General features: G+C 32.0%; 3 protein-coding genes and 2 long non-coding RNA genes across 11 annotated transcripts; 2 read left to right on the top strand and 3 right to left on the bottom strand.

Annotated features, from left to right (window-relative positions):
- Positions 1–2,738: 2,738 nt before the first annotated feature.
- Positions 2,739–13,508, bottom strand: LOC143063877 (uncharacterized). Of its 5 annotated transcripts, XR_012975124.1 has the most exons (5): positions 12,862–13,508; positions 11,394–11,475; positions 8,202–8,384; positions 3,376–3,483; positions 2,739–2,945 (listed from the first exon to the last, which is right to left on the bottom strand). It is a non-coding gene; the product is annotated as an uncharacterized LOC143063877 (long non-coding RNA). The 5 variants fall into 5 exon arrangements; XR_012975125.1 differs by lacking the exon at positions 11,394–11,475 and having other exon boundaries at positions 12,862–13,504; XR_012975126.1 differs by lacking the exon at positions 8,202–8,384 and having other exon boundaries at positions 12,862–13,501.
- Positions 13,509–28,996: 15,488 nt separating this feature from the next.
- On the bottom strand, positions 28,997–41,667 carry LOC143062304 (galactosylgalactosylxylosylprotein 3-beta-glucuronosyltransferase 2-like). 2 transcript variants are annotated; one of them, XM_076234032.1, is made up of 5 exons: positions 41,426–41,667; positions 32,005–32,549; positions 31,184–31,270; positions 30,659–30,862; positions 28,997–30,139 (listed from the first exon to the last, which is right to left on the bottom strand). In XM_076234032.1, the coding sequence occupies exons 1-5, from the start codon at positions 41,511–41,513 to the stop codon at positions 29,984–29,986; spliced, it is 1,080 nt and encodes a 359-aa protein (XP_076090147.1). In that variant the 5' UTR covers positions 41,514–41,667; the 3' UTR covers positions 28,997–29,983. The 2 variants fall into 2 exon arrangements, with proteins under 2 accessions (XP_076090147.1, XP_076090146.1); XM_076234031.1 differs by lacking the exon at positions 41,426–41,667 and adding an exon at positions 39,803–40,088.
- A 10,626-nt stretch (positions 41,668–52,293) lies between these two features.
- Positions 52,294–54,579, top strand: LOC143063876 (uncharacterized). Its single transcript, XR_012975123.1, has 2 exons — positions 52,294–52,740; positions 54,068–54,579. It is a non-coding gene; the product is annotated as an uncharacterized LOC143063876 (long non-coding RNA).
- A 16,943-nt stretch (positions 54,580–71,522) lies between these two features.
- On the bottom strand, positions 71,523–97,949 carry LOC143063882 (WD repeat-containing protein 5). The gene is made up of 14 exons (XM_076236309.1): positions 97,805–97,949; positions 93,395–93,541; positions 91,242–91,338; positions 90,416–90,489; positions 87,329–87,418; positions 86,348–86,437; positions 85,570–85,653; positions 84,905–84,960; positions 80,014–80,060; positions 79,353–79,428; positions 79,005–79,038; positions 78,230–78,304; positions 72,686–72,773; positions 71,523–72,061 (listed from the first exon to the last, which is right to left on the bottom strand). The coding sequence occupies exons 2-14, from the start codon at positions 93,539–93,541 to the stop codon at positions 71,961–71,963; spliced, it is 1,059 nt and encodes a 352-aa protein (XP_076092424.1). The 5' UTR covers positions 97,805–97,949; the 3' UTR covers positions 71,523–71,960.
- A 434-nt stretch (positions 97,950–98,383) lies between these two features.
- On the top strand, positions 98,384–134,831 carry LOC143063880 (bromodomain-containing protein 3-like). Of its 2 annotated transcripts, none has more exons than XM_076236307.1 (22): positions 98,384–98,538; positions 105,657–105,786; positions 106,679–106,781; positions 107,865–108,059; positions 110,311–110,457; positions 110,957–111,334; positions 114,856–115,050; positions 115,651–115,746; positions 116,013–116,114; positions 117,685–118,396; positions 119,705–119,875; positions 121,855–121,974; positions 122,413–122,541; positions 127,065–127,156; positions 128,282–128,537; positions 129,198–129,296; positions 130,139–130,372; positions 132,413–132,567; positions 133,196–133,333; positions 133,639–133,730; positions 133,919–134,054; positions 134,513–134,831. In XM_076236307.1, exons 2-22 carry the CDS (start codon positions 105,767–105,769, stop codon positions 134,576–134,578), a joined length of 3,636 nt encoding a protein of 1,211 aa, XP_076092422.1. In that variant the 5' UTR covers positions 98,384–98,538; positions 105,657–105,766; the 3' UTR covers positions 134,579–134,831. The 2 variants fall into 2 exon arrangements, with proteins under 2 accessions (XP_076092422.1, XP_076092423.1); XM_076236308.1 differs by lacking the exon at positions 98,384–98,538 and adding an exon at positions 98,786–98,896.
- Positions 134,832–144,179: the final 9,348 nt, after the last annotated feature.

The raw sequence follows: 144,179 nt of genomic DNA, 5'->3' as shown, positions 1-144,179 counted from the left end.
GCTGAAATCAACGCGTGAACTGATACATTTTAATCAGATTCAAATAATCTAAAAAGATCTTTATAAATTCAAATTGAGGTTTAGTTTGAAACTTGAGTGCGTCACATTATTTTCTTTTGTCATAGTGAAGGCAATTTCCTACTTTAAACTTTAAATGATAGTCGAATTGAAGCTTCCCGTCACGCTACAAAACACACACACCTCCAAGGCAAATCAGAAATTTTAGAAAAGAACTAAAATTGTAAAAGGTTTGAAGCAAAATACGTCTGATCGAGCGTAAACTACAAAAGAAGGCCGATCTTATATGCAACGATACTGATAAAAGATGCATTAAAATTGTAATGGTAGAAATTTCGGCAATACAAATAACCTTCATTGTTGAGGCTTGTATAGGGTATATTGGGATACGGGATATTTGCCATTTCAATTTTAGGGATATGGGATATTTGTCCTAAAAGTAAATGGGATATGGGATATTGATGCATTTATAAGGATATTGAATTTTTAACATGAAAAATAATAAGTGGAACTTAAAAGTTAAGTACAGAAATATTTACATCTCACTTGATAAAATTGCCCCAAAAAAGTTTAATATTAAAGGTCATTTTAGTGCTTTGTAGATTTTAATTGAGTTTATGGTCGTTTTATTTAAAGGTCATCCAAACCCAAGCGAAAAGTATTGATCTATTTTCGATATTTATATGCTCATATGTACTGATAATTTTAAAAGTATTTGTTTTGCTTTCCATACTTCGTTCCTTATTGTTAATTTTCCTTTTTTGGATGGTGATGTTCCTTTGGCACTATCTTACGGTGTTTGTATATCACAACACCTCCGCTTTGCCCGTGGCTGTTGTAACGTTTTGGATTTTAATGAATGAAGTCTATGTATTACTGGTAATTTATTAAGTCAGGGAATTTCGTTACCACAAATCACTTAAAATCTTTACTAAATTCTAGATTTGGTTTTGAAGTTTGGTTCTACCTGTAGAAAACTGATTTTAAACGGGATAGCACATCCTCATTTTTAGGGAGATGTTTACCGTGCCATTGGATGCTGGATGTGTAATGATTGATAATTTAGTCTCAGATGCATTACTTTTTATTAGTTGTAATTGGCTTTGAACTGGCTGTCAGTAACTGCGAGTACTATCAGATCTGTACTTAGTGTCTTTTTGTTGATGGGATGTACAAGTACTCGGTCACGTCCACTCTCTGTTTTTGTTAAATGTATTTCTATTTGTATCCATCTGATGAGTTAAGCCTTTTTCAACTGATTTGTATAGTTCGTTCTTATGTTGTACTGTTACACCACTGTCCCAGGTTAAGGGGAGGGTTGGGATCCCGCTAACATGTCCATTCGTTTTTGATGCGTTTTGTTATTTGATTTTGCCATGTGATTATGGACTTTCCGAATTGATTTTCCTCTGAGTTCAGTATTTTTGTGATTTTACTTTTTAACCTCGCCACATTCTGTATGTATGTGCTTGTCCAAAGTCAGGAGTCTTTAATTCAGTGGTTGTCGTTTGTTGCTGTGTTACATATTTGTTTTTTGCTCATTTTTTTATACATAAATTAGAGCGTTAGTTTTCTCGTTTGAATTGTTCTACATTTGTCATTTCAGGACCTTTTATAACTAACTATGCGGGATGAGCTTTGCTCATTGTTGAAGGTCGTACGGTGACCTAAAGTTGTTAATTTTGTGTCACATGGTCTCTTGTGAAGAGTTGTCTCATGTGCAATCATACACAGGTAAAATAGCTACGGACGTTTTACGTCCGTAAAAAATCCGTAAAACGTCCGTATTATACGGCACGTCTACGGACGAATAGTACCACGGACGTAAAACGTCCGTTGCTTCCCATCTGTAAAACATCCGTAAAACGTCTGTAATACGGATATTTAGTACCACGTCCGTATTACGGACGTTTAGTACCACGGACGTAATACGGATGTTTTGTACCACGGACGTATAACGTCTATTATAATTATGCATTATAATATATATGTATTATAGTATATAACACACTTATTGTAGTATATATAACACACTTATTATAGTGTATAGTATAGTTTGATTTTTATGTAACAGTTGCATTGTATTGCTGAAACTTTTGATGGAACTGTCAATGATAAAATGCTATACTTTTTTTTAAGGTGATGATACTTTTTATTTGCATTTCCTTATATCATGTATATAGTCTCCTAGTGTTCTATCTAAAAAGAATATTCTGATGCAATACACAGACAAGGATTTTGTCAAAGAACTTTCTGTCATACAGTGACTTATTGTTTAACAAGTTGAATATTGATGATATCTTTTTAAACATTTTACATGATATTTCAAGAGTAAATCAACAATAATCAGAAGTATTTCAGTGGTGGTCTTTGGTTCATATTTTGCTTTCATGTATTAACTTGATAAAATAAGGCTCTTAGTTTTCTCTATTTGTCATGTCCAAACCCTTTCACAACACACTATATAGTTCATTTTTTTCATTGTTGGAGGACATATGGATACCTATAATAGCTCACTATCACATCATGTGAACTCTGGTGGATATTTTTCTCATTGGCAATTCAACCAAATGTCCTTACTTTTATAAGTCCTTTTAATTATATATCAAGAGTAATTGATCTCAAGAGTATAAATTGAGAATACTGTAATGTTTCCTTTTTACAGTTTTGAATGTATCCTTTTTCTTCAAACTTTCTTAGAACAAACATAATCTTCAATCTTCTTCAAAGTTCAAAATTTTATTTCCAAGGATTTATATTCACATTATAATTTCTCTACTTTCCAAGTCTATGAATGTCAAAATAAATGTCTTCTTTGTAAATTTAAACGTTCTATTTTTTGTAAAATTCCCAAGTTTGTGAGGTAGTCTTCTGTGTCCTGTATTCATGGTATTGGTTATTCTTCACCATGTTCACTGTGATGGTAACTGAAATAAAATATTCATAAAGAATATAAATCTAACTTCCATGAATTACATAAGCTAATTGTTATATGTTTGCAAATTCATTCTGTTAATGCAAAATCATTAACTGGTCGTTTTTTTTTTGCTTATTTGAATGTCCAGTGGCAAATATTTTATGTTTTCTAAATAACAACGTTAACTTATCAAAACATAATATTGGCCAGTCTGACTAGGTAAGTTTGTAATGTAAATGCTATGATAGTCTGAATTTCTGACATCTCAAGTGTGTGTGTATGGAGCAGAAGGAGGCGAGCAGAGTAAGGCTTAATGCATGCATTGAATCAGAAAGTGAGAAAAATAAGCAACACTGTACATGTACAATTAAACTTGAAACAGTTTTAGGTAGATAACATAAAATTATTTAAATTAACTGCAATTCTACAGATGAACTTACTTTGATATCAGGTCTGTTTTGCAGGGCATTCACACCTACATGACATACATGTTCACCAGTAATATCAATCCTTGCCAATAATGTCCTTTCCTTTCATTTGGTAACAAGCTAAAATTGTATATATATATATAAATTAATCAAGAAGTCCAGACAAAAACTATATGTAGTATGAACCGATGCTCACTAATTTATACCTTTCCTATATACTTTTACTTTTAAGTAAATTGAAACAAAATGTAAGCTAACAACAGAAAGAAGATCAAGTTTAAGCTTATAAAAAAATCCTATATACATGTATGTGCAGATTTTAATAAAAGAACAACCTTTCAATGTACCTTGGCAATTGATAAACTTCAATTGAATCATAATTTCCTGTCAATATGCACATCTACATAGTATGTCCTTATTACCTACTAAGTTTCATGAAATTCTGTTGTGTGGATTCAGAGGAGTTGCAATGACAAACTGTTGAAGTAGTAATAAAGCAAATAAGTTCAAAGGGGCATAACTCCTAGAAAAAAAATGAATTGTAATTTCCTGTTGATATGCACATCTACATAGTATGTCCTTATTATCTACAAAGTTTCATGAAATTTTGTTGTGTGGATTCTGGAGAGTTGCAATAATAACTGTTGAAGTAGTACATTAAAGCAAATAAGTTCAAAGGGGCATAACTCCTAAAAAAAAAAAATTGAATCTTAATTTCCTGTCGATATGCACATCTACATTGTATGTCCTTATTATCTAAAAAGATTTCATGTTGTGTGGTTTGAGAACAGTTGTGATGACAAGAAACAGGACTTGACGTCAGACAGACAGGTCAAAAACATTATACCCCCAAAACTTTGTTGAGTGGGACATAAAAATGCTGAATATCATGAAACTTAGTTAAATTGTTCATATTTTTTGTTGTAAGCTCCCATTTGATTTTTATAAATTTAAGTTTGTCAGTTTCTGAGTTATAAGATTTTCTTCATACATGTCATAAGAAAAGGGGTGACTTTCAAGTTTTTGGAAATACATGTATCCTTAAAATTTCGTTAAACTTTGATGACCGATTTATAGCTATTAATATAAGAAAACCTCCTTTTAGTTTTCTTTTTATAAATTTCTGATATACATGTGACATTGAGAAATTATTGTTTGTTTGCAGTCTGACAACAGATTAACCAATTATTGCGTAACAGCCCAGTGTATTGCACAACAGCAAGAAATCTTTAATTGAATATACATGTAGATTCAATTCTTGAATTCATATAAACTGCTACTTTTGCATAGGTAATGTTTCTGTATTTAAAATCTATAGTACTGGACATTTACTTTTGATATTTAGTATCATAACTTTCTTTACTTAAAAATTATTGTAACATTTAGGTACGGTACATGTATAATTGTTCCAAAACCTAATTACAAACATTAATGTGTAAAGTATGTAAAAGTTTCACAGTCAATGAACCATGATGAGGGGGTGGGGCTATATAATCTCCATGGAAACAATACTTGCAAATGCCAATAAATTTGCATACCAAATATTATTGACTAAACATAAGCAGTTTATCTTAAACTGATCTAATCACAAACTAATACATGTAAACTAAGATAAGTTTCAAAGTCATTAGACTGTGACTGAGGGGGCGAGGCCAAATATTCTCCATGGAAATGAGATGTGCCAATGCTTATACAACTGAATACCAATTAACATTGCCCAACCACTAATGGTTCCCCTTGAACTGACCTAATCACAAACTAATACATGATAACTTAGAAAAAATTTCAAAGTCAATAGACCATGACTAAGGGGGCGGAGCCAAATTATCTCCATGGAAATGAGATATACCAATGCTTATACAACTGCATACCAAATATCATTGACTTACCACTTGTGGTTCCCCATAAACTGACCTAATCACAAACTAATACATGTATGAGCAAAAGTTTCGAAGTCAATAGACCATGACTGAGAAGGCAGGGCCAAATAATCTCCATGGAAATGAGATGTGCCAATGCTTATACAACTGCATACCAAATATGATTATCCTATCACATGTGGTTCACCATAAACTAGACCTAATCACAAACTAATACATTGTTGATGCCGTCGCCTCCGAAGCTACAGTACTACATATTTTTTGTTTCAGAAATAGTACATAGATGCAAAAGTAGCTGTGTAACCAATTTCAAGTTCTTTGACTACATTTATTCAGAAACATATAATATGTCAAATATTTATTTACAATCCAAATTAGGACCTGTATCAAGGAGTAAGAAACTTGTCAACATTTAAGTGAAGCACTAATTATAAGAAGTTTTGCATACATGTAGCAATATAATATTTCCTACAGAAAGTAACCAAAAGTTAGTGTGCAATAAATTCTATTATTGCATAGCAATATAATATTTCCCACAGAAAATAACTAAAAGTTAGCGTGCAATAAATTCTATTATCATATACTTAGACTTAATAACATATGATTTTTACCATATGATAATAGCATTAAATTAAAGTATTTTCAATATTTTTCGAATTGGTGCTTAGCGGGCTGATATGAAAAGTTTATCACATGCTTCGATTGTTATCACATGCCTTTCCGTAACGTTATCACATGGCATTCCGGTGATACTCAGCAAATTCCGGAAAATACACCTTAATGCTACGTTTTCAGTGAAAAACATTACAAAGTAGTGTACAAAACAATTATATGAATACTGGAAAGTATATTGTGTAAAATAATTAAATTAAATAAAAAAAAAATATTAAATAAATGCATTTTTTAAGTTTTTCTGAAACATAATTTAGAAAGTTACTTTAAAAAAAGTTGACTTTTCCAAACAATTTTCATCATGTATATTGTTGAATTATTTTTTTGTCGATTCGTCCATATTAAAATGTTGGTTTTTTTTTTCTCTCTGTTGAGGCATATATATGATAGAAAGATTTCTTATTGAATGTATCAAATTTTGGGTCCAAAGTCCGTGAACTTTTTACTCTTTCAAGATCTTTTCGGGAACCACGTAGAAGGATCAATATATGAATCTGTTATTTTTCTCTACTGTTGAAGCATATGATAAAAAGATCATAACATGTCATTTTTCATATCGCATGTATTATCAGCCAACGGTCAATATCAGCCCTCGAGCCATGCGGCTCTTGGGCTGATATTGAACCTAGGGCTGATAATACATGCGATATGAAAAATGCCATGTAATAATCTGATAATATTGCACTAGTGCAAAAATCTTCAAAAAATCATGACGTTATCAATGACAAACTCTTAGTTTAAACCAATTTTTACTTTCAAATATTATATTGCTATACAATAAAAGGGTTATTGCATGAATATTGGGGTATATTGTCCCTCGTAGAACATATATTGCACTCGCAAGCTTATGCAATATAAAATTCAACTCGGGACAATATACCCCAATATTCATGCAATAACCCTATAATATTGCACCAGTGCAATACATCTTCAAAATTATTGCATGAATATTGGGAAATATTGTCCCTTGTAGAACAAAAATTGCACTCGAAGCTCGTGCAATATAAATTTTACTCATGACAATATTCATGCAATATCCCTATATTATAACTACAATTGCACAATATTAATCACTTTACCATAAGTTATTATAAAAAAGATGTGGTATGATTGCCAATGAGACAACTATCCACAAAAGACCAAAATGACACAGACATTAACAACTATAGGTCACTGTATGGCCTTCAACAATGAGCAAAGCCCATACCTATTGCTTGGTGTCAAGGTAATTAAGAATCTCAAATTTGATAAAAATAATTAAGCACGTATTCTTCATTTTGTGGTTTAAAGTTTCTTTAGACAAGTAAGATGCTGAAAGAATATAATATACAGATATAAACAATACCAAATATTCACATTATTTTTTCAAAATGGTCTCAAAGCTTCAAATTTGCAATTTCTTTAATGAAAAATGCACCAAAAAAAATAATACCTGTAACACTTCGGTTTTGTACATTTCATGAGCAGGAGATTATCATGATTATATAATTTAGTCAAATACAAACTTATAACTCCATAAAAGTATCGTGCTTAAGCCTTTACATAAATTTCAAGAAAATCAACCAAAAACTGACCAAAAAAGGACTCATTTTTGCGGAGTTATCTCCCCTTCCAATGTTAATTTCCAAAGGAAATATAAAATGCCACTTTTGAGTTTTCCTCAAGTTAGATTTTATGGGACTTTTTTCTGTGTATATAAAGGGCATAACGCTATAGATTAGAACTAAAACATTTTCTGTTTTAATTAGTTTGAGGTTAACCGTTTCCTCCATAATGACGCTTTTTGACCCCACCCCTTTACTCCATAATGACGCCTTTTGACGCCTGTGTAGTACCTCAGTTGAAATGCATTGACTACAAAATGTCTGCATATTAAAAAAGACTTTAAAAAAATTGTATCCAATATGAAAAGGATATTCAGGAGAATATCTGACTTGAATTTCATTGATGAAATGTTCGTTTTTACAATGCATTAATACTTTAAACCTGATGATATTTTTTAATGAAAAAATCCTATGCGAATCAAGTTTGTAAAAAAAAAATTCCATGGAGGAAAGGGTTAAATCTTAGTTAAATTGTTTATGGTTTTGTAAAAAAAATAATTTGTCACTTCTAACTGTTAACATGGATAATTTTCAAACTTGCCCACAACAAGAATCAAAACTTGGAACTCTATGACCTCAAATTTTAAAATAAATCTTGGAAACTACATGTCCATGATTTACCGAGTTTGACAAGAGAGCAAAATTATCAAATAAACTAGGCATCATTTTAATATAAACATACCTCTCATCACAAAATTATTCATGGACTACTGCTCCTCTGTGCTCATATGCACATAAATCAATATAATGACAATCTATGAATCCACTATATAATCTAGACAGCAATGACCCAAATGAATTCTGTTCTGTTGCTTATCTTCTCCTACTTCTCAAAGTACTTGTACTTGTACATTCTTTGAAAATGCTAAAAGAAATAATGTTTAATGAAATGAAGTTATAATATCTGCCAAAATTGCATTTAATATTTGATCTTGCAAAATTGGCTTAGTTTTGATTTTTTAAACTAGACCAACAAACTTTCCCTGAAAAAAAAGGATAGCTCTTCTTAACCTGGTAAACATTTTAACTCCAGGTCAAATTTGCTCTGAATGCTTTAGTTTCTGCTTTCAGAGATACATGTTTAAGCCAAAAACTGCATTTTACCCCTATGTTCTATTTTTAGTCATGTTGGCATGTTAGTTAGCAAGAGGGGTCATCCGACACATATTTCTAACTAAATAAGTGTAATTTAGTGGTTCAATTTGTCTTATCTTGCGGTTTATCATATTTTTTTTTGTTCTGTTTTTTATATTTTACATTGTATAAATCAGTCTCTTAGTTTTCTTGTTTGAATTGATTTACAAATTGGTGATTCTCATATAGGGTCCTTAAAAACTGAATATGCAGTATTGGCTTTGCTCATAGTCATTGTTGAAGGATGTAAGGGACGACATCAAAAGATCGATGTAGGATAAAAAACTTAAATCAAATAGTTTGGGGGTGGGGGGTTAAAGTTCTGCAAGTTTTGTATATCTAAAATCGATTTTTACATATATCCCTATTGGTAAATCAATTTTTCCCAAATTAAGTTAAGAGGGGGGTGGGGGGGGTCAGTGAAAAAAACTATGTGAATTAAGTTTTTTATCCTACAGTGAACTTTTGATGTCGTCCCTAAAGTGACCTATTGTTGTACATGTTAACAGTTAACTTCGATGTCACTTGATTTCTGGTGGAGAGTTTTCTTTTCTTGTTAAGGGTGCAATCAACAGTTTTTTTCTATGACGTCATATTTTGAGGGACCATGTATAAGTGAACCTTAGTGGTGGACTGATTAATAAAGATACTTGTATAAAACTAGATATCACTGGAATCAGAATGTTCTCTAGTTTATAATGGAATAAAAAAAAGTGTACTTTTAATAGTATAAAAAAGTTTTATCCAGAGAAACTGGGAAAAACATTGCCTAATTTAAGCTTAAACAAGAGTGCACACGCTGAAATGTCTCGCCTTCTATTCTAATCATTGATATTATGTTGATAGTCCTAAGTATAAAGCTAAGCTTTAATACAACTGTCACATAAACTTAACATTAACCAACATAACTAAATAAAGACCTATGAACCTTAAAAATGAGGTCAAGGTCAGATGAATCATGCCAGGCAGACATGTACAGCTAACAATGCTTCTATACAACATATATAGTTGACCTATTACTTATAGTTTAAGAAAAATAGACCAAAACACAAAAACTTAACACTGTGCAATGAACTGTGAAAATGAGGTCACGGTCAAATAAAACCTGCGCGACTGACATAAAGATCATAAAATATTTCCATACACCAAATATAGATGACCTATGGCATATAGTATTAGATAAAAAGACCAAAATTCAAAAACTTAACTTTGACCATGAAAATGAGGTCAAGGTCACATGACATCTGCCTGCTAGATAGGTACACCTTACAATCATTCCATACAACAAATAAAGTAGACCTATTGCATATAGTATGAGAAAAACAGACCAAAACACAAAAATTTAACTATAACCACTGAACCATGAAAATGAGGTCAAGGTCAGATGACACCTGCCAGTTGGACATGTACACCTTACAGTCCTTCCATACACCGAATATACTAGCCCTATTGCTTGTAGTATCTGAGATATGGACTTGACCACCAAAACTTAACCTTGTTCACTGATCCATGAAATGAGGTCGAGGTCAAGTGAAAACTGTCTGACAGACATGAGGACCTTTCAAGGTACGCACATATCAAATATAGTTATCCTATTACTTATAATAAGAGAGAATTCAACATTACGAAAAATCTGAACTTTTTTTTCAAGTGGTCACTGAACCATGAAAATGAGGTCAAGGACATTGGACATGTGACTGACGGAAACTTCGTAACATGAGGCATCTATATACAAAGTATGAAGCATCCAGGTCTTCCACCTTCTAAAATATAAAGCTTTTAAGAAGTGAGCTAACACCCCCACCGCCGGATCACTATCCCTATGTCGAGCTTTCTGCAACAAAAGTTGCAGGCTCGACAAAAACCTGAAATCAGGTCATGTGCACACCCCTGAAGACATGATACCTGCACATTTTTCATAATCAAAGTTGTATGAATTTCATAGATTTTTACCTGGTCTTTCATGCTTCAGGGTACGTTCGCCTGCTCCATAAAGAGCTACAGTGTCTGCAAATAAGTTTTCAATTTTCACTGCCAAAAAAACCAGACTGTTTACAGTGTTGTCTCCCCTCAAAACATGTATATTTAATCTAATTTTTTTAATTATTTTAATCATTCAACCTGCTTTAATTGAAGTTAATTAATATATCTTTACAACCAAATACAAAAAACATGATTCTTTTTCACCAATTATGTTGATAAAAAGGGACTTCCCTCCATGTCTATTTTTAGTTGGGGAATAACCCCTAGTTTTTATACGAAACTGTTTATAGCAACCTAAACAATATTTTATTTTGAAAATAAGGGAGCTACCATTTGATTTTTATGGGGGGGCTAGGATGAAATTTGAAAAAAATAGGCAGGACAGGAGTTTTGAGTGTAAAAAAAAGGCAGGATGAGACACTTTGCAAAAAAAATGCAGGATGACAATTTAGGTAAAAAAAAGTCGGAATAAACTAATAAAAAAAAGGCAGGACCGAATAGAGTGAAAAATAAAAATGCAGGACAGAAATTACAACTGAAAAAAAAATGCAGGACAAATTTTTTCATCCTAGCCCCCCCCTAAAAATCAAATGGTAGCTCCCTAATTATGTAATTTAAACATTATTATCATAATTACAATATGACAGATTTATAAGTGGAAAAAAGTGAATTTACACTTTTAAAAATTCCTCTATTTTCTCATTCACTATCACCATGATCACCACATTTTTTGTATTTTTATATTAACATTACGTACATGTAAAGCAGACCTTTCACCTTCTCAAGGAGTCCACTTCCCATTTACAAGAGGAGGCCCAAACAGCTTGATTTTGAGTAAGCTAAAAAAAAGTTCAAATAGATTATGATACACTAAATAAATACATAAATTACATGTACATAATAATTTAATAATAAATATGAATCCACAATCATGGTTTCAGAAATGACACATCAATTTAAATCAATAGATATCATACATCTGCATTGGCTAGAGGTACATGTATAGGGGGAGGGTTAAGATCTCATAAACATGTTTAACCCCGCTTGAATTTTGCGCCTGTCCCAAGTCAGGAGCCTCTGGCCTTTGTTAGTCTTGTACTATTTTTAATTTTAGTTTCTTGTGTACAATTTGGAGTTTAGCATGTTTAGTATGGCGTTCATTATCACTGAACTAGTATATATATTTGTTTATATAATTAGGGGCCAGCTGATGGACGCCTCCGAAATTTCTTGCTGCATTGAAGACATGTTGGTGACCTTCTGCTGTTGTCTGCTTTATGGTCGGGTTGTTGTCTCTTTGACACATTCCCCATTTCCATTATCAATTTTATGTATATTAAATTTTTATATCAGTGTTTTCTAATTTCTGGGTAGTCTAGTAGTCCAAATTATTATGACGTCTTGAAAGGCTATTATAATATTATTTTTTGGACGCTTTACTCTAATGTACAGTAAGGCGTCAAATAAAAAAAATGTAATAGCCTTTCAAGAAGTCATAATTATTTGAACTAGGTAGTCTAGATAAGTACAAATTTATGTAAATAAGGGCAAATTTGCAGACTTTTATTTTTTATATAAATTAAATATTAATTATATTCATTTGGATTTTACCCAAGTCATGCAAGTTGGGCAAGGCCATTCTTTGCAGGAGTATATTTTACAGATTTTAACCATTTTTATATAAAGTAGGGCAATTTTTTTTTAAAGCAGGATGAGTTGGTAAGGAAGCCACCACTTGACTTTTATGGGGTGGGGGCTACGATAAAAATGTTATCCTGCATTTTTTTTTTAAAGTTGACAGAACTCCAGTTCCGCATATTTTTCAAATAACATCCAAGCACCCCCCACACAGGCACTTGTCTCAGAAAAAAAAATCCTATATATATGTATTAAATATGTATTATCACGGATATATTAAGGTATATAGGGAATTTTTTTTCTGAGACAAGTGCCTGTGACATGGTGACCCCCCCCCACCTCCAATAAAACTAAAATGGTAGCTCCCTTAACAAGAGTGGGACATTTTTAGAAAGGGAGACGTGTTGTTAAAAAAGTAGGCCGTTTTGGCAGTGGGTCGAGTTGACTTGCGTCCGTTCTTGCCAATCTTCTGATCTTTGTCAGACTGATTTTCGGGTTTGCATGCGATGAAATTTATAAATTCAAATGTTTTTTCGTGAAAAGTATACCACTAGCATCTTCTTAAATATTTGCATGATAATATTTACCTTTCGGTGCGCTTTCCAAGTACAAAATAGCGGGTATGTAAATAATCCATCAAAAAGACACACAACTTTCTTGTTTAAAACCAGGTTTCTTCAAGTTAATCGACAAGCAAACCATTTCAATTTATCTGTTTATAATAACTTGTTGATCCAACAGTTTTGAAAAACCAGAGGTCCTCGTATTATCTATCAGACTAGTATACATCTTTCCATTCTTTTTAACTGTAAAACATGAATTCAGCAGCCGACGAGCGTCCATGGATGAGTTGCGTCATAGTGTAAAAAACGGCAACGGTGATTTTTCCGGGTTTTCGTATTCCATTTGTCAAGCTTTCGAGAATACACTTTACGATCATTTACGTATATGATTGAGAGTTAGTCCGGAACCCGGTCTGGAATCAAGAATGGGGATTTAAGTATTGAAAATAAATACAAAAAAGTTCAGAAGTGGTACACTGAGTATTTTAAAATAGGCCTCTGTTATAAACAAGGATTTGTCTACAAATCAGTCACGGCCGCTTTATATAAAACTATGAAGAAATGAATCGGAGACATAGGCCTACATGACATTATCATACATCAGTGGCGGATCCAGGGGGGTTGGACCCCCCTTTTTGGGACGATCAATGTATTTGCAGGGGGACATAGTTAGAACCCCCTACCCCCCCCCCCCCCCTTTGTAGCCGTCCCGCTGGCTAGACCACACGACCACCTGGCCCTCACAATGAATAAAGTTTTCGGTGGCCGTGTGTTACCTTTCCTCGTCAGTTTTAATCTAGCGTCGTACTACATTACATGATATATAAGCCATGGAGATGTTATTGTTCAGTACAAATTAATGCAAGATACAGTCACAGAAATTATTATATGTATAAGAACGTCTAAGTCAGTGACAACTCTACAACAGATTTATCCATCGGATCACCAGCAATGATGGTGATACATGGCTGTGTATATATATATAGTACAATCTTTATGAATTTGGTATGATATATATGTCTGTATGTTTGTCATGATGTTTGTGTATAACCAATGTGTATTGTCTTGGTATCAATCCTATGATTTTGGATTTCAAACCAATAAAAATTACTGACTTACTTACTATACACATCCTAGCTTAAATCAGAGAAGAATTAAAGTCTTGGACACTTATTATGGGCGGGGGAGGAAGGGGGGGGGGGGGTCACTTATGTATTCATTTAAGTGCAATCAAAATTTTACCAAACGGACAGACCTTCAGTTAAAAATTCGTGTCAAGCTCTTTTGTAATCATGATTATTAGGAAACATCTTATAAGTTTTCCAACTGTCTCCTTGATTTACTCGATACAATTAAGATTCTAATAATAGCCAGTGCTACATTATCAGCCTGATAGATCCTTGAAATGGCTAAATTTTGGACTTGACAATATATTTTGTTTTATAATTCTCCTCCTATATTCAACGTTAAGCTCACAAGATCTTGTGGACGACATCAAAAGTTCAATGTGGAATAAACAAAACTTAATTAACATAGTTTTTTCACTGCCCCCCCCCCACCTTCTTTACTTAATTTTGGAAAAAAATGATTGAATATACATGTAAAATTGATGTGAGATAAGCAAAACTTGCAGCAATGTTTACCCATCCACCACACCCCTAAACTATTTGATTTAATTTTTTTTTATCCTACATTGATCTTTTAATGTCGTCAGTGTGTCACTTATGTTATCATGTTTGTCAATATGTCGAATCAAGTCAAAATTGTACTTACTAAATTTGCAATTGAGATGTAGGTTGCCAAATTTTGAGAAGCCACGGGAAGTTCCGAACTGTTCGCTAGTACATGGCATGACTAGTGGGGCCTGTTTTTTTAACAGTCAGTGCCCCCCCCCCCCATCCCTTTATACAAATTTCTGGATCAGTCAGTTTATGTTTAATGGTAAGTTTAAAGGGACTTTAAATCACGGGGGGGTTACTTCCTATTATTGGGTATACGGGGATGTGCCAAAAATATGGGTCATAATTTTGCGAGATTTTATATAAAAATGACCCTCCTTTTTAATGACATCCTATATTAAAATGCATTTACGTTTGATAACTGTATATTGATTTGGTGTATGATCTACATATAATCCAACAATCCTGGCGTATATATAACGATAAAATATATGTGCACCAAACGATGTCAATTCATATATATAAAAACTTAAGGGTAGCTGGTATATTTATGAATTATGAGTGATGATGAGTTAGTGCTTATACAAGCATGGGTCATATTTTAAATATTGTATATAAGAATAGGTCATTCTTTCTTAAATATTTATATAATTATAGGTACTGAATTTCAGTGAATGTTATATTAAAATGGGTACGTTTTTTGAGGCAAAAATGGCACACCCCTACCAAAAAAATATCGAAGTTACCCCCCCGTGCTTTAAATATTGATATTTTTATCTTTTATTCTCTGTCTTATCTCGTTTGATTGTATTTTTTGTTACAAATTAATGTAATTGGTATCCTCTTTCCAATTTCATCGTTAACAATAGACCTACAGCAAAAGGCCCTGTACTTTAATTTTCTGTCTTGCCTAAAAATACTTTAAATAGTACCCCTTTCTTCCCATAGTCCCACAATAAAATAGAAGCTTAGCAGGTAATTTGCTCTTATTCCACACCAAAGGAGGATAAATGTATGATAACATTTTAATGTTACCGGCATTATTCTACATACATTGATTCTGAGACTACTTTAACATATACATTCTAAGGGCTTTAATATATTAAAGGGCGGGTACAAAATGTATAAGGGACGAAGGAACACCATGTGACTATTGCATTGGTTGTTGTGATTAAAACATGATAAGAGTGTTTCCTTCCCCCTGCATCTTATGATCCTCATTGAACAGTAGAAACTACTTCAGACATTAAACAATCTGAAACTTTTCAGGTACTTTCTATATGCTCATGTGCAATTTCTTGTTAGCATAGTTTTGTACTTGGACAGATAATCAGAATGATCAACAATCAAGTATATTAGACATATTAGACAACAGTCAGGTCTATTGCCATTGGTGAAACCTGGTATGAGGTAATTTTAATTCAGCCTTGTACAATATATACATAGACTACAGTCATTTTTGCTCAAGCATTGCAAATAAGGTTAAATGTTAGATGTTTTATATTGTTTTAACTGCTTTTATGGCAATTATTTAACCATCCATCATTAGCATGATTAGTTGGTTGTTTGAAAGACACCCAGCAGGGGCAGATCCAGCCATTTTAAAAACAGGGGGGGGGTCCAACTATATGTCCCAATTCAAATGCATTGATTGGCCAAAAAAAAGGGGGGGGGGGGGTTCCAACCCCCGGACCCCTTGGATCTGCCACTGCCAAGCACTCTTTGTATTTATAATTCAACTTACAATGACTTAATTGTAATTACAACCTTTAGAAAAAAATATACAAAGATTTTTTTCAATTTCTTTTTTTTGTAATTAGGTCAAATAAAATAATATTTGTTCATGCTATTCAGCTATTACATCTTTGAAAAAATAGGATAGGTAGGGATTTTTTTTTATTTTACATTTTACATATTTTTCATTGACTCTTTGGGCTGATGGGAGAGAAATTCTGACATTAACGAGGGCCCTCATGGGGTTTTTGATTATGTGATTATTTGGCCGTTTTTTTAATGATTATTTGATTATTAAGCCAAATATTTCATGATTATTTGATTACCTAGGACTGTATTTTTAGTTTATGATTATTTGATTACTAAAGATAAGCAAATATTTAATGATTATGTGATTATATTGGCAAAAAAATTGTGATTATGTGATTACTAGGACCCCCCCCATGAGGGGCCTCATTAACAGTGCTTATTGATAATTGGTACGCTATTTCTAGGCTTAAAATATAGGGTAGTTGCGAATGGATGTTCATAATGAACAAAAGTTAATTATTTTAATAATAAAAAATTATATTAGTACATGTATGTCATGTATGTACTCATATTATGCAAATATTTAAAGTTATAGCCTTGAAGCAGAGATTCACTATACATATGTATGTCTGGCATGCAGAATGTTGAAAGCAAGTTAAGAATTTTACTTTATACATGTATAAGCAGTCGTGCGTATATCATGCATGGTACTTTTACATCTTTGAATATGATACAGCCGTAATACGGATGTTGTAGAAACGTCCGTGATACGTATGTTTACGATACGTCCGTGAAACGGACAATCCGTTTTACGTCAGTTTTTACACGTACGTTTTACGGATGTATTTTTACAGACGTTTTACGGACGTAACCGTTTCATCCGTAATACATCCGTATTACGGATGTTTTACGGACGTTTATTACCACGGCCGTGAAACGTCCGTAGCTATTTTACCTGTGTATAACATATTTTTTTTTTATATTATATGCTCATATGCATTGATAATTTTCTTGAAATAATCATAGATTTTTGTTAGATGTATCCATCTGATGAGTAAAGCCTTATTGTTGTCAATGTTTTTATTTGTTTTGATGCTTTATATGATTACAGGATATTTTCTAGTGTTTTACCTCTTATTTTTTACGTGGCGAAGATCTTCAGAGGTCTCCACGTTTCACAGAATGCTCTGTTTTGCCAGACAAGCTGGGCCGAGGCACGTCAGAGCACGTCCCATATCAAAAAGTAGATATTTCGCCGTATAAACTATGTTAATAACGAATAATTACTAAATAATCAATGTAAATTAATATATTTCTTTCTATTACTGGTGTTGTGAGGAAGGAAATTTAAAAAAAAGTAACAAAAATATTGGGATCTATGTAATTCATAAAGTTAAAGATCACAGAGTCAAATGCTGTGTTATTTCTTTGCAAAACAAGGGCTGAGCAAATTTTGCCTGCTGTAAAAATATTACAACAGTGAAGTGTAATAAAGGTACATTAGCAGAAAGCTTTCTTGTGTTAAATTTTGAGTTATTGAACTTGCATGCTAAATATCCACTTCTTGATATGGACGTGCTCTGACGTCCCACAGTCTCAGCTTGTCTGGCAAAACAGCCGTTGGATGTCAGAGCAATCTCGGACAAGAGACAGGGTTGATTCCTTCTGTTCTTTCCAACATAGGTTAACGTGTAGGATGAAGTTTCTTATCAATGAAAGAAAAATGCTATCAAAATAAAATTTTACAGTCATATGCATCACGGTTTGAACAATTAAAAAAAAGTCTGAAATTAGACCCCTTACACTAAATTTATCGTTTAAGATCACATAAAAAGAGTGTGTTATACAAGGCTCTAAGATGGAACACTTCATCTTTTGGACACATACATGTATATTCTTATTTAACACTGGAAGTATGCACTGTAAATTTCCTTAAACACAGTTTGTTTTCCCAGTCAAAATTGTTGACGTTGTGATGATGAGGAAAAAAATGGGTATGGGAATGAATTTATAATGATTTTTTGGGATATTTCAAAATAGTTTTAGGGATATGGGATATTTGTAAACAATATTTTTTGGGATATTAGGGGTAAACATTATAAGGATACGGGATATTGGGATAAAAACTTAATGGGATATGGGATATTGATACCCCCCCTAAACAAGCCTCATTGTTAAAAGAACCGGAAAATAACATAATGAATTTTTGTGAACTTTGAGATAATTTAGTAACGGGACAATATTAATTTCAATTTGACCTTATTTAAGTGATCAAGCCTTATATATACATGTCGAAAAGCATTCAGCATTTGAATGACAGCTTGGTGTGAATAGCGATAAATTTGAATAATAATGTGTTTTTATGTATTAATTAAAAGGGAATGAAACACGTTTATATTAAGTTCTCAAATACAATTTAAGTCTCATGAGCGATAATTTAAATGAATTGTATGAAATAACAAAGAAAAGGCACTTTTTTATTAGAAAAATGTGCGCACTGTCAACGCTTTCACAACTATGTGAAATTACTAAATAACTGAGAAGCATTTTTTTCTCGGATCATAAAATCACGCCGATTTCTTTTTATTTAGCAGTGCACATATGTTGTGGAATCGTGTGTCATCACGATTGTTACAATCATTTTGATATGAATGTTAATTTCAGAATGACGCGAGCTTGCTGTCAGCCAATAAAAATTACGTATTGTAATGAAACATGCATGCAATGTAGTCCAATGTAATTATATCTAATACAATTCGCATTCGAAACGTTTTACGTCCTAACGTCAATTCTAATTCGAATTGCAATGCGCAAACTGTTCAAACGACGTTGACTTTCGATTCGAATTAACAAAAGCGTTTTTCTAATGCGAATTGGATAATTCGAATTAGCTAATTCGAATTAAATGTACGTGTAAACGAGGCATAAATAGCATATTGTAGAAAAAAGTTATAAAATGCCAAAGAAACAAAATGTTTAAGAATGATGTAATATATTTACCAACATGTATAAAAATATCATACATAAATATATTTGCTATGAATTCTGCTATCAAACATGCTTGTATCATACACTTATACATTGACATCTCTCCAATGATAGAAGATAAAAGCTTTTCCATGTATATCCAATGAGGTCCTTTGAATGTTTATAACACTTGTTTCCATTTGATGAGTTAAGCCTTTTTCCACTGATTTGTATAGGTCGTTTTTTTGTTGTACTGTAGCACTGTCCCAGGTTAGAGGGAGGGTTGGGATCCGCTAACATGTTTAACCCCGCCACATTCTGTATGTATGTGCCTGTCCCAAGTTAGGAGCCTGTAATTCAGTGATTGTCGTTTGTTTATGTGTTACATATTTGTTTTTCGTTCATTTTTTTTAACATAAATTAGGCCGTTAGTTCTGATTTTTTTTACATTGTAATTTCGGGGCCCTTTATAGCTGACTACGTGGTATGGGCTTTGCTCATTGTTGAAGGCCGTACGGTGACCTATAGTTGTTAATTTCTGTGTCATTTGGTCTCTTGTCTCAACGGCAATTATACCACATCTTCTTTTTTTTTTTTTTATATATAACAATTAGAAAATTAAAAAAAGATTCAAGTTCTTCATCCACTGTCTTGTCATATATGAAACATTTTATTCATGTAATTTTTTAAACATTGAATACATGGTTATATATATGGTGTGTAGTTTAAAATTATAAATCTGGATATACATGTACCAAAATAATATTCAATATACACGTATCACTGAAAGTTAAGTTTTAACTCCGGGTTTGATCTTTAACATAAAAAATGGCATCAGGTGACATCAATGCCATCAATCTAATTAAAATATAGAACTCGTATTTCGTTATACTACATGTTCATGTTAGTAACTTACTGTATATAACGAAATCCGAGTTCTATATTTTAATTTATAGATTGACATTACAGATTTAAAGTACAGCAAAAGAAAATTGTTTATATTGCAATGAACGTGAAATCGTGAAATTCGGTCTTTTGATGATGTTGATCTATAGTTACGACGACCGAAGAGAACATTAGATTTTTTTCAAAACTCAATTAAAACATTTTAATTTTAAATGAATATTCAAACTCAACAAAAGACAGTTAAAGTGAGACGAAACATACCAAATGAATATTCAAACTCAACAAAAGACAGTAAAAGTGATACGAAACATACCAAATGAATATTCAAACTCAACAAAAGACAGTTAAAGTGAGACGAAACATACCAAATGAATATTCAAACTCAACAAAAGACAGTAAAAGTGATACGAAACATACCAAATGAATATTCAAATTCAACAAAAGACAGTAAAAGTGATACGAAACATACCATATGAATATTCAAATTCAACAAAGACAGTAAAAGTGATACGAAACATACCAAATGAATATTCAAACTCAACAAAAGACAGTAAAGGTGATACGAAACATACCATATGAATATTCAAATTCAACAAAGACAGTAAAAGTGATACGAAACATACCAAATGAATATCCAAACTCAACAAAAGACAGTAAAAGTGATACGAAACATACCAAATGAATATTCAAATTCAACAAAAGACAGTAAAAGTGATACGAAACATACCAAATGAATATTCAAATTCAACAAAAGACAGTAAAAGTGATACGAAACATACCATATGAATATTCAAACTCAACAAAAGACAGTAAAAGTAAGACGAAACATACCAAATGAATATTCAAATTCAACTACAGACAGTAAAAGTGATACGAAACATACCAAATGAATATTCAAATTCAACAAAGGACAGTAAAAGTGATACGAAACAAACCAAATGAATATTCAAACTCAACAAAAGACAGTAAAAGTGATACGAAACATACCAAATGAATATTCAAATTCAACAAAAGACAGTAAAAGTGAGACGAAACATACCAAATGAATATTCAAATTCAACAAAAGACAGTAAAAGTGATACGAAACATACCATATGAATATTCAAATTCAACAAAGACAGTAAAAGTGATACGAAACATACCAAATGAATATTCAAACTCAACAAAAGACAGTAAAAGTGATACGAAACATACCAAATGAATATTCAAATTCAACAAAAGACAGTAAAAGTGAGAAGAAACATACCAAATGAATATTCAAATTCAACAAAAGACAGTAAAAGTGATACGAAACATACCATATGAATATTCAAATTCAACAAAGACAGTAAAAGTGATACGAAACATACCAAATGAATATTCAAACTCAACAAAAGACAGTAAAGGTGATACGAAACATACCATATGAATATTCAAATTCAACAAAGACAGTAAAAGTGATACGAAACATACCAAATGAATATCCAAACTCAACAAAAGACAGTAAAAGTGATACGAAACATACCAAATGAATATTCAAATTCAACAAAAGACAGTAAAAGTGATACGAAACATACCAAATGAATATTCAAATTCAACAAAAGACAGTAAAAGTGATACGAAACATACCATATGAATATTCAAACTCAACAAAAGACAGTAAAAGTAAGACGAAACATACCAAATGAATATTCAAATTCAACTACAGACAGTAAAAGTGATACGAAACATACCAAATGAATATTCAAATTCAACAAAGGACAGTAAAAGTGATACGAAACAAACCAAATGAATATTCAAACTCAACAAAAGACAGTAAAAGTGATACGAAACATACCAAATGAATATTCAAATTCAACAAAAGACAGTAAAAGTGAGACGAAACATACCAAATGAATATCCAAACTCAACAAAAGACAGTAAAAGTGATACGAAATATACCAAATGAATATTCAAAGTCAACAAAGACAGTAAAAGTGAGACGAAACATACCAAATGAATATTCAAACTCAACAAAAAACAGTAAAAGTTATACGAAACATACCAAATGAATATTCAAATTCAACAAAAGACATTCAAAGTGAGACGAAACATACCAAATGAATATTCAAATTCAACAAAAGACAGTAAAAGTGAGACGAAACATACCAAATGAATATTTAAATTCAACAAAAGACAGTCAAAGTGATACGAAACATACCAAATGAATATTCAAACTCAACAAAAGACAGTAAAAGTGATACGAAACATACCAAATGAATATTCAAATTCAACAAAAGACAGTAAAAGTGAGACGAAACATACCAAATGAATATTCAAATTCAACAAAAGACAGTAAAAGTGATACGAAACATACCAAATGAATATTCAAATTCAACAAAAGACAGTAAAAGTGATACGAAACATACCAAATGAATATCCAAACTCAACAAAAGACAGAAAAAGTGATACGAAACATACCAAATGAATATTCAAATTCAACAAAAGACAGTAAAAGTGATACGAAACATACCAAATGAATATTCAAATTCAACAAAAGACAGTAAAAGTGATACGAAACATACCAAATGAATATCCAAACTCAACAAAAGACAGTAAAAGTGATACGAAACATACCAAATGAATATTCAAATTCAACAAAAGACAGTAAAAGTGATACGAAACATACCAAATGAATATCCAAACTCAACAAAAGACAGTAAAAGTGATACGAAATATACCAAATGAATATTCAAATTCAACAAAGACAGTAAAAGTGAGACGAAACATACCAAATGAATATTCAAACTCAACAAAAGACAGTAAAAGTGATACGAAACATACCAAATGAATATTCAAATTCAACAACAGACAGTAAAAGTGATACGAAACATACCAAATGAATATTCAAATTCAACAAAGGACAGTAAAAGTGATACGAAACATACCAAATGAATATTCAAACTCAACAAAAGACAGTAAAAGTGATACGAAACATACCAAATGAATATTCAAATTCAACAAAAGACAGTAAAAGTGAGACGAAACATACCAAATGAATATCCAAACTCAACAAAAGACAGTAAAAGTGATACGAAATATACCAAATGAATATTCAAATTCAACAAAGACAGTAAAAGTGAGACGAAACATACCAAATGAATATTCAAACTCAACAAAAAACAGTAAAAGTGATACGAAACATACCAAATGAATATTCAAATTCAACAAAAGACATTCAAAGTGATACGAAACATACCAAATGAATATTCAAATTCAACAAAAGACAGTAAAAGTGATAAGAAACATACCAAATGAATATTCAAATTCAACAAAAGACAGTAAAAGTGAGACGAAACATACCAAATGAATATTCAAATTCAACAAAAGACAGTAAAAGTGATACAAAACATACCAAATGAATATTCAAATTCAACAAAGACAGTAAAAGTGATACGAAACATACCAAATGAATATTCAAATTCAACAAAGACAGTACAAGTGAGACGAAACATACCAAACGAATATTCAAATTCAACAAAAGACAGTAAAAGTGAGACAAAACATACCAAATGAATATTCAAACTCAACAAAAGACAGTAAAAGTGAGATGAAACATACCAAATGAATATTCAAACTCAACAAAGACAGTAAAAGTGATAAGAAACATACCATATGAATATTCAAACTCATCAAAAGACAGTAAAAGTGAGACGAAACATACCAAATGAATATTCAAATTCAACAAAAGACAGTAAAAGTGAGACGAAACATACCAAATGAATATTCAAATTCAACAAAAGACAGTAAAGGTGAGACGAAACATACCAAATGAATATTCAAACTCAACAAAAGACAGTAAAAGTGAAACGAAACATACCAAATGAATATTCAAATTCAACAAAAGACAGTAAAAGTGAGACGAAACATACCATATGAATATTCAAACTCAACAAAAGACAGTAAAAGTGAGACGAAACATACCAAATGAATATTCAAATTCAACAAAAGACAGTAAAAGTGAGACGAAACATACCATATGAATATTCAAATTCAACAAAAGACAGTAAAAGTGAGACGAAACATACCATATGAATATTCAAACTCAACAAAAGACAGTAGAAGTGAGACGAAACATACCAAATGAATATTCAAATTCAACAAAAGACAGTAGAAGTGAGACGAAACATACCAAATGAATATTCAAACTCAACATAAGACAGTAAAAGTGAGACGAAACATAGCATATGAATATTCAAATTCAACAAAAGACAGTAAAAGTGAAACGAAACATACCAAATGAATATTCAAACTCAACAAAAGACAGTAAAAGTGAGACGAAACATACCAAATGAATATTCAAACTCAACAAAAGACAGTAAAAGTGAGACGAAACATACCAAATGAATATTCAAACTTAACAAAAGACAGTAAAAGTGAGACGAAACATACCAAATGAATATTCAAACTCAACAAAAGACAGTAAAAGTGAGACGAAACATACCAAATGAATATCCAAACTCAACAAAAGACAGTAAAAGTGATACGAAATATACCAAATGAATATTCAAATTCAACAAAAGACAGTAAAAGTGAGACGAAACATACCAAATGAATATTCAAACTCAACAAAAGACAGTAAAAGTGATACGAAACATACCAAATGAATATTCAAATTCAACAACAGACAGTAAAAGTGATACGAAACATACCAAATGAATATTCAAATTCAACAAAGGACAGTAAAAGTGATACGAAACATACCAAATGAATATTCAAACTCAACAAAAGACAGTAAAAGTGATACGAAACATACCAAATGAATATTCAAATTCAACAAAAGACAGTAAAAGTGAGACGAAACATACCAAATGAATATCCAAACTCAACAAAAGACAGTAAAAGTGATACGAAATATACCAAATGAATATTCAAATTCAACAAAGACAGTAAAAGTGAGACGAAACATACCAAATGAATATTCAAACTCAACAAAAAACAGTAAAAGTGATACGAAACATACCAAATGAATATTCAAATTCAACAAAAGACATTCAAAGTGAAACGAAACATACCAAATGAATATTCAAATTCAACAAAAGACAGTAAAAGTGATAAGAAACATACCAAATGAATATTCAAATTCAACAAAAGACAGTAAAAGTGAGACGAAACATACCAAATGAATATTCAAATTCAACAAAAGACAGTAAAAGTGATACAAAACATACCAAATGAATATTCAAATTCAACAAAGACAGTAAAAGTGATACGAAACATACCAAATGAATATTCAAATTCAACAAAGACAGTTCAAGTGAGACGAAACATACCAAACGAATATTCAAATTCAACAAAAGACAGTAAAAGTGAGACAAAACATACCAAATGAATATTCAAACTCAACAAAAGACAGTAAAAGTGAGATGAAACATACCAAATGAATATTCAAACTCAACAAAGACAGTAAAAGTGATAAGAAACATACCATATGAATATTCAAACTCATCAAAAGACAGTAAAAGTGAGACGAAACATACCAAATGAATATTCAAATTCAACAAAAGACAGTACAAGTGAGACGAAACATACCAAATGAATATTCAAATTCAACAAAAGACAGTAAAGGTGAGACGAAACATACCAAATGAATATTCAAACTCAACAAAAGACAGTAAAAGTGAGCCGAAACATACCAAATGAATATTCAAATTCAACAAAAGACAGTAAAAGTGAGACGAAACATACCATATGAATATTCAAACTCAACAAAAGACAGTAAAAGTGAGACGAAACATACCAAATGAATATTCAAATTCAACAAAAGACAGTAAAAGTGAGACGAAACATACCATATGAATATTCAAATTCAACAAAAGACAGTAAAAGTGAGACGAAACATACCATATGAATATTCAAACTCAACAAAAGACAGTAAAAGTGAGACGAAACATACCAAATGAATATTCAAATTCAACAAAAGACAGTAGAAGTGAGACGAAACATACCAAATGAATATTCAAACTCAACATAAGACAGTAAAAGTGAGACGAAACATAGCATATGAATATTCAAATTCAACAAAAGACAGTAAAAGTGAAACGAAACATACCAAATGAATATTCAAACTCAACAAAAGACAGTAAAAGTGAGACGAAACATACCAAATGAATATTCAAACTCAACAAAAGACAGTAAAAGTGAGACGAAACATACCAAATGAATATTCAAACTTAACAAAAGACAGTAAAAGTGAGACGAAACATACCAAATGAATATTCAAACTCAACAAAAGACAGTAAAAGTGAGACGAAACATACCAAATGAATATTCAAACTTAACAAAAGACAGTAAAAGTGAGACGAAATATACAAAATGAATATTCAAATTCAACAAAAGACAGTAAAAGTGAGACGAAACATACCAAATGAATATTCAAACTCAACATAAGACAGTAAAAGTGAGACGAAACATACCATATGAATATTCAAATTCAACAAAAGACAGTAAAAGTGAGACGAAACATACCAAATGAATATTCAAACTCAACATAAGACAGTAAAAGTGAGACGAAACATACCAAATGAATATTCAAACTCAACATAAGACAGTAAAAGTGAGACGAAACATACCAAATGAATATTCAAACTCAACAAAAGACAGTAAAAGTGAGACGAAACATACCAAATGAATATTCAAATTCAACAAAAGACAGTAAAAGTGAGACGAAACATACCATATGAATATTCAAACTCAACAAAAGACAGTAAAAGTGAGACGAAACATACCATATGAATATTCAAACTCATCAAAAGACAGTAAAAGTGAGACGAAACATACCAAATGAATATTCAAATTCAACAAAAGACAGAAAAAGTGAGACGAAACATACCAAATGAATTATCAAATTCAACAAAAGACAGTAAAGGTGAGACGAAACATACCATATGAATATTCAAACTCATCAAAAGACAGTAAAAGTGAGACGAAACATACCAAATGAATATTCAAATTCAACAAAAGACAGTAAAAGTGAGACGAAACATACCAAATGAATATTCAAACTCAACAAAAGACAGTAAAAGTGAGACGAAACATACCAAATGAATATTCAAACTTAACAAAAGACAGTAAAAGTGAGACGAAACATACCAAATGAATATTCAAACTCAACATAAGACAGTAAAAGTGAGACGAAACATACCAAATGAATATTCAAACTCAACAAAAGACAGTAAAAGTGAGACGAAACATACCAAATGAATATTCAAATTCAACAAAAGACAGTAAAAGTGAGACGAAACATACCATATGAATATTCAAACTCAACAAAAGACAGTAAAAGTGAGACGAAACATACCATATGAATATTCAAACTCATCAAAAGACAGTAAAAGTGAGACGAAACATACCAAATGAATATTCAAATTCAACAAAAGACAGTAAAAGTGAGACGAAACATACCAAATGAATTATCAAATTCAACAAAAGACAGTAAAAGTGAGACGAAACATACCAAATGAATATTCAAATTCAACAAAAGACAGTAAAAGTGAGACGAAACATACCAAATGAATATTCAAATTCAACAAAAGACAGTAAAAGTGAGACGAAACATACCAAATGAATATTCAAATTCAACAAAAGACAGTAAAAGTGAGACGAAACATACCAAATGAATATTCAAATTCAACAAAAGACAGTAAAAGTGAGATGAAACATACCAAATGAATATTCAAATTCAACAAAAGACAGTAAAAGTGAGACGAAACATACCAAATGAATATTCAAACTTAACAAAAGACAGTAAAAGTGAGACGAAACATACCAAATGAATATTTAAACTTATAAGTCGAAATCAAACTGACAATTAATGCCATGACAAAACACGGAAAACGACGAGATGACAAACAACAGAGACTTTCAAACTTTTTTAAATATACAAAATGAAGGCCTCATTTAACTTTTATAAAGAAAGGACAAATTATAAAAGATAACAAATGAAGAACTGGAGAGGGGATCTAGTGATCACATATACCCCCTCCTGTATCAACTGAGAGATCATGTGTTGTCTATGTAGCAGCATACTGTGAAGTTGGGTTTTTTTTGTAAGATGTAATATTTTTGTCATATTTCAAATCATTTGAAATGAAGAAAGTTACCTGCATGTTTTTTTTCATTCATTCGAATTCTGCTCACCTGAATGAGATGTTTAGAAATGCATGATTAAAATTTAATACATTTTCATTTTTCAAGATTTATGAGCAATTTCCTTAACTTAAAATTGAATATATGGGGGATGAGGACCTTTTTCGGGACGTCGGGATCGGGTGCTTTTAAGCTCGAGATTTCGGGATTGATCCTTTAATTGACGCAAATTATACTTTATTGTAGTTTTAACATGGGTAGGCATTATATTCGTGATTATTTTTTCAAGTATAGCTTGCATCAATTATTTCGATTCTGATTAGTACGATTAAGGTAATTTCAATGTCCGAATTGTATAAGTGTATAGGGTGTGTGCAGGCTCTTCCATGCACCCCTTTTTTGTTTGTTAACAAGCAAACGACTGGCAATCTGATTTTTCAGAGGGGGGAGTTTTTAACAGCCAGCATAAACCAATTGTCGTATCTAGGTCAAATATGTCAGCTTCGAATTGCAACACATTACAGTCATGATAAGTAAATTAGTAACAATATGTGCATCATTTAAGAGTTTCGAAGTGTTCTAAGTTCATGAAATATATTAAATGCATGTCAATTTGATAAAATTCATTATTCTGCAGTAGTCAATATACGCGCAAGTGCAAACAAATTTTATTGGATTTAGAGCATGGGTTATTCTAGTCTCATTGTTGGCTGTAAGAACGATAACTCTGGTGCATTATCGAGACAAGGGTTTATTCACAAAGCAAAAGAAGCACGTCATATTAGAATGATCCATCTAGACCGAATCCGACTGCTTATTAGTTCACAAAAACAGTCGTGGACAACATGCATTGGTTTTACTGCCAAATGAAAAAAGTTCAGGAATGACATTTTTCTTGAGCCAAATCTACCTTGGAATGGCATTGTGTATTTCAAAGTATTATAATTATTCAACCCTGATGCACTTAATAATGAATTAAATACAGTAGATTTAATGTATGCAAAGTGTTTGTTAATACATTCTTCATCTTCCGTTAAAGGGAGAGGAGGCACAAAATTAAAGCCAACCGTTTATACCTTTGTTAGAACTACTCATATTGTTAAATGCATACACTATTTACACGTCCCACTCCTAACGTTGTTTTGCCGTCCGCCTCATTTTTTCAAGGCTTGTATCCGCATCTGATCTTGCTAATACCTTAATAGTTTAAGAATACTAACAATTGAAGTTATAAGTATTATAATAAGGAGATGATGTATGAGGTAAACATTAGCTAAGTCTTTCGAACTTTATATTAATGTAATTCGAAGAGAAAAAAGAAACCCATTTTCATGTTTTAATATTGCAACAAATGGATATTCCATTATAATAACACATAATCAAATTAAAGATAACAATTTACAAGAATAGTCAATATGTAATCGTAAATATATATAAAGAACAGGGGAAAATATTAAAAAAAAAGTAACTATACACTTCTTTTTCGTCAAAATTATCATAAGTGAAGTAGCAATCTGTAAGAAATAAATCGAAAACAAGACCAGTTACATAGTATATTTTTCAGACTTATTTCAAATTTCATTGTACCGGAATTTTAATATATAATCATTTACAACAATGCGCGAATAATCATATGCTCTCTCTCTCTCTCGCTTGATCGCGCGCCATCTCCTTCCATCTTTATTTTTTTAACGTGCATCAAATAACTTGACCGTCTATTATTATCAACTACGTGATTTTTTCTCAGATTTTCTTATGGAAGGCACTCTTTCGTTTTCCTTTTCCAGTTCATATTTTTGGTTTTTCGATGCCTGCATTGTAATGTTGTAACTTGAGTGTTCAATAACTGGGTCTCTGGCTTTTGTGTGCCATACAAGAACCTACATAAAAAAAAATAAACAGTCTAGTATTAGATCGATTTTTTTTTATTTGTCTTGTAACTTATTTCCCCCCTAAATGGCATTATAATTTGTATTTTTAAGCAGTAAAATTTCATTAACCATCCAATATTTAGTTGGATCAGATTTGGAGAATACCTTTCTCTTTTCGTTTCAACAGTCATTTCACGCTACGCGTTCTTAGAACTTGAAAAAACCCATTCATTTTTGTTCCTGTGAATGCGTTAGTATTGTCATCTCCTATAGATGCTAATTTTGACATTTATACACATCAGATTAAATAAGTCACAGAAAACAAAAATATGCCCCATTATGTTTAAATTTTACGCAAGGAATAGCGGCCTTTTTTGTTGTTTTATTCGCACACATACATAAAATATATATAAATACCAATTGCACCAAACGAGCGAGAAGACTCATATATATTGTTAATCTGCCTATAGCACAGTGTGGAATCGTATTTTTACGTTCTAGATCTAATTTTATAAATTATTTGGTTACCTTCGTGCATCCATTTCCCTTTGGTTCTAAATCACGCAGTAAGCAGCATATTTCTAAAAACATTGTCTCTTGGTAACCAACACGAAACGTTTTCCAAAAATATAACTGGGGGTTAAAATAAAACATCTTAGTATTCAATGCGAATCCTGCCATATCTATTGGAAATTTTCTGTTTTCAGTATTCCATGCATTAAATTTTACCACCTGAAATAGAAAGGTATGTCTACATAAACTTAAGCATCTTAGCATTTGATACCTCTGTCAAAGAAACAAGTGGCGAATCACTTTTACTCTTATTTCTATTCGATTTAACCATTTTGTTTTGCTGTCAATTAATCTAAATTAACAACCACTATACTATCATAAACCAAGCTGTACAGGCTTAAAATGAAAAAAGTCTTAATAAGAGTTGGATTTCCGAATGACGAAATGGCAATGGTATGTCTTGGTTACTAGGTGTCGGTACAAAACATTTAACTAGCTAGCTAATCAAAATGTGTATCATATGTAGAACCGATATTTTACCTTTCCATTTTTAAGAATTGGTGTTTGGTATTGTCTTCTGGATACAAATCCCACTGGCCATACTGATACTTTCTTGGTATATCTCATCTACAAAGAAAGTATGTATGATAAAATTAGAGAAAAGTTTGAATATAGACTAGAAAAATGTAAAATTATTGTGAAAACTACCTTTAAGTATCTTTTTAAATTGTATGTAAAACCCAATTAATCGTCTAAGATACTCATCACAAGCTTTATTTTTTAATATTTATTTTATTCTGTTTTTTAGTTGTTGATCGATTGAGACCGGCAGCAAAAACAACAACATATTGCACAGAAACAACAGAAAGATTACCGCTAGTAAATTAAAACAAAAGTACAGTACATTGTATACATTGTATATCAAACGTGTTTGACGTACAATGAAGAAGAAGAAAAAAATCGAAATCCAAACTTGTAATTTGCGCTGACCAATATAGCTAGTTAGAAAAAAGTTAGAAATAATCAAGAAAGAACGTAAAGAAGTAATCGGAAGAAATCTAAGAATCAGAAACAAGCGAAGTACATGCGAACGGACAGAGTAAGTGATAATACTGTGTTATCAAATACAAATGTTTTCAAGTATACTACTGATAATATTACCAGAAACACCAACAAATTGATTGATTGATTGTTGGTGTTTAAACGTCACTTTTAAGCGTCATTTTTGTGCTTTTTCGTGGAGGTTAGTTTTTATAGGTGGAGGAAGCCGGAATACCCCCAACAAATTAAAAGATTTTGACAAATATAAATTACAACTCATCAGGAAAGCCAATAAGCAGTGACATGTATTTCAGACATACCTCTTCAAAAAGTTCCAAATCATACGTATTGTCATCATCAGCAAAATAGACCACGCCATCTTTTGACAAATCAACATTTTTACGTAACCAAAATATTGCTTTATTTCTTTGGTGGATCCCTTTGAGGCTTGTGTTTAGATTTTTATATGGTCTTGCAGACAAATAGGTAAAATCAATTCCTGATTTTGTAAGAAGTTGTTTGACTTCCGGTAGAGTTTGGTTTCCTTCTTCCACAACAATCCAATGTAAAGCCTTTACATTTTTCAAAGTGTTTGCGACTCTTGTCATTTCCGGTATCTGATTCATGCGTTTATATGTTGGAGTTATAACATGAATGATTGGTAATTCTTGAAGTTCGTCTTCTTTTTCTTCTGCTGAATTTCTTTTAACTCTACTATGTGGGATCGACTGTTCATAATTCACTACTTCTAATTCATTCATTCTTGCATTAAATGAAGATTCTGTTTTGACTGGTTCTCTATCATCTTCTATTGAATCAAAATACCTCGTCTCATGAGTCTTTAAGCTTGAGTCTCTTAGTCTACCTAATTGAAAGAAGTAAATTTATTCATTATTTGGATATTACATATAACATTGTTCCCTTTTGACGAAAAAAATGAATGTTCGATACAACCACATGGTCGATACCGCCGGTGTAAAATATTTATTTTAATTAAACCGAATGGCAACAGAGATGCTATTAGGTTCAACATTTAAAATTTTGCAGAACTAAGTGTAAACCCTCGAAAAAAAGTATGCCGCTAACCTTTACCGGCTTTAACCCGACTGACAGGGCTAACAATCTGCCTAATCATACTACATTACTCGAAAAAGTACATTTTTGTAGACTGTTTTATCCTGCAACCGACCAGCTATTGAACAAATAAAGTATCTTGTTATTCCGCTTCCACATTGAGCAAAATGGTAACGTTAATATTTCTGGGTGTGTAAAAGTTTTTTTCTGAAGGGTCCTCTTCGAGGTCCGCGTTTGAACTATCATGATGACGCTCTCTTTAGAGGTTGGCTTAAAGGACTTAAAGCTCTGAAAAGGGTTGAGAGAAGGGGACTAGATCGTTACCCTTGGCTAGCATAGATGGAAACTATTTGGATTTAAAAGAACTACACCTTAAAGTATTTCGGAGGTAAATAAACTCATCATAGATACCAGGATTAAATTTTGCCGATATTTACGCCAGAAGCGCGTTTCGGCTACAAAAGACTCATCAGTGACGCTTGAATCCAAAATAGTTAAAAAGGCCAAATAAAGTACGAAGTTGAAGAGCATTGAGGACCAAAATCCCGTTGTAAAGTTTTGCCAAATACAACTAAGGCAATCTATTCCTGAGGTAGAAAAAGCCTTAGTATTTAAAAAATTCAAAATTTTTGTAAACAGTTAATTTATAAATATGACTATATCAATAATAATTCATGTCATCACTTCATCACTTCTGTGCTGACTTCTGGGCTGGTGATACCCTCGGGGAATTAAAACTCCACCAGCAGTGGCATCGACCCAGTGGTTGTAAATAATCTCATCATAGATACCAGGATTAAATTTTGTATTTACGCCAGAAAGTGCACATATATAAACACAATATATTCACGTTTTCGGGAAATGGAATTTATTTGTATCGGTACTTGCTTTTCCGGTCCTGTTTCTTAAGCTCGTACAAATAAGTCACATATGTTCCGACAATGTACATTTGTGCAATTGTTCGCGCTCCGATTTGTTTACGATTTTGTTTTTATCTTGATTTTTATATTCTTTATGAATTTACAATATTTGAACATCGATAAATTACTGTAGCCCCTTAGTAATGCCGATGCAGCAGACAGGAATAAAGTCGATGTATTTGCCATCTTTAAATTTGGAGAAGGTTCACGAAGGGTTAAAATTGGCCCTGAATTTTTTATGTTTTTTAAATCGGGCCAAAAAATTACAAATTTCACATAGAAATACTTGTGATAATACTACTAAGACAAAAATATTTTTTCTGACACTTTCCTTTACTATTTATGGAGCAATGACCCCTTAAATGAGCATAATTTGTATTAAAAGGTCAATTTTGGTACTTTTTGTCCATAATTTCAATTGTTTTTGCCATAATTAACCTTGGCCTCCATCTACGATCCAAAAAGTTTTTATATTGATGAAATCTATATCAAAATTGGAATCTTTTGGTTACAACACATTTTGGATCGTAAGTGGCGGCCAATGTGTTTCAAAAGCTTTTAGGTCTGAAAATGCACAAAATCATCATATTTTGACAAAATGTCCAAAATGGGCTTACTTTTGGCGAATATCTTGTACTCTTATGAAAAGAACTGATATATTTAACATTTATACTTTTGAAATAGACCCATTTACGAACCAAATTGAGACCTTTTTGGTGTTTTATGATAAAGTTGATATTTTAGGCCATTTTGTGCCATTAGTGAACCTTGTCCTTTCCTGTATAGTCACACTATAATATACTTTGAAAAAATTGAACCGGATTTTAAGTTGATTATGATTTAAATTCTCAACATTTTTATATCTCTTCCCAAAATAGAATAAGTTTATCTATTTGCAACAATACGTTTTGGATTTCGAAACGTCTGCAAGAAATTTCGCCTTCACTTTTTAGAATACCACAAGTAAAAACTACCATTCTTTAGGGTTGAAAGATGTTAAAATACTAGGAATACACATTTATTTAACATATTAAATTCACAGTATCTTCTTACATACATTTATTACATTTTAATCTATTTAGAAATAAGCTTTAAATGAAAGATTAAGTATTAGTATATGAGTTTTGTCTTATTGAACAAATCTGAAATCAAAACATAAAATAAACAAATCTGACGTCAAAGTTGGGGGTGTTCAGCTTACGTCTTTAAAATGTACTTACGAAACGTAAATAATTTGCTTCGCCTCAGCTGATTTCTACTGGGGTTACAATCTGGGATGTATTTTATTGCTTTCTATTGTACATATTGAAGAATTTTTCCTGACGAAGGGTGAAAAAAAGAGGATTTTGACTTCTTCTAGAGAATTAGCAATAAAACACAAATTCAATATGGGGTAGAATATATCAGACTATATCGTTGTTTCTTTTTGTTATTGTCTATGCTCCTTGTGAGCCCATGCGTTGTTTTTGGCAACACTTTTAGGAATTTTTGGTCCATAATGCTCTTCAATTTCTTACTGTATTTGGCCATCTCAACATTTTTTTATTCGAGTGTCACTCAGTGATAAATCTTTTGTAGACGAAAAGCACGTCTTGCGCAAATACTCAATTCTGGTATCTATGATGAGTTTAATTAATGAAAATAGAACATCTTATTCAATAGCAGAATAGTATGTTTAGGATGGATTATTCAAAAATTCAGATACTAGTACATCAGCTCATTTCACAGACACTACTGTTATAGTGTGCGGGTGTTTTTGCATTGATGTAATTATATAATAAGGGTAAAACAAATAAAATAACTTTGAAGAAATCTCTGTGTTTGTGCCATTTTTATATGCTTTCCTAACTTAATTTAACTTAACAAATCCGACTTAAAGCTTCGATGATTTGATTTTCAGGAATAATCTTAACTTGTACAAAATTTTGTCAATGGTTTTTGATCGAAAAAGACATCACGCTTTCTAGAAGAAAAAAAAAGTAACCAAACGAGCAAAATCATTTTTAGGTATAGTAGATATACACGACTTTCAAACTCTTGTCGTCCTGAAAATGCATGAAATATTTGCCACTTGTCGTTTGAAAAATAAGCAATCAACAAACTATCAAATCAAAATTGTGTTAAATAAGGGAAACGGCCATTTGGTTTTTTAGGGGAGGACAGAAGAATTTGAATATGAAAATTTCGGCCTGGTAAGAGTTGTCTTGATCATTAACACGAATGGTCAATCCGCAGGATTTTATAAGGTTGTTAAAGTGTTAAGAAGGTTGTAAAAGTATTGATCGTTCGCCCATTTCTAGAATGAAACGCTTTCGCACTTCATACAAAATGTGCTTCGTTCAACACTTTTACACCCAAATAAAAAAAACCAAACCAACATTCAATTATCAGTAATACTGATGTAGCAGACAGAAATTATACTATTTATCGGGGTTTGTAATAACATGAGCAACACGACGGATGCCACATGTGAAGCAGGATCTGCCTATCCTTCCGGAGCACCTGAGATCATTCTCAGTTTTTGGTGGTGTTCGTGTTGCTTTGTCTTTAGTTTTCTTTTTTGTGTCTTGTGTACTACTATTTTTTGTCTGTTTGTCTTTAAATCTTTTTAGCCATGTTAGTTTATTTTCCATCTACGAGTTTGACAGTCACTCTGATATCTTTCGCCCCTCTTTTGATGTATTTGCCATCTTTGAATTTCCTGTATAATTCACTGCAATACTTTGAAACACTTTATTCGGATTAAAAGTTTATTAAGATTTAAACTTTCAACGTTTATATTTCTACCTAAAAAGTGGACGGTTGCATCACTTAATTATTGATTTGGAGTCAAGACGCCTTAACTTCTAGTTAAAGTCTAACATTCTTTTAGGTTGAAATACTAGGGATATATCTTTACTTAACGAATCAGTAAATTCACACTATCTTCTCTCTGACAATTATTACATTTTATTTTATTTAAAAACAAGCTTTAAATCAACGGTTAAGTATTAGTATGTGATTTTTGTCTTATTATAACAAATTTGAAATCAAAACAAAAAATAAACAATATGACGTCAAAGTTGGGGGTGTACTTATGATATAATTTTTGTTCGCTTCGAAGCCTCGGCTGAAAATGATTTTCATAGGGTAATAATCGTATGTGTCTGTGTTTAATTGCTCTCTATTGCACATCTCCAGAAGATCTTCAAACGGAGAGTGAACAAAAAAAATCTGCATCCTTTGAACACAAATTAAATCAGTGTGCGCGAATTTAGCAGCATTTTATATAACTGAAGTTACGATTATTTGATTAAAAATATTTGTTACGTCAGCTCATTTGAAAAACACGACTATATTATCATAGTGTGCTCTGGTTTTATCTGAAGTTACTGTAAGTGTTTAATTGTAAAAACAAAGAAAACAACTAGGAATCAATCGCTGTGTACGTGACATTTTTTCTTATGGTTTTCTATCTTAACTTAGTCAAACAAGTCTTGTTCAAAGCTCCGACCATTTAATTTTCAGGAATAATCTGGAATTGTACAAGATCATCTCCATGTTTGTCTAGTATTTGATCGAATAAGAGATTATGCTTTCTATATAAAAAAATCAAAGTAACCTACCTAGATCATTTTTGTATGTAAAAGATATACACAACTTTTAAACTCTTGTCGTCCTGAACATGCATAAACTATTAACGACAGGTCGTTTCAAAATAAGCAAACAACAATCAATCAATATGAAATCGTGTTTAATAAGAGGAAGAACATTTGATTTTTTTTTGCGAGATCAGGAGGATTTTGAATATGAATATGCTGACCTGGTAAAAACTGAGCCACAGATTAATATGGTCAATCCGCAAAAAATAGTGCAGCCCGTCCACTCCCCATCATATCAAATGTCCGTCCGTCCCCTAATTGTTACTGTCCGGCTATTTCTATTATATAAAACCTTCCATATCTCTTTTTTCCCCACTTTTTATCAGATATTTTCATTTTTTGTTTTATTGGAATCTCCGATGGAAATTGAAAAAAAATTACAGTGATGTCAGTGTTTTCCTTTTTTCACTAAGGGAAGGTGGGTGTTTTAAAAAATTTACTTGCAACCGGGTGTTTTTTTTTTTAAATCTCCACCCGTTTTTTTTTTAATTTACTGTGGGTGCACGTGGGGGTCACAAAAATAAAGATTAGCATAATATTCACATTTAATGGAGTAGAACAAACATAAATAGACGTAGTCATATTAATTGTCAAATATTCTTTGATTTGATTTTTTCCAACAATTTATCTCTTTTCTCTCTTCTTTCATTTACAATTTTATGTCCTGTTTCTTGCTTTTGTGCCGTATTTTTGGCCCGTAGAACAGTAGTATCCTTCCTCTGTGACTATAAGCCATTTGAAGTCTTGCTCATATTTGTCTTCACTTGCGTGTCTTTACCGTTGTGTGGTTGATTTTTGTTCAATTTCCACAACTTCAACATTACTATCAATTTTATTTAACTTATTTGGTCTAGTATTTTCTTTATCATCATCGTCATCTGCCTTTCTTGTACCCCGATTGATAAATGAAAACATTGAAATTTGACGATTGGACGCCATCTATGTCAATGAAAATAAATCAGCGAGGCGCGATTAGTATTCAAATTTTAACGGTACGGAACCGAAAAAAATCCGAAATTTGAAAAAAAAAGCCGACCACCTTCTAAAATCGAAAGGTGGTCGGCTTTCAAAAGAAGGTGGTCGGCACACCCGGCTTAAATGCCGAATGGAAAACACTGGATGTCCTACAGTGGCATGCATCCATAACATAAAAACGTTTTTATCACACACCTCATATATTAATTTATTTGAATTCATGGATTTATTAAGATCGGTCGACGATGGATGTTTTTTAACGACCTTTACTGGCTATACAGACCTTGCACGGTCGGAATTAAGGTCGGTTGGATGTCTTCCTTTAACTTGGATTTTGAAGTAGCAGATAATAATTGGTCCAGATCTTTAATACAATGCACACATTTTGAGAGTAGTATGTAATTTATGTGAAAAACTTTTCAAATTATGTGTTTTATCATATTTACGGCTGAATTTTCTGTAAAAAAAAATGGTTTTATTTGATTCATTATTTTTACTTTGCAACATAAGGGGAGATAACTCATATATAGAAAATTTTCTAATATAATGTTGTTTAATTACCTATTTTGAAATGTAGCAAGAAAACAAGTCCTGTGAACCCATCTTTTCTTTTTCTTATCTGCAAGCATGTTATAAGAGCTATCTACTCATATTTTATCTTAAATTTTATGGTGTATAGTTTTCTTTTTATCACACAAAATTTGATTTTCTATGAATGATCAATACAAATTTGACAATTTTGCACAAACTGTAGCGTGAAAAAAGTCCGATGACCCATACTTTTCATTATAATTTGGAAAAATAACATGATCAAAACTACTTTGTTACAATTTATTAAAATATTCTATGAATTTAAATTAAGACACCTCCATTAACTTTATCGATCAAATTCCCCCCGGAAAAATTGGCATGGTCCCCTCAGTGGGATGGGGCAAAACCAGGATCATGCCAATTTCCCCCCTTATAGGTCGAGAGGCTAATTCCCCCTCCCCCCTTGAATTATAACGTCAGCGACGTCAGTTTTTAAATATTCATAAAAAAAAAAAGTTTAGCGGTACCAAACCTTCATCGTATCAATATCCATTTGATATATTATATACAAGTAGCACATTATGCAGTGATGATCACATCCGTTCTCTTTCATGAACCCTTGGTATCAGTTAACTAAACGAATACGAGTGGACATAGACATGCTGATGATCATGTCGACATTGATAAAAAATATTTGTCAGCATAAAAATCTAGCTAATTCTAACTCTGTTGGGTTTAATTCTCAGACATAAATATAGTGAAATCTATTCTATGGTGGTAAGATAGTGACCATATGTATACGTATTGTCAAATTTCCGCGGGTAAAGAATGACAATGATCCAAAATTTCCCATGGGGAAAAACTGCCATGGGGAAGAATGGTTATATAACACCGGTAGTGATCCGATTGGTGTCATGCTATTTCCTTTTTTTTATAGTCTTAATATGTATATTCTAAATATCTACTTTAAGTCTTACCTGAATGTTGAAGTACACCAAACAAAGAAAGGTAAACAATAAGTAATACTGATGTAGCAGACAGGAATATAGTCGATTTATTTGCCATCTTTGAGTGTCCTGTATAGTTGCACTTTAATCGTTCGAAACACTTTATTCGGATTTAAAACTGATTATGATTTAAACTCTCAATTTTTAAAATGTCTTCTAAAAAAATGCGTTTATCTATTGGCAACACTAAATTATAGATTTCGAGTCTCTTGCAAGAAATTTCGCCTGAACTTTGAAGAAGACTACCGATTAAAGACTAGACTTCTTTTGGCTTGAAAGTTGTTAAAATACTAGAGATACACGTTTATTTAACGTATTAAATTCACCAAATCTTCTTATTGACAATTATAACATTTTATTCTATTTAAAAACAAGCTTTTAATCAAAGGATAAGTGTTAATATCTGATTTATATCTTATTGAACAAATCTCAAATCAAAACAGAAAATAATCAAATCTGACGTCAAAGTTGGGGGTGTTTTGCCTACGTTTTAATGTACTTACAAAACGTCATATAATTGTTTTCTCTTTCGATGCGGGCCGTTCAATACATGATTTCTTTATATTTAAAGGTCATGATTTGAAATCGTGGTTCAAATTAGAAATGAAAATATTGAATTTTCAAATAAAATACTTTATAAATTCCCCCCCCCCCCCCCGGAAAAATTGGCATGATCCCCTTAGTGGGATGGGGGAAAACCAGGATCATGCCAATTTCCCCCCTTATAGGTCGAGAAGCTAATTTCCCCCTCCCCCTTGAATTATAACGTCAGCGACGTCAGTTTTAAAATATTTATCAAAAACAAAACTTTAGCGGTACCAAACCTTCATCGTATCAATATCCATTTGATATATTATATACATGTAGCACATTAGGGAGCTACCATTTGATTTTTATGGGGGGGGGGGGGGGGGGCTAGGATGAAATTTGAAAAAAATAGGCAGGACAGGAGTTTTGAGTAAAAAAAAAGGCAGGATGAGACTCTTTGCAACAACAAAAAAAGGCAGGATGACAATTTAGGTAAAAAAAAGTCAGGATAAACTAATAAAAAAAAGGCAGGACCGAATAGAGTGAAAAATAAAAAAAAGGCAGGACAGAGATTACAACTAAAAAATAATGAAGGACACAATTTTTCATCCTAGCCACCCCCCCCTAAAAATCAAATGGTAGCTCCCTTATGCAGTGATGATCACATCCGTTCTCTTTCATGAACCCTTGGTATCAGTTAACTAAACGAATACGAGTGGACATAGACATGCTGATGACCATGTCGACATTGATAAAAAATATTTGTCAGCATAAAAATCTAGCTAATTCTAACTCTGTTGGGTTTAATTCTCAGACTGATATAAATATAGTGAAATCTATTCTATGGGGGTAAGATTGGCATTGGTGAAAAGTGACAATATGTATACGTATTGTCAAATTTCCGCGGGTAAAGAATGACAATGATCCAAAATTTCCCATGGGGAAAAACTGCCATGGGGAAGAATGGTTATATAACACCGGTAGTGATCCGATTGGTGTCATGCTATTTCCTTTTTTTATAGTCTTAATAATATGTATATTCTAAATATCTACTTTAAGTCTTACCTGAATGTTGAAGTACACTAAACAAAGAAACGTAAACAATAAGTAATACTGATGTAGCAGACAGGAATATAGTCGATTTATTTGCCATCTTTGAGTGTCCTGTATAGTTGCACTTTAATCGTTTGAAACACTTTATTCGGATTTAAAACTGATTATGATTTAAACTCTCAATTTTTAAAATGTCTTCTAAAAAAATGCGTTTATCTATTGGCAACACTAAATTATAGATTTCGAGTCAGTCTCCTGCAAGAAATTTCGCCTGAACTTTGAAGAAGACTACCGATTAAAGACTAGAATTCTTTTGGCTTGAAAGTTGTTAAAATACTAGAGATACACGTTTACTTAACGTATTAAATTCACAAAATCTTCTTATTGACAATTATAACATTTTATTCTATTTAAAAACAGCCTTTTAATCAAAAGATAAGTGTTAATATCTGATTTATATCTTATTGAACAAATCTGAAATCAAAACAGAAAATAATCAAATCTGACGTCAAAGATGGGGTATTTTGCCTACGTTTTAATGTACTTATGTAACGTCATATAATTGTTTTCTCTTTCGATGCGGGCCGTTCAATACATACAGTTGGAAAGCAGGTCACGGTTTGACCCCAAGTTTATCAGCAACAATAGAGTCACGTGACCGTGAAAATTCAGTAAAAAAACGGATGAGACAAACCTCATTTTAACTCACTGAATACTATTGTCGTAATAAAAACTTATTGACCTAACTAATCTTGAGTATCCATAGTTTATTCTCGTCAAAGCTCACACATCAAATCAAAGTCCTTTATTCTTTATTTTATCTGCAAACTTGGAATTTGGGTGAAAATTGTCAAGTCTCCTGAACGAAAAATCTAAATATTTAAGAGGAAACTAAAAATGATGGGCTGAATTTAAATTTAATTAATCATCTCATTAAGACAAACACTCGATATGAATATCTCGGCAATAGAATGTTGGATACGCAAACGTCAAATTGATTTCAAACCGAAGCGGTGGTTTTTATGCCGATTTGTGCAAGTGGTTATCTCCCCTTAACCCTTTCAATGCCACGGCGAAATCGTAAAAATATACGTTCAGTGCCAAGGCATGTTTTTCCATCCAGACTGGCTCTGTATTATGACGTTACTGTACCCTAACGTCATAGTGTAGGCGAACTGCAAGAAAGTGTTAGCGGAAAAACGCGGGGAAAATAAAAATTTATGGAAAAGTCCAAATATTGATTTTTTGGTGAATAAGCACAGTTTTTACCGTATTTACATACATATGTATATTTCTTCTTTAACAAAGATTTTTAAAGTCTTATAAAACTTCAAATTGAACAAAAAATGAAAACATGTTTTTTTTTAACTTTAAAGCTGATTTTTCAAATAGAAAACGTATACAAGTTCATACATATACTTTTCACGAAAATCTTTTATTTTGTCAATATTTCAATGCTATACATGTACATGTACGGCGATTGAATTATGTCGTCTTCCTTGTAGTTATTCGCAGACAGTTTTTCCGTATACATCATGTGATTTGTGATTTATTTTGCAATTAAAAGTGTTATGAACAACAGTTATTGATAGAACATGTAAAAATTACATGAATAAATTATAATCCGATGATATTCACGTAAATAATATCTAATACTTTTAATTCAGGTACTTGGCCATTTCTACCAAGAAAGTTTTGGTTGCCTTAATTCTACTGTTGCATTTACAATGCTGATTTCATACAATTTTTGTGTCAATTTTCGAAGATTTGTAACTAAAAGGCTGGAGAGTTGTGGTTTGTATATAATTATACGAAATGAATGCAAATGACGCTGAAAAATCCGCTTCTGCGCGCGGTTCTTGCAAAATGTGATCGTCAGTAAATCTTGCAGGCATTTCGTATACATTTAAAATTTTTCACAGTGAACAATTCTACAATGAAAGAACATTAATTCTCCTTTTCTTGTACGATACATACTCATAGCGTCGATATCTGAATAGTGGAACATTACATTGCTAAGCCATATTGCTAAGCCAAGAGACCAAATGTTTTAAGAACTTGAATGTTTAGTCGCAACATATTTCAAATAATTTTTAATTCTCACCCAACTAACAATAATAACCTTCCCGGTAGAAACAATCAAAACTACACTCCGACAGCAAAATTTCGGATTTATTCAAACGTCAATTAGTAAGAACTCGCAGTCAAACATGCATGCTGCAATGCATTCAATCAAAAGTTTTATTTCGAGGTTAAAGTTTGGATGCTGGTAGAATCAGTGCTCACTATAGTATATATACTTTTTTGTACATGTACATATATAGTATATAGAGAGAAAAGGCGTGCAGTCAATCCAATACCACCAGGTCAACCCAAGGGTTGTTGTTCAGTGGTTGTGGTTTGTTGACGTGGTTCATAGATGTTTCTCGATTATTTTTTTTTTTAATTCCTAAAGATTAGACCGTTGGTTTTCCTGCTTGAATTATTTTACACGAGTCATTTTTGGAGCGCTGTACCGTTTTGTTCTGTGTACTATGATCTATAATTTTCAAAATTTTTATACATGTTGAATTGATGGAGAATTAATGTCTCAATAATTGACACTCATACCACATCTTCTTATTCATATTACTTCGTAAAAAAAATACCAATGTCGTATGTCACAACTTCTTTACTTCTACATCGCTTGCTAAACATCTTTTACAACTCGGCGCAAATTTTACAGGAACTGTTCGCCAAAACAGGAACATGCCGACCATGATAAAACATACACCGTGGATATAAATTTTATACGCTCTCAAGGGACACATTCTATAATGTTTACATATTGCGTAAGAGCACGAAGAAAATCGTTCTGCATTTAAGCCCCAACAAATAGGCTGTCCTAGACAACGGAAATAAACCCCGAGTAATGAAATTTTAATAGACAAAGAACGAGTCTTTAAAAACTGACTAACAAAAACCCTTTACCGAAACAGAAAGGGAAGTCGATACTGCTCCACATGTGCCCGCCGTTGCATGTATCTTTTATATAAAATAAATTGAAGATTTACTAAGATAAATTCTAAAATTTATGGCACTGATTTTTCAAAACGAGGTCGTGGATTCAACGTTACTTTGCGCCTGGTCAAACTTAAAAACTTTAAAATTGGTATACTTGCTGCTTTTCCGCGAAGCACGCGCTGTTTAGGAGTAAAGAAGTACAAAATATGTGTTCGCGTAGGGTAACTTGTTTTACAACAGAGTTTTATACTTATTTTTTGAACTAGCAAGTAAAATAAACCGACCCAGCGAGTCGGTTTATTACAAAGCTTGGTAAATACTCAAATCTCATATACCATCTCCTCGTCATAAATATGCATTTGACATACCTCTACCTAAAACATGTTCCCGCTTATTTTTTAAAGATTATTTTTATTAAAAATCAGTTGAAAAGGTGCCATGAGAAATTAAAGGGTATACTGTCAAAAACTTTTATCCCCGGCTTAGTGTACCCTACATCCCGTTAGAAATAAGTTAAATTTCAATAAAAGATATATATAAAAAGGGGGGGGAAAAAACGTTGCTTTCACTTTAAACTTTGTGGACGAACTTCTCTAAAAATCGCCAGATTTAGACTGAGACCTCGGGGTGTACTTGGATACTTCAGGGTGCTAAAATATCCATGTCTACGGATATGCACGTAGATAAGTTATAATGTCCTCAGCATTTCAAAGAAAATAAAAGTTTACAATAATGAAAGCGAAATAGATTATAATAGCTAAACTTATTAAAGGTTGAGAGAATAAAAAAGATATGTATAAAAGACATAAAGCATAATTTGATTTATTAGAAAAAGAAATTATCTTATTAATAAACTATTTTTCAGTTGTGTATTTAGTATACGCAACTTTTCAAAAAAATACAATATTCCAATAATTTGGCGCGCTTTGTACATTTCAAAGAAGCACGGACAATGACGTTACGTCATAGTACATTTCATAGCATCAGAGTAGAAAAAAACAATGGCCCAAAAGTGGCCCCATGGCACCGAACGTAGTATGAAAAAAATGGCCCAAAAGTGGCCCATGGCACAGAGATGGTTAATATCACCAGTCAAAAATAAAAACCCAGCAAAATGCATAAAAATTAAAAAAGGAGTTTACTTTACAAAAATTAGAAAGAAAATAAACGAAACTCGATTTATAACTATGTTATGATAATATAAAGAAGAGATACTTCCCCCTATTTTTCAGAGAAGGACTAAATGTAAATATTAAAAGACAAAATATTACTGAAGTAAAAAAAAATACAATTCAGAAATGTGGATAATATGACACTTACATGTAAAATTAAAAACCTAGCTATATTGAAAGAAATTAGATCTGGCGGATGAAATATACTACATGCAGAATTTTTTTTAAACACTTCTGATTATAATTAATGCAATAAAACATGGTTTATACAATTTCAATAATCTTTCTGAAAATTGATATAATTATTAAATAAATAGTACTGATCATATATATTTTATATTCTATAAAGTGTGACCAAGAGTCTCAACAAATTTCTTCAAATTAAGAGAGCCTTTAAACTCAAACCTATGTTTCTTAGCTGAACAGTAAAATACAAAAAAGGGATTTATAAGTTTTATACCAAAAATATTGACAGAAATTCTGTAAAAAAAATATATGCTTTAAGTTATAAGTGAAAGTGACACAATTTTGAATTTCAGAATCATTATTATTGTAAAATTAAACTATTAGATTAGCTTGCACAGTAGCCCTTTGTCTTATTTCTCAGGGTATTTTATAGATTATGAAAGTAAACTTTTTGGAAAAAATGGGGCTTCTTCTCTTGAAAAGGTTACTGTATCAGCTTCTTTAAATAATTACATATTTATAAACAAAGTATTGTATATATACTTTACCTGGATACTAGTAATAGGAAATGAAATGAAACTGGTGGGACAAATTTTGTGCATTTTACTTCAATAATGAACAAAGATGCTTAAATTTGACAAGAATTTGCAATTTGAATAAATTCAATTTTGTAAGAACACATTGTTTGGCTGACTTGGCTTGATAAGCTAGTTTTTGCTCTTATTACTATAAAATTGAGAATGGAAATATAGCTTACTAAGTAAAGAGATAATAATATAAGCAAGATTTTATTAACTGACCTTCATTTTCTTTTTTCATATGACATGTTTTTTTTCCTACAGAATTTTCTTTGCAATGCATTTTCTGTTGCTATTTTTGTGCTTTTGTCCATCCATAAAGTAGGCTATCAATAGTTTGTCAGATCTGTCAGAATTTTCCAAGACGCTTAATTAGCTTTAAACGCAATAAAGAAGATCTTTGTTTGTTGTTTCACTTTTCCAATGTGTAAATTTTTACTATGCACATGACCCTGACACATATTTTGTTATAAACGTTACATGACGTATGTTGAAAAAAGAAAACAATGTCACCGTCAATTTGTGTAGGGGATCAAAAGGGGTTTTAGTTACTTTAAAATACAAGTATCGTATGGAATTGTGAAAATCCACAACTTTTAATCAAAATTTCATTCATGTCTTTAATAAAATCAGTATTTTAGAGCACTTTGAAACAGGTACAATGAAAAGAAGCTAAACTTTACTGTTTTGAAGTAGAAACGTAGCTAAAACCAGATAAAAATTGACATGGCTGGTGGTCACTAAAATTGATGTATAAAAGTAAAAAATGATGGCTTCAAAACAGTGTATAAATTTGAAATAGGTTTCCCGGTTTCATTTAAGATTATAACCGTTCTTTTCTGTATTTGGATACGCAAACGTCAAATTAGGAAAAATCGATTTTTTTGGCGAACAAAAAAGATGGCTATTTTTTTTTAGAACTGACAGGATAAAGGAATAGCAATAAAGAGCTATTTTTTGTCATGTTTGTATGTCGTAAAGAAATTATATTGGTCACAAAACCTACAAATTTTAAAATTTAATTGTAATAAAAGCATGACAAGTTGCAAAAAATACTTTAAACGTCAATCTTTTAGCCGATTGATTTGGCGGACTTTTTGACGTTACGGACGACTGTAGCGCCACCTAATTAATTCCCCCTGCTATTGTTGCTGATAAAGCTTGACGACAACGGACGTTTCCAAGGACTTGCTTTCCAACTGATAGTGGCAAGGTTTCTTTATATTTAAAGGTCATGATTTGAAATCGTGGTTCAAATTAGAAATGAAAATATTGAATTTTCAAATAAAATACTTTATAAATTAAATTAAGAATAATCTGACTGTTAAACAATTACGTGATGGGCTATCCGATCCGATTTTAGGACATGCACTGCTGTTTAACTTCTAGACAAAACGTCATAGTTTAGACATACTTAATTATTATGTGTTACTGTATCTTACGATCCTTTTCGATCTGCAATCAATTCGATCTTCATGCTTTTCATTTCATGTACTGTGTTACAACTCTAAATTGTACTGACGAGGAAAGGTAACACAAGGCCACCGAAAGCTGAATTTTTATTTCACTCTAGGTGCCCGAGTGGTCTAGAGTGCTGGACACAGAGCAGCCGGTGTTGTCTCGATATCCCAATAGCATGAGTTCGAATCCCGACGAGGGGCAAAGGGCCGAAGATTAAAAATTTTCTTCCGCAAAATTGCTGATTTAACATTGTAGTGCTGATGGGTGGATCTGTCGTAGAGTTGTGACTTGTTTAGACGTTATTTTTTCTGTGACTATATCTTACGATCCTTTACGATGATATTTAGCTAATCCAAAATCATTGGTGCGACGTCAAAACGCAGTCCATATAGAGTTCAAACAAAATACAGACTTAGACTTGGAATGGCATGTTTCTTTCTCGAAATCGTAAAAGATCTATTTCGAGAATATAATCATCAAATATTCAACTTGTATTCACGTACTATAACTGCACAAACGAAAGCTTGTCAACCTTTGAACAATTTGAAAAATGATACAAACATGGGATACGAAAAAAGCTCATGCCCTTGCAGAGCATGCACATTTTTATTTTTATTGTGTTTGACTGTTTGCTTTGTTGGCACATAGTTGTTATTATCTACAGTCTGCTGTGATTATCATTCTAACTTATGCTAAGTTTTCAAAACAAGAACATATGCAGGAAAAGACAGATCGACTCAGCCATTTTGCAAGCCAAATTGGACTAGAATTAAACGCAAAAAAGACCCAAGAAATGCGACTTCACACAACATCCAACTTGAGACTAAAAGCTGAGGGCACAGAAATCCAACAAGTAGATAAATTTACTTATCTAGGAACTGTGGTTAGTACAGAAGATCCGACACAAAAAGATATTAAAAGTAGGCTAGCCAAGGCAAGATCTGCATTTCAAAGACTACGACCCATTAGGAAGTCCAAACAATACAACAGGAAAACAAAGATCAGGATATATAACAATATAACAGTAATGTTAAATCTGTCCTTCTGAATGGAAGTGAACGCTGGAGAGTAACATAAACAGATATGAGATCGCTCTCAAGTTTTCACCACAATTGTCTGAGGCGAATCTGCAAAATCTTCTGGCGATTTCAAATGAACATCGTTATGAGTTACAATTTATGACAAAAATAAGCAAAGACCCATCGAAACAACATCTGATAAACAAATTTAATAATACTTTTAGATATTTGGATGATATTTTGGCTCTCAATAATGACGACTTCAGTATGTATATTAATGAAATTTATCCTGTTGAACTTACTGTCCTTTTCTCGATCTTGATATCTATATCACTAATGGAAAGCTGAATACTAAAATTTATGATAAAAGGGATGATTTTTCATTTCCTATCGTTAATTATCCGTTTTTAGATGGTGGCGTTCCCTTGTCACCATCTTACGGTGTTTATATATCTCAACTTGTACGATTCGCTCGTGTATGTAACAATGTTTTAGATTTTAACGAGAGAAATTTATGTATTACTGAAAAATTATTACACCAGGGTTTTCGATATCACAAACTAGTCAAAACATTTACAAAATTTTATCATCGGTATAAAGACATCATTCGTAAATATAGCTCAACATGCAGACTTCTTATACGTTCAGGTATTTCACATCCAATTTTTTATGGAAATATTCTTTATAAAGCACAAAGGTGTCAGTATTCACCTCAGAAACTTACAAAACCTTTGAATAGACTTATTAAGAAGGGATATAATTACGATACTGTTGTCAAGTCATTAAAGATTGCATATTTTGTCGTGAATATTGAGTCACTGATAAGGTCTTTGCATCGGAACTAAACACATTTATTCTAAAAACAGTTGTTGGCATGACACGGGTTATGTTCTTCTCATATATGTTATGATGGTATGATACTAAACCCCTAACGGGAAGGATTGTGCCTGATGTTCATATGATGAAATCATAATCTTTCAGTCAGTTTAATTGAAGTCTTGAGCTGGCATGTCAGTTAACTGCTAGTAGTCTGTTGTTATTTATGTATTATTGTCATTTTGTTTATTTTCTTTGGTTACATCTTCTGACATCAGACTCGGACTTCTCTTGAACTGAATTTTAATGTGCGTATTGTTATGCGTTTATTTTTCTACATTGGTTAGAGGTATAGGGGGAGGGTTGAGATCTCACAAACATGTTTAACCCCGCCGCATTTTTGCGCCTGTCCCAAGTCAGGAGCCTCTGTCCTTTGTTAGTCTTGTATTATTTTAATTTTAGTTTCTTGTGTACAATTTGGAAATTGGTATGGCGTTCATTGTCACTGGACTAGTATGGCGTTCATTATCACTGGACTAGTATATATTTGTTTAGGGGCCAGCTGAAGGACGCCTCCGGGTGCGGGAATTTCTCGCTACATTGAAGACCTGTTGGTGACCCTCTGCTGTTGTTTTTTATTTGGTCGGGTTGTTGTCTCTTTGACACATTCCCCATTTCCATTCTCAATTTTATCTCCTTGAAATGACCAAATCTATGTGTACCCTGAAAGAAATTCGACAGAGGCGCTTCAGATGGCTGGGGCATGTTCTCAGGATGCCTATATCCAATATCTCCAGGACAGCTCTTAGATGGACACCCCAGAGGAAGAGACCAAGAGGAAGACCCAAAACCACCTGGCGTCGAACGATTGAAGCCGAACTTAAGGAGCTTGATATGACCTGGGGAGAAGCAGAGACAGAACTGGATGGCGAAATCTTGTGGCGACTTTATGCTCCGCCAAGAGCGAAGAGGATAGGTGGGTAGGTTATGCTATGTTTTAACATGTTCGTTTACTATGCTTTTACCTTTTATATGTCATCTATGGTATGTTACAATGCATTGTTTAAAATTGTGCTGTTTTCGTGACTTTTGCATGCATGAATTTATTTTGTTATTTGAAAAGTTCAATAGGGCTTGTGTGTATGTAGTTTATTGAATATCGACTTCAAATAAAACCTTGAATTGGATTGAACTGAATTGAATTGAAATGTGAATTGAATTGAAATGTGAATTGAATTGAATTGAATTGCATTGAATTGTGAATTGAATTGAATTGAATAGAATTTAAATTGAATATTGGATTGAATTGAATATTGAATTGTATTGAATTGAATGGAATGTGGATTGGATATTGAATTGAATTGAATTGAATTGAATTGAATTGAATTGAATTGAATTGAATTGAATTGAATGATGACAAGATTTACAAATAAGTTTTACATTGTCGAAATCTTCAGCCGAATCCTTGTGTAAGAGTTATTGTCGTTTGATGATGATTTTTATCATTTTTTTAGGTTTTTTCCTTATATCTTATAAATTGTAATAGATAAAAACATTACTAAGCAAAAATTATCAGCAAGATAAGATTCACAATACGACAATACAGAGGACATCGCCAACCTCTCTTTGGAGTTAATGTCCTTTAATGACAATTTTTATCATTATTTTGGAGTTTGGGGGGATTGCTAAAACAAGATGAAAAGTATACTAGATAAATAGACACTTAAAACCACAAACATGTCAGCAAGCCAAGGCAAGATCTACCAACAAGTCACATTTCGTTCTTATAGGTAGTAGGCTGTCACTCTTTACAGTAATGATTGCCCAGTCCTGAATTAAGGATTTTTTTATTCTCTTTTGTGTTTGTAGTATAAACTAAAGATTATATAGATTAGACCGTTGGTTTTCACGTTTGAATGGTTTAATTGACACTAGTAATTTTGGGGCCCTTTATAGCTTGTGTTGTTGTTCGGTGTGAGCCAAGGCTCCGTGTTGAAGGCCGCACATTGACCTATAATGGTTTACTTCTATAAATTGTTATTTGGATGGAGAGTTGTCTCATTGGCACTCATACCATATCTTCCTATATCTAGATAGAAACTAAACTAAATGATGAGCAATACAAGATCAACAAAACAGATTGTTGTCATAAATTATATTCTCGTCTACAATGTTGGACAGTGTCCTTTGTTCGATATGCACATAGACCAATGTGAGCGACACAGGCTCTTTCAAGCCTTTGGTTTAAAACGTCACTATGAACGGTTTGTCACATTGAGTTATATGTTATAAAGCAATCGGATCCATTTATATACTGATAACATTTCGGGCACTCAGGAAAAGTATTCAAAATCGTTTCCCTTTTTTTGTACAATACATTTTGGTTGAAACTATAGATATAAAAAAAATGATTGCCAATGAGACAACTCATCATAAGATACCAAATGACACAAAAATTTACAACTATAGGTCACCGTATGGCACAGAACTGCGAGTGCTTGTTCCTGAAAGCTAGTTCAAAGCCAAAAAGCAACTACTAGTAATAAAATAAAGCATGCAATCCAGGTCTAAAGTATGTTTTTTTTTTATAGGTGTGGAAACATTTGTCGAGAACACATATATATATATACTTGCTCTCGCATCGATAGAAACAAGTGCCAGTGTCCCCCCTATTTTAGTTGTATGTTTGACGCTGGGTATTTTGATTAAGCAGGTGCTATTTTAAAATTTTATATATAGCAGTGTGCAATGGTTGGGAGTATTATACTTATATTATGTCCCAGGTAGTGGTTAGACTATACATGTATAGTCAATAAAATGGTTTAAATACCTGTGATCGATTAAAATTTCTTAAGCCAAACCGGTATATTGTGTGTATATTAGTCAGAATGGAAATACGATGAAACGGTTTAGCAAAGTGGTTATTCTGATGTTTTCTCTATTTTTCGGAGGTTTATTATACAATTTCTTCCGATACTGGTTATGGGAATATGAATACAACCCATGGATTAAGGCTTTGTCTTACACAGTCCATCACAGATCACAAATTCACAAGTATCAGTGAAGAACTTCCGGGAAAAGAAGATTGTAAGGTAAACAATGAGAGTATGTGTATATGTTTATATTACATCAAGGATTTGAAAAGCCTTACTATACAAATCCTTGATAGCATGCACACATATTTTGTTGTTGTTGTTGTTTTTATTTAGTAAAGATTCATGTTGTTTAACGTCCCTTTTAACCGATAATCGAGCCGATCGTATTCTTCTACATAATCAACTGTATACCATAGATGTAATACCAGTATAGTATTGATGTAATACCCATTTATAATCACGTGTTTATAAATAATAAAATGTGTAAATTCAGATGCGGATCCAGGATTTTGAAAAAGAGGAAAAAAACTACACAACGTTAGGAGTAAAACATGAAACATATGCATTAACTAATATACATATAGCTCTTTCTCCCCTCTTACGTCCGCCTCTGGAACTATAGCATCTTACTAGTACCGCAAATAAATCTGACCTATCAGAACCAAATCTTAGCTTTCCAGACATTGTGGCCGGACACACTCAGTGGCGGATCCAAAGGGGGGGGGGGGTCCGGGGGTGGAACCCCCCTTTTTTTGGCCGATCAATTGCATTTGAATGGGAGCATATAGTTGGAACCCCCCCCTTTTTTTACTCTGGGTTGGGAACCCCCTTTTTAAAATGGCTGGATCCGCGCCTGACACTATACCACTATCACATAGACATTTACAGCGCATTTCATCAAGTGTGTAGCCAATGTTATATCTTTGGTTAGCTTGCTTGTTAGCTGAACCGTGAAGTCATTGTTATATCAGGTATACCACCCTCCTTTTGAAGTAGAACAGACAGATAGATTGGTTTTCTGTCGGACTAGTCTATTCTTAAAGTGGGGGTAGTTTACCTAACCTAACAATGACTTCACGGTTCAGCTAACAAGCAAGCTAACCAAAGATATTACCTTTGGCTACACACTCAATGAAATGCGATGTGATAAATGCTACTTAAAATTTTAATGAACAAATTCATTGCAAAATTAAAATGATGTTGTTTGTTTGTCCAGTGGCAAATAGTTCGATCATGCTTATTCAGAACGAAAATTAACTCAATAAGTAGGTCCTGTAATAGGGACCGTCCGTGATAAAGGTCAGGAAGATGATTTTCATTCGAGCTTCATTTATAAGCTCGTTTGAGGTGAATTTCACGTAAAATTTATGTGATATTCTCATGAGCAAAATTTGCATGTGTATACAAACTTTTTTTTAATCTGATATTTTTGTTTTAATAAAGTACTTTCTTTTCTAATATAAATTTGTAGTTAAAAGAAAAGGGTTAAGCAGTCGAACATCCTTTTTTGTTAACATTTAATTGGGTGTTTTTATTTTTTCAGGTTGACAGTAGGACTTTGCCATGCATTCAAATGTTTAGACACAGAAAGAGATAAAAATGTGTTCAGCCTGGCAAATATATGGAATGTAAAAACTTATAACCGAGTTTGTCATATTAACATTGACTGTTTTACATGTACTGCCATATATTTTCTGATAAAAATAGAAACTTACCATTTTTGTATACGTTGATTGTTTTTATTATGATTTGATCAAAACGATTACTCGAAAATGGTTAAGATTGGACTTGTTTTAGCATGTTATAATAACCTCCCTTTACAGTTATTTCATTTATTAATTTATTCACATTTTAAATGATAAATAGACGAAAACAATATCAATTTTCTCATTCAACCATAGTCAAATATTTTTTTATATGCAGTTAGAAATTTTTGAACAGATAGATTTAAAACTTTTAAGGCACAACTATTGTATACTGTTATTGTATCATAAGTCAGATTATTGATTGGTATATAAATAATTCAAATTGGTCTTTAATAAATTTATTATTATTGTTCGTTTTATACAATACAATAACTTATCATTACTGGTCGTTTACAATACAATACAATACAATACAATACAATACAATACAATACAATACAATACAATACAATACAATACAATACAATACAATACAATACAATACAATACAATACAATACAATACAATACAATACAATACAATACAATACAATACAATACAATAGTATTAATGAATGGGTGTTTTTATAATGGCCCTGTTATATGTCCAAGGTCTGTTATAATGGTCGAGGAAGTCTGTAATTACAGACATCCGAGGCCATTATTACTGACCGAGGACATATAACAGAGCCATTATAAAAACACCCATTTCTTAATACATTTATTAACCAACTGAATAAAAGTGTATGTGTTAATATACCAAATATCCAAGATATTAAGTTGACAGAAGTTATGTGTTGAAAAACAGGAGGAACAGTGATCCATACCCGTAGCCATGGGGGGGTTCGGGGGGTTCGGACGAACCCCCCCCCCCTTGAAATCAAATAAGCACTGTTAAAGTCAACGTTTTGTTCAAATTGTGACTGTTAAAGTCGAGTTCATGAGTCCAACGAACCCCCCCCCCCCTTGGAAATTCCTGGCTACGGGCCTGGTGATCCCTATATATGGTTCTTTAATGTTGGTTGCTGGTTACTAAATTAAATAAAATACAAAAAAGTATTATACTCTTTACAATTTAATTTTATTAACTTTATTAAAAACCCTAACTGTGCTTTATACAGACAAACCGGGCATTAATACAGGGCCATTACAGAAAAACAGGGCCATTACAGAAAAACAGGGCCATTACAGAAAAAACAGGGCCATTACAGAAAAAACAGGGCCATTACAGAAAAACAGGGCCATTACAGAAAAAACAGGGCTATTACAGAAAAACAGGGCCATTACAGAAAATATGTTATTTTTACTAACCAGTCATTTTTGGCAATAGTGTACTTAGTTGGTTAATAAAATAAAATGCAATACAATACAATACAATACAATACAATACAATACAATACAATACAATACAATACACAATACAATACAATACAATACAATACAATACAATACAATACAATACAATACAATACAATACAATACAATACAATACAATACAATACAAATACTCACCATAAAACTCACCATAAAAAATCAGATTGATACCAAGCCTGTTGATATAATCTTGGTCTCGAGATATGTTCTTTCACCTTTCTAGTTAAACAAGTACTTGTCAGACGATATATGTCAAATTTAATTATTGATTTCTGCCATAATTGATGAAAAATGCATGTGGTGGAAAAATTAAAGATTTATATTTAGTTTTTGAATAAAAGATAATGACGTCAAGGACAAAAGAGGAATGCATGCATTATACATTTGTATTATCCTGCACTTCTTGGGGGCGGATTTAGTAGGGACAAAGGCTCCGGCCCCTTCACCCGATGGTGCTTCATATATGATAAATGCAGACTTTTACAAGGATAACTCTAAACATATTGAATGTATCATTTGTCACAAAGAAAATATAGTCTTATAGATTAAAACACGAAAAGGTGAAAATCGTCACCAGAGACATATATATATTAGTATGTTGTCATGCCCGTCAGACAGTTTTCACTTGACATCGACCCGATTTCATGGATCAGTGAACACGGTTAAGTTTGGTGGTCAAGTGATCTTTCCACTACGTTAGGAGACCTTAATGTTTTTTCTAATTTTTATTGCTAATAGTCTCTCCCTACTATATTTTAAAAAAAATGTAGAAATGGTATCATTTAAAGGCAGTGACGAGGAGTTGACTGACAATTTCAGCCAAAAATAAATGTATGCCCTTTGGCCAATTTTCTGTTTGGTGTTTCTTTTTATAATACTAGCTACAAGGAGTTGACTGACGATTTCGACCATGTTGACTACCGATAATTAAAATGAATAAATGTTGAGTATCCTCCTTATGGAGAGTATGAATATACATAATAGATATAGGAAGATGTGGTGTGAGTGCCAATGAGACAACTCTCCATCCAAATAACAATTTAAAAAAGTAAACCATTATAGGTCAATGTACGGCCTTCAACACGGAGCCTTGGCTCACACCGAACAACAAGCTATAAAGGGCCCCAAAATTAAAGATACAAGTTTGTCTATTAGTTAACTTTAAGCAGGGACTTTCTATAGTATAGAAAGTTCCTGTTTTAAGGTATATTATAAGATCGTGAACTGCTGGTCATTGTTGCTATTTATCTATTATAGTTCTCAAGATATTTATAGGCAATAACTTGAACATCTTCATTTAAGGGCACTAATTCCTACGTGGAATTGACGGACAATTACGACCATGTTGGCTTACATGAAGATTTTGTCTTTCAAATCATTTTTGCCATACAAAGTTTATCTATTTAATATACTAAAGAATAATCAATACAAAGTTTATCTATTTAATATACTAAAGAATAATCAATACAAAGTTTATCTATTTAATATACTAAAGAATAATCCATGTTTCGTATCTTGGCGATTGCTTTTGCAATATTCAAAACACAAGAACTCGGTTAGCAGAAGAAAACAATTGTTTATCAATGTTTTTCAATCTTAATTTGTATTTCCGGTCTATTTGTATTACACAAACTGCTTCAAAAAATAAAGGCACTGGCTACAGTTACATGGAAATGTAACAATAATAAAAATATTATTCACATTGGGGACTAAATACCGGAATGCATGGTTGGATGAGGAACCGATTAATTACGAATGTAACAATAATTATTGAGGCTACGGTTTAAAAATGTCCTGTACCAAGTCAGGAAAATGGCCATTGTTATATCATAGTTCGTTTCTGTGTGTGTAACATTTTAACGTTGTGTTTCCGTTGTGTCGTTTGTTTTCTCTTATATTTGAGTGTGAATTCACATTACTATAAGACGTGTCAAGGTACTTTTCTATCCCAAATTCATGTATTTGGTTTTGATGTTATATTGGTTATTCTCATCGGATTGTGTCTAATGCTTAGTCCGTTGCTATGTGTGTTACATTTGAATATTGTGTCGTTGTTCTTCCCTTATATTTAATGCGTTTCCTTCAGTTTTAGTTTGTTTTCCCCGATTTTGTTTTTTTTTCTCCATAGATTTACGATTTTTGAACAGCGGTTTACTACTGTTGCCTTTATTTACATTGCGTTATTGTTACATGAAAACAGCAATGTTCGATGGGACTAGTTACTATACTATATATAAAAATATTAATTTTCGCGAACCATTTAGGTCACGGAAATTCCAAAATATGGCATCAGTAAGGAGAGTTGTGCAAATAATGTGAATACACAGAACCCCCATCCAAATTATCTTTAGCTAAAAGTATTCATCATTTTCTATTTTATATGTACTAACAACATTCCATTTTTCTATAATTTCGATTAAAATATTCCAAAATCTGAGTTAAAAAAAGTCAAATGCCCAAAATAAACATTGTCTGATTGGTTGAAGTACTGTGGCGTCAATGATAAGCATAGCAAGCCTCGATGTAAAGCACACGCTTCACATGAATAAGGAGAGTTTTACAAATAATGTGAATACACAGATCCTCCATCCTATTTATATTTTGCCGAAAATGTTGCAATGTTCATCATTTCTGTTTTGATTCTGCTAACAACATTCCATTTTTTCTTTAATTCCGATTTATATATGTGGAACCCGCAATAAAAATAGATGGCCTCAATGATTTAAACGCAACGCAAAAAATTCCGTTGACCCTGAATTCAACGGATCGATAATAGCATCATCACCATCAACAAAATGTTTACCGTTATCTTTGTGAAATTTCAGTTATATAGTTCTTTAATTAGAGAAATTTTGGTAAGTATTACTTATTAATGTTAAGGTTCTACTGATGTGCTCCTCTAGACCTTTTTGACGGTCCGTTTTATCCCATTTATCTCAATATTATCTCCGATGACAGTAATGTCAACCCGACCTATTCGTGTCAAAAGTGAAAATCGCATCGATTTATTGAACTAATTTCTTCTTAAACTGTGCATGCATTATTTCTGTATTATATGATAACCAATCACATTCACGTTGCATGTTTGCATGAAAATGGTCATGTATTAGTGAATTGTAAGGGCGATGCAACTTGAGGTCAGTGCGCGATCACGTGACATTATTATTTGTAAACAAATTTAAAACATGCTCCCCGCGTAACACGTGTCTGAATTATCCTTTCAAAGTGTTATGAATCTTTCAATCACTATTTTATGAAATATTTCTAGGTTTGCATATCAGTAGTCAAAGTGAATTAAACGTAGTTCTTAGTTGTGTTTTTTTTTATATAGAATTAGAAGGTAAATCTACATAAGGGGGTCTCATTGGGGGGGGGGGGGGGGTGGTGTTCTGATCCCAGATCCCACTTACTGTTTTGTCAGATTCCCATATCCCGCTTACACTATGTACATGAGCAATTTTCATTTTTTTGTCATTTTCGGGGTCCTGCAGAACCCCATTTCCCGTTTCCACGACAGACCTCATTTCCCGTTTTCATGACACAATAATTTGACTTTCACGTTTCACGCTTGCGAAAAATTGTCAATATTGGTCACGCTTAGACCCAATGAGAACCACACACTAGTCAGTATTTAACTTCACCCAAAAAGATGACTCAACTTCCCTCTATATTTAAAACCTGCATACTAATTTAAATAGCATTTGCTCCCCTTGAACACTATTTGGCCCCTTCCGTGTCATTTCCCTTTAAATTTGCTGAAAAGTCATACTTTAAGTCCATTTACAGTAACGGCTAATATTTGATTTTACCATCTTAATTTCAATTCTCATATTGAACACATTTGACCATTCAATATGAGTTCCCATGTATTTTTGTCATATATGAAGGAGGTTTTAGGTCATGTTTTCCTAAACACCTTATTGCTATTTGTCTGTCTGGATTGTTAAAACCACAAAATCAAATATTGATGAATATGCAAGTTTTCAACAATCCCGGAACATTAACAAAGATGTGTGTGAGAGGGTGAAAATTACCCTTCTGATGTACTGATATTTTTAGCACCCCAAGTGAGAATCTAACTCAGGACTTTCAGCACTGTAGCCATCGGTCTTAACCACAAGATCACGAACTCACATTTGATGAACTAATTTCTTCTATATTAACTGTACGTGCATAAATTCTGTATTATTTGATAACCAATCACATTCACGTTGCATGTTTGCATGATAATGGGTTCTGTATGAGTGAACTGTAGTGTATTGCAAAATTAATGCAAATTGTGACGTCAGTGCGCCTTCACGTGACATAATTATTTGTAACCAAACCGGCTTCTCATGTAATGTAACGGTTTATTTCGTCCTCTGTGATATTTTATCCTGAGGATAATTTGTCCCGGTAATTTTTTTCCAGGCATGGTATTTCATTTCACAGGTTGATTTTTCCCAGAGGAGTGAAAATCTATCAGATTTCTGTGTTATGCGGATAGTATGTACGGGTATATATTTGCCGTATTATATTTCACAGAACCGTGTGAAAAAGAGTCCCATTAACTACTATGTAAGTTACTCTCAATCAATATATACCTGACTATAATTATAAAATGTTTACAAAGGTAAGCAACTGTCTAGGGCCAGGTAAGGGAGGGGAAAAATTAGTATTAGTACTATTTCGCAGAACGATAAACAGATGCATAGACAGACCAAGGGGGTGGGGGAAATTTAGCTTATGACATATATGTAAGAAATCATTGAAGCGTGATGGGAGTGGGCAACCCTCTGGTCCATCAGAGCCCCCACACCTTTTTGAAAAGTTCTGGATCTGCCACTGAGATTTGCAGGTTTTCTTAGTAAAGATACCTTAAAATATCACAAACTGTGTGCTTTCCAGACCATAGTTTACATTTTTTTTCATATTTTGCCGTGTCAAAATGACCTAAATTTAAAGGACAGTATATAGACCCAAAAATGGTATATCACATTCTACACATCAAGATTTTAGCAGGAAAGACTGCCATTGGAGTTTTTAACCATTGTGACTTTTTAATTTGATCTACTCCACTAATTAAAGTCGTTGAAGTAGAATATTTAATGTAGGTTTGTCCACATTTTGGTATATATTAATACATGTTTAGAAATAATGTTGAGCCTGTTCCTAGATGCCTGTTATAGACTTCAATATTTATTGTTTATTGAAAATAAATGGAATCAATTCTTTCAGAAAAGTTTAATTCTATGGAAATGTATCCCCCCTTTTATAAGTTGAAAAGGCTACATAGAGGTCAATATACAGTCTCCAACAGAAAACCAAAAAAGGAAAAATAAAGTGAATTTTGGAGAATTATTAAATGTACATGCATTTGAAATATTTAAGATATATTGTTTCAATTTTTTTAGTTCTAGGTTCCACATAACTACCATTTTAGAAAACGATTTCAATGCTAAGTCTATTAGAGGGATATTTGATTTTCATTGGTTGTAAATGTGGAATCTTATTCAGTGGCAAAGGAAATAGACACTGACAAGTCTTAGATAACATTTTATATAGTTTTGAATTTTTCTTCGTCAGTTGACTAAAATTAGATGGAGGTGTGTTCTAATTTCCAACAGAGGAGCAATCAACCTATATCAATATGTGCATGAAGCAAATTGATAGTTGCTAGATACTGAATGATTATATCCACAATAAAGGTTTAACCTGTGCATATATACTTAAAACAAGATAAAAAAAGTCATGTCTTTTTCAGGACTTCTGAATCCAATCATGTAGTATGGAATGTTATTGAGATATGGTTTGGGTGGATGGATGGTCATGAAGGACCTGTAGTACAAAGTATATCACTGGATTTAGCTCTTTGTCTAAGTGTATTATTAAAGTACTTTGCTTTGAGCTCAGTTCATTGTTATGCAATTGTGAAATTAAGATTTGACAGACAACTCTAATGGACAAGGATTTGTCAAAGTAGTATCATCTCTATGTACAATGTAAGTATTCAGGAGATAAAAGCATTCTATTTTGATTTGAACCATACATTTTATAAAAAAAAGTGGGAACAAATTTACCGGACAATGCTACTCCCACTACTAGCAATATGATGCTAGGTTGTTTTAATACATCTGTATTGCCTGCTGATGACTCGGCCCTGAGTGTAAACGGTCCTTCAATTAGGAGGGAAAAAAATTATAAGGCCTATCCAGTCTAAGGGAGCTACCATTTGATTTTTATGGGGGGAGCTAGGATGAAATTTGAAAAAAAAAGGCAGGACAGGATTTTGAGTAAAAAAAAAAAGGCAGGATGAGTAACTTGGCAAAAAAAAAAAGGCAGGATGACAATTGTTGTAAAAAAGTCAGGATAAGCTAAGAAAAAAAGAGGCAGGACCGAATAGACTGAAAAATAAAAAGGCAGGACACAGATTACAACTAAAAAAAAAAGGCAGGACAAAATTTTTCATCCTAGCCCCCCCCCCCCCCCCATAAAAATCAAATGGTAGCTCCCTAATCGATTTCTAAAACTATACTTCATTGCACATGTTCAACATTTTTATACAACCACAAAAAATTTGGGGTCGTAAATTGGTATCCTGTCCGAAAGATGGTTTCTGGATAATAACTTTATTATAAGTCAACAGAAATCAACAAAATTATAACACAACGCTTATAACCACAAAAGGAAGCTTGGGATTGATTTTGGGGGTTATGGTCCCTAAGGTTTAGGAATAAGGGGTACAAAGGTGCCCAAAACAAGCTTTAATCTAGTGTCGGTTTAAAAAGTTGTGTATAAGTATTTCAATTGTTCTGAAATTGTACCACAATGTTTAATACCATAAGTAGAAGGTTCGGATATATTGTGTGAGTTATGGGACAAACAGTCTAATAATTACGGACCAAAAACAAACATTTTTGTAAATTCAAGACCCTTAATTGGAGTTTGTCCAGAATGGTTCTTGAATTACCTAATACCAATGCTTTATGAAATCTTCTTTGAAAATTGGAGTTATCTTTCTTTGTTCAGTCAACTTAAATCAATTATACAATATACAATGCAATATTCACTTTATTACCAACTGATAAATTAAAGCAGTCATTAATAACCATTCAGTGATTGCAAGCACTTTCTAGGGTATGCCCTTTTACAAATGGAAAAATTATACATTTTTTTAGTTTCTGATCTCTTAACTGAAGTTTGTCTCCTCTAAATGTTTCTCATTTCAGAAATTAAAAAGAAAATTTCTTTAGATATTTTTGTTTGAAAGGATTAATATTCAGCAGCATAGTGAATTGCTCCTAACACAAAAGCAAAACAAATATTTAAGTTCATTAGACCACATTAACTCTGTGTCAGAAACCTAAGCTGTGTCATCTATTTAATCACAATTCAAACTCAGAGCTGTTTCCAGCTTGAATGTTGTGTCAATACTAGCCCCAACTGTTCAGGCTTCGACCTCTGCAGTCGTATAAAGCTGGGCTCTGCGGAGCATCTGGTCCATTCATTTGTTTATTTTTCAATTTGTGTGAATTAACATAGTTACAGTAAATGCTAATTACTGCACTTTCATACCACAACATATATTGTATTGGTACATGTATCACTCAAATGTGTATCCATATAACAAAAAAAATGAAAAGGAATAATTTTGCATTACCTTTTGAATACTATGACTTTTTAGATATGTAGACATATTAAGACTCATTAGTAGATGTTGATAATATTGGCTTAAAATGCTTGAAATTCTATCAGATTACTTTTGGAGCAGTTATGAGTTTTGAAATTAGAAAGATCATATCATATGCAACAAGTGTAGTAAGTTTCAAGTTGATTGGAATTCAGCTTCATCAAAAACTACTTTGACCAAAAACTTTAACCTGAAACTCCCACTTCCATTTTCTATGTTCAATGGACCGTGAAATTGGGGTCAAAAGTCTAATTTGGCTTTAAAATTAGAAAGATCATATCATAATGAACATGTGTACTAAGTTTCGAGTTGATTGGACTTCAGCTTCATCAAAAACTACCTTGACCAAAAACTTTAACCTAAAGCGGGACAAACGAACGAACGGACCCACAGACCAGAAAACATAATGCCTATCTACTATTGTAGGTGGGGGCATAAAAAATTTAATAAATAACACTCATAATGCTCAGATTGGTTGTCATCGTGCAACATAGTTAATAACACCATATAGAAAAAACATAGAACTCATTTTGTCATAAGACACTGTCAAACATCCATACATACTATCCACACTCATCTGTGTCCACACTTGTAATATGTACTAAATAATAAAAGTTGAAGACATTATCTTATATTTACAATACATACAAGTATAACATACAATTTGTTGGTTTTTTTTATAGTACGTCCTCCATGGATTCTGAAATCGGACTCGGACATTTCTCAAGTCGGGAGCCTTTGCATGGCCTTTGTTAGTCTTTTATGATTTTTTAATGTTAGTTTCTTGTGTATAATTCGGAGTTCAGTATGACGTCCATTATCACTGAACTAGTATACATATTTGCTTAGGGGCCAGCTGAAGGATGCCTCCGACGGGTGCGGGAGTTACTCGCTACATTGAAGACCCATTGGTGACCTTCGGTTGTTGTCTGCTCTATGTTCGGGTTGTTGTCGCTTTGACACATTCCCCATTTCCATTCTCAATTTTATACATGTATACAGAAGTTCACAGTGTTAGTTAACAGTTAGTAAACTTTGCTTTTGATGTATCAATTTTTGGTAAGTGCGTTTTTATAGCTGTATGAAATTTGTGTCTTGATATTGTTTCAGTTTTGTTTCAAACGCATCCCATGCAAGTTTCAAATTTTTCACCGAAACAAAATTGGTAATAGGAATCTCTTCATCTTGTGTTCAAAGTATAATGACAGTAATACGAGTAGGTGTGTAGTTAAATACTTAAAAGTGAAGAGTTTTCTTAGCCCGAGTTTTCAACAACAAACCATTGAACTATATTTTTCGCCTTTGGCACTACTAATTTGAAGCAGTATCTTTAAGAACATCAAATCCATTAATACCTAAAACTATTTAAACACCATTTGTTGAATAATAATATTTATTATTGTAACAAGTATTATTTAGTAGACATGAATGAATTAAGCAACAAAACTATATAGAAGATTTGAGTTTAATAAATCTAGAGTACATTGCTGTTTTTAATGTAACAATCACGCAATGTAACCGTAGCCTCAATTATTATTGTTACATTCGTAATTAATCGGTTCCTTACCCAACTTTGCATTCCGGCAATTAGTCGCCAAAGTAACAATAATATTTTTATTATTGTTACATTTCCATGTAACCGTAGCCAGTGCCAAAAATAAATCGGAGTTTCTTTTTATCATGTGATTTTTTTTAACTTATGAGTAATTGGATAACATTATTTAGTGTATAGGCCCCTTGCCGCGTCTACATCATCATTTCTGTCAGACAGTGTTTATCTGACCTCGACCTAATTTCATGGATTAGTGATGTGGGTGTTAGGTCCGTTTCTCAAATACTTTTAGCAGGTCAGACAGCTATACGGTATGGCATGACTGTAAGGGACGACATCAAAAGTTCAATGAAGGATAAAAAACTAAATTCACATAGTTTTTTCACTGACCCCCACACCCCCCCTCTTAACTTAATTTTGGAAAAATTGATTGATCAATAGGGATATATGTAAAATCGATTTTAGATTAACAAAACTTGCAGCAATGTTGACCCCCCCACCCCCAAACTATTTGATTTAAGTTTGTTATCCTACATCGATCTTTTGATGTCGTCCCTAATTGGCTAATTTCATTATTCATTGATTAATGTTAAGTTTTTTGAGTTTTGGTTTGTTGTTCCAAGTATTATCAGCAACAGGTCAACTCATATTTGCTGTATAGAATAATTGCAAGGTGTACATGTCCGTCTTGCAGTCAATGTTAGTTTTTGTGTTTCGGTCTATCAAGCACTACAAGCAGGAATATATATTTATATTCGATATATTTGGTGTATGTAATGGGTACTTGTCAGCTGAGTCTTGACAGGTTTCAACTGACAGTGACCTCATTTTTACGGTTCATGGTCAATGTAAAATTTTTGTTTTGAGTCTGTTTTTCCAAGTTTTTTAAGCAATAGGTCAACTAATTTTGGTGTATAAAAATAATTGCAAGGTGTATGTGTCTGTCGGACAGAATTTATCTGACCTGGGTTTTGTGATTTTTTATTTAAACCTTTATCTACAAGACTTTCAAGATAAAATCAATGGTCAGTAAAGCAGGCAGGACATTTCACTGTGTGCACTCTTGTCGAGATATATGGCAAAAAGTGGTTAAGCCCAATGTTCCATTTCACTTGCATCAGCCATGTTTGTTAATGGATAAATTACCCCAGATGCAATTTTTAAATTGGAATTTGAAAGAATATTTAGGTAAAGTTTGGTAACATCTGGTCCAGTAGTTTCTGAGAAAACTTTTATGAGTTCCAACACTTTCAGAATCAAGTGATGATTTAAATCATGTTGACTTATTGGAGATCTTGTTCGCACCTTTTTTAGTTCTATATTAAAATCAATGGTAACTGGGAAGTAGAAGTCTAAAATATCTGTAAAGGGCTTACACTGTGAAGTGCTGAGGATGTGAATAACAAAATGTTCAATCATCAAAAATGCTTTTAATTTGATGGTTAAAATATTATAATTCTGAAAAATCAGAAAATTTAAAGGAAAGGGAGCATATTTTCATCAAACATTCGTTTAAAATAAATTAAAATAAACCAAGCATATTTCAGTAACACATGTGATAGTAAAGATCCAGAGTGCAAATCAGATTTTTTTCTCCATATAAACAAGTATCTTATTTTAACTCATCCAAACAACTACCAGTAAACTGATGTGAGTTTAATTTAAACCAGATGCTCCGCAGGGCGTAGCTTTATACGACCGCAGAGGTTGAACCCTGAACGGTTAGGGCAAGTATGGACACAACATTCAAGCTGGATTCAGCTCTAAATTTGGATTGTGATTAAATAGTTGACACAGCATAGGTTTCTGACACAGAATGAATGTGTTCTAATGAACTTAAAATTTTTGTTTCTCTTAGAGCAATTCACTATGCTGTTGAATATTAATCCTCTCAAAAAAATGTTTGAAGAAATTTTCTTTTTTATTTATGAAATTTCAAATGAGAAAAATTGAACCCAATTTTTTTAATCACATCCCCCTTTCCCTTATTCCAAAACTAATCTCAATTAAAATTTCTAATGGAGTTTGCAACAATAACTACTCATTTAAATACATCATAAAATTTTAAGATGTAAAAAAACTGCTTGTTATCACTGAATGGTAAAGATTATTTTAATTTATCAGTTGGTAGTAAAAAGTGAATATACATTGTATATTGTATATAACAAAGATTTAAGTTGATTCTGGACAAAGAAAGATAACTCCAATTAAAAAAAAAATCTTGCTATTGCACAATATTTTGCAATTAGATATTTCTTGCTTACTATTCTGGACAAAGAAAGATAACTCTAATTAAAAAAAATTTGATATTTCACAATATTGTGCAATTAGATATTTCTTGCCATTGCGCAATACTGTGCAATTGAAAAGACTTGCTATTGCACAATACTTAATATAATAATTTTAGATCCTGATTTGGACCAACTTGAAAACTGGGCCCATAATAAAAAATCTAAGTACATTTTTGGATTCAGCATATCAAACAACTTCAAGATTTCAATTTTTGTTAAAATCAGACTAAGTTTAATTTTGGACCCTTTGGACTTTAGTGTAGACCAATTTGAAAACAGGACCAAAAATGAAGAATCTACATACACAGTTAGATTTGGTATATCAAAGAACCCCATTTATTCAATTTTTGATGAAATCAAACAAAGTTTAATTTTGGACCCCGATTTGGACCAACTTGAAAACTGGGCCAATAATCAAGAATCTAAGTACATTTTTAGATTCAGCATATCAAAGAACCTAACTGATTCATTTTTTGTCAAAATCAAACTAAGTTTAATTTTGGACCCTTTGGACCTTAATGTAGACCAATTTGAAAACGGGACCAAAAGTTAAGAATCTACATACACAGTCATGACAGTTAGATTCAGCATATCAAAGAACCCCAATTATTCAATTTTGATGAAATCAAACAAAAGTTTAATTTTGGACCCTTTGGGCCCCTTATTATGTTGGGACCAAAACTCCCAAAATCAAACCCAACCTTTCTTTTATGGTCATAAACCTTGTGTTTAAATTTCATAGATTTCTATTTACTTATACTAACGTTATGGTGCGAAAACCAAGAAAAATGCTTATTTGGGTCCCTTTTTGGCCCCTAATTCCTAAACTGTTGGGACCTAAACTCCCAAAATCAATACCAACCTTCCTTTTGTAGTCATTAACATTGTGTTTAAATTTCATTGATTTCTATTTACTTAAACTAATGTTATTGTGCGAAAACCAAGAATAATGCTTATTTGGGCCCTTTTTTGGCCCCTAATTCCTAAACTGTTGAGACCAAAACTCCCAAAATCAATCCCAACCGTTCTTTTGTGGTCATAAACCTTGTGTCAAAATTTCATAGATTTCTATTAACTTAAACTAAAGTTATAGTGCGAAAACCAAGAAAATGCTTATTTGGGCCCTTTTTGGCCCCTAATTCCTAAAATGTTGGGACCAAAACTCCCAAAATCAATACCAACCTTCCTTTTGTGGTCATAAACCTTGTGTTAAAATTTCATAGATTTCCATTCACTTTTACTAAAGTTAGAGTGCGAAAACTAAAAGTATTCGGACGCCGGACGACGACGACGACGACGACGACGACGACGCCGACGCCAACGTGATAGCAATATACGACGAAAATTTTTTCAAAATTTGCGGTCGTATAATAAGGTGCAACATGTAAAAATTTAAGTTAAGTTTGAAGGTTAAGAACATTAACTCTGGTAATGAAAAACTAAGAAATTTATAACATTAAATGTCAACATATCAATCCATAAATGGTGGAGTTGTTGCCAAATATGTGAAAGTTTCCCTTAATTCTGGATACTCTAAAAATGCAACAGAGTTTTATCAAATTTGCTCAACCATTCCTTTGCTCTTGCATGATGCACAGATTTATAAAATATATACTACAGACATATATGGCAGGAGAAATATTCAAATTCAGGTATCTGTACACACCATATGGATTATCTTGCTCTCTAGATTCTATAACGTATAAAGCTATTTACTAAAAGTTAGCACCACTACTGGATACACATCTCTTGTCTTACATTCTGTGATATTCTGTGAGACAGGCGAAAATATAAAACAAGTCTTCTGCTTGGAATAGATGGCTCAATATCTTTAATTGTTTTTACATAGGCGGTAATGGTAACGTTTTTTCCTGTAGCTCAGTCCATATCGTAAACTTGGATATGTATGATAGCTCGTTTCGAAGCTGTGACATTTTCACATATGTGGTTAAATTTTCGGGGTACGAAGTGAGATTACTTTTTCCGTAAATTAGCAAACCCCGATCATCCTTTTGTGATGCGGCTCCTTATGGTAAAATATCCCCTTTTTAACACAATAAGTTCTTTGAAAATTTAATACTTTGAACACATTCAATAGCTCCATAGTTTTTACACATTTATTCTATGTTCCTCTACTTTCCTAATCACCACAAATAATTAAGTTCAGTCATTTGTTAAAAATAGAAACATGTCCAATATCACTACACAGAGATTTTTTCTTTACACTTGACTTTTGAGTTCCTCATTTCGAGGCGCATTAGGGATGTTGTCCAGGGTTGGCAAAAACCCGGGTTTTATGAGTATTGCCCAGCCCAGTGGGAAATACTGGGAAAACCCGGGTTTTACTGGGTTTTAGTGGGTAATACTGGGCAATACTGGGTAATATAAAATATTTGTCTGAATTTTAAAGAGGATTCAGTGATAAACACAAATGCAATACATTTAATAAGATATTTATACCCATTTTTGTTTGTTTAGCATTTGTCTAGATTGGCAAACTGTAAATAGAAAGCAAATAAATCATTTTTTTTCAAATGAATATGCAACATGTAGCTCCTATTAAGAATTCACAATTACATGTATTAAAGAAACATCACATTTAAATAATGTATATGTACTGTCACTAATTAATAAGTAATTATTCAGATTAGAACACAGATTTGTTTATGTAACAATAATCAGTCCTTTCAATTTTATAAGTGTTAATGGCATGACCCTGTAGGGTGTTTATTTAGCAATATGAATGTATAACAATTAAAATTAACAATTCACTTAAACACTGCAATAAAATGCATTTTTCAAAGTTTGGATTATTGAAACAATACTTGGTAATTAAAAGGTATCTTTAAATGTGCAAATCTTGTATTCTAATATAAAATTAATAGAGAAGAGAATAAAATTGAATTTTCTAGAAATGACTGTCAATGGTTATCTGTATAAAAAGTGTATATTTAGCTGTTATACTATGAAACTATAACAAGTCTTTACTATTTTGTGTTAAAATAAGCTTAAAAAATCATATTGCCCAGTAATGCCCACTATTACCCATTTCTGGGAGTATTGCCCAGCCCGGGAAAACCCGGGTTTTCCCGCCCGGGAATTCCCGGGTGGGTAATACTTTGCCAACCCTGATGTTGTCCCATTTGGCTCAATATCTTTAATTGTTTTTACATAGGCGGTAATTTTAACGTTTTTTCCTGCAGCTCAGTCCATATCGTAAACTTGGATATGTATGATAGCTCGTTTCGAAGCTGTGACATTTTCACATATGTGGTTAAATTTTCGGGGTATGAAGTGAGATTACTTTTTCCGTAAATTAGCAAACCCCGAACATCCTTTTGTGATGCGGCTCCTTGTGGTAAAATATCCCCTTTTTAACACAATAAGTTCTTTGAAAATTTAATACTTTGAACACATTCAATAGCTCCATAGTTTTTACACATTTATTCTATGTTCCTCTACTTTCCTAATCACCACAAATAATTAAGTTCAGTCATTTGTTAAAAATAGAAACATGTCCAATATCACTACACAGAGATTTTTTCTTTACACGTGACTTTTGAGTTCCTCATTTCGAGGCGCATTAGGGATGTTGTCCCAGATGATAATGACAGATGTAACTTAATAACCAACAAGAATGTGTCCAAAGTACACAGATGCCCCACTAGCACTATCATTTTCTATGTTTAGTGGAGTGTGAAATTGGGGTCAAAACTCTAATTTGGGACTAAAATTAGAAAGATTATATTATAGGGAACATATTTATAAAGTTTCAAGTTGATTGGACTTTAACCTCGTCATAAACTACCTTGATCAAAAACTTAAACCTGAAGCAGGACAGAGACGAATGGATGCAAAGACCAAAAACATGTACCTAGGCAGTGCATAAAAAGGTCTCTCACAGAATGGATCATGTTCACAAATGGCTTATAATTGTCCTGAATATTCAAACAGAAAATACTAACATATTCCAGAATAATACAAACACGATTTATTTCAATACAGTTTGAATGTATGACATTGTTTGAATTATGAGGTCCAAATAAAAAGTTGTATTTCATATTTCATATATTGGGTAATGTTTTAAAAAGAACTTGTTTCTATTCAAACCAATACAACTTTTGTGATAATGTTTATGCTGCTTTTCTACATATTTTGATCAACTTGACAAGTATACAATTGCAAGGGGTTTCTCAAAAGGATTGCATATAAACGACTTTTCGTTAAAATCTTGAAAATAATTAATTTAAGAGATAAGACAACTGCGAGACATACTTGAATTTTCGATGCAAGACAATTGCCTTCATGAATCTACTACAATGGTAGTCCTATGTGAAGGGGTAGGATGAAATGATACCTACTGTTGAAACCACTGCAGCTTTCAAAATAATACCCCTGTAAACAAATATAACTTAATTATAAGTCAACTTCTATAATGAGCATTTATTACACCATTTACATTTCTTACACATGTCTACGAATATTTCTGTCTGTTTTAACCTGAGAAACATACTGTTACAAGTTAAAGATACTCTAGTGTATAAAATCTATGTTACTAACATTTTATTGTTAACAGGTACAACAATATTACCACGAGGAAATTTAGCTGCGTTTCAGTTGAAAAACAAAATCAATGTTTACATTTGACAGACATTATCCTATTGAGTGTTCCAAGAATGGCAGGCCAAGTGTAGAATTGAGTTAATTCTCGTCCTTCAATTAATTCATCATATACAACCGACATTCAATCAAAGAACAAACAACATTATGACTACCGGTAAAGATCTCATGATTGCATTTCGTGTATAAAAACATTGCCTTGACAAAGACATATAAAATAATAAATAATAATCTGCCAGATCTTTGCTACACATCACTTTTCCACAGTTTAATTGTTTTGTCATTTTCTAAAGCTGCCGATGCAATAATATTCTCTGTGGGATGACAGGCACAACACAATACCACATCTGAAAGTTCAAGACAATAGATTAACATTCAAAATGAAATTACTTATTCAAAATTTATAAACAAATATTTTAAAAATAAAGTAGTGCAATTTTAACCTTTCCGGCTTGTTATTTTGTAGCAGGGTTGATAAAGTATAACCCCTGCCCAGGTTTTAACAGGCCGGGCAATACTCCTAGAAACAGTTATAAAGAGCAATACTGGGTTATTGGATTTTTCAAGCTTATTTTTACACAAAATAGTAAAAACTTGTTGTAGTTTAATAGTTTTATAGCTAAATAAATACATTTTATAGAGATAACCATTGAGTCATGATAGTGACATCTATGAAGATTGAGAATTCAATTTCTTCCCTATCTCCACTAATTCTATGTAGGCCGAATACGTTTACAACATTTCAGAACCACATTATCCCAATTGCTCCAGTGATGATCAGATCACTGAGGATATTTTCCCTGACAGTGAATACAAACTTTACTTAATAATGTATGGTATATAAAACTTTTGAATATTGTTAAAATGGAAATTTACAAGAACCATTTAGAATTGATGATGACAGAGCTTGAAATACTGTGCATTCTAAGAATTGCAATCAAATCAGCTGTCATAAATCTTAAAAATAGTACCTGTGTGACCCTGTAATTTCTGTACTATTTCTTTCGTCTGTAAATTCCATATAAATACTGTATTGTCTTCTGAACCAGATACTATCCACTAAAATAGTTAAAAAAAACATGAGAATAAAAAAGATGTACACAAAAGAAGGATTTCCCCTCAGGTTTAAACATAAGCCTTAAACTTCCTTTTTATATGCAACTTGAGTTTGAAAACATGCTCTGTTATTTATACCTCATTGTTAAAAATATTAACATAACTCAATAAAAGAATGAGTCATTAAATCCATTGAAAATAAAGCAAATATTAATTAATACTGTATTAAAGGGAGTCAACTCTTGAAATTTTCAGACATCTAAGGTGTAGTTAGTATTTGTGTCATAGGCTTGCTGTCTCATTAACATATACCAGATCATATTTTTTACTTATATTCAGAAAGATAAAATCTCCTTGATAAAGCATAAAATAATATTGACATATCAGAAATGTTTTTAGTGACATTTTGCTATTTCCTTTAACTCAAAAATCATGTCTGACAGTCTTATTATCAAAAGGATATGGTCTTGATAGTTTTTGTATGAAAATATCTTGTTTTGTACATTTTGAAGTTTCTGCATATGTGTTCTTGTTAATTTAACAATATATTTCTTTAAAAAAAAATAGGACTGAGAATGATATTACATATCAAATCAAATATATGCAGTTGCCACTCAATCCAGATAATCTCTGATTTAAGACCGTCTGGGTAGAGGAGATTTGCTTATATTAAGTTACTAAAATATTACAGACGTTGGTCAAATGTTGCTAAATTAGAGAGGGCTGTTTCAAAAATAAACATATGTGGGGAAGGAGGCACTTTTTATTTGACCCCACCATGCATACATTTTATATTGGATAATTAAATGTTCAAGCAATCTTTCTTCAATAACCACCACCTATCAAACTTTAATAAAAGTGCCATCCTCTCTCCCCCTTCATACAATTAATTCTGGAAAAGCGCTCATTTTAAGGGAAAGTGATTAAATAAAAATTCAAAATTTACAGAGCAAGAGTATACAAGACACTAATTGTGGGTTCTATTTATAAAATGACAGTTGAAGAACACACCAGGTATGTTCCCAGTAGAAATTTGATAATTGTGTAGCCTTCAAAATGGGGTAGAAAGGGGGATAATCAGTTTTGATGTGATTTTTCCTAAAAATTGAAATTGTATTGATATCCCTTTTGGCATTGGCGTTGATACATATCATTAAAGGGAGCATCCTCAAAATAATTTTTGGAAAATATTTTCTGAAGAAATTTATAGGTCTCAGGAAATAAAGTATGAAATATGGTTTAGCACTGAACATTGTGTTACTTCAAACTAGGGACATTTTGTAGCTAGTCTTTGGTCAATTAAAGGGATGAAAACAAATTTTAATATATTTGGCCTGAATGTTTTTAATTTCATCCGATGTTAATAGAGCATTTTTTTGGCAGTTAGAGTGGGGTGCTCATTTTCGCCATATCTTTCCATGTTTTCTACAGTTTATGTTCAGATCTATGTTTTTGAAGTATACTGATATTTCTATAGGAAGATAACTTCAAATGCAAAATATTCTTAAGCTTGAAAACGTCTTTGTTTGAAAATAATGATCTGAAAAGTAAGATTAAAGGGTGTTTGAAATTGCCTGATATTTTGTCAATGGGGGGACACATATTCGCCGTTTTTACACATCTATTTAAAACCAAATAACTGCAGCTTTAAAAAATATTTATCAAATCAATTTCATTATAGATGAATAGCAAACATTTCAAATGTGTAAAGAACTGACATTTAGGGCAATCAGTCACAGAATTACTAGGAAATACTTTTTTGAATTATTTTTTTTCATTCAGGAAATTGGCTGAAAATCGTTGTCTGTTTTTCGGTAAGTGCCGAAATTTTGTCTTAGTTTAAAAAATAATCATATTTGTTATAATAATATAATTCACCGGCATATTTCTTCCATTTCACCCATCCTTTGAAGTTTTTACACCTCAAAATCATAAAACGGCGAAATTGTGTCCCCGGCGAATATGAGCACCTCACTCTAATGAGCAATACTTTTTTAATTGATCATGTAATAAAACTTTACTTCTAGATTATGATAATTAAGTACGAGTAGAGTAATTACACTTTAACTAGAGGCTCTCAAGAGCCTGTGTCGCTCACCTGTTAATGTGTTTACTGATGTCGGCCATCTTCGTTGGTAGGCGGGGTCATTAGACACTTTTTTTTTAAATAGATACCCTAGTATTATGATTGTGGCCAAGTTTGGTTAAATTTGGCCAAGTCGTTTTAGAAAAGATTTTTATACAAGTTACAAAAATGACGAAAAGTTGTTCAATATTGACTATAAAGGGCAATAACTCCTTAAGGGGTCCTCTAACAATTTTGATCATGCTGACTTATTTGTAGATCTTACTTTGCTGAACATTATTGCTGTTTACAGTTTATCTCTATCTATAATAGTATTCAAGATAATAACCAAAAACTGCAAAATTTCCTTAAAATCACCAATTTTAGGGCAGCAACCCAACAACAGGTTGTCCGATTCAACTCAAAATTTGTGAGGGGATATATCTTATTCTGATGGACATTTAAATCTTGAAAGATTTGCCCTAAATGTCTTAGTTTCAAAGATATAAAGCAAAAACTGCATTTTACCACTATGTTCTAATTTTAGCCATGTCGGCCATTTTGTTTGGCAGGCTGGGTCATCGGACACATTTTTTAAACTATAAACCACAATGATAATTGTGGCCAAGTTTGGTTAAATTTGGCAAAGTAGTTTTGGAGAAGAAGATTTTTAGAAAAGTTACAAAAAATGACGAAAAGTTGTTAAAAATTGACTATAAAGGGCAATAACTCCTTAAGGGGTCAACTGACAATTTTGGTCATGTTTACTTATTTGTAGGTCTTACTTTGCTGAACATTATTGCTGTTTACAGTTTATCTCTATCTATAATAGTATTCAAGATAATAACCATGATAACCAAAAACTGCAAAATTTCCTTAAAATAACCATTTCACAGGCAGCAACCCAACAATAGGTTGTCCTATTCGTCTGAAAATTTCAAGGCAGATAGATCTTGACCTGATCAACCATTTTACCCTCTGTCAGATTTGCTCTAAATGCTTTGGTTTTTGAGTTATTAGCCAAAAACTGCATTTTACCCCTATGTTCTATTTTTAGCCATGGCGGCCATCTTGGTTGGTTTGACGGGTCACGCCACACATTTTTTAAACTAGATACCCCAAGGATGATTGTGGCCAAGTTTGGTAGAATTTGGCCCAGTAGTTTCAGAGGAGAAGATTTTTGTAAAAGTTTACGGACGACGGACGACAGACGACGGACGCAGGACGACGGACGACGGACGCCAAGTGATGAGAAAAGCTCACTTGACCTTTCAGGTCAGGTGAGCTAAAAAGGGTTATTTATTCTTAAAAAACTATAAACTTTTTAAAGAAATTAATCTTTAGATACAGTTGATTTGTGAATAATAATCAAGAATTTAGTGCTACATATTGGGGCTCTTGAATCTTAATTATAATAAGTATGACTCATTAGAAAAGAGGATATATATCCTTTTATGCCTTCACAGCTATGCTAACAACACACAAATAATTTGATAGGTGAGTGTGACACATCTTACATGAAAAAAACTTGGTTACATGATATATAATGGGGTATTTAACTAGAGGCTCTAAAGAGCCTGTGTCGCTCACCTTGGTCTATGTGCATATTAAACAAAGGAGTCACAAATGGATTCATGACAAAATTGTATTTTGGTGATGGTGATTTGTTTGAAGTTCTTACTTTACTGAACATTCTTGCTTCTTACAATTATATCTATAATGAACTTTGCCCATTAGTAACAGAGAAAAATATTTGGTAAAAATTTACATAAATTTACCAAATTAATGAAAATTGTTAAAAATTGACTATAAAGGGCAATAACTCCTTAAGGGGTCAATTGACCATTTAGGTCATGTGGACTTATTTGTAGATCTTACTTTGATGAACATTATCGCTGTTTACAGTTTATCGCTATCTATAATAGTATTCAAGATAATAACCAAAAACAGCAAAATTTCTTTAAAAATTACCAATTGGAGGGCAGCAACCCAACAACCGGTTGTCCAATTCATTTGAATATTTCAGGGCAGATATATATTGACTTGATTAACAATTTAACTCCTTGTCAGATTTCCTCTAAATGATTTGGTTTCAGAGTTATAAGCAAAAAACTACATTTTACCCCTGTTCTATTTTTAGCCGTGGTGGCCATCTTGGTTGGATGGCCAGGTCATCGGACACATTTTTCAAACAAGGTACCTCAAAGATAATTGTGGTTAAGTTTGAATTAATTTGGCCTAGTAGTTTCAGAGGAGAAGATTTTTGTAAAAGATAACTAAGATTTACGAAAAATGGTTAAAAATTGACTATAAAGGGCAATAACTCCTAAAGGGGTCAACTGACCATTTCGGTCATGTTGACTTATTTGTAAATCTAATTTTGCTGAACATTATTGCTGTTTACAGTTTATCTCTATCTATAATAATATTCAAGATAATAACCAAAAACGGCAAAATTTCCTCAAAATTACCAATTCAGGGGCAGCAACCCAACAACAGGTTGACCGATTCATCTGAAAATTTCAGGGCAGATAGATCTTGACCTGATAAACATATTTACCCAACATCAGATTTCCTCTAAATGCTTTGGTTTTTGAGTTATAAGCCAAAAACTGCATTTTACCCCTATGTTCTATTTTTAGCCGTGGCGGCCATCTTGGTTGGTTGACCGGGTCACGCCACACATTTTTTGAACTAGATACCCCAAAGATGATTGTGGCCAAGTTTGGATTAATTTGGCCCAGTAGTTTCAGAGGAGAAGATTTTTGTAAAAGATTACTTAGATTTATGAAAAATGGTTAAAAATTGACTATAAAGGGCAATAACTCCTAAAGGGGTCAACTAACCATTTCGGTCATGTTGACTTATTTGTAAATCTAACTTTGCCGAACATTATTGCTGTTTACAGTTTCTCTCTATCTATAATAATATTCAAGATAATAACCAAAAACAGCAAAATTTCCTCAAAATGACCAATTCAGGGGCAGGAACCCAACAACGGGTTGACTGATTCATCTGAAAATTTCAGGGCAGATAGATCTTGACCTGATAAACATATTTACCCCATGTCAGATTTCCTCTAAATGCTTTGGTTTTTGAGTTATAAGCCAAAAACTGCATTTTACCCCTATGTTCTATTTTTAGCTGTGGCGGCCATCTTGGTTGGTTGACCGGGTCACGCCACACATTTTTTAAACTAGATACCCCAATGATGATTGTGGCCAAGTTTGGTTCAATTTGGCCCAGTAGTTTCAGAGGAGAAGATTTTTGTAAAAGTTAACGACGACGGACGACGACGACGACGACGCCGGACGCCGGACGCAAAGTGATGGGAAAAGCTCACTTGGCCCTTCGGGCCAGGTGAGCTAATAAGCTGAAACCAGAAAAAACATACCTTTCCTCCTGTTACAGAAAAGTTTGCAAATATACAGTATTTCTCATTTTTATGACCGCTATATGTTTTCAAACACTGAAAAGAGATAACAAATACATTTGAATAACATACACTCAGTAAATCACTTTTGTATAACAGTCTCTAATATTCTAACAAATACATTGTTTTATGAGGTTTAATTAATCGATCATAAGCTATACATAAATGTTCATGACTTTTAGGTGTTTTTACTAGAAAGTTTTTTATGAAAAGAAGGCAAGATCTTTTTTTTATTTTCTCCATGTGAAATATGAAGAACAATTCAGCCAATTGTTGTGAAACTTGGTAGGATATTTACTCAAGTCTACATTTTACAGAAATTATCCCTTTTATTCTTATAATTTTTTATCAGTAATACTGTTTTGAATTTTCAACTCCTCCTCAATTTCTGAACTTATGTGAACATTGAAAATGCAAACTTACAAAAAGGTGAATTCTTTGTTTTTTCAGATTATTAAAATGTTAATTTCACTGTTTACCAAACATTTTTATTTTATCAAAATAATCAAACTATGCAAAATTTTCCAGTAGTGAACCATCACTTGGGGTTGTAGTCAAATGATCCTCATGAAAATGAGGTGTACCAATGGCTTATCACACTTTAAGCCGATTTCTCAAATCTTGTTTCAGCAATTTCATCCACAAAGGTCAGTCTTCAAACAAAAATGTGTTCCCTTAATAAACTTTAAAATAATGTGGTCTCAATTTTCATCTAAAAGCTAATGAAACAACTTACCTTTCCTTTGCTGTAGTCCCATAATTTTAATGTGCTGAATAAATAATAAGTTATATCAGTGAACAATGTTGTCTTCATGAAAACTTTAAATTGGCATATGAAAAGCTCTAGAAATCAGAAAAATCAAAAAACAAAGAGACCATATCAACATATACTGTATTCAAATAAATATATCTGCAATTGTGTACACTTTATTAAATTTAAAATAACTATTATACACATTTTATTTGATAAAAAATTAACAATCATGTGAATGACTTTCCCTTAATATTTTCATACAATAAAAAATAACGAAATTTTACTATGTTAGGAAAGTGGTGAGTGATTTCTATAATTTGTTTTACTTACTTGTCTAATGTTGCTGCTAAAATGTACTTTCCATTGGGTGAAAATTTGACAAATGACACCGGTGGATTATCATCATCTAGCAATGAAAAACAATGCGAACATAAATACCTCAAATTTGAGGATCACAATTTTTCCTGTCAGTGGAAATAAGCCAAAAAATCATGTTTCAATTGAGTAATATCATCAAAGGTGAAATCAGTGTTTACTTACTGAATACATTATATTGAAAATGAGAGGCATTACAAATATCTTGAATGTTAAACTTTCTCCTATTATTGAATTTTGAAAACCAGATGTCTATTCAGTCAATATAAGAAATTATTTTAATATGAATTTCCAAAGCTTGTAGATAAAATCCAAATCTGAGATGTCCTGTTGTGAATTTGCTTTTACATCACAGTCTTTTAATTGAAGAAGATTCCTTAATGTTTCAACTGGTCTTGGTCTCCTTGAATAAAACAATCTATTCCTAATTTTGGACTATTGAATATTTTACACAAGATGAAAGGAATAATCATCAGAATAAGATCTTACATAAAAACAACAGCATCAGAGTATTAAGGGGATAAAATTAGTTTTAACTTCTCACCTAAAATTCATTATTTTCATTGTCAACCAAGCATTTTTTTTTTTAATTGTGTAACAGTAAAATCTAACTTACCTATCAATGTTTTTAAACACTGGCCTGATGCTGTGTCCCATATTCGACTGAAAATAGTTTTTAATATCATATTTTAACAATACATAATCATCAATGATCTAAAGGTCATTTAAACTGTGCGTAAACAATATAGATTATTTAAAATCAAAACAAAAACAGCACATTTATTTTTTTCTATCATATATAAAAATACCTCTACAAATATTCTTTTTATCAAATGTTTACAAGGATATCTGTTACTTTGTGTTTGTCTCAAATAATATAAATATATTGTGTTGCATTCTTTAGTGTCACTGCACTCAATTCATATGAAAATAAAACATATTGCAGGAAAATGTTATCCTTCCTTGACACTGAAACAACATTTTTCTGAACAAGGATTTATACAATTACCAGTGTTCTCCCCAGAAATTTTGGATAGCATCACATTTTGCGTAAAAAAAAACAACTATTTTTTTTAATGTCATTTGTCGCGTCACGTTGATGCTCTATTTCCTTTATATGTTTTAGTTTATATTGTTCAATTTATAACTGAGAATAAAATTAAACTATAACCACAAAAACAGTTGTTTCAGTTTATGTTTTCTTTATTCATTTATAGTTACAGAATTATTTTTTTCCTTTTGTGCCAAACAAAAATAAATATGTGGTTTCAGTTACCCAACAATAAGTCAAATGAATGAATGGTTCATTATAGTGCAACCTGTATATATACAAAACTAAATATCTAGTACACAAAATTAACTATTTTTTATATTATATTAAGTAAAGATAAAGTAGCAAAAGTAGCAAAAAAAATCAATTTAAAAAACTTTAAAAACTTTTTTTATCATGTTTATGAAATTCATTGTTTCATGGCACTCAATGAATTAGTCCCAGTTGTTTCTTATCTTTACAAACCACTTCCAAAAGATATAAATCAAAAAATCGTGAATGAAATCAAAGAATTTATCAAACTGGTCCGCTATAATCTACCAACTGACATAATAGAATACCTTTCATCAAAACAATACAGGACCCCTATATTTTACCTATTACCAAAAATTCATAAACCAGGAAACCCAGGTAGACCAATAATTTCACAAATAAACTCACCAACCGCGAAATTATCAAAAATTGTAGACCATTACCTTAAACCATTCATTAAACTTGTACCTTCCTACATAAAAGACACCAAGGACTTTCTCATGAAAATAGAGGATCTAAAACAAATCCCACCAAATAGCATCCTAGCTACAGTAGACGTTTCATCTCTTTATACAACAATACCACACAGAGAAGGGATTCTAGCCGCAAAAGAACAATTGGACAAACGAGAATCCAAAAAACCCTCCACATGGATATTATTAAGATTCATGCATTTTATACTTACAAAAAACTGCTTTAGATTCAATGACAAATACTACCAACAAATAATGGGAACAAGCATGGGGACCATAATGGCACCAGAATACGCAATCTTATTTATGGACAAACTGGAGAGAGAATTTATGAAGACACAGGACCTCAAACCACTTGTGTGGTGGAGGTTTATTGATGATATCTTCTTTATATGGCCTCACTCAAGCGAGGATCTTAATTCCTTCATAGAAAGGCTAAACGAGTTTCACCCAACGATAATATTCACCAGCGAGAAGAATAATGAACGGATCAATTTCCTTGACACCACCGTGATTAAAGAAAAAGATGGAACAATCTATACAACACTATACACGAAACCAACAGATGTGAATACTTACTTACATTATAACTCTAACCACCCACCACACCAAAAACGAAGCATCCCATACAGTCAGGCATTAAGGATACGAAGAATTTGCAAGAAAACAGAAGACTTTGAAATCCATACACAAAGAATGCGTGAAAAATTTCTGGAAAAAAACTATCCAGACCATATCATAAAACAAGCTATATCCAAGGCCAAATCTATAAATAGAAGTGACCTTTTAAAAGAACAGAACCAACATGACCAAGTACAGAAACAAATCATTCCATTTGTTACAACCTACAACAAGAAAACGGAAAAAATACCAAAAATCCTAACCAATCGGAAGTACATTTTAAACAGATTACCAGACACCATGAACCTCACCAAATACAAATACACAGTAGCATATAATCGAAGTATAAATTTAAGAAATATGCTAGTCAAGAGCGACATTAAACCAAAATACGGAAAGAAAGGCAGCAAGCCGTGTGGGTATAATTGCTACCTTTGCAGACATATGAAAAAAACAGAAACGGCAAAAAGCCACGCTAACAACTATAAAATAAATATTACTGACGACATATCATGTACTACAAACAATGTAGTATACATGATTGAGTGCAGAATATGCCAATTACAGTATGTAGGACAAACTGGAAACACTTTAAAAGAACGATTCAGGGGACATTTTCAGGACATTAACACGGAAAATAAATTCAAACCAGTATCAATACATTTCACGTTACCACATCACAGTAGGCACGACGTAACAATTACAGGAATTACCAAGACACCAACAGACGTCAACATTCGCTTAAGAACGGAGGAAGCCTGCATCAGACTACTTTCCACAGCAGAACCCTGGGGATTGAATAGGAGACGTTAAATAAATAAATATGGCAAAAACCAAAATAACACAGAGAGCGAGGAATAAAGAAGGATCAGTAGGAATTAAGTGCACAAAATGCAACAAAAAATTGGCAAACTTAATAACCCTAAAAAGGCACAACAGAACTTTTCATGAAGGAACCATCCAGAATTTTAATTGCAATACCTGTGAAGCGAATTTCACTAGAAGATATAACATAAAAAAACATATCCGAGAAAAGCATATTGGAATAGACCAAGAAAATTACACAGAGACTACAGGAACACCTAAACAGATGGCCACCCAGGTTGAGAAATGGGTGCCACCTTTTGAGGCACGAAAATGGGACAGTACGAAAAAACCAACATTTAGGATCATCGCCGGAAAATCTACCGTGACCTACCCAGAAAAGAAAGAAATAACATCAGAAATTCTGGAAAATGATCTATACCTATCGGATTCAAATAGTACAATACATTCTCAAATTCAAACCCCATCAATAGATTGGAATAAATATCGCACCAATAGTTACGGCTATTTAACAGAAAAGAAATCCTACCACCAACAGACGTACCACCATTATGAAAGCTTGGATCAGTATAAAACGAACAATTATGATTACTTAGACACAACTTCAAAGAAAAGCCAAAATTCCCTGATAGACTTAACAAAAGATGAGAGCATTATAGACCTATGCACCAGTGACACCACCATATGTTAACCAGAAACTGAACATTTTAAGATCAATCTATTTATAACTAAAACACTTTCGTTTTTAAATCTATTTTTAATCATTCTATTTTTATTGTGTACAATTATATCCACCATTACGTTACTAATACCTACCATTGTTAACTATAACGTCACTTTATATGCACCACTTTGAGTACCTCAGGCAGAATAAAATGTATAAAAATTGTCCTGAAGACGCCTGCCAAGCAGGCGAAACATGTAGACATTACATAATAAAATTGCAGTCCAATTGAAGTGTTGTTGTCAATTTTGAAGATTATTATCTAAGATTGCAGTCTTGTGCATGATTTGACAACCCGGCATACCAAGGTATCCACCTCAGGGACTCAACCAAAACGATTCGTAAGGCGTTGGTTCACCACACGGAGTTTAATTTACATCAAAATGATATGTATTTTTAACAAAGTTATCTAACAAATAGTCTGTTAATGCGTAGTTTACTCTCTTGGTATATTTTTTCTGTCTACTGTCCATCTGTTGTCATTATCATCAAAATGCGGATTTTGTCATATCTGGTCCGGTTCCTATCCGTAGTTTACACAAAAATGTGCAATGGCGGCCGTAGAAAAATTTACGAAAATGAGTCCGAGAATAAACATTGTTTGACAAGAGATTGTGAATGAATAAGACGCTTTTAATGCATTAAATGGATTAAACATAAACTTAAGCCAATTATGATAACTTTTTAAAGAAGTATTAAACTTATTTTAGCTCTAAACCAAAATCCTCGCTCTCGTATTTCCGGAAGAGAAAAAAAGTAATTTTTGGAGAGTTGCACAAATAAACGATCTTTTTAAAAAAAAAAAAAGAAATCGTTTCAATCTTTGAAATTTCGTAATACAAAACATAGATTTGGAATTGTTTTGTGATTGCATTTTTCCATGTCGAAATTGGTGATTGCAGACACGTGGTATTAGTCATGTCACAAGTGTCAGCTTGGGATATTCGCATCCAAACAGTTATCACCCTGAGGGCAATTAACACCTAGCTATTTAATCTCTTAATTGCCTTTAGTGTCCGACTTAAAGGGATTACAATTAAAGGTGATATAATTTTTATGATCATAATCGATAATAGTCCAAATAATTATGACGTCTGGCAAGGCGTCCCAGAAAAAAATTAAAATAGCCTTGCCAGACGTCATAATTATTTGGACTAAATCGATAATAGATGAAAGTTCAAAATTGAGGACAAGTAAAATAGCATCTTCAAAATAATTATAGCGTCGCGGGAATAATTATAGCGTCGCGGGAATAATTATAGCGTCGCAGGAATTATTATAGTGTCACGGTGAAAAAATATAGCGTCGCGGTACCGCGACGCTATAACGGCCTGGGGAGAACACTGATTACTAGTTTTTGTCATTTCATATTTTTTACTAACTGTAAATTATTTGTTTAGTAGATAGTAGTCTATTATTCACTGCATTCAGAAGCCTCAAATGAAAGACACAAATTTTATTGCACACTTTGAAACTTTCCCAAACATGATTACTGGACAACTTGAAATCTCCTTCACTTTGATCAAGAGTATGGTAGAATATTTATAAATGCAAAACTTACCACAAACCATCATAACTACTTGAAACTATTAATGAACCATCTCTATTAAAATGTACCTACAAGTATATAAACTATGTTAAGATACAACTATATAGACAAGTGCTATATATAGATACAGGGATCTAGGTCGGACAAGTGCTTATAGATACAGGGATCTAGGTCGGACAAGTGCTATATATATAGATACAGGAATCTAGGTCGGACAAGTGCTATATATAGATACAGGAATCTAGGTCGGACAAGTGTTATATATAGATACAGGGATCTAGGTCATAAAATTTTACTCAGTGATCACAGATTTTGTATATCTTAAATTTATGGTAGATTGGTTGAAGTTTTTAAAGAACTCAAAATGTTAAAATCAAATACTCATGATCACACACAACAACAGACAGGACAAATGATTTAGTAAAATATATCTGTTAAGACTACCATTGATTGTTTTACTATAAATTCTACTTCTTTATTAGTGTTCCTTTCAATAACAAAATTTAAAATAATCAATGTTGTCCTTCTTTCATCAAAAAAATGTACAATTGATACAATTGATCAAATTTAAGAGTTAAACATTTCATGCTCTTTCCAAAGAAAACAAAAGGTGTCGAAATTAAATTCTTTTTAATTCCATCTTAATTTCTATTGGCTATGTAATCTAATCAACTTACAGCAGTAACAGGATCTGAGTGAGCCGGCAGCGTCTTCAAGCATTTTCCTGTTTTTACATCCCATATCCTTACACTTTCATCAAACTGTGAAAAACAATTAAACAAATTGATTATGTACAGATCTCAAATTGTAATTATTGTAATAATTGTAAGTTTTCAAAAATACATGAATTTGAAAGTGCAACTAGCATTCTAAAACACAAATTTTTATAAACAATCTAACAATAAAAATCAACCTATCTTTCAAAACACAACATTATATATCTGTTTCCAATTTTGTTATGATATAATTCAAATTTCTTTATTATCTAATCATAGAAAAAACTCCTGAAAAATTATTTTCTGGACACCCCCTGTCAATATTTCAAGCATATACAAGATGGACAAGCAAACATTTTTTCATTGCAGCAAGTTCTACAAGTCACTGGTTTAAAATGGTATTGCTAAAAAAGAATGGGTTTTTTTTGTTTTTGAGTCAAAAATTTTGCCTTGAATCAAGACATGGCAATTATACAATGATTATAAGGACAATTGTCTGAGTCGTCCAAATGATGTGTTTTAAAGAGAGGTAATTCAAAGTAGCCAGTTTTGGTCAATAAGCTAAATCAGTAATGACTTACGAAACTAACAAAAAGGGAGAGTGGTGAAATACGTTAAAATCGGAGAGATGCAACATTAACTTTCCATATTTTTAAACAATCTAAGGAAGGGAATTTCTGTAACTCCAACTAAAATCTATAGAATAAATAACAATAAATTACAAATCATCTTTACTTACTGAACCAGATACAATAAGATTTGATTGTGGATTGAAATTGCAACAAAATACGTAATTACTGTGCCCTTTCAGTGTCTTCATACATTTCCCCTACAATATACAATAAAATTATAAATTAATTCATTAAATAATTGATATATCTACATCAAGCAAGTACAATATTGGGACAAGTTATAAATCATGGACATTTGCCTGAAGGCAAAAAATTATCAAATTATTATAATTTGTTTTTAGTTTGTGCAGTAAATTTAATTCAAAGTAGGTTACAGATAAAATAATTTATAATGATAATAGTTTTTCCCTTTAACAGTCTTCACAATTAAACAAATCCACAAGCTTGAATCTCAATTTTTTGAATTTTTTTGTTGGATTCTGTTGGCTTGTAGAGAAGAATTTTACAAGCTGTAAAACAATTACACCATGCATTGGCCGTAGGAATGTAGGAGTTGTGGTTGAGCATGAAGACTGTTAACACTTACAATTTATGTGTAATCTTTCCCATAAATGTCCCCCACAATGGTTAAGTGAACAGTAGTAGTCTATTTACAGTGTTCAGTAAGCCGCATTGTAATAAAGATTGCATTCTTCGTTATACTGGTGCCTTGTATTTCAATCTTCAGAATGTCATTGATCAAGTTACTTTTAACAAAAGAGATTCAGAAGAGAATTTGGAAAAATGATTATTCTAATAAAACCATAACATTCCTTAATATGTTAATGTTATCATTTTCACAATAAAATTTTGTTTCGACTAGCATTTTACTCTGGATTTAAATTGCAACAAAGTACTGCTTCAGTGTCTTCATACATTAAGTAAAGAAAATGCAGTTTGAAGAATTATGTTGTGAAAACAGCCCAGTTGGTTTATTTTCAAATACATTAAAATAAATTTAATAGAAATAGTCTGTAAATTGGACTTGAAAGAACTTGTAAATACACTCAAGCAGACACTACTCTATAACTAATATTTATTTAACTTACAGTAGCAAAATCCCAAATTTTTAATGTTTTATCGTCAGATGCACTAACAAGTATTCTGCTATCGTTCGACCAAGCAACATCTGAAATACCCTACAAATAAAATAAATAATTAGGCAGAATAAAATTGCATTAAACTTAAACATGAGTAAATTCAATACCCCCTCCCTCCCCAAGCATACATAATTCAGAATGCAAAACTTTAAATCTGTATTTAATCAGTGTTTAGTATTGAAATTATGGACTTATGTGGTTTGTCTTAAAAAAATATACTGCACTGTCCAATCCTCAGCAAGAAATGTAGGGTTTGGGGAAAATATTTACATTTTTACCTTTACGCATTACACACTAACAAGAGCAATGCATCAACTGATGTTTATTGTTTTATATGATGGTATGATGATTTATCATATGTTTAGTAGTAAATACAGTAGTTTTACATATGTGATAAATAGCCTGTTGTTTAATCCATATCGCGCAACTTTGATGCGCACCCTTTATCGCATACCCGTTATCACACCCCTACTTTTTTATTTTTTTTTTTTTTTTTTTTACATAGTCAGTTTTGGTTTTTTTTTTGCTTAAGAAAAATTTTCCTCAAAATAGGTAAATTTTTTGAATGACGTCATTGTTTGGTATGTGACGTCACGAACGTCGAGTTTTCATATTGTATGTGACGTCACGAACGTCAAGTTTTCATATTTTTTGGCACACTAAATGCAACTATGAAAAATACAAAACTCACAAATTAATACAATAATAAATAAAATATTTTTAAAACAACAGCACGCAAATTGTAAGGTAGCCCAGGTGCTTCCGATAAGTAATTGAGCAGTTCTTTTAAGGCCTTTGAAACAAAACAAAAGTAGAACTGAAGGTAACCCAGTGGTATGGATCAGAAAACAGTTCATATAATATAATACTCTTCTGTTGAAATATATGATAAAGTGTATAATACATGGCAAAATCCGTATCACCCTCGACCAATATCGATATTGATGTCTCAGGATGATACGACATATGATACGGATTTTGCCATGTATTATTCTCTATATATACAAGAAGAAAGCTGTTTGTTATACTCAGAGTTTCTCAAAGCATGTTACTATGTAGCTGGTAATCATTACCTTAACACAACTGGGGATTTTTTTTTTTTTTTTTGGGGGGGGTCAAACTTTTGAAATTATGTTCTTAGGGGAGTCATAATGTGGTTTTATAAAATAATGGGGGGGGGGGGGGGGGTTCAAACATAAAATGTTATATTAAAAATTTAAACCGACCCCCTTAGCTGATAAATAATGACAATTCCCTAAATTAAAAAATAACGGTGGCAATATCTTTTGCATAAGTCCATGCACAGTTCAGAATTCAAGTTCAAATTCTGTTCCATATCTATACCCTTTCAAACATCAATACTACTAGAACACACCTGTGATATCGCGGGTCTGTGACTGAACTAAAGTATATAACCATGCGCAAGCCTTATTTTAGTATTAGTATTGACATCTGATATGGTCATGCCGATTATAAGATACACAGTTTTCTCTGATTTCAAATCTTTGTGTTTGAACCCGTCAAACTGGAACTTATCAATTATTGGTAATATTAATTATTTGGAAAACAAAAGGTCATGGAATGGAGTATTTTTTAATCAACAGCATTGTCCTATATTAGTTATATAAATAAAGTTGAATTCTTTGATTCGCTGTTTTACGTCATGTCCGCTAACAAATTGAAAACTGTACCTATACGCCTTATTTTTAGTCACAGATTTTAAGTATTCGTATTGTTATCTTAGAAAGTCTTACTGATTAAAATACTACAATACTAAGGTAACAATTTGACAATTTAGTAGTGTCAACCCTGTGATTATGACCCGTGCATATAACATATTAATCCTGAATACACCGTTTGTTGGTGTGCCTGTCAGATGCGGAACGTACAGATAAGGTAATAGGTAACAGGTGAATATACTATTGGTATCGGTATCGGACTCGACCTGGAACTTCTCAATTATTGGCAATATTAATTACGTGGAAAACAAAAGGGTCTGGAGTGGTGTAATTTTTAATCTACACCTTTGTACTATATTAGTTATATATAAAGTTGAATTCTTTGATTCGTCGTTTTTACGTGATGACGGCTGACAAATTGGACCTCGTAATTTTAGTATTATAGATATTTGATTCTGTACCAAGGGAGACGATCTGGACCATGTGTTTTGCATGTTGTCTATTTTCTTAGAGAAGTTGATTGTTGGCAGTCTGATGTAGAAATATTTGGGGTAATTTCTGTTCCATGTATTACTTATGTTAAAACAAGTGAAACTGCGAGCTACTGCTCACTGATGATACCCCCGCCGCAAGTGGATAATATTAATAGTGTAAAAATATGCAAGTGTTCGGTAAACAGGAAGTTGTCGAGTGATGAATCTGAAAATGCATCACACGGTATAGCTGACTTATATAAATCCTGAAACCAAATTTCAGAAATCCTTGTATTGTAGTTCCTGAGAAAAATGCGACGAAAAATATTCATGGGACGGACGGACTGATGGAAGGACAGACAGAGGTAAAACAGTTTTTTAAAGCGGGGGTATAAAAATGTGACGAAAATTTTCAACTTGGCTATCATGTGTAAAATCATACAAGTGTTCGGTAAGCAGGAAGTTGTCAAGTGATCAATCTGAAAAAGCATCACACGGTATAGCTGACTTAGATAAACCCTGAAACCAAATTTCAGAAATCCTTGTATTGTAGTTCCTGAGAAAAATGCGACGAAAAATATTCATGGGACGGACGGACTGACGGAAGGACAGACAGAGGTAAAACAGTTTTTTAAAGCGGGGGTATAAAAATAATATAATCAAAGACAAATAAGTTAAAAGGGGCACAACTCTAGAACTGTATATGACTCACAACACAATTTCAAACTCTGTCTGTGTTTTATGATTCATAGCATTGTGTAAGAGTTTTATCAAATTTGATGAGACAAACTTAGTAAGACTGTGTTATATTTTTTTAATGGGCATTTTCAAACAATTGTTTTGTTTTTGTTGCTATTGAAAAAATATTTCATATAAATACTTACTAATTTATGGCCACTTATAGTCTTTTCAAATTTCCCGTCATAAGCTCCCCATATCTTTATAAGTTTGTCAGCAGCTAAGGTAATAAAAAATATCTTTCAATTAATTCATTAGCTAAGAATAGAAAAATGCTTTAAATATATGTTTAAACAATTTTGCCTTTCTTACAGAACTTTCAAAATTGAGTCACTATATTCATGCAGATATTTGATCATCAGCTTTGAAAGATAATTAATATCGAAATGTTTGCTTAAATAAAAATTAAAATATTCACATAAATTTTAATTATGGCAAGTCGATGTGAAAGCTTTGCTAGTTGATTCTCTGTGAAAGTATTCGTAAAACTTGAGGAGGTATGGACGAGTAAACACATCACACAGTATAACACGATTACCGTACATGAAGCTGAATAACTAATTACATGAATCTTAAATCAATAGTTTTTTTTAGGGAAAATGTGACACAAATTTTTAATATACATTTGTACAGCCATTGTGTAGGAATATATAAGTATTCAGTAAACAGAAAGTTGATAACGCATCACACAGTTTCATATGGCCACATGGAGCTAAATTTTAAATTTCAAAAAAATTGAGGATTTTGTCTGAGGAAAATAATACAAAATTCAATGGGACTGAAGAATGAAAAGACTGAGAGGTAAGTCACTATTTCCACTACTACTGAATAGGGGTATAATTACATTGGTTATTCCTGATTAATAGAGACCATGCATGCACGTTTTAAAAAAATTCTTTCATTGAAAAGTGATCTTAATTTCTACAATGTTGACAAAGATTCACAAAATGCAACAATAAAGACAATACTTACAGGAACTGGCTAGCCATTCTCCACTTGGACTGAATTTTACTGATGAAACTGCTTTTGTATGGCCTGCCATGGTGAATTTTAATGTGTAATTAGGTTTCTGTAAATACAAAAATACAAGAGTGCACACGCTGAAATGTCTCGCCTTCTATACTAATCATTGATATTATGTTGATAGTCTTAAGTATAAATCTAAGCTTTATTACAACTGTCACATAAACTTTACATTAACCAAGATAACTAAACAAAGACCAATGAACCTTGAAAAAGAGGTCCAGGTCAGATGAACCATGCCAGGCAGACAGGTACAGCTAACAATGCTTCTATACAACATATATAGTTGACACATTACTTATAGTTTAAGAAAAATAGACCAAAACACAAAAATTTAACACTGTGCAATGAACCGTGAAAATGAGGTCACGGTTAAATAAAACCTGCTCGACTGACATAAAGATCATAAAATATTTCCATACACCAAATATAGTTGACCTATGGCATATAGCATTAGATAAAAAGACCAAAACTCAAAAACTTAACTTTGACCACTGAACCATGAATATGAGGTCAAGGTCACATGACATCTGCCCGCTAGACATGTACACTTAACAATCATTCCATACAACAAATATAGTAGACCTATTGCATATGGTATGAGAAAAACAGACCAAAACACAAAAATTTAACTATAACCACTGAACCATGAAAATGAGGTCAAGGTCAGATGACACCTGCCAGTTGGACATGTACACCTTACAGTCCTTCCATACACCGAATATACAAGCCCTATTGCTTATAGTATCTGAGATATGGACTTGACCACCAAAACTTAACCTTGTTCACTGATCCATGAAATGAGGTCGAGGTCAAGTGAAAACTGTCTGAAGGGCATGAGGACCTTGCAAGGTACGCACACATCAAATATAGTTATCCTATTACTTATAATAAGAGAGAATTCAACATTACAAAAAATTTGAACTTTTTTTTCAAGTGGTCACTGAACCATGAAAATGAGGTCAAGGACATTGGACATGTGACTGATGGAAACTTCGTAACATGAAGCATCTATATACAAAGTATGAAGCATCCAGGTCTTCCACCTTCTAAAATATAAAGCTTTTAAGAAGTGAGCTAACGCCGCCGCCGTAGCCGCCGCCGCAGGATCACTATCCCTATGTCGAGCTTTCTGCAACAAAAGTTGCAGGCTCGACAATAAATTACTGATTAATATCCTATTGTTGGAAACATGGTTCATTAAATAGTTGCAATTTGATTTTAAACTTTTGTCAGTAATCATGATTTTTTTTTTACATGAAGATAGGTACTCTTTGTCTTTCTGCTGAAACTTGTGTTTGTGCTTAGTTCCAATCTAAAGAGTCAAGAAACCGTTCTTTGTGTTTTAAAACCACTGTCCTAAGGGGATTGTTGAAGGCTTGCAAATATGTGCCATTTCAAACAAGATTTCTAAAATCCCATAGTTGTCACTAGTTTCTGTTTCCATAATTGAGTTCCTTCATTTTTATAGCAAAAATAATGTTGGTTTTCATTTTGAACTGGTTCTTTAAAATAATCAAAAAGTCTAAAAGGTTTATATGGTAGAGAAAACAGTCTATTTAAGAATATACATAAGTTTTATCATTTTTTTGTTTCTTTCAAAAACCACTTATAATATGCAAGGAGTGTAAATATCAACCACAATAAGTACATAAGGAAATTAAATAAATGTGACATATTCATTTAAACTACACATATTTGACCGCAAATTTTGTATTTGAGATGTAACTAGTAACTGACTTCAATATCCAGGGGTCTCATTAAGATGATTTCTAATAATAACTTTTAAAATTCAATATGCTCCATGAATACACATTAAAATGTGAGAATCTGTTTTTTTTACAATCAATATCTTCAGCTATATATTATGTATATAATCATTTAAATCTTCTGTGTCAGTTTCATTATCTTCAAGACAAGCAACTGGTGTTTTGGCAGTGTCGTGGAGTTGGTGACAAAAGGTGAATTTTCTTTTCATTTGCCTTTGTTGGTCTGTTGATTTTTTTTATTTCAACATCAAAAGAATTCATACATACAACCTTTAAACAAGCAGAAAAGAGTCGGTTAGCATACATTTTTTCTTTCATGACCTATCAACCTACCAATGATTGTGATGATGGTGTTTTGGGTGTTGTGACTGAGGATGATGTCAATGTACTTGATGGAGTAGAGGATACAGGATTTGTTGTGGTACATGGTGGTTTTACATCTCCGGGTGTCTGGGGAGTCTTATTTTCTTCTGTAGACATCTGAAATCAATACAAAGGAATATTTTAATACTGATGCTGCCAGAGATGTAGATTTTATAACAAATGTACACCTGAGGGTTAAACATTTTCTGCCAAACCAAAGGCTAGTACGTTATACTAATAGTAATATGAGGCAGGCATTACCTGTGAAAGGGGACGAATTTAGTATGAATTATCTTTTTTAATTCAAATATATTTTAACTTCAAAATCTGTTTAAAAAGGAAATGGAAATACCGTAATTGTTCGATTTTGATACTGTTGTTAGGGATTTTAGTTATGATGTTATTTAAGTTATGACGTCATATTCAATGTAAACAAATAAACGCCATCATCAGGTAAAGTTTTTTCATATCAAAGAATTATCAAAAATGAAATTGTATCATGTTCCTTCTTATATTCTACTAGTTTGATGAATATATATTTACTCTCAGTCTCATGACAAAGAGACTAGAAAAAGGAAGTAGATTTCTGCATAAATGCAGGAAAATAAAGTCTGAAAAAAAAAAGTTAATGATTTTGTGTTTATTAGTAGAATTATTTTAATTTTTTTACAGGAAATTTTATAAATGGATGGATCTATAAAACCAAATGTTATTTTTTTAAATGGAAATTTTAATAATGGATGGAACTATAAAAACAAATGTTATTTTTTTAAGGGAAATTTTATAAATGGATGGAACTATAAAACCAAATGTTAGCGATAATGTCTTGTAAAAATTGTAGCAGATTCTAAAAAGAAAATATGTCTTCTTTTTCCGTTTTGATTTGCTTCAGGGTAAATGGCATATTATTGTTTATGAAAGACACACTATAATTGGATGCGTGTGACAGATGGTAAGGCCTAAAAAAAAAAATGTTGTGTTTCCGGTCACCCGACCGACCGTCCTTCAGACCCCCGACTCAAAAGTTTTTAAAGCTGATGTGGGAAAAAAATAATTTGTATACCTACCGACCGTTTTTTCTGAAAGAAAATAAAAAAATTTAAGTCCCTCGATCTTTTTATCGCCCCAAAAGAAAACAACGCTAATTTTAAACTCGAGGCTTATTTTTAGAATGTACTGGAAAGTGGAATCTTCTTGGCTAATTATATATGCGGGAGCATGCGTAGTAGTTATTTTTGTTTGTCAGTGTTTGAACATGGCAACACAACGCGTCCTATTCAATGTTCAACGCGGAAAGTGTGACCATTTCGCGGAGAAAAAAATATTTCTAAATTTTACAGAAAGTAACACCTTTTTTGACATTAGCAATGAAATTCATCCAATGTCTAACATCGATGAAAGAAAATACACAACACAAATTTTGGAATTAAATTTATCAAATTTTCATGCCAGACCCTTCTTCAAAATGAACCTGATATTAATCCATCTGAAACTGGTAAGCCAATCAACGTACGCTTTAGACATTCTGATGAAAAGCCACAGATGCTTTGCCAAAAGAAAGTGTCCTTCCAGGTACAGTGTATATAATATATTTGTCTATCTGTAGGTTTGGGATGATGTTTGGTTCATGTTCCTATAAATGAATCTGCCCCACATCTTCTCAATTTCTTTCTCTGACAATCCCAAACTTTTGGTCCTGAAATAGGGGAATTGGGTTTAAAAAGCTAATTTCCTAGGAGAAGTGCTGCCCAAATTTTTTTTAGGTTTGGACTTAGTTTTTTTTCAGGGGTATCTTAAAAGGGGGTAAACTATTAAAGGCTGAAAAAAACTCGTACAATAATCTTGAAACTTGTCAAATGGTCTTTAGCAATGAACAAAGTGTCCATGCCTTTAAACAAAACCGAGACAGCAATGAAGCATAATATTATAAAAAAAAAAAAAAAAAAAAAAAAAAAAAAAATCCCTACCTACCGTCCCTTCAAAATTTCAAGGGGGCGATCGGAAACACAACATTATTTTTTTTAGGCCTAAGTACAATTGCCTGAAATGGGAAAAGTATCGATTCAAGAGAAGGTCATATTAAATGGCAGTACCTTCCTGTTAATAACGGTAAAGATTCTTGCCATATGACGTTAAGGTTTATCATAACCTTTTTGCTAATATAGCCATATGTATACCACAAATTTTATTCAGAATACAGACAAACCTGTGCACCTAAGGAAGTTTTAAGGCATGGCAGGACCTAGATAATGAAATTTGAAATGTATTTATGTTTCAGAAAATTATAAACTTTTCAGGGTTTTGCTTTTAATTTTTGTTCATTCCTGCAGACATGGCAGAAGGTGCAAAAATAAACCAACTTAGGGAACATTTTGAGAAGCTACACTCATATAATCAATGTTGTGAGTAGTATTGATTTAAATAGACAATAGACATCTCAAAACAAATAATAGATGATTAAAATTGTGTAACTGAGTGGACTGTGATGTATCAAATGGAACTTGTGTGTTTGCTATCTTCTGCAGACTTGAAAAAAATGCACAAAATTTTTTATTACTATAAGACAAAAACAATAAGCACATTTAGTTTAGATGAGAGTATGTTTTAAGGAGCACCTCATGCTTGAGTGCATCCTTATAGTTGTCTGTAGAGGTTTGGTTTGAGATATCGGGTGGTAATTTATTCCTATCTTTGATTGTTTGGCTGAAAAAAGAAAATTTAAAGCAGTCTTTAATACATTAAAGTTGTCTGTATGTCTGTTGATGGGTTATTCATGTTCTAGACTGGCTTTTTATGAGTATATCTTGCAATGGTATTGCAATTTCATTGTTGATGACTTTGTGCAACATTTGGAGTCTGGTTTTTAGTCGGTTTTCTTGTAAGGATTGCCATTTTAGATGTTCTATCATTTCAGATACATTGGTATTGTGATATCTGATGCGAGTAAATCATGCAGCTCTTCTTGTACTTGTTCCAATTTATACATATTTTCTGAGGTGTGTGGATCCCAAACTGTACAGTAGTATTCTAAGATTTGGTCTAACTATTGTTTGGTAGGCTCTTTCCTTAATTAATTTTGAATTTATTTTTGGATTATGTCTGATGAATGTTAATGATTGGTTTGCTTTTGCTGCTGATTGTTGAATGTGTTTGTTCCATTTGAGGTCTGAAGAAAGTGTAATAACTAAATATTTTGCAGACTGAACTTGTTCTAGGATATGACCATGCATGTTGTAATAGAAATGTATTTGTTTTTTCTTTGTTGATACTCTAAGGATGTTACATTTGTCCGGGTTGAAAGACATGAGCCAGTCTTTCTCCCATTTTATAGCTGCTTCTATGTCTTCTTGAAGCTTTATGCAATCATTTTGCCAGGTTATAGGCCGATAGATTATGCTGTCGTCTGCAAAAAGTCTTATTTGACTGTGTTTTAGATACATTAGTCTGGTAGGTCGTTAATATATATGAGAAAGAGTATTGGTCCTAGTACAGTGCCCTGAGGAACACCTAATGTTGCTGGAATTATGTTAGAAGTGTTTTCCAGAAGTACTGTTTGGGTTCTATTGGAGAAGACTAATTCGATTGCCTGATCAGAGATGCCATAGTGTTTTAGTTTGTAAAACAGCCGTTTGTGTGGCACTTAATCAAACTCTGACGCAAAATCTGTGATTACTAGGTCAGTTTGAATGTTTTTGTCGTTGTTTTGAGCAAGTTGGTGTACAAGAGAAATTACTTGTGATTCACATGATCTTTTAGATCTGAATCCAAGTTGTAGTTCATACAATATTTTGTTTGTTTCTACGTGTTTCATCATGTTACTTGCTAATATATGTTCTAATAATTTACATGAGATGCAGGTAAGTGATATTGGTCTGTAATTTCCAAGATGATGTTTGTCTTCTTTTTTAAATACTGGAGTAACATTAGCATGGTTCGTCTGAAGGTACTTTGCCCGTCTCAAGAGATTTGTTGAAGATGATAGTAAGAATGTATGAATTCACTCCGTAATGATGCAATGCCGGTGTTCTCATTTCTTTGGCTTTTAATATACGATAATGATTTGAGACCTCTGTTAACCACAAGAAGGATATTTTGATTAATAATGATAAAAAATTTTAACCAATTTGAAGCTATAAATTATAGGTGAAAGTAACCATTTGACGCCCGATGATAAAGGGCATTACTATCCTCATAATAGCTATAAATGAAAGGGAGCTTGACATGTCGTATGTTAAATAATAGTTGCATCTGTATGAATATATGACTTATTTTTGGCTGTTTGACTTTTGGTATTGTTGTGCTTATGTTTACAAACTTTGCATACATTTAGTAAAATCAGGTATTTTTTAAGCTGTGAGCAATCAGCAAGGAAGATCTTACTTTAATGTTTAGCTCTTTGTTTGTGCTGTTCTGATTTTATTGGAATTGATCTATTGAAACTTCTACTATTCTGTCCCTTTCATCTTCCCGCTGTACAATGTTTATGGCCATCAGCACATGGGTACTGTAATACGCATGCCCAGTAGCAGAATCTCGTTTGTTTGCGTAGTCGATTTTCTTAAACTTTTTATTTTATATAAATGAAAAAATAAATATCTCAGATTTCAGCCAGCATGGCTAAAATGTGAAAAATCTTTATTCGTTTTATTTATTGTCATTTCATGCTTTGCAATGTTGACATTTTTTTTCTTTGACACGTGACATGTATGGCCAATCATTTCACTTCGGTCGATATGTGAAGACGCACTGATCATTTGTGTTCGAAAGATCAGTCGAGTTTGATGCATTCTACCTCTGTACATAAATTTCTTTTAAAACATATTGTTTCTTAACACAGCGGAGAAAGAGTTAATGATATTTTGGACATTATTTTAAAACAAATTTAACTGGATTTTCACTAATTTTAAAAGTTGTTCATGTCAGGTGACAGCTTTTATCCAATCAAAACCTCTGTTTTTTGTCTGGTCGTATAAATACCATTCTTAACCGGGATGGTCGTTTATGTTGATGACTGATACGCTGTGGGTCCTGTTGAATCATGTGGATTGAATGGACATGACGAGCCATCCGACACTACAAAGGTTTCAGCAGAACACCCCAGTAACCAGTGCAGGGTACTTTTATTAAATTTTTTGTTTTAAACAATTTTAAAAGTGCAAAAAACTTAAAAAATGTCAGTCAACATCACAAACGACGCATAAACCGCCATCTTTTCATGGCTGTGTTCACATCGTCTAAAGAAAAATAGCGTTTTATTTCATCTATCTGGATACATTTTGAGATTTTTTTGCATCTTTTTTGGAGTTTGTTAGTCGAGATTAAACAATTTTGATCTTCAACTTCTTCACAATGTAGAACTTGCGAAATATACACGGTAGTGAATGCATTGATGAATATTCCGCTGATTATGCACTAATCAAGGACCTATGTACCAAAAGGAAACAAACATACGCGACAGAACGCGAAAATTATGTAAATAGATGTTGTATTTATTTAATATGATAGTTTGTGTTTAATTATTATTGAAGTAATAGCCCTTGCATGGTCTTCTTTCGTTTTGTGAACGTGTATTTTTCCACGTGAAAATGGCGTCTTTTCACAAGAAAATGACTCATTCATTGTTCTAGAAGGAAGTCCTTTGTTAATATATATATATATATATGTCGTTTAAGGGGTACTTTGTGATCCCATCATAAATATACCCTATTATACAATTTGATAAACAACATTTCATTGTTGACATGATCATACTTTGTATGATTTGCAAGTGGTTCTCAATCTCGCCCCAAATGACCACTACTATAGCCATATGGATTATAATTCGGAATAAAACCAAATGAGATTTATATTAACTATCCATTACGGGACTTCATCAGATATGTATTTATTTTTATTAATCAAATATAGACAATTTTTTCAGAAGCTATGTTACTTCATTAGTTGCTATATAATATTTATACACCTTATTGCTATTTATCCACCAATACTGGACATCACGAAGGTTCTCATAAAATTTTCACGTCATATATTATATATCTGTTGCCACAATGTAGAAAAGAGATACAACTTATCGCTAATCCTGGCTGACTCGGCCGCATGAACTTTTGACGCATACAACAATCACTTTTCGATTGTGGTGTCAGATATTTTGTTTTATGATGTCAAAATTTTACGGGAACGTGTGTGATATCCAGTAATGGCTGACAAATAGCGATAAGGTGTATTGTTGTATGACGTCAAAAGTTCAAATGGCGCAAATAACTACAAAGCTATATTTGTATGGCAATTTAAATGAATACATTTCAAGTTTATATGAACAAGTAATGCTGATTGACTTGAGGTCATTGACACTTGTAATGATTCAGAAAATTAACTTTTGCATTGTAGTGTGACATTTTCTCTTTTGAGATTTTAATTTTTGGGGGAAATGTCTGATCAGTCTTAACCCTTTCTTCCATAATGACACCTTTTGACGCCACCCCCTTTACTCCATAATGATGCCTTTTGACGCCTGTGAAGAACCTCATTTGAAACGCTTTGACTACAAAGTGTCTGCATCAAATTTGTATCGAATATGAAAAGAATATTCATAAGAATATCCGACTTAAATTTATTTGATGGAATATTTGTTTTTCGCAATGCATTAATACTTCAAAGCATATTTTCAATATTTTGTTGAAAAATCCTATGCGAATCAAGTATGCGAAACAAAAATTTTGATGGAGGAAAGGGTTAACTCAGTCATAAATAATATATGTAAGAAGATGTGGTACTAGTACCAATGAGATAACTCTCCATCCAAAGTAGGGTGTTCAACACAGGGCCTTGGCTCGCACAGAACAGCAAGCTTAGCTAGGAAGGACCACAAAAATGACTAGTGTAAAACCATTCAAATATTTTATTTATTTTTCAAGGATAATATATTTGTAAGGGTCGGCAGGAATAAAAAGCATGAAATGTCAATTTTTTTTTTTACTCTTAATCTGAAAATTACATTTATGTAGGGTCGGTGGATCTGTAAACCAACAAATTAAAAAACCCTGGCCTTACATGTATGTCAAATTCAGCTTTCAACTGGTACTGATCTGAAGTTGCATGCAGACTACATGAATGAATTTTATTTTTACAGGACATTCGGTCTGGTAAGCATCATAGCTTTACCAGACCGAATGAAATTTTACCAGACTAATTTTTTTTACATCTAATTGTATATTATCCAACAAAAAACAACAAACATTTGACTTGTTACTCCTCCCCAAAATGCACAAAAACAAAATGATGTAACAAGAGGGTATATTGTTATGAAAGTTGTTCACAATATTGCTTGAATGCATTTCAGTGAAGAGTAATGTCCCATTTTATTGTATATTGACAATGTTTGTGAACTAAACATAATTTAGAGTTTCTGTTTAAAATATTATTTCCTGTTCTTTCTTTTTCATATATCTTTTGGTTTTCAATTCTAGTGTTTATATTTTATAGCTGAATTTTGTGATCTGCTTGGATTTTTATTCATTTATTGTATTTAATCGGCAAACCCGGAATTATCCTTATCCGTTCCCAGAATCTGATCCGGTTTTATTTACATTTCTGGTTGTGCCAATGATGGCAGCCATTGTTGTTTTTGACAGTCAGATATGTTTTTACCCGGATTTACACATTACTGGTTGGCGATTTTCGGCATAAAGCTAGCTGTTGAACAAAAAAACATTGCTGTGATGAATAATAAAGATGAAAATGAATTTGAGATCGTTTGGCTATTTTGCTAGAATGTTAGAAAAATCCATCATGAAAAAAAACACTGGACATTTGGACCGGAATTCAACAAAATTTTACCAGACCGATCCATTATTCATCGGATTTGTCTGGCGGTCCGACGTATTTCCAACTATCTATGGCTTCCATGAATTATTTCGATTCTAATAGGACAAATACGGTCATTAAAAAAACTGAAGCGAGGGTGGGTATGTTGTGTGTGTGGCTGTTCTTTTTTACTCCCTGCCAGATAAAGCTCAAATATCTTTATAAATATGTAGCTTGCGTAGTTAATTTGGTGAATAACTGCTAGAAAAAAATCTTTTTAATTCTTTTTAAAATTCTCAAACCCAACGTTTGCCATTTTTAATTTACATGTTTTTTCTCGTAAGCTTCCGTCAAATCCAAAGTTGACTTGCTGAAATGAGTAATTATGCGAATAATGTAATAGAATAGAAAATAAAACAAAACTTACCTCAAAAATCAGTTTTAATACAATATCATACGAATTCCGATGGTTCACGTAACAGAAAAATTTCAACTTTAGCAGTTTCATTTGTATGACGTCATGTTTTGAAATTACTTAAATGCGCCAAAAAGATTAATAGCCTTTCGCAGAATTTTATTATTTTTATTTTGTTGATTTTCCCGAGCTCTTGTGCATTACTTCGTTTTATTATGCATACAAATAAGAGTAAAATTTATTTTAATATTTTTTTAATTGCACTTTTTAAAACAATAAAATCGGCAAAGGGTCTGCAAATAGGTTCCAATACAAAAAAAAAGTCATGTAGATTTAAGTGGGAAGTATATTGTAACAGCCATTATTATGTATATCTATGAGTCTGCGCTATATTTTATCGAGAATTTTATCACAGTGTTGTTTACAAAGCTAAAGAAGCACGTCATATTAGAATTATTAGATAGAGAGAAGAGGAGAGATTTATTACAAATAGAAATTAAAAAAAAATGCAAGTCACAGGAAGACAATTCCAAGGCCTTTAACAACATGTAACTAAACACTAAAGTTATCAAAACACTGAAGATTGAGCACATAAACCTTGAGGAAACAAATAAAAATTCTGAAGGTTCAGCAATTCTTTTTCCACCTTGGCAATTGTAACACTAAACCTAGGGTCAGAATTTTTTGTCTTTTTATTGTAATGGTAAATTCTATCTAACTGACTTTCCTACTAAGATGCATTTGTTTGAAAAAAAATTCATGTGAAAGACTGGTTGGTCAGCATACAATGTATTAAAAATTCTGAAATTCAAGGCTAATTCAAAAACGGAAAGTCTTTATAAACTGACATAAGGCCAACCTATAAAATATGTTTGTTTGCATTTTTCTGACTGTACCTTCAGACTGAAGGGTCGGTAGGTAGGAAAAATATTTCATTTTATCACTCAGCCGAAAAGTTTAAACAAGCAGTTTCACAAACCAAGTTTCTTGTTAAGAAAAAAACCTATTTTAAAAACAACAAACATTGAAAACCGACATGAAATTTTCAAATAAAATAACCCTTTTTAACCTAAACTGTAACATAGTGTCATTGTCCAATTTATGACATAAAATATGGTATTATTAAATGCTGAAACACTTATAAACAAGGAATGACTAGAACTGTTTTAAAGAAATATATTCACTGACATGTATATGCTTCTTGGTTTGAATTGTTTCATGAGTAGAGTATTTTCATCAGATAAATGTAGATATTACAGATTTATAAGACAATGTATTATTTAGGAGTGTATTTTTAATAAAAAAAAATTCAGTCATTAAATCTTCCTCAATTGAAAAGAAAGGCAACTTAAAAAAGACTGTTTTTATATTTCTAACACTATTTGTATGTACAATGTAATACGGTTATATTTTGAAAGATATGTTTATGCCAGGCTTAAATGAAAACGAAAGAAAACTTACTAGTTTGGGGTGAAATCATGAAATTCATAGCACCCCATTAAAGTATATGGTCTGTACTGAAATGTTTTGACTGCATAAAAAAAAATTGGACAGCATAGCTCCTAAGAACATGTTTAATTCAATTCACACAGGCAGTTTGGATATATTTGATATTGTAAGAAAGAGAATAATTCATTAATTGCTATGAGTGGGGTAGCCCCCCTTATCCTTAAGGAGCATACTCATTGCAATCGAAGATAGACTTAATATAGAGAGAGTATATTTATTTTTCAAGCTAACCATTCATTTTCTCTACATGAATATCTTTGTGTAGTTTGGGTTGCTTCTCATTGATTTGGCATGGTCTCTATCCATTTACATTTCAAATGAGCTCTTTCTTTAATTTCTCCGTACAGGCATGTTTACAGGTATCCATAAATTCACAGAGGAGTGGTTTCATATTTGTCTACTTCACAACGATTTATAGAAAGTATGACGTACTTCAGACTGCTGTCAAATTGTTTAACCACTGAAATTGGTTCAATAAAGTCCGGCTCAAAAGATTCTGTACCCGATTTGTTTGAGACAGAAAGTTGTGAAAGATGAGTTATCGTGTCGGTTGTAAATATCCGCTGCATCATTTGATGAAATCATTAAAGACATCATTCCATGTGCCTGAATCTGTATAAACAGTTTACTATTAAACTTTTTGTTTGTAATTTGTCTTAAAATTGACAGAAGTCTACACCGTAAAGTACTCCTCCATAACTTCATGGATACCTGTAAACAATTTCCATGTGCTCTAGGACATGAATTTCCGGATCTCGTTAATAGAAATGTTAAAAAAAATTCCTCAAATTTAAAGCAACAAAATTTTCACAGTGGGGGGGGGGGGGGGTGGTTCAAAGGTCGGTCCAAAGGTCGGTCGGTAAACTGCAAACAAACCATATTTTAATTTAAGTCTAATCAAAACCTATCAAATAAAATGTGAAAATCAAATGCCATATTCCTAACATGGTTCAAGCATTTTCATTAGAAATTGGTGGGTTAAATCTGAATTATATGTAGCCAGGTGAATCGAACCTACCACTTTTATGACAGTTGTTTATAGTTTCTTATTATTGACAATTTGGTAAGCAACACAAACAGACATTAAGTTTAATGTGGCGATACTTATAATTTCAATCCAGCAGTCGAAACTGGTAACATACATCACAGACTGCAAGACAACACAAACCAGTTAAGTCAGGCTTAAATTAAAATATTGATTGTTTGCCCTTTACCGACCGACCCTATAAATTCGTTGCGCCTGAAAATCTTTTATTTGTATTTACCAGCAAGATTTTATTTTAATTTATTTTTTCGTTCCTACCAAAAATCTTATATTTGTATTTCCCGCTCAAAACAATTTTATCCGGAATTCTCGGGTTTTATCTTTAACGTATAAGGTCCAGTCCGTTTGGTATCACCTGAGCGTTTGACATTAACACTTGCATTTGAAGTTTCAAAGCATTTGTTTGAAATCGATGTTCAGCATGTGAACGCTTACTGAAATCACGTACGCTACTCTGTACCTTTATAAGAGCAGGGTTCATTTACAAATACGTTGGTTTGATACAAAATTATCAACGTGTGTACAAACTAATTTGTAAACGGACGTTTTATTCTATGTAGGGATGGCCTTTTGTGATCCGCAGATCAGGATGATTATGTTAACGATGCCGCTATATTATTTATATCTGACATGAACCAAAAGTGACAAAACCCTGTAAAGTGGAGAATATCTGGCAGTAAAATCGCCAAGTTGTCCATACAGATCATTTATAAAGGCGATTTAAAATACGTGACAATTTTCAGAGTTTTAAGTCTTGTAGCATTTTAATTGGAAACAAAGACACACACGATGTTTTTAACACTCTAGGGACTTTTTCAACTAGTAATGTATGTCTGCCCGGACATAGATCTAATCAGTACAAAGTTATCTTTTACAGAAAATCTTAAGTAAACATACAAGGTACGTAGTACAGAATATAAGTGCAAGTTCAAACTCTTCAAAGTTCCAGGCATATAAACGTTGAAGATATGCGGCACAGCACTATATTTTGATATTTTGAAAACAAAATAGTACTGTGCATATGAATTAGCTTCACATTCTATGTGATATTTTTTTTAAAACCAGTAAATAGTCCCTGAAAACTTATTTGCAAAAACAAAACGGACACAAATGACATTATGCAGAGTTTGTATCTATAAAATAAAATATTATACCTATCTGCCTACCCATGACAAATAATATACCGAGCCAAGTTATTTTTTTGGGAAAAAAAATAAAATATTTTACCTACCTACCTACCCTGTTTCAAAACATAGGGTCGGAAAAGGGCAAACAAACAATATTTTAATTTAGGCCTCAGTGGACAGTGATTTTTTTTGCTGATCAATTTCAATTAAACAAATATATATATGATTATACATAAACAGATATAAAACTGTTGTCTATTGAAAATTACTGGTTCTTAATTTATGAAATCAGATGATGATTTAGATTAGTATGTTTTTACTTTATATTTACAGATACATGAAGATGTCCATTTAAATGTGTTGTGGACATGTACTGGGGAAATAAACACCCTGTAGGACATACTTGTTCTTTTGTAAAAGCCTTATGATTTAAGGGATATAAAATGATGGCAGATATGACGAGGTATGAAAACATCCAAGTTAAAAAAAAAATTGTATGACTAAAACTTTGTGTCACAAACCAGCAAACTTCATAACTTGTTCCAAGAAAAAAATACTTACGAGGTTACAACAGCTTTGCTTGATTGAGACCATATAAATAGCAATAAAAAAAACTTTGCTGTTCAGATATACACAATAAAACCACTTAAATACCTTTTGAAGATTTTTTTATTATCCAAACATTTGTTTTATTCTATAGAAATTACTAAAAGGCTAGTCATAATTCTGTTAACAGTTTTTTGTGAACCAATATGTCTACGTTTTTTTTTCTTCTTTTTTTTTGTCTTGGGCCTAAAAAAAAAAGATATGTGTTTCCGGTAACATCATTTTGAAAAATAGGGTCGGTAGGTCGGAATTCTTTTTTTTTTTTTTTTTTTTTTTTTTTTTTTTTTTTTGACATCGTAAATGAAATCCGGAAAATTATCATGGTTTTTCCAAGTCCGGATCCGTAATTAGTTTCAAAAACCGGAAGTGTGCCGTTTGCAATGTTTTTGAAGCACCTGCTGTGCAAATTTGTTGGATTTTAACCTATTTGGAATACCTTTTGACATTAATAAAATGTTTTACTGGCTTTCTATGCAAGTAGAAGCAAGAGAGAAAAAATATTATGTCATCTATCAGAAGCCTGTGTCAAAAACGGGGTCGGTTGATACAATTTTTTTTTTTTTTTTTTTGAAGATCCAATAAAAAAGTTAGGGTCGGGGCTAAAAATCAGGGTCGGTCGGGTTACCGGAAACATCGATCTTTTTTTTCTCGGCCTTGGCAATGTCTGAATAACAATAAAATAGCTAACTTGTGCATAGTATATGGTAGAACTGTAAAAAAAAATCGAGAAATATTTTGTTGTATTTCAGGATTGGTGGCGACTCCTCTCTAAGCCCATTGAGACACAACTCTGCCAGTGAATATAACTTCACAAGTGATTCTGAGAAGTCTGATGTCAAAGTAGAGAATGCTGTAAGTATTCCAGCTATCTGACCAAATAATCTTGCTAAATGACTACGTTGTTTATCATTCATCATTCATTTATTTTCATTACTAAATTTAAAAAAAACTTTTTTGATTCAAACTTCTGTTATCCCTTTTACAAAATTTGAAAATGATCTTTTAACTAAGGAAAATATCTTCCTTGATTGAAGTTCTGTTTCCTTGCCCTGCTTTGGCTACACTTTTTGTCTTATCAGAAATCAGAAGACAGTGCAAACCAATTGTTTTGATTTGTCTTTTCAGCTCTTTAATATTTAAATTAGTTTTAGAATTTCAAATATTTTGGCTTTGAGTACACTTTGATAAGAGACAACAATTGTCAAATGCCTATCTCAGTGATATTGTTTGCCTCATATAATATTACAGCCGAAATTAGGCTTCTTCCCCTAGAGAAAATTCCCAATTACTAAAAAAATGGCTTAAAATTCCTCCCAAAAAGTTTTACATTTTCCCCAAACAGTGATGGCATTGGTACTCATGTTTGTAAATTTTGTATTCATGTCATTCTTTTGATATTAGGAATCACTTTTGAGATCCGGTTTTCTGATCAGAATCATCATAGTGTTTGTAACACATGTGGTTTTCAATGCATTAAGTACCATCATTGTTTGTTTCTTTCCCCTCTCCGAAAAGTACCTTTCAGGTTGGAAATGTCTGACAACGAAAATATACATGAAAAACAGTGTAAAAAAGACAGCACAGGTCAGCAAAAATTGGAGATGGGTTTAAAATAAAAGATACAAATTTCCCAATTTCAATAAAAGATATGCATTTTCCCAATAAAAACGGTAGAGGTAGTTTTGACAACAATATCAAAGCATCTGGTGCAGTAAGCAGTATCTTTTATGTTGTAACAATTGGCAATTAGTAAGTAATAAGTAACGCTGGAAATGATGAGACATAATTATATTCTAACTGTTGCATGGAAAGAGACAAGTTTGATACATGAATTTGCTCACACCATTTTTGCAGTGTGTTTACAATTCATATAGCTAGACATTTGATCAACTCCTGAAAAAAAAATGTTTAAAGACATATTTATCTTATTTGTAGAATGACTCTGATTTCAATGAACCAGCATCACCCCTGTCTTCTACTCAAGATCATGTTTCATCAACGGAGAAAAAGAAGGGTCGGAACACAAACCAGCTACAGTATCTTTTAAAGAATGTGATGAAAATGGTGTGGAAACATCAGTATTCATGGCCTTTCCAAAAGCCTGTTGATCCATCTCTATTAAACCTTCCTGTAAGTTTTTTTATGCATCTACATAAAATGTTGTCAAATGTTCTTTAGTACATCACAATATTGAATATTCTTTACTTATTGAGTGCTCTATAATCACCTGTAGTGTAATTGTTTACATTCTTGTTTTTTGGTGGATTATTGTCTTGTACCACATTATTTGATATATTTAATGGAATTTATACTTGGAAATTCATTTTTGCTTTTATTATTTCAAGACAGCTGGCATAGATTCCATTGAGAAATTTTGAACTTCAAACTGCTTAATTGACTAGGCATTAACATGTATACGGGAGGGTGGTAAAGGACTTTCAAAACATCCATACAACCAAGAACCTTATTTTAGATAATTTTTCAATATATAAAGAACTTGCTAGGGGAGTCTGGGCATGCCCCCCCCAGAAATTTTTTGAAATTTAGATGCAAAATCCTGCATTCTGAGGGTTTAAAGAAGATGTTTTCAGTCTGAAAAATAACTATTTCATACTTGTTTATATCTTCATAAAAAATTTAAAAAAAAAATGAACACCAAAGAAATCTAACGGCAGGAATTTGTCAGATGAATTGTGAAATATAGTTCAAGAAGACACAATTTCGTGAGACACTTTTTTTGCTTACAAAAAACTCATCAACTAAAATAATCAAATTAAAAAAAACAATGTTTTTGTTTAATTTTATTTACATGTATAAATAAGTTGACTTGTCCCCTGTTTTACTTTTGGTTTCTGATGCTGAGTCTTCACGTTCCAACTGATTTGTCTCATGACGAGTTTTAACCCTGTTCTTGTTAATGCATTATGACATGCATACATCCCGGTACGTGCAATGGACGCTTTCTGATACCAATGGCTTAGTCTTGTTATCATCACCACCCCTCAGCTCTCAAAATGAAGCTAATCACATTTAATATTATTACCGGAAATTTACTTTCGTTTCAGTCCATTGCAACTGTAATGATAAATCCCGAGCAATACGAAAAGAATTATGACGACATGACAAACGCTAATTCGATAAAGACAGAAGATCGAAAAGTTTTCATCACCACGTGTACCTTTTGGAGTAAAGGAAAAATTCAACAGGGAACCTTTCAACGCTCTATTTTAAGAACGAAAGGACTTTTCCAATTTAAACTATTTACGCGACGACTATGTAATAGATAAGGCTAAACTATGCACACGATTTATCAGGATCTCTGATGTGATTAATAATAAAATATAATAAAAACAAAATGTATATGCAGTATAATTAATGTTTATTTCAAAACGGGTTATCTTGAAACGTGGTGCATTCTTACTTTATGGGTTGAGTAATCTTAGACCGAGTTGACTGTATATAGCGACTGGCTTACGGTAGAAATTTTACCCTCCAGTATCTGTATCTGTATGTAAATAAAGAGGTTGTGGAACCAGTGTAGACAATATTCGACGAAGTTGACAGATATGACCGGCGTTTGGACTATACTTTGCCGAAAGTACAACAGATTGATGTTAAATGACAAATAAAGGACAAGGTTCACTAATGGCACAAAATGGCCTAAAATATCAACTTTATCATAAAACACCAAAAAGGTCTCAATTTGGTTCGTAAATGGGTCTATTTCAAAAGTATAAATGCTAAATATATCAGTTCTTTTCTTAAGACTACAAGATATTCGCCAAAGTAAGGTCATTTTGGACATTTTGTCAAAATATGATGATTTTGTGCATTTTTCAGACCTAAAAGCTTTTGAAACACATTGGCCGCCACCTACAATCCAGAATGTGTTGTAACCAAAAGATTACAATTTTGATATAGATTTCATCAATATAAACACTTTTTGGATCGTAGATGGAGACCAAGGTTAATTATGCCAAAAACAATTAAAATTATGGACAAAAAGTACCAAAATTGACCTTTTAATACAAATTGTACTCATTGAAGGGGTCATTGCTCCATAAATAGTAAAGAAAAGTGCCAGAAAAAAATATTTTTGTCTTAGTAGTATTATCACAAGTATTTCTATGTGACATTTGTAATTTTTTGCCCCAATTTATAAAACATAAAAAAATCAGGGCCAATTTTAACCCTTCGTGAACCTTCTCCTTTACTAGCCCCTTGGGCTACCGCGCCATGGACATTTACTAGCCCGACACAAAAGTTACTAGTCTGGGGCTAGCGTTAGTGTCGTACCTGTCGAACCCTGCCAAAAAATTTCTTGAACTTCAGTTGCAAAATTGTATCATATTTATTCATTGTAATAACTTTTTATCAACAGGATTACTTCAAAATAATCAAACATCCAATGGATCTAGGATCTATCAAGAAAAAACTAGAAACACATAAGTATTTCTCAGCTTCAGAATGTATTCAGGACTTCAATCAGATGTTTACCAATTGCTACATTTACAATAAACCAGGAGAGGTAATACATTTATATTAAATGACATTAAATGTTATATTTAACTTTATCTAACTCTGTTATTTGTCTATGTTCACACAAGCACAATCAAATGGACATGCATACAGCTTTTAAAAAAAGGAGAGCTGGTCACATAAAATTAAGAATTTATGTATTTTAAACAACAGGAACTAATCATAGTATATCAATTAACAGTGTTTTCTGCTGGCTTGCATTTATTTTAATAGTAATAGTTTGTTGTTAAAGAGAAACATTTCTGGGGATCACTAGTTTTGCTGGTGTTAAGTTACAGTAACAATAATTTGATCAACAGTTATTGGTATAGTTTTCAATAACAAGGAAGACTTGTTAAAAAAATAACAAAAGATACCTTGATATTAAAGATTTGAGACAAAAAAAATGGGACAGCTTTAGATATACACAGTTATACTCTGAAACTTTTGCTAATGTGCTCTGCTTTATAAATTATACATATCTGAAATATATCATGCTTGTTTTTCAGGATATTGTGCTGATGGCCCAGGTGCTGGAAAAACTTTTTCTTCAAAAGGTAGCTCAAATGCCTGCTGAAGAACAGGAGGTGGCTGCCTCAAGCAAAAAGACTCCTAAAAACAAATTTAGAACTTTATCTTCAACACCCAAGAATTCTATAATAAAACCATTAGCTACTCCCACCCCTGTCAATTCTCAACCTTCCGCCCAGTCATCACAGCTATCAACTACTTCCTTAGCACCAGCATCTACAACTGTTGTTACAGTAGCACCACCTAGTCAGACAATGCCTTCAGCGCCTGTTACAACAGCAGCAGAAACAACAGGGACTTACACTAATCATAGTATATCAGAGTCTGCTGTCATTCCTCCTCAAGCACCAACTAAGGTAAGTAATTGTATAAAATAGTTATCAAAAGAAGCAATAATAAGGTGAGGTGTATTTCAGTAACAATAATACCAAACATAAAAACAATAACAAAATAATTGTCATTATCAAAAATTATACAAGATGAATTTGAAAGTTGGGGGAAAAACATAGAAAATTTGCAGAAGTTCATCTAAAGATAAGAATTTACATTTGTTGCATTATTCAAAGTACACAAAAAAAATCGAAGCATGCCAGTAGAGAACCAATCTAACTTCACACCTGGGCAAAGGTTGCTTTTAAGTTAATCTTAATCTGTGAAGGTGACACTAAACACCATGTTTTAGTTACAATCTTATCCTAATTGATTTGATTGTTTCATGACATGGAAACACAAACTATAATAGACAAATTATATTTCATTGATGCTAGATTTTAAAAATTATGATAATATTAGTAACCCAAAGAAGAGTCTGAAAATGTCAGGTATGTATCATCGAATAAAGTCAACATCAAAAATTATGATACAAGATGATTTTGAAAGGTTGGGGAAAACCCAGAAAAATATGCTAAAGTAAATTTTGAAATATAATTATAAATTTCGTGCATCATTCAAAGTACACAAAAAAAATCAAAACATGCAAGTAGAAAACCAATCTACCTTCACACTTGGGCAAAGGTTGCTTTAAATTAAGTTAATCTTAATCTGTGATGGTGACACTAAAAACCATGTTTTAGTTACAATCTTATCCTAATTGATTTGATTGTTTCATGACATGGAAACACAAACCATAATAGACAAATTGCTAGATTTTTACATTTTATGATAAAAAATAATAAATCAAAGAAGAGTGAATATATAAGGTAAGTATCACTGAATAAAATACCCAACATTCAAACAATAACCAAAAAATAAGAGGACAACATCATAAATTATGATACAAGATGATTTTGAAAGGTATGGGAAAACACTTAAATAATATTTGGAAGTTTATCTTGAAATATGAATATAAATTTTGTTGCATCATTCAAAGAACAAGAAAAAATCAAAACATGCAAGTAGAAAACCAATCTACCTTCACACTTGGGCAAAGGTTGCTTTAAATTAAGTTAATCTTAATCTGTGATGGTGACACTAAAAACCATGTTTTAGTTACAATCTTATCCTAATTGATTTGATTGTTTCATGACATGAAAACAAACCATAATAAAAAGGCTATTATTTGAACTTGGAATTATTTTTAATTATGGAATTTGCATAATTTCTTGTGTTTAAAATTTTTTAGTAAATTCCTTGTTCATTTGGTATTATAATCTTTTGAGCGTTTAACAACACTTTCCATACAATATATTTTGGTTAGATAGTGTTGTGCGTGGCACAGTACATTCTATTGAAAATATACTATTTTCTTTGTAATAGAAACTGTTGTGCGCAGCACAGAACATTTCAGTACAGAATAAACATGGAATTTATTAAAAATTTCAATAACAAGAAATCAAGCAAATTCCATAATTAAAAATAATTCCAAGTTCAAATAATAGCCTGTTAATAGACGAAATGCTAGATTTTTACATGTTATGATAAAAATAATAAATCAAAGAAGAGTGAATATGAGGTAAGTATCACTGAATAAAATACCCAACATTCAAACAATAACCAAAAAAATAAACATTGATAAAGAGGACAACATCATAAATTATGATACAAGATGATTTTGAAAGGCATGGGAAAACACTTAAATAATATTTGGAAGTTTATCTTGAAATATGAATATAAATTTTGTTGCATCATTCAAAGAACAAGAAAAAATCAAAACATGCAAGTAGAAAACCAATCTACCTTCACACCTGGGCAAAGGTTGCTTTAAATTAAGTTAATCTTAATCTGTGAAGGTGACACTAAAATCCATGTTTTAGTTACAATCTTATCCTAATTGATTTGATTGTTTCATGACATGGAAACAAACCATAATAGACAAATTATATTTCATGAATGATAGATTAATATGAAGTTGTAACATAAATTTGATTTTTTCCTTTGATGTTTTTATGAAATAATTTGCTTAAAAAGTGTGGTGAGGGAAAACCATGGTATATTATATGCAAATTTATGTTGTACCATACTTTGCTAATTAAATATGCATCTCGACTAGAATCCAAAGGAAAAAAGGCGCCTCTAAAATATTTAGGAAACTGTAAAACATACTAAAAGGTCAAGATCTTCATTTGTTTTCATTTTATAAGAAAAAGCAATGAATTATGTGTACCTCATTTCAAGAAACCCTTTTCAAACTATATAGGATTGTTACGAATTCCCTTAATTTTGGAAACAATTACTAAATGTAAAACTGTCATTTCCTTTGCGAAAATTCAATTAGATTTCGATTTAAAAAGGGGGGTACCTATACAAAAAGGAATTAATATCGGCTACAAATATCTGTGTAAAAACATGATTAGTACACTATCTACACCCCTGGATCCGCCACTGTTAAAATATTGTTTTATCATTAAAATTGTGTTTTAATAAATAATCTAATAAAATAACGAAACAAAAGCATTTTTCAATTAGATGAAAATTCTGTAAAATATGATTAATTTGTATGATACATTGACTGAAAAAAAACAAAAAAAAAAAACAAAAAACAAAAAAAAACAATTCTTACCGTCATTAGAATAATTATTTAATCCTTGTCGCTGGAATCCGACATTTTTGTTTACCTCAGTCTGATGACATGATAAAATTACCTGCGCCTACAATCATACACGGGGCGCAAAACTAAAAAAAAAAATCGGGAAAATCCGACATTTTCTTTACTTTCTGCAAATTCAGGGGTTCTATTACATGAAATATACAGACGATCATACACAAAGCGCAAAAGTGACTTGCGCGAGCTTCCATTTCATTGGATAAAACTGTAACGTGATCAATTTCCAATATTAGTTGAAGGTCTTGAAGCTGTCAATCATTTTATTTATATTACAAATTTTATATACCATGTGTCTTACTCATTAACATATTTAAACAAACTCCTCCTTCGGATTTGTTTGTTTAAATATGTTAACTCGTAAAAACCATGGTATATAGTACTTGACCTGTTTATTAGGCAAACCAAAAAATATGTATTGGGTATTGAAACTAATATGGCATTAAAACATTTATTTGTAAGGCACTTGTACAAGTTAAGCAATACAATTTTAAGATATACTAAACTCCTTTGTAAGGTCAGTCATTTCTTAATTTTTCACCAGAAGCCTGAACATAAAAAGTATTCTGCAATTTTTTACCTTCACTCCTGGGCAAAGTTTGCTTGAAATTAAGTAATTCTTAATCAGTGAAGGTGATATAAAATTCCATGTTTAATTTCAGTCTGTCTTTATAGATATGATTGTTTCATGCCATGGAAACATTAAATCATGTCAATAATGTAATCTTTCTGACATACTTTAACTTAATTTAGTAAGGAAAAAATTATTAGCTTTGGTACTGTGACCTGTGTAAAATTTTATTGATGTTATAGGTTTTTTTTTTTTTTTTTTTGTAGACAAAAAGAGGTGTAAAAAGAAAAGCTGATACCACCACACCCATTGTTGCAACCATGCCTAAGGATCCATCAATTGAACCAACTACTGTAAAAGTAGAAAAGGCTCCAGCTAAAATTCCTCCCACTCGAAGAGAAAGCAATCGTCCGATCAAAAAGCCAAAGAGAGATTTACTAGAAGAAGATTCTCCCGATCCAGTAAGTACCAATCAAATGGATTTAAACACTTCTATGATAGTAAGGGGGCATACTTTTTTTTTTACCTGCACATCAGTTAATTATTCAGACTTAAGCTGTTGAGTATTGTTTAAAGATTTTTGTTAAGGTTGTGTAACCATGTTCTTGTTACATCAACTGGAAATTTGTGCACATGTTCATTATTATTTTATACTTCTAGTCAAAAGAAGGTTCACTGAAAATGGGATTGAGTTGATGTTAAACTGGTCATTTTATGGTTAAGGTGGTACCTAACACTACAGGGAGATAACTCTGTATAGTCAGCTAAATGTTTTATTTACGTTGTGTTGTAAAAGAAATATTAAGCTTCTCAATGATCAAAATTGGTGTTTGTCAAATTGCTATATAACCAGTGTAATTTTTCTGACAAAATGGTTGGTTCAAAAATTTTAAAATTTTTATATTTTTATTAAAGTGTTAAAGTAAATACTTTGACAAATTTTATGAAAATTGAACGAGCCAGTGTTGGGTACCACCTTAAGGTCACTTTTCATGAAGTAATTTTTTTACTTATTAGATTATCCATCAAAAACTTAAAATATTTAGTCATTTTTTTTGCAGGAAAAAACGGTGTCTAAAGCGAAGAAAGGAAAACTGTCTGAACAGCTCAAATTTTGCAATAATATGGTGAAAGAATTGATTGCCAAAAAGCATGCTGTAAGTAGATATTTATATAAAGCAAACATTTCATTCACAAAGTGATTTATACTGTAAATAATCCACATTGAAAATTTAAAATTTTTAGTAACGTGTTTACTTTTTCTTCAATCTTTAAATTTTCACGAGTTAATTCTCTTTCTAGCTGTTCTATGAAATTGATCAATTGTAAAAAAAGATATTGGTAATAAAATTTCTAGTTAACTTTGCTTGCCCTTATTTGGTTTGTTCAAGAAATAGATCTCAACACTAATATATATTTTCAGGAGTATGCTTGGCCATTTTACAAACCAGTAGATGCAGAAATGCTTGGTCTTCATGATTATTATGAAATAATTAAGAAGCCAATGGACCTTGGAAGTATAAAAGTAAGTTATAAACCCTGAATTAAAAGTTTAGCATGAAAATTTTATAAGGGAACACAGCTTTTGAACTTCATAAATATTGAATAGTTGTACTCACTCTTTAAGTGTCGAGACTATTATAATCACCCTGACTCTTCATCTTTTCCAAATAATCGTTCGGTCACATTTTTTTCAGAAAATACTTTTTAAACTTAATTACTTTGAATTTGGCCAGCAGCTTGTTGATGATTATTTGTAATGTGAAAGCTATTTTCATATATCTATGATTCTGTATGACTTTTTTGATACTTTTGATTTCCATTATTCTTAACATCGAGACATGTCAATTCTTTGTATTTTTTCAATTCCTGTTTACACAAGATGCATTACAATATATAATTTCGTCTTGAAGCATGACATGTAGGTATGCTGTAAAAATCTAAAACCATTTATATGCTGGTGATCCATGATTAACATGACGACAAACTCTTTAAATTATAGAATTTCAAATGTATTTTTGCAAAGAAAGTGGCATCATTATTGAAAATAATACTGTTTGGGGGTCATGACATGTTTTCTTGTGTTAAACTTATTGGACCTTGTCATGATTTTACACAATGTTAATTTTAATTAAGTTATGGGACATATCAATATTTGTGAAGGTAATTTTGGAATTTCATATCTTGTTGGTTCTTATTCCATTTTAATTTCTGGAATTTTATAGTCTAATAACCAGTAAAAGCTACTTACTTCCCCTTTAATTTTTGAAATTTTCAAAATAGTGGATCTGAAATGATAAGAGAATAAGGGAATGTCTTTTCATGCACTCACAATTCAGCATTTTATGAATGCATATTTTCATTAATACTACAATAGTACTTTTTTCAAGTTGGTAGGAAATGCAAATAGACATTGATATACTATATAGTAGCACTATAAATTATAAGCCAGGCAGGTATTCTTTGAAAACGATGCAAATTTTAAGGAAACATCTCCATTCATGTTCAACCAAGACCATTCAAACTTTACTAAATGTTTATACATATGTGTATGGAAGCACCTAATCTATTGTGAGAATTTTGTCAGATTTTCCAAATTTTGAAGCAGATCATTTTCATGTTGCTGATACTTTTTGACAAGTGCATGACAGACCATAATGGTAAACTGACTTGTCAATCAGTTTTAGCATGTCTTTCTTCAAGTTAAATATACCTGCAGGGAATCAGTACCAAATTGTATTTCAATAAAAAAAGAAGTTATTTATTTCATTTTGCTTTAAACTAGGACTTTTAATATACTTTATTTTGCACGTAGAGACAATACACAGAATTGAAGAAAATGTTCCTATTTCTCTGTAGTATATTCTTGTTTCAAATATTTATTGTAATGTTTATTTCGAATGTGTTGAGAAAAATTTAATTAATTTCCTTAGGTAGCTTCATGTTTTGAAATTGGCGAAAGAAAATTTGGTTCGAATATACATCAGTGGTATTTTATATTAAATTTTAGTTGCAACAAAATAACAGTGGCTTTGAAAGAAAATAGCTTATAGGGATGAGAATTGGGTTCTATATTTGTTTTTATTACATTTCAGAAAAAAATGGACAATAGAGAATATAAGTCTCCTTCAGAGTTTGCTGATGATACACGGTTAATATTTACAAATTGTTATAGATACAATCCTTCTGATAGTGACGTTGTTATGATGGCTAAAAAACTGCAGGATGTATTTGAAATGAAATATGCAAAATTGCCAGATGAGCCACATACTGCCAATGGTGACAAGGCAGATAGTGGTAGTGATACTTCTGAAAGTGAATCAGAGTCTGACAATGAAAGTGAGGAAGAAAGGGAACAAAAAATTAAAAGTCTTCAGGAAGAACTGAAAAAAATTCAAGATGATTTAGGTAAATTGACAGAAGAACATATGCAAAAATTAAAACAGAAAAAGGAAAAGAGTGAGAAAAAGAAGAAAAAAAAGAAGGAAAAAATTGAGAAAGTTAAGGTGATAGAGACACCTGCTTTGGTGGCATCAAGTACAAATGCTACTATTGTGCCACCATCTGTGAACGATGTTAAAACACCGAAAGTGAAAGCTACGAAAAAATTGCCATTAGAACCAAAAAGTACAAAGAAAAAGACTCCAGCAACTCGTACACCTAGTGCTAAGAAAAATAAGATAGTGTCTTCAGGGACTGGTGGGCCTCCTCCACCTGTGGCATTTGATAGTGATGATGAAGACAATGCTAAACCAATGACTTATGATGAAAAACGACAGCTCAGTTTGGATATTAATAAACTTCCAGGTAATGCTAAGTTGAATGTGTTGTGATAAGTAACATGCTCGAAATTGGAATACAGTAGTGAATATTCAGCTCGAATTGAAGTTCTTGTTCAAATATTTGCACAAAAGTAGTTACAAGGTAACTCATGAAAATGAAATACTATATATTGGATTGAAACCTTGTTCAGATGTATGATAAATGGTCACTTGTAAGGAGATATTTTATGGTCACTTTGATCAAGGAAAAGGTTGAAGAGACTTAAATAAGATGGAATTTGGTTTCATGATGCCTAATTTATTTAAGGCTTAATCAAATCCTACATATGTGATAGCAACCTTTTATATTGGGTAAATACCATTCTTAAAACACCAAAATAAATTCATTTTCTCTTAAGTAATGTTATTATTAGGTAGCTAAAAACTGCTCAAACTCAGGATATTAAATGCAACCCTGAACTTGCTGTGATGTTTTACCATGTGTATGCATTAGCTGTGTCTCTTAAGACGATCATCATCAAGAACTCTTTCATATTAACTTTGTATATGTTTCCTTTTAAATGTTGATCATAAAAAATAAACTAATGTTAAGTATTTGGTTTTTAGTAGTCTGATTTGTCATGTAATGGTGAAGGGAACTCTGATTTTTCAGACGATCAATGTCTTCAGCGCTTTTAAATTCTAGCATAGACTATAGTTAAGTCAGACTAGATTTATAACTCAATATGACTCCATTTATTAAAATTTTTAAATTTCACCAACAATGTACATGTAAGTGGAAATTTGACTGTTGACAGAAATAAAATGACATCTTTCAAACATAAAAAGCTTTTCAAAAGTATACACATGTACAGTCTTATGCTGAGTGTCTGACTTTTGTGATTATATGATTGATTTTATACATTCTTCTTTGTAAATATTCTGTCACCACTTGGTTCTACATGTCATTCATTTGGTTGGTCATATAAGTTCTAATTTTAATTACATTATGCCATGATTATGGATGATATATATTATGTTTGAGGTGTGCACTTGTTTACTCTAATTTGCCTGGTAAATGTTAACGACAAAACTGCACTAGTGATTTAAAGATGTGCAACAAATTTTAACTATACAGAAGGAAATGTTTTGAAATCTTTAAACCATATGGTTGTGAATCAATAATAATAACACTATCTCCTGAGCAATCAATTATTTGATGTTTCAGATTATGTGTGCACTTGTAGTCATATTGGCATAACCCTTTTTTAATATTGTGTGTCCATATATGGAATTGATGCTTGAAGTTTTTACTTTGTGGAATGTCAGTTAATGATATTTTTTTGCTTCACAGGTGATAAATTAGGAAGAGTTGTGTTCATAATACAGTCTAGAGAACCGTCCTTGCGAGACTCTAATCCAGATGAAATAGAAATAGACTTTGAAACTCTCAAACCTTCCACGTTGCGAGAATTAGAAGCATATGTGATGTCTTGTCTGAAAAAGAAAGCAAGAAAGCCATATAGTGAGTTTTTAGAGATTGTAATTTACCATAGATATATTTATGAATTTCATTTTCTTGGCAACCACATACGTCTGTAAAGAAACATTGATTTAGGCCATCTTTCAGGGACTAAACTTAACGCTCGCCCAGTTGCCCAAGGCGACCAGATTTTCGGCTGGGCAAATATATTTAGTCATCCTGATCGCCCAGTTGGCGACTGTAAAAAATTTGAAGTAAATCCCATTTGTACCCTTTCCCACGTGATATTAACGAAGACTGTTCCCAAAAGGAAACCTATTTTGTCTTTTCAAAGCGATATAGAAATATAGAATATTTCCGAAAACCAGTAGGTTCTTTCTAATAACCTAAACCCAGTCGAACAGCTATGTTTTCAATCCGAAGTGACGATATGTCATATACCTCCTTCAATCAGCATGTTTTCTTAACTCTGCTAAATTTTCTACGATTATTTCATTATTGAATAGTGTTTTCTTCTAAACTGTTCAATAAGCATCGTGAAAGGGATGTTTTCTAATTGTCCTCGGAGTCATTACAAGCCTATGTTAGACGGTAACTTGTCCCTGAATCGCTATTTACAAAAAATCCTTAATGTGCAAAGTCTCGTAAATAAATATCCCAATATTAAGTTTGATATCCAATCTTCAATTTAAACTCATTGCAAAATATATTTTGATCAACACTATGAGAGGATGGCTTGGATTGAGATAGTATTTATTTTAAAAAAAAAAAAAAAAAAACAGCCATATTTTCATGTCAACAGGAAGTTGAAAAAATTGAAGGGAGACAATTTTGGCAGGAAATAACCTAAAATAAATATTGTCAAATCTTATAATACATATCTGGTGGCAAAAAGTTAAATATTATAAGCTTTATTAAAAAAAACTGTTTTGTTTCATACCATGAACATACATTTAAAGAAGAATCAGGGAAATTTGTATTTGAACATAAACAAGACTGTACTTCCTGTTTTACTTCTTGTATTTATGATCCTCCTTACATGGGGGCACTTATAAAATGCTTTTATTTTTAACAATTATGGAGAAAAAAGTAACAGTTCTAAGCTTCTGCAATATATGCAATGTATTGTTGCATCAAAATAATATAATCCTCTCCCATCTCACCTGTTTTATATTTATAAAACTCCTTACTTAGGAGCACTAGCACCCTTCTGCCCTGGCCGCTAGACAAAAACAGTTAAAGTTTAGTCCCTGATCTTTGCAGTGATGCTCTAACCTCAGTCCTGAATATCAATTTAAGTAAGTGTCATTTATGACTCTTTCCATTCTCAATTAAAAATTTTATGTTTAAAAAACTATCTAGATGATCCCCCTTATGCAATTAAGTGGCAGGAACATAAAGTATTGCTCATTTACATGATTTGTAATGCTAAGAGACTGTAGGTACTTGTGAATATAAATGTAGACTATTGGAAAAAGATAGTGTTTGGGTTCGTTTGACCATTTGATGCTGTAATTATAGATAATCCTTGATATCTCAACCAGATTGATTTTCACGCTTGAGCCGGTACAGTGAAAGCGAGAAAAGCAATCAAGTTGAGATGACCAATGATAATCTTTTTATAGCTATCTTACTAATGACAACGTTGCCAATTTCATTAGAAACGCCATATGCTTCCTTGTAAGTTTCTAACGATAATTTTCCATATTAAGCGAGTAGCACGATATGAAAAATTATCACAAAAAGAGATCAAAGGAAAAAAACAAGAAATAGCGACAATAAAGATTATTAAAGGGCTTGTGCTTATAGAAAGAAAATTGAACTGATCTGGAATTTATCACATATTGGCTGCAGTAGTGTATGCTGATGCCATATCAAACACATCTAGTTAAATATGAAACTTCTAAACTTTGTAATCTGGCATTTCTTTCCTGATTAGTTCTTTATTTGCCCTACATAAAGATATAGTTGAGCTCTAACAATTATGAATACAATACATATGTTGAACTTTTCATTTTTAGCCAAAAAAGCCTCTGGAAAGTCGAGAGAAGAAGCTCAGAAAGAGAAAAAGATGGAGTTAGAACAAAAATTAATTGAGGTTCATGAAAAGCTGGGAAGTAGTGCAAAGAAAGCCAAGAAAGGTCAGTAAATAGTGTTTTTATACACAATTCTAGGTTTAAAGATGTTCCTACATTTTAAACTACTTTTAGACTGAGTTACATATATTGTTTGAACAAAGTTGCCAACAATATGATCTTGAAAAAAGGGTTGTTTCTTTGGCTTTGAAAAGAGAAAGATCGAAACAGCATGGCACATTCTGTGAATGCACATGAATTAAAACCCTTGATAAGATACAGCACTTATTTGTACAACACTTTAATTTATATCTTGAAACTTTTGTAATGGCTAACCAGGCTGAAGGGGTCAATTAATCTCTGATAAACATTATGTTTATAAAGTACTGACTAAAGTTATTACTATGAATGACCTGTTTCAACATTCGTGCTTATAAAGTACTGTGATTGAGTGCTTCGGATGGTTTAGAAATGTTTAGCTGTAATAAGTGATTTTATTTGTAGAAGAAGGAGGTGTTGTGAATGTTGATGGTGCCAGTAGATTGTCAGATGGTAGCAGTAGCTCATCTGGTACAGATTCCAGCAGTGACAGCAGTTCATCAAGTTCTTCAGAATCTAGTGATTCTGAATCAGGTTAGGGAAAAGGCCAACAAACTTTCACACAATGATCTGAGCATTTGTCATAATCCTTCATAAGTCTGTGTGACCATATTTCATAATAAGCCATCTGCCATTATCATTGATGAATGTACTGATTTTGCATTGGTTGTGTAAGAAATTTTTAATAGGGTGTGCAGCAGGGCTGTATAAATGAATTTTATATTAATCGTCAATCATTTTATGTGTTTGTTTACTAGAGCTTATTGAAATCCAATATTTGATTTAAATATTAAGAACAAACAATCGCCAAGAGTGCAGAATGTGTTAAGATGTTGAGGTCAGCATGTTCTTTGCTGGCATATGTTGTTAAGCTTTTTCAAACATTGATATGAGCCATGAGAATATGCCCTTTGTTTAAAAAGTATTTCTATTCAGGTGTAGCCATGAACCTAATTTTGAAATTATTTTTATGAGTATCTTAGTTTTTCTTTTGGCTGAGAAACTTGGAATAACAAAAACTAAAAAAAATCAAAAATTTAAGTTTTGACACTTTAAATCTAAAAAAAAAAAAAATCATATAAAGAGTGTAGAAACATGGCCTCATCATCACACATTACAGCACTCCATGGCTGATATCATTGTCCATTCCTTGTTGTCAAACACATCATGTTATTAATGTACTTCAAATTACGCACGTTTTCAACAAGCATTGTGAAAGACGAAAAAAAAACATTTAATGCTTAATTTTACATTTATTGTGCTGTGTCGAAATACATTTTTTGTTCTTTTATTTTCTACAAGAAAGAATTGTAAATATTCATATAGCTAAAATTTATTGCTTTATATTAAATAGATATACAATTTTTTTGTATTGTATCATTTTATAGTGTAGAGTTTCATTTGGTGTACATACACTGACCCCATTGTCATATTATTGTAGATCTCATGTCAAATAAAATTAAAAACAGATCTTTCGTATTTTATTGTTAATATGAAACACATTCTGCACTCTAGGTTTAAAATGTTTAGTTTTTATCAAATACTTGGAGATACATCTATGCTTTAAAACCTGTTTCACACTACTTTGTCTTGACAAATATATATTTTAAAAAATGGAGAAAATGTTAGTTTTACCATTTTCAAATATTTGTTTACAGCAAAATGCATTGAGTGTGCAGGTAAAGGTAATGTCTTTGACTAGCTTGCTTGCTAGCTGAATTATGAAGTCATTATTAGGTAAAGTATACTTCCCTCTTTTCGTAGTAGTCTATTCCTGCAGACAGATAGATGGGTTATCTGTCGGACTAGTTTTCTCTGAAAGGAGGGTTGTATACCTAACCTAATGATGACTTCAAGGTTCAGCTAGCAAGCAAACTAGTCGAAGATATTACCCTTACCTACACATTCAATGTATTTTGCTGTAACTTTTGTAAACATTTAAGAGTCAAAATAATCCTTAGAAAAAGAATAAGTCTGAAGACTGAGGTTGAAACAGGTTTTACTTTTGTTTCAGAATTTACAATTGTAGATAGTCAACACAGCCTAATAGTTGCTAATACTCAGATCATGAGTATTGAGCAAGAAAAATTAAGGAAAATAGAAATTGCCAAAATTTTGATATTTTGGACTAGTCTGCAAGAGTACTTTTCATCTGGATAAATTAACTATGATTTGGTAAATTCAGATGGACTACTGAACCAGTTTTTCACAGCCTTCAGCCTCATTTACATTCTATACATACCAAAAAAAAATATGATTACTTGAATGATTAATTCGAAACCAACTGAACTAGCCATTGGCAGTACCAAAAAAACATAATATAACCATACTTTTTTTTTCAATATTTTTGTGAACTTGACTTACAGAAGGTAAAACCACTGCCATAAACAATGATTTATAGTAAAACACACAAAACTTTCCTGAAATTGTCAAGAACAAAGTCAATCACATAGTAAATGTTTGTGCTATAAAATGGGACGAACAATTCCTGATTGAGAATGATACAAGTAAAGAGGAAATCTTGTATCCCAGTCCTACTTTAGGAATTGTTCACTTTGTAGTCTTGTTTCTATATATACATATACAAAATAAAAACCATAGACATTGGAAGATTACTTAATTGGATAGTAGAAAGATAACAATGTAAAAAAATCAATTTTGAAATGCAGGACAGCCCACCTTAAAATGATGCTTACAATTCACAACACACATAAATGATATACAAAGGTATTGAGCAACACTCCACACAGAAAAATACTTGTAGCAAGTGCATCACTATGCAGGAAATAATAGAATTGATTGTGTATCACCTTGGATTTGCATTGTAAAGTTCTCTGTAGGCTAGTTAAATTTCACAATTGATAGTAATTACAAATCAAACCTAGTGATCATGTTATAATGAAACTGGCAGTTGTGCATAGCAACATATCACCAAATTCATATAGAAAAATATTTCTGGTCAAATTACATACAAGTAAGGTATGTCCTTGTATAAAGAAGTGGTCAACAGACATAGCTTGATAGCAGATTACAAGTTCAAGGTAGATGTATAAATGGCAAAAAAGAACTCTTATTTCTAGTGTATATGCAACTTTCAGGGTAAAGTCACAATTTATTTTATCCTGCCAAAGAATGCAGTGCAAATCTCACAAATTTGCTATCGGTTGGTTGTCCATTGCCAGTCGATCCTTTTTATTATGGAATAAATATAATTTTAGAATTAAATTCTTCAACGGTCCTTGTAGGTTGTTAAGTTTAAAAGCATTCATGCAATTAATAATTTTGTTCAACATTTTTGTCTTACGATTAACAGACTTGGTCATTTTACTTAATAAAAGTACATTGTAATAAAATGAAAAAAAAATAACAAAGGAGCATGTAAAGATAATTCTAGATATAGAAAATTGACCAAACAAAAAAAAACTAGTGACCCAAATGTAATTGCTGTTAATGGTAAATGATAATTGATCATTCAATGTTGTCCACAAAGACATCCAACATGTCTTCCATCAGAAGGTACTAAAACTTTCAAGTAAAAGGTCTGGTTTTCCACTAAATATGATTCTTAAAAAAAAATTAAAACATTCATGGTGCTGTTTGATAATCACTATTGCCATTTTTGCTAAAATTTTTTAGAGTTTTGAGAGTTTCAAAAAAGCTTGGTACAGAATTAGGATAAAATGTTCTTAAAAGTCCTGTATAGCTCCAATTGTAATCAAACTGGTGAACATCTCAGTAATTGGACTTTATTTATTGACACATTTAATGTACAAAACTACTGCCACTAAAAAATTTTTTTTAAATTATCAAAGTTCAATCAAACATTCTGCTAGACCCTTCAATTTCCTAATGATAGGAAAAATACTTTCCACATCTCTTTAAAATCTGAAATTATCTATTTAAATGTCTACTAAACTAGGTTACATGGGAATTCGTGGACTAAAATGTTGGCTTTAGGATGAAATCTATTCCAACGACTAATGTCAAATCTGAATAAAATACAGCAGAGCTAGAACATCTGATCCTGTATTTTAATGAGATTGCCATATGCCCAATCTTAAAACTGAATTGTTTCCTGTATCAAAATAGATTTTTACCAAAATTTATGGATTAATATTTGTTACTTAAAGAAGATTATTTTGTGTGTGTGTGAATTTCCCACTTTGCTTACTATATTGCATCATTGCAAGGTCTGCTTGCCCTGTGGACAGGTATCACCTGACCTAGACTTCATTTCATGGATAGTTGATCAAGGTCAGATTTGTTCGGCGAAGTTGTCATCTCTGAAACTATAAGCTGTAGATCAACTCTGCAGTATTTGGAATGATTGTATAATATTCACGTCTGTTTAAAGTCATTGTTCATCTGACCTTTACCTCAATTTCATGGTTCATTGGTTTATGCTAAGCCTGTTCTATTAGATACTAAAAGCAAATGTTCACTTATTTATTTGGTGTATTGAGAGATTGCAAGGTGTGCAAGTCCAGCAGAGTACTTGTTTGTTTCACAGCTATTTAGTCCATGTTGAAGTCTGTTTCTTGGGTACTTTAAGCAATCGAGTAATAACCGTATTAGCAATCCGAACAGCTTTAGCTTTCTTCATATACACAGCGTAGTCGAACATTTCTTTGACAGCTTACATTTTGAACGGGTTTTTGTCATAGCATTAACTTAATTTTCTGAGACTTGAGAGCAAATTTGTTAATTCATTTAGAGCAAGACTTTGGTTAGCTTGCTTGCTTGGTATGTATATTGTACAATTGTTATTGGGATTTGCCTATATATAATAATATATTGTCTGAAGATGTCAATCTTAATTACAAAGCTTGATTAAACCATTATACAAACAAAGCAAGCAAGCAAGTCCACCAAAGTTTTACAGTACAAGCATAAGGAAATTAGCTCTTCTTTTTATTTTGGTATTAAGATGAATACTGCATACATAGTAGATGTAATCATGATTACAAAAGAGTGAAGAATGAAAAGACACAACAAAAACAAATGTTTCTGCCATTATAAAATGTGAAAGTTTTGTTAGCAAAAGATATTTATTTTAGGATCTCCAATGAAGAAGAAAAAAACACGTTCAAGACATGGTAGTTCTGAAGGTGCTGGGATGATTAATCAGGGCAAAGGGAAGAGCCAACAGGTAAAAAGATGATTAAATCAATATAGCTGACCATAAAATATTGAACACAAAATTAAATTCCCCAATCGACACATTTAAAAGTTCTAATGAGGAGATAAATTGTGGGAAATGTTTGTTTTCATTTCTTTCCTGGTAGTGTCTCGGGATGATCCAGCCATTTGAAAAAGGGGGAGGGGTTCCAACTATATGTCCCCATTCAAAGACATTGATCGTCCCAAAAAAAGGGGGGAGTTCCAACCCCGGGAACCCTCTCCCTGGATCTGCTAATGTGTCTACACATGCAATATATAACTGTATTTGATAAAAATAGAGTAGTGAATTAAAATTAAGCTGGGCCTCCAAATTTTAAGTGTTTTGTAGTTGTTTTTATTGATCCGTTACAGGCCAAGTTATTCTATTCTGGTTTAGGAAATTACCATTTATATTTTTAATCTCATATTTCCTAACAATGAGGCCTTTAATGTTTAACCAAACTTAAGTTTAAACTTATTGTCAGTGGTTACTTGTAGTCAAATGCAGCTGCTTCTTTCTTAACCAATGTACGTTTATAAAAATCAATTGGACACTATTACTTAAATAACAATTTAGATAGATTTAAAGGTTCATGAAATGAGAAGGGTTCTTATTAATCTCCTTATTTAAAGATTTTTGTTCAAAATTCATGAAATGATTCACTTTTCAAATAAAAGAACCCTTTATGAAAACCTAAATTTACAAAGGGGGGGGGGGGGGGTTTGGTTGATTATATAGGGAATCACTGAAGCATGACTGGAGCCCCCCCTTTAGGTCAACCAGAGGGCCCCCCTTATGAAAAGTTCTGGATCCGCCACTGTATTTCTTTGTATGAAATTTTAAAATTATTTTCAAAAAAAGCAACAAAACCATGTATTATTTGGGAAGTCCTGAAAATGTATTTTTTTGGAATTGATTAATTGTTTATTGGTTGCTTTATGTCCAGTGTCAAATACTTCATGCTTATTCAGAATGATATTAATTAATGCTTAGTCCAATACTGAAGCTATAAGATAAGCTTGACCTTGAGAGATAATTAATCTGCATAATCACATGGTCAAAAGACTGATGTTGTTATATGGTTGAAATATAAATTTTCACAACATACTTCAGGTTGGTAGCCGAAGAAGAAGCAGTAATGCTCTGTCATCTCCCCCAGTCAAAATTACTATCGGTGGAAACGACATGGTCATGTTGTCACCAACATCAAGAAGAAGATCATCACCTCAGAAAACTATGAATTCTATACCACCACCATCAATACAAGCAATGACAAATTCCTTACCACCTGTCCCACCACCATCTCAGCCAATCACTAGTCACCAAACACCTGTTATACAGCAAAAACCTCCATCTCCAGTAATCACAGGTTAGTATCAATGAAGTCATTGTAGTAGTTGTAGTCGTCTTTAAAAATTTGAATTATCTTCCTTTGTCCAGAATTGTTGATGAATCAATTAAAACATGCTCTATACAATGCAATATTTGATTTTACTTCTCAGTGATAAACTGAAGCAATCTTTACCCTTCAGTGCTGACAAGCACTTTGATTTTCATTGTTTATTAAAAATTCATAATTTCACATGTGAAATAATCTTATATATTTTCACTCCTCTGATGTCATAAGATAAAGAGAGTTGCATCATTAATGTCTGTAAATCAATAAATTATTAGTTGTATTTTAATTGATGATAAACAAAGTCAAGGTTGGTATCATTAAAACATTAATTACAGATTTTGCTACATTGTTAAATTGATAACCATTTATAATAAGTTGATGCAAAGTATCAAGACCATCAAGATTGTATCTAATATTTAATTTCCAATTATAAATACAACAGATTGTTATATTGATGAATTATTATGCATGTGCCAACAGACTCTTTTTCTGCGGTACATGTAAAATTGATTCATTGATACAATCTGTTGTTCTTAAACCATTCAGGTTGAAAAAAAATCAAGATGATGGGCAGAAAATAACCTTAAAACATGTATTTAAACTAGATAATCAGTTGTCTTTCTATTGTAGCACCTGCACCTCCAGTTAAACCAGTAACTCACTCACTTCCTCAACAGCCCAGTCGTCCTTCAGGGCTGGCTACAGCAAAGCCACAGACAAAATTAATTGGTAAGTCATTACGCTATAGGTAAGTGGTAGTTTCTGGTGATCAATGTTAAAGTGTTTAACAATATAAATAAATAAAAACATCAGGTACATGTCAATAGATTGTTCAACAACTATTACGTCAGATAGCTTGCAAATTCAATTTTGAAATTAGTCTTTACATTACATTAAGAAAGACATTTTTAGACGAAAGATGGGTATATTTTGGCCTATTTTCTGTCTGGATATTGCAAATGCTAAGATTTGATGGCTCAAAATTTATTATCAGTGTGCTAACTTAAAATGCAAAGCATGATAAAATTTTCTAAAATTTGGGCGAACTATGCATATTTTTGATGGAAGACCTAATACAAAAATGAGAAAATGTGAAAAGACTAACCTACAAAAGTTCAATGATGAAAAAAGGCAATTAAAGATCAATTTAAGGCAGCAACAAGAAGAAAAGCCCATACAGTATAGGCCGCTATAAATTGCCACGACATGATAAATGTGAACTAATATGAACAAAAAAATTAACAACCTAATTGTCACCATACATTTGTATACTGAAAACAACTATGACCTCTGTAAATACATATAGTTCAGTGTCTGATCCAGAGTGAGGGTTTTGAGGAATGCCCACCCCCTTTTTTTTGGACGATCAATGCATTTGAGCAGGGCATATAGTTAGAACCCCCCCCCCCCCCCCTTTTGTCCTGGGTTGCGAACACCCCCTATTTAAAATAGCAGGATCCGCCCCTGTAGTTCATTTTATATTTGTGTTGTTGTAAAGGTATTTTTGAAGTTATATGTAATAATTAGATACTACAGTTGACAGGTTTTATTAAGAGTATATTTTATTTTAGTTCCAACAGTACCTACTGGCAACACTATGAATATTTCTCCTCCCAGTTTATCACCTCCACAATTGCTTGTGGAGAAGAGAGTTCCAGATTTTCATCCATTGTCACCAACCAAGTCCCATGAAGATTCAGCTGACAATTTACTGGATTTTTACCTTGGAGAAGATAATAACAGCAGTAGTCCTAAACCTAGTCCACCTAAAACAGCACCTCCTGCTCCACCTGGTGCTACTATATGTATGTATATTTCATACTGTAAATTCAGAAAAGATTGCATTCATTTTGTAATTTTATACTAGAATGTGATTTTAATTTTTGAGATATTGGGGGAAAATACAGTTTAATTTATATTAAAAAAAATTAGAATGCAAGTTTTTATTATTGCAATTATTACCCTGTTGCATTTTTCGCAATAATAAAAACATTGAATTAATTCTAAATTTACAGTAACTAATGTTCATTTAATTCTCTTCAGTGCTACTATATGTATGTATGTTTGATAACTTATGTTGATTTATTGTTATTCATTGGCCACTAATTGTTGGAAATGTACCTGAACCTTGATTTTAGATTTTTCACCGAAATACACGTTTCCTTTTTGACTTGAGTGAAGAATTTACGAAAAATTGCTAAACTCATACAAATTGGTATCATTGAAAATAAATGAATCAACAGTTAGTACAGTAGATTCTGGTTATTTGCATAGCCTATTTGTCAGACAAAATTATGCAATAAAGCGGAGTATGCTTATATCCGAAATGCCAAATGACAGAGTCAAATAACATCGATAGAACAGATCAGTAAAAGAAATCCATGAAGAAAGATGAACATCTGTAATCCATATACAACAATGAATGTTGATTTATTCTAATAAAAATTATCTGTCTAGTGTCATATGTGTTATTTTATTTTGTTTCTTTAAATAAAGATTATAAACACATTTTGTTTTAGTTTAGTTATTTTGCGTTCCGACTTTCCTTTACCTGGGATACGAAAATAAACTGTTCTAAAAATAGATTTGTTTCTATGACCCATATGTACAATGTACATTGTTATGCTTTGATTAAAATAAACTTTTAAACAATACTTCACAGTTTATAATTATTTTAACAATAGATGTGTAATGAATTGCCTTTGATATGCAGTTGGACAGTGAAGAAACACCTCGTTAGTTTCGTATCTGCAAAGCAGTAATGGGCCCTGTACGGGTTATTTGCTTGAAACAAGTGTTGAAAGTGGGAAAATATAATAATTAAAAGTAAATGCTCTTTTCATAAAACATTAAAAATAAATGATTGATGCATAAAATTCTTTAACCATTTGTAAATGCCCCATAATATTTAACATTAATACAGATCACCCCAAGCCCAATTAATAGAGTTATGATCGATAATTAGCAGGAGTTATTGTTTTTAAAATTAACCCCAAATGTAATCTATGAACAATTGTTTAAATCCAATCAATTTTTAACACCTTTTGAGATAGAATGGTCAGTGTTTTTACAACAATATCTATTTGACATGTTTATGACCTCGAGGCTTAAAATAGAACATGGGAAACTTTACCTGTGCAGACATCAAGGTTTATTTTTAAATCAAATTCATAATATAAACATGAAAGAAACTGTTTTAAAACTTTATTTAGATAACAAAAAAGTAAATATGAAATAATAACGAAAATAAGAATGCATTCAAGAAAATTATACTTACCAAATTGCCATTTCCGGTCAGAAATCTCGTCAGTTTTAACTAAGCATATCTAGACGGCAATAATTTTCTATGCAATAAACCAAAAGGCCACTTGTAGAGCTATGCATATAACCGGACAATTTAACATTACATGAATGGGAAATGGTTTTGTGCAGGAGAAAACTATGCAATTAACCGAATTATGCTATTAAGCGGTATGCAATTAAGTGGAATCGACTGTACCTACATAGAATTGACACACGTTGATCACAGTGAAATCCTTTTGTTAACAATAATTGTGATATAAAACTCATAGAAATTACAAGTCATTGTATGTTCTGAACATTTTCTAAGACAAAAAGCAAACAAGCTAATAATTGTGGTTCTTTGAACATTATTAGGATTTTAGAAAATGTAGAGCTGAAAAAGAACCTAAAATGAGTAAAATGTACGTAATTTTTTCCCAGTTTGTTAAAATTTTATGAATGAATACCAAATTATAACTCTGTAAAAACCAGCAAGTACTGGTTCATTATTTTTCACCAAGTTAACAACCCTAGTTTCTACTCTTAATTGTTACGTATTTCAGCTGCTAGCGGAGTAGGAGTGAGATTTGGATCAAGTTCCAGTAATCCTAATTTACCGACCATGGCTCCTGGGTTATCTACCCCTGGCAGTGGAGGAGGAACAAACTCTATACGACCAATGCAGGCAGATAAAACGCCTGTTCCTCAGGTTAAAAAGGTATGACATGTTCTCATTCCTCACTCATTGAAACATACTTAATTGACACAAATATATATAGATAGAATAATAACTAAACATGGTTTTGAACAATTTTGTTGTTGTACAAGGCTAAAGAAGGGGCAGAATGTGAGGATAATTCATGATGAAATATTTTGAGTAAAAATCAACAATTTTAAATTTGAAGTGAAGGACCATAAAAAAATCTGTAACCCTGCATAATGTTGAAGATAAAATTCTATTGAAACACATTATCAAATTCACCACACCAACAAAGGATTTGATCAGTGACTGTATAAGACTAATATTTTTACTATCAAAGTATTTTTACTGCCCAAAATAGTACAGTTATAGTATAGATGCATATGCTTCCTATTGAAAGTAACTTTTTTTCTGCCATAGAATAATGTTATAGTATAGAAACAAATTTCGTATTTAGTTTTGCTTTGGGAATTATCTCTTTAAAATGATGTCTTCTTTTTTTTCAAGACCATCAGTTTTGTTCAATAAAGTTTTATTTTTATGCTGGTTTTGAATTGAATATAAACAGATGTTTTGCTTTTGCAGTATTTTTCAATAATACTATCAAGGCATACATTACTTATTAGGATGCTATTTTCAATTTTAGGATACTTTTAAGGTAAAGAATGCTGGTTCTTGGTCAAGCTTAGCAAACATGTCAACTCCTTCATCTCAAAAGAAGGGACCCAGTGCAATGCAAAGCTTTGAACAGTTTAAAAAAGCAGCCAAACAGAAGGAAGAAAGGGTAAGAAAAATTTCTTAAAAAGATTTTTAAATGGATGATTAAACTACTCTGAAAAATGTTAATGCATCTTGGATTGGGGTGTGTGTCACATATCAAAAGTCAGTTCACTCTGAATTAACACCAAATATATGTACATGCTCTTTCTAAGGCCAAAAACATGATCAAATAGAATGTAAGAATTACAACATTTATTGTGTAACATTGTTTTGTCTAAGTATTTAAGTTTTGAGATAACTTAGCAAGAATATTAATTACATTATTTTTTGTAAACTTCAACTTCAAATTGTTTTTCTCTCGTATTCCAGGACAAAATGATGAAAGAACAAGAAGAAAAGAGGAAATTTAATAAAGAAATGGAGGAAAGAAATAGACAGAGATCAGAAATGGAGAAACTTAGGTTTGTTAATTGAGATCAAAATTGAAATTCAAGATAATATAAGATGAAGTCGTATATATAGACTTAATGGTCCTGAAAAAGATATGGCTTTCGATATTAGTTTTACAAACACTGAAGGATTGTTTTTAAAAAAAAATATAAATAGGAAAATGAGTCAATAAGAGTATTTATTGTATTTCTTTTTGCAGAGAACGTGAAGAAGAGGAAGCATTAGATGCTGCAAGAAAATCAAGTAATGATGACGCTGCTCGCCAAAGAGAGGCTGACAGAAAAGCAAAAGAAATAGAACGTAGAAAGGAACAGGAGAGAAGACGACGTGAAGCTGTTAGTCTAATTTCTATGTTTATTTCAATTTAAAATGTCTGTGAAAGAATAAGGATAAAAGCTATTTACTTCTATTTTAGACTCTTATATAATGCAACTGTTAAAAATTAGGCTTTATCGATTTTAACAGCAAACAAAGTTAGATGAATTTTGTAAATTTTCTCACCACAACATGACCAACATAATCAATTTAAACTGCTATCAGTCAATCAATTGACATTTAAATTTAAATCATTTATTAGATTAAGTTGTTTAAGTATATTTACATGGTTTGGTCAAACAGATATTTTATAGTTGCTTAAATTATTTCATTTGGACTGTGATGGATAGATGTCTCATTGGTGATACATCTCCATATTTTTGTTTTGCTTGCAACCAAAGAAACAAAATGCAAGACATCAGGATTACAACCTTGCTTTCAGAGAGCTTTTTTTAAATCATTTATTTCTATCTTTCAGATGGCAAACAGAATAGATATGAATGCTCAGAGTGATTTGATGGCCTCATTTGAGGAAATGATGTGAATTATTCTGTGTCATATACAAGATTCATCACAGACAGACAAGCCAGAACACAGGTCACATAAACATTCCTCAATGGCTATGATTTGTCCATTCCATATAATTATTTATGAAGTGTAAAGATTTTTGAAAGTGCATAACTATATATCAACATGGAATGTTCATCAGAGGTTCAAATGCTTACTGATTCATGTAACTGGTTAAAATTGCTATTGCAACAAGAAACAGCAGTATGAAATGTCATGAAATGATGTGATGTTAATTGAGTGGATAAGTGATTGTGTTCTGTACTAGAATCAATTAAAGACTGAAAAGAATTTAAAATTTTGGTTCCTTTTGAAGGGATGATCCTGTAGTTTTATATAACATCAATAACTTTACAAATTTAATTAAGCAGTCCTGATCTAAAATGTTAGTTGTACGACATGAATATTGATCTTAAGTAATCTGGTGTGCCCTTTTTTATACAACTTATTCAAAGTGGTCAGTGGTAGCTGAAAAAACAAACAAGCATATAAATGTGCTAATTCACAAACAATGCAGGATAAAGACCTGTTTTTGCAACAATTTGCCTCTTTTACAAGTTTTTGTTCTTCAAAAATTAAGCTAAAATATTAAATTGAAAATTTAATTTAGAGTTCTTCTTTTGCAAGTTTTTTTTCCAGTACTCAAATTAAGGAAGGATAATGATAATAAGAAGAAATCAGAAATATTTAAATATTTCCCATGAAATAATTTATAAAATAAGATTTGTCTCGTTATATGGACGAATATCTTCCTACTGTGCCGAAAATTTGAAACTGTCAATATTTTCGTAAACAGCAACTCAAAATATTGAGATGATTTTTTTTAAGTGCTCTTTCTAAGAACGCTGATCTCTGAAAAGATGTTGTTTATTCTTGAGTGTTTAGTTGTTATGTTTATAAATATATATCTCTGTTGTTCAAAGTATATGTGAAGAATGTAATTATGTTTCTATTTTCAGTAGAAATATTTAAGATGTAAAAGAAATTGTAGTGACGTGGAAACCATTTAGTAATTAATATATGCATGTAAAAAGTTCAAATGGGAGATAATTCTCTACTAACATAATTTGAAGGTGTTGATTATGACCCGGGAAATTAAGAACAAGTAAATACTTTTCATAAGAACAACAACAGAAAATAAGACTTTCTAGGCTGTAAAAAGCATTTGTATTATTATTTAGATAAATGGTTGTACTTAAAAATTACGATTCCATTATCTCTCGGATTCAAACTTTTTTTTTTTTTACTTTTTTACTTTGTATGAAACATAATGAATAGTTTTTCATATAGAATTCATTTTGGTATGCAAGATGATATTTGTAAACAGTAGTGGATAGAATAAACCATGCAGATAGAGATGATGCTTTACCTCTTAAGAATCAGTAATGTTGGTGTGAAATTGTACATAGAGAATTCCATCATTGGAATAGGTATATGTTATTAAAACACTAATTTATTACAATATTGAATGTAGATAGTTGTGCATAATATTTTGTTTGGACGAGTGTTTTGTTGATGGCAGGAAAATTCTGTGCATATGATAATGTTGTGTCTTGAAATGAATTGCTATAAGTTAATGTGTGTAAATATGTATATTACATTTAATCTACATGTATGAATTTAGTATAAATAATGTTTGTCTTGAATGTGTTTGTGAACTCAGAAAAAAGGCATAAAATATATATCAAAAATCTGAAAACAGACATTATTTTATCAGTGTTTTCTTGAAAGAGTAATAACTTCTTGAGTTTGTAATTATTTTGCATGTTGAGTTTAAAATCATAGATGTTTTTTCCAGTAATCAGTGTTTTAATTTTAGTGTTGTGAGGAATGACAAATCTTGTACAGACATATACATGGTGCAATTTTGCTATTTGAAAAGCAATTTGAATGAGAATTTTGGGCAATTTTTCTGCCTGTTTTAACAGTACTGTAATGGGAAATGATGTTAGCTATATATTTCACCTATAACCATTTCCCCATATCTTGAGTAGCGCCATATCTTGAATGAAGATTATTTTGAAAGTTCTGAATTGGGAAATGAAGTCCCATAAAAAATTGGTTAAAGAAAGAAAATATGACTTTATAATTGTACAATCGAATTTATTTATGATTCAATGAGTATAGGCTTAAGTAAGCCAGACATATTCCAGATCTTTAATCAACATTTATTTCTTTAAGATCAGGGTATCCCAAAATAATTTGAACCAGATAGTCATTTTACCTAAGTTTTAGTCTCTTTAGACTTTGAAACTAGGGGCATCCAATCCTTCAAGAGCAATGAATTTGAAAAATGATAATTTCTTACTTCCCACATGTGAAACACCTGTCCATTTAGGTTTGCTCTTTTTATTAATGCAATAACACTACGATAAAGAAACTCTGTTTTGTTTAAAGGCAGTCTGCACCAAAAACTTTTTCAACTACTAGTCCAAAGACCAATATTCCAATCATTTTTCTTATTGGTCCAAACAAAGTCTTGCAATAACCAAAGTCTATATAAAATTTCACTAGTCTGGGGCATCAGACTTGTGGCTAACTGTGCAGACTGTAAAGGCACATACTTTCTAATACTGCACATTGACTTGATGGTGACTAAACTAAGCCAAATACAGGAAGATTTTTGAACAACCTTTGGACATTAAAGTTTACTTCATCAATAAAGCTCACTGCCATAAAACTAAATGTACAAATAGTGCAAAGGATCTACAAACTATTTAAAATAGTCTTTGTTCAGGATATTGGTTTTAAACATATTTCATTGTAAATAAAATTGATGCAACAGGGTGCTAAGATTAGAGGTGGATGAATGAATGCATGTTCATGGTTCAAAACATTCATTTAAACACAACACCAAAGCTGTATAAATTACATGTTCATTTTTATATTGTTTTGTTTATTATTGTCCTCATTTATTTTGTGTTTGTTAAGTACAGTTATAGTAATAAAGATTTGTAACAGTTGTTTGAAAGTAGATCATTTGTCAGGTATACTTTGTATGCCAATATAATAGAAAAACAAAAGATCGTTGATAATAGCATTTGTTTAATTTGACAGTGTAATCAGATTAAATTTTAAGGCACAATTAAAGCCATTACTATAGAAAAAAAAAGATTATTTTGTGTTAATTAGTTTTCTCAAGTGTTTTTTTCCAGTTCAGTTTGGTAAAGGAGCTGTTTTATAAGTGGGATTGGGTTGAGGATGAACAACACTTATTTTTGAACAGTATACCCCCACCATCAACAATTTTTATTTTCATTTGTAATAGAATTGTATTTACATCCACTTATATAATCCACAGAAAAAATATGTGGTTTTCAACCTGTCCATACCTTTTTCCTAGAAATCCCTAATATTTGTAGAAATCAAATTTATTTTGCTTCAGAGTAGTTCATGTAAAACAAGTGAAAATCTTTAACTAAATATGTGAAAACTTCAAATAATACTAAAGAAAATACTATTAAAAAAGAAAAACTAAATTTAGAAAAAAACAGTAGTTATTTTGTACTGATTGGTTGTATGTATGGAGTAATTGTAGTTGTATTTATTCATGAACCATTAAGTCTAAACTCATATTTTCATTGTAAACATCCTATTGTACATTGTATTTACCATTATACAGCTAGCTGTATCATTAAATACATAAACATTTTTGTGTGAAGAAATCTGAAATTTTTGCTTGCTGCATTTTCTGAATTGTGAGACATGAAATTCATTGATTAGTATGAAAAAACTTTTAGATAATTATATTGTATGCAATAATGATCAAAATCTAATGATGAATTTAAATCACGTTGAAATAGATAAATCTCCTAAGAAAGGAAATAAAATATCATATAATTATATAAAAACAAGTACTCTTAAAACGCACCAGTTTTTCAAAAACAAAATTTTTGAATTCAGTTTTATGATTTTATTTTATTAATTAGATTGAGTTAAGTTGAAAACATCTATTGTATTTAATTCCTATTAAAATTTTAATTTTGACTAGATATTATCATGTGTAAAGATACCAGTATGATCATGTCTTCTAAGCTAGAAAATACAGCATAAAATATGTGTCATATCATTCATAATTTCTCTTCCACAAAGCATGAAGTTGATATTTTTGTTACGTAATTATGTACAGCCGAATAAAGATGGCAATACTGAATTTGACTAATTTGTTTTTACCCGGGAAGATGTAACCAATTTAAGTAAACCTACGTCAGTTAAGTAGGATTTCCTCAGGGTTAAATTTGTTGTCTGTTGTCACATTGATTAACTTAACATTTATCACTGTTTGGCCAACAAAGTGGATCACTTTCTTCATCTCCATCACTCTATATATTTACTTGCAACATTTCTTTTTGACAATTAGCAGAATTAAACCAAAACATTCACAGATTCTTCTACAGAACATGAAGTAGTATACTTGTTATTTGATTATTGGAATTTCCTTACCAAGTCATGAACTGAGAAATTCTTTTATATTAGTTTGTTTAAAATCTGCAACACTTTGAAAATAACTTTAAATAGCAGAATTTAGATACATTTCCACATATTTTCTAAAGACATGAAGTTGTCATGTGATTTTTTTTGAGCCTTCGACTTTTATCAAAAAAGCGAGACATAGCGATCATGCATTCCTTTGGCGTTGGCATCCACAAATATTGACTGGTTAAAATTTTAATAACTTTCTAAAACTATCCTGGATTTCTACCAAATTTGAACAGAAGCTTGTTTAAAATCAAAAGCTAGTATCTAGATGGTATTTTGTTAAATTTTTGTACCTGTTTATCCGTATTTTACTTATAAATGGACTTAGTTTTTCTGCCAGTCAACATTACATACAGTCTGCAGTTAAAGTTTTTAAAACATTTATTAGATTCATAAACTATCCTGGATATTTACCAAACTTGGACAGAAGCTTCTTACAATCAAACAATATTGTCGAGAGGAATAAATTTATTATTTTCCCCTCCTTTGTTTAGCCTGCGATTAACAGCAAAAGTACGCAAGACACTGGGTTTTCTCAGTAGTTGCAGAAAATTTTTTAGTAAAAGATCACAATTTTTTTTAAAGTATTAAAAATGGACTAAAAGGCAATAATTTCTTATGGGGTCAATTGACAATTTTGTTCATGGTGAATTATTTGTAGATCTTACTTTGCTGAATATTACTGCTGTTTACAGCTTATCTCTTTCAATAATAATATGTAACAAAAAATTTCCTTAAAATTACTAATTCAAGATGCAGCAACCCAACAACATGTCATATTTGCCTGAAAATTTGTGTGCAGTTAGATCTCCATGATTTTACCTGTATGTTCTATTTTTAGCCATGGCAGTTATGTCTGTTGGCAGGCCGGGTCATCACACACATATTTAAAACTAGATACCCCAAAGAATATAATTGTATGGATAAAAAAAAATTAACTAGGAAGTATTTCTAGCAAACAAACAATACTTTCCGCTTATAATATACTTTATTTGAGACATACATGTAAATCATCCATAATTCAACGAAAAAATCAACTGTAAATTACGTAAAGTATATAGTATAAAAATAAACCAAATATAAATGCTGTTGACATTGACATGTATTGTATCTTGATTAATCACAAAAAATATAAATTCACAACCTAAATCCCACATGTAAAAATAAAAATAGTAATACTGTAATTGACACTATAAACATGCATTGAGGACATTATATGATTTCCTTAAATTATTATTACCATGCATTGAGAACATATGACTTTCTCAAAATACCACAGAGAGCTCTGATTATAACCGATTATATTACACATTTAAAAATTTACTCAACATATAATAAACAGGTATAATTTTGATTTATAACTTAAGAGAACCTGTTAGTTCCTAATCACAGCTACTTTTTCATTCTTTTTTAAAGTACATTGTCATTCCCAAAAGGGAACATAAAAAAAATAACTTTTGACTTACATTCCCTCAAAATTGATTATATAAAAACACAATGACAACAAATGAGACAATAATTGCCTTAAATTGATTTCAAATGAAACAATATTCATTATAGAAATGAATTGAGAACTTATGAAATTGTTTATAAAAAATAACAAATATAGGAACAGAAAATCAATATATTTTCTTTTTGACAAAAACCTGCTTAAAAATTAAATCAGGATGGAATGTTCTGTGAAAAATACACTTAAAACTCAAATTCTCATAGTGACATACAATGTAGTTCAAATGTACAATATCATTTTGACAAGAAGAAGCTACAAGTATCAAACCTTGTTTGAACAACAAATTGTGAGCAATAAAGGTGGCAAAGCTATTCCTTTAATTTGACTTTTGCATTTAAAAATAAACAAAGCACTGTATTAATTAAAAGTTATTTCCTTTATATAAATAAGTACATGTTATATAAGAATGAATCAATTAATAAGATTTCTTTAAACCTAATATATCTAGATTTGTATAAGACTAAATTTTGTCTGGTTCAAGATGGGTAGGTACTATGCAACCAACACAAGTTGTAAAAGTCCCTTCTTACACTATTGTACCTTTTAAAATTTTCTGATAAATAAGTTGGACCTAGCTTATGAGTAAAGAAATCTGAATCCAACAGATTTGCAGAGATGACCAGAAACGAATGGAAATATTAAGTGAACACAAAGAATTGTGTAATTTTTGGTGATGCACCCAATTTCTTCTCAAAAGTAATTCTTCAATCTAATTTGGCCCATCAATTAATACAGGCACAATCCACAATTGACATACAAACTTGTCAAGAACATCATTATATCAATAAATTTAATTCTATAACTAGAGGCTCTCAAGAGCCTGTATCGCTCACCTGATTCTACTTGGGTTTTTGAAATCATATGAAAAAATATAAAATTTGGCTAAAAGTGACAACACAACCTCATTGATAAGGAAAGGAACATGTTTAATTTCATTCAAAAGTCCCCCACTGGCGGCCATCTTGGATGGAGCATCGGCTACAAAGTAACAACACTTGGTCAGCACCTCATAAGGAACATTCATGCCATGTTTGGTTTTATTCCATTCAGTGGTTCTCTAAAAGAAGTCATTTGTATGCATTTCCCATAGGGTCCTATGTTAAACTAAGTCCCTTGCTGGCGGCCATCTTGGATGATGGATCTGCTACAAAGTAACAACACTTGGTCAGCACCTCATAAGGAACATTCATGCAATGTTTAGTTTTATTCCATTCAGTGGTTCTCTAAAAGAAGTCATTTGTATGCATTTCCAATAGGGTCCTATGTTAAACTAAGTCCCTGCTGGCGGCCATCTTGGATAATGGATCGGCTACAAAGTAACAACACTTGGTCAGCACCACATTAGGAACATTCATGCCATGTTTGATTTCATTCCATTCAGTGGTTCTCTAAAAGAAGTCATTTGTATGCATTTCCCATAGGGTCCTATGTTAAACTAAGTCCCATGCTGGCGGCCATCTTGGATGATGGATGGGCTACAAAGAAACAACACATGGTCAGCACGGCATAAGGAACATTCATGCAATGTTTGGTTTCATTCCATTCAGTTGTTCTCTAAAAGAAGTCATTTGTATGCATTTCCCATAGGGTCCTATGTTAAACTAAGTCCCCCGCTGGCGTCCATCTTGGATAATGGATCAGCGAAAAGTAACAACACTTGGTCAGCACCACATTAGGAACATTCATGCCATGTTTGATTTCATTCCATTCAGTGGTTCTCTAAAAGAAGTCATTTGTATGCATTTCCCATAGGGTCCTATGTTAAACTAAGTCCCCCGCTGGCGGCCATCTTGGATGATGGATTGGCTACAAAGTAACAACACTTGGTCAGCACTCCATAAGGAACATTCATGCTATGTTTGGTTTCATTCCTTTGAGTGGTTCTCTAGAAGAAGTCATTTGTATGCATTTCCCATAGGGTCCTATGTTAAACTAAGTCCCCCGCTGGCGGCCATCTTGGATGATGGATCGGCTACAAAGTAACAACACTTGGTCAGCACCCCATAAGGAACATTCATGCTATGTTTGGTTTCATTCCATTTAGTGGTTCTCTAGAAGAAGTCATTTGTATGCATTTCCCATAGGGTCCTATGTTAAACTAAGTCCCCCGCTGGCGGCCATCTTGGATGATGGATCGGCTACAAAGTAACAACACTTGGTCAGCACCCCATAAGGAACATTCATGCTATGTTTGGTTTTATTCCATTCAGTGGTTCTCTAAAAGAGGTCATTTGTATGCATTTCCCATAGGGTCCTATGTTAAACTAATTTCCCGGCTGGCGGCCATCTTGGATGATGGATCGGCTACAAAGTAACAACACTTGGTCAGCACCCCATAAGGAACATTCATGCTATGTTTGGTTTTATTCCATTCAGTGGTTCTCTAAAAGAAGTCATTTGTATGCATTTCCCATAGGGTCCTATGTTAAACTAATTTCCCGGCTGGCGGCCATCTTGGATGATGGATCGGCAACAAAGTAACAATACTTGGTCAGCACCTCATAAGGAACATTCATGCCATGTTTGGTTTCATTCAATTCAGTGGTTCTCTAAAAGAAGTCATTTGTATGCATTTCCCATAGGGTCCTATGTTAAACTAAGTCCCCCGCTGGCGGCCATCTTGGATGATGGATCGGCTACAAAGTAACAACACTTGGTCAGCACCCCATAAGGAACATTCATGCTATGTTTGGTTTTATTCCATTCAGTGGTTCTCTAAAAGAAGTCATTTGTATGCATTTCCCATAGGGTCCTATGTTAAGCTAAGTCCCCGGCTAGCAGCCATCTTGGATGATGGATCGGCAACAAAGTAACAACACTTGGTCAGTACCTCATAAGGAACATTCATGCCATGTTTGGTTTCATTCCATTCAGTGGTTCTCTAAAAGAAGTCATTTGTATGCATTTCCCATAGGGTCCTATGTTAAACTAAGTCCCCCGCTGGCGGCCATCTTGGATGATGGATCGGCTACAAAGTAACAACACTTGGTCAGCACCTCATAAGGAACATTCATGCCATGTTTGGTTCCATTCCATTCAGTGGTTCTCTAGAAGAAGTTCAAAATGTAAATTGTTAAGGACGACGACGACGGACGACGACGGACGACGACGGACGACGGACGACGACGACGGACGACGGACGCCAAGTGGTGAGAAAAGCTCACTTGGCCCTTCGGGCCAGGTGAGCTAAAAATGATACAAATATTAGACTTCACTTTGATTATTATCAAGGACTTAGATTAGACTAGACTTACCAGTATATGTTCAATCATTAACAAAAACTAAATAATGACCAACCTAAGAATTTAAAAAAAATAATCACAACCAGACTAGACTTTGACTTAAAAAATGATAAAGTTTAAAATAAAAAATCACAACCAGACTAGACTTTGACTTAAAAAATCATATAAAGTTTAACATAAAAAATATTCAGTCAGATCAGACTAACATAATACAAATGATTTTGGTGGGAAATTCATTTAAGCTATGAATAATATTTTTAATAAATACTCTTCCAGTAATAGACTTCAGTGTGTAGGTTCCAGAAAATCTTTGTCAGCTGAGCGGTGAAGTCATTGTGTGTGGTATA

The sequence above is a fragment of the Mytilus galloprovincialis genome, chromosome 2 (genome assembly GCF_965363235.1).
Source record: "Mytilus galloprovincialis chromosome 2, xbMytGall1.hap1.1, whole genome shotgun sequence".
NCBI lineage: Eukaryota > Metazoa > Mollusca > Bivalvia > Mytilida > Mytilidae > Mytilus > Mytilus galloprovincialis.
Note: the sequence above shows the minus strand (reverse complement) of the source record. Positions and strands in the feature narration are given on the sequence as shown.

Bases quoted from the DNA above. Each gene is read 5' to 3' on its own strand.
- LOC143062304 (XM_076234032.1), bottom strand. From the start codon at position 41,513: ATGGCAAATAAATCGACTATATTCCTGTCTGCTACATCAGTATTACTT. The intron at 30,863-31,183 runs GTAAAATATCGG...TTTCTATTTCAG, and splicing joins CAATTCTTAAAAATGGAAAG to GTGGTAAAATTTAATGCATG. The intron at 30,140-30,658 runs GTAACCAAATAA...TTTTTTATGTAG, and splicing joins AGGGAAATGGATGCACGAAG to GTTCTTGTATGGCACACAAA.
- LOC143063882 (XM_076236309.1), bottom strand. From the start codon at position 93,541: ATGTCTACAGAAGAAAATAAGACTCCCCAGACACCCGGAGATGTAAAA. The intron at 91,339-93,394 runs GTAGGTTGATAG...TTGTATTTACAG, and splicing joins CACCATCATCACAATCATTG to AAACCTAATTACACATTAAA. The intron at 87,419-90,415 runs GTAAGTATTTAT...TTTTATTTGTAG, and splicing joins CTATAAGTGGCCATAAATTA to GGTATTTCAGATGTTGCTTG.
- LOC143063880 (XM_076236307.1), top strand. From the start codon at position 105,767: ATGATGGCAGATATGACGAG. The intron at 110,458-110,956 runs GTAATACATTTA...CTTGTTTTTCAG, and splicing joins TTTACAATAAACCAGGAGAG to GATATTGTGCTGATGGCCCA. The intron at 130,373-132,412 runs GTATGTATATTT...TACGTATTTCAG, and splicing joins TCCACCTGGTGCTACTATAT to CTGCTAGCGGAGTAGGAGTG.